At 40.0% G+C, this 144179-nt stretch overlaps 2 protein-coding genes across 4 annotated transcripts; one reads left to right on the forward strand and one right to left on the reverse strand.

Annotated features, from left to right (window-relative positions):
- Window positions 1-7730: 7730 nt before the first annotated feature.
- MXI1 (MAX interactor 1, dimerization protein) lies at window positions 7731-91843 on the forward strand. 2 transcript variants are annotated; one of them, XM_054581486.1, is made up of 6 exons: window positions 7731-8243; window positions 27308-27440; window positions 53498-53527; window positions 83498-83612; window positions 84761-84932; window positions 89280-91843. In XM_054581486.1, the coding sequence occupies exons 1-6, from the start codon at window positions 7982-7984 to the stop codon at window positions 89441-89443; spliced, it is 876 nt and encodes a 291-aa protein (XP_054437461.1). In that variant the 5' UTR covers window positions 7731-7981; the 3' UTR covers window positions 89444-91843. The 2 variants fall into 2 exon arrangements, with proteins under 2 accessions (XP_054437461.1, XP_054437462.1); XM_054581487.1 differs by lacking the exon at window positions 7731-8243 and adding an exon at window positions 25321-25614.
- A 3818-nt stretch (window positions 91844-95661) lies between these two features.
- On the reverse strand, window positions 95662-108187 carry SMNDC1 (survival motor neuron domain containing 1). Of its 2 annotated transcripts, none has more exons than XM_054581488.1 (6): window positions 108001-108187; window positions 106671-106790; window positions 102119-102261; window positions 101340-101501; window positions 99330-99483; window positions 95662-98860 (listed from the first exon to the last, which is right to left on the reverse strand). In XM_054581488.1, the coding sequence occupies exons 2-6, from the start codon at window positions 106788-106790 to the stop codon at window positions 98723-98725; spliced, it is 717 nt and encodes a 238-aa protein (XP_054437463.1). In that variant the 5' UTR covers window positions 108001-108187; the 3' UTR covers window positions 95662-98722. The 2 variants fall into 2 exon arrangements, with proteins under 2 accessions (XP_054437463.1, XP_054437464.1); XM_054581489.1 differs by having other exon boundaries at window positions 107990-108006.
- Between the last annotated feature and the right edge of the window lie 35992 nt (window positions 108188-144179).

Consider the following 144179-nt stretch of genomic DNA (forward strand, 5'->3'; position numbering starts at 1 on the left):
CCCAGCAGCAAACCTGTATGTTTTCTGAGAGTCTTCTGTGTCACTGTGCCTGGCCTTTTACTCAGCAGCAGCGCTAATTGTGTGAAGGGGAGGACAAATCGGGAGAGGTAAAACGGGGGGGCCAGTGGGAGACTGGTGATGTCTGATAAGTAACACTGAGCCTGTTCCCTGCGTTGGTCTTGGTTCCTAGTAATTGAACAATGTCTATTGCACACAAGTTGCACGGGGCACTTTTTAGGTACTCAGGAGACAGCACGGAAACTCTGGAACAACCACAGCCTGAAAAGGGGGAATCCACACTTCCCTTACTGGAGAAATTTTCAGCCTACGATCTAGCAAGGATTTGGAACAAACACCCTTGTTACACACAGACACCCCGTTAGCCAGACAGTATAAGTTTACACCCAATGCATGTGTGGCTGAACAGAACCAAATGAAGGTAAGTGAGCTGTAAACAAGAGGAGGGAACAGTTTGCTCTGCGAGCCTAGGACCAGGGACCACCCCAGCTCTGTTACTTGCCAGCTATGCCATCTGGGGTAAGGCACTTATTTTTCCTCAACCTTCATTTCTTCATCTGTAAAATGGAGGGTGATAATAATGCCTCACGGAACGATTATGAGGATGAAACAAATTGGGCTTGAAAAACAAAGCCTGGAATATTATAAGTATTTTATAAGGACAATCTGGGACCACATTACACATATGGATAATGCGCTCAAAAGTGTTCATGTCCAAAGGATATAAAACTAAAATTAACAAGATGAGAAGACATTTCCTTGAGCATTTGTTCAGCCAGAGATTTGATAGAACCCAGGTCTTCCACAACTTTGAAACGTGGACAGGAAATGAAGAACTTCCCAATTCCAGCTTCTGTGTCTGGGATTTTTTATACTCAATTCTACTTTAACAATGACACAATTAAGAATCAAAAGTCTAAGGCAGATTCTTGAAACTGTATGCCAACAAGTTATTCTCATGTGCCTGCCTGTCTGGGATGGGTGTTTTTAGGGTGTAGTTACATGAAAATAGCCTCTGATTACGTTTCTGACTTTTTCAGGTAGGTTATAATTTCAGACAGTTGTTTTGACGTGACTCCTTGGCAGGCCACACATGTCTGTGAGATCATTGGAACTGTGTCAATTAGAATGACATAAAGTTATTAAAAATTTAACTATTCTGATACATTATGCGGTATGCCTTACTACTGTGAAAACATGCAAAGGTTCAGTTGAATGTGAGCAAAATTAATTTCTAATATAAGCAAGAAGAGGGAAAGGGAAATATGAAGGCAAACCCTTCCTCACTCTCCTTCATGACTATTTCTGTGATGCAGTAACAATCCCTCTGGATGAATCCCTATTACTCTATCTCCAACTTGGAGTTTAATTTCATTGCCTGAAAGACGCAGGAGTAAAGGAGACTGTCTTTGAGTGCATATATGTGCCCATATACATATCTGCATGTATACGACTAGTCCTATGTCTACATGTATACCTGGGTAAGAAATAAGTCCCAAGAGAATGGGGGTTTGGCTCTTTGCTTACTGCTGCCTATACCTAGGTATCCCTATACCTGGAAGAAGCCTAACACATGTAAGATTCTGTCTTCTGATAAAATGAATTAATCTGTATGTTGAGTATGTGATTATGCATGTTATCCCTGATAAATGTACCCACTTCAGTGCTCAGCAGCCTTTTCACCCATGAGAAGGGAGCTCCGGGTCAGGAAAGGGAGAGGGCCACTCACAGGGCTCGGGCGGGAGAACTGGATACAGAAAAAGAGAACACAGGCTTCAAGGGAGGAGAAGATGGGGGGCGGGGGGCGTTGTCCAAGTGTCCAGCTTCTCCAAGGTCAGGAACTAACCTGTAGATTTTGCATACCCCCCAATGTGGAGGCTGCCTTCAAGATTATTGATTCAGTGGTTCATAGACTGGGGTCCTGGGCCCCCAGGCCTCCTTGAAGACATTATCTCTTCCATCATTTTGTTTTGTTTTCCAGAAAAGAACAAATGGGAAGCAGGCTTTTCCGAGAGGTAAGGCAAATTGGGTGACTTAAAATAATGCCAGTTTCTTTGCTTTCAGCTGGAGTTTTACCAGCACACTGTGGTCGTGCTTGTTCTCCCTTGTTAATCCAAAGCCTCAAAGGGCAACTGTATCCCAGTCTGTGATTAATGAACATGGGCAAAATGAGTAAATGATGGTTTTTGGAATGGGGAAGAGGTAGACTGTGCCAATGGAATGCTCCTTTCATAGATGAAGACCCTGATGCTGAAGATGACGAGGTTATTTCTCAAAATGAAACAGCAGAATAGTGGAAGACACGGCCCAAAACTCTGGGCTTCCAATTCTCACTCCCATCACTTTGTCATTGTTTTTGTTTTCCCTGAAAATCTTCCAGGACTCTCCGAGCCTAATACTATCCTGACGTGTGTACAACACTTTACAGTTTCCAAAGTTCCTTTATATGTACATACCCCTTTGCCAAGGGAAACCCATTTTGATGAGAATGCTGAGGCTCTGAGAGGTTAAGCGACTTACACAAGTTCATCCAGCTAACAACCGGGGGAAGGTTCTTTGCCACCTTCAGATACCTTTCCTTTCCGTCACCTGATACTTAACATTTCATCACTAAAACTTTATTCTTTTAGCTTTGGCCACATGGCTCAGTTGGTTGGAGTGTGGGTTTGTGCACCAAAAGGTTGTCAGTTTGATTCCTGGCCAGGGCAATTGCGTAGGTTGTGGGTTTGATACTGGTTGGTGTGCGTACGGCAGCTGATTGATGTTTCTCTTTCACAGCAATTTCTCTCTCTCTCTCTTCCCCCCTTTCCTCTCTCTCTCTCTAAAAGTCAATAGAAACATGTCCTCAGGTGAGAACGGAAAACAATTCTTTTAGCTTAAGGCATTGGCTACCTTTTCATGCCAAACACCTCTGGGAATGATCGTATTTAAGCTCATGTCATTCACTGGTACCTTAATGCACATGAATTTAGAATCTTTGATGAATTCCCTTTAAAAATATATGGGGATATTATAGAAAGTAGGGGCCTGAAGGATCCATCTAGAACACTCCCCAGTGTGAGAAGATATTAAACAAAATTAGCTGTGTATGAATCCTACCTTGACCTCAGATCACTGCCTTTATTGCCTGGTGATTTTTGAAAATTCCCCATTAGAAACATCTTATTACAGAGGAGACCCATCATGTCACCAGATCTGTTGAGCAGTAAGGACAGAGGAAAGGGCGGCTGAGCCTCTGTACTTTTTGGGAAGTGAACTTCAATCATCTGGCTCAATGGGTTTCTGGCTTCTCCACGGAGACAAACAACATCTTGATATTTAAACTTTAATGTGAGTGACTCAGAAATAGTTTTGTAGATAGTGTCAAATGCCACTTTTTGCCATGCTGCAGCCAGGAAGCCAGGTCCAGCACCAAGATTCCAGCCAGGCAGGAAAGGGCATTCATGCCTACGACCCTCATGGCCTCAGCCCGTTTTGTGCCATGCACGTGCTGTGCCAAGTGCCAGGGGCTGGGAACGCCAGGGGAAGCGAGGCGTGCTTCCTGTCCTTGATGAGCTCATAGTCTAATGAACCCAGTAAGTACTGGGTGTTGTATAGAAGAGGCCCAGGAGTTGGCCGACACAGGAAGGGCCTGCCAACCTCAGAGGTCCAGGAGGAGGGAGGGCAGAGTCCAGAAGAGCAGAGATAATGCCTCAGGAGCAGGTGACACCCAGGCGAGCTCCAACATAGGGTGGAGGCTATTTATCCTCTGCCCATGTCTACACCCGCTGATGACTGTGTGGGTGGGGGTGGGAGCCTGGGGCGTGGTTGAAGGAGGCCTGGTCAGCACTTTTAAGGCTGTGCCAGGAGCCACTAGGGTAGGCAGAGTCCCACAGTTCTCCTTGTTCCTGCCATGCTGCTTATGTCTTATAGCCCCTGACTCTCAAGTCCTGGGCTTACCTTAAAGCCACTTCTCCCTTCTAACAGATGAGGACAAGATGAAGACTCCCAAGGAGATAAAGAGCCCTGAGCTAGCTCCTTAGCTTGCTGCTGGATGATCCCCTTCCAAAGAGAAAGGTGCCCAGGAAAAACTTGGCTGGGAAAGTTCTGGAGATTAGGACTCAAGTGACAATGCAGAGGACAGAAGGTCTTTCTCTCTCTCTTTTTAATCCTTACTTGAAGATATAATTGTTGATTTTAGAGTGAGAGGAACAGAGAGAGAGAGAAAAACATCGATGTGAGAAACATCAATCAATAGCCTCCCATGTGCGCCCCGACCGAGAATCGAACCCACACTTTTGGTGCACAGGCAGATGCTCCAACGAACTGAGCCACCCCTCCAGGGCCAGAAGATTTCTTAATGGTATTTACCAAGCCTGAGTACAAAGACCACAGGTCAAAGAGCAGGAAAGAACCCGAATTGGCCATGCTGGCAAGTTCCAAAGAAAAACTAGACATTGGAGGGACAGATTTAGGCAAAAAGGACTAGGAAGGGGAGAACAGGCAAGGAGGAAAAGCAGAACTAAGGAGCCCAGGGGAGCCAGAATGGTCCAGGATGGGAAGGCATCGCATGCGATTGCAGGATGGGGATGTCTGGGGGCAACTCTCCTAGCGCCATCTCAGTAATTAACCGGCCTCTGTGCACCTGAAGACACAATTACAGACAAAACAATTCCTTTGATGTGAGAGTATATAGAATGTCTGGGGGAAAGAGGGGCAAATAAAAGAGAGGGAGTGATGTTGCTTTAATATGCAAACAAGGCTGATGGAAAAAAATATTACCAAATAGGCAAATAGGCCAAACAAAGAAAATGAAGGTTGGGAAGATAAGATTCATGCTGAGCAGACACCCAAGATGCCTTGGGTCCTTAGGAGCATTGTGGCTGGCCGTGCTGGACACTGCACAAAGTCAGGGCTTTCCTTTCAAAGAGTTCACATGTTCTTATCAGGCTGGCTGCCTGCCCTCTCTTCCCCTACCTGTTCTCTGCAAAAATTCTCAACCAGTTCATAAAGAGGCCTAGTTATTTATGGAGTCAAAGCCCTGGAGAAAGTGAGGTGCAAAGGGTTTGAATGGCTTCTCCTGGGAAGCAAAGCAAATCAGGAATGGAGCTGAGCTTGTAACCCAGCATCCTGGATGCCTGTCCCATGATATAACCCCTGAACCACCACTCTTTCTGTTGAGGCCAACTTTATTGGAGAAATCTGTTAATTGGGGTAGTGGGGAGGAGGGGGGAGAGCAATATGATGCTAACATGATTTAACACTTGATGGGCTCTGAAAAATAAAAAAGGCGCTTTGAGCTTTAGCTTGGCACATTCATCGTTCCACATACATGTTACCGAAATGAATGTATGCAACTAAACTATATGTGAGACTCTGGGGCACAATAGCACAGACTTTGTGAAACAAAAAAGGCATTTCTCCTGCCTCCACTGTGTCTCTTGTGGTGCCATTGTCTGATGCTAAGAACTCACATAATAACAAAAAACAATGCCCCTATGATGGGGGGAAAACTTGCTTTGGCACCAGCAGTGGTGTTTTCCATGGGAATGATGGTGGGGGCTGTGGCCGACTGTGGGAATAGTGCAAATCAGCACTTTTTTGTAGATTTTCTTCAAGCCATTGTTTATTTTGGCTTTAGTCAGATCCATGGCCCAGCTTGAAGATTCCCACTGGGCTTTCTGAAACTCACAGACCTATGAGAGATAAAATAAGGATAAATAAAAAATTACAAAACAGCCTACTCATGTGTGGGGTGTGCCTATCTTGGGGGGGTGGCGTGTATACATATGTCTTGGTCACAGGACTGTATACATGTATCTTGGCCCAGGCTTCCACCTGGGAATTAGAGAGACCAAGGTTTTGGGGTCTAGGCTTCCATGGTTCATTGTCTCACTATCATCTTTCATTTGGGGCCAGAGAGATCATGGCTGTTTCCCACAAGCCCCAGTTTTGGCAAAATGGTATTGGATAAAACTTGTTCGAAACTGTACCTTCCTAAAACCCTTAGTCATTTATAGACTTTTAAACATGAATACTTTGAGTTGTAGTTATGATAGTAACAAAAAAAGTCAGTAATTGTTGTGATAATGGAAGGTGATCTTTTATCTCACAGCTCTTAGGTGTACATTGGCTTCAAAATGCCAATCACGGATTGTTCCTGTTATTCCAGCAGCATGTTATTTGTATAGAATAAGCCCTCACCTAAGTTGTCAATAGGTTCTGTGACTTTAAACAAAATGACATATAACAAAACCAAAATTTTCATTGGCTAATTGATATAAACAAGAGTTAAGTTACTACAGCATCTTACTAACATTATAACAAAATGACGTTATTTGAGAGCCTGCTGTATTCTAAAAGTACAAAAGTCTTTTTTGAAGGCTCTCTGAGGGTGTACAAAGTTATTTGTAAATGTTCTACAAAGAAATTCACTTTCTGTCCTTTTTTCAAAAAATTTTTTCCATTTCCAGTGAGTTTTCCTGACAAATACGTGTGAAGCTGCCTCTGAACAGGGTGGCTGAGTGGCAGAACTGTAGGGGGCAGCATTCCTGTGTTTTCTATGAAAATGGTTCCTCTGGAGGAAAACTCCAGGTGGCCTTGCAAGGTGACAATATTTAGATGAGCTTGTTGCAGAGATGTTTTCCAAATAAGTGCAGAAGAGTCTTATTTCTTTAACATATTTTCTCTTGGATGTAAGTAGGGGACTCAGGCTCCTGTCTGGATCTGGATTGGAAGAAAAATATCTTACTATGGGCCAGGCAGTGTGCTCAGAGCAGATATAATTTAATCAGGACAAGACTCTTATTGGAGGGTTTCACAGGTAGGGAAACTTAGGCCACAGAGACTAGGGGACTTGCCCAAGCTCACACAGTCTGTATGCAGCAGGGGAGGGTGGGACTTGAATCCTCCTAAGGTATTTCCCAGAGGCCTTCAAATATCCTCCACTCCCACAGCACTTCCCAGGCCAGGAAAGCATCCAGGGTTCCTGCAGAACTGGGTGATAGCAACAGCAGTGAAAACAATGTCACCTGGGGTAGGATCTTCAGAGCCAAAAGGTGGAATTCAGCTAGGGTGGGGTGGTTCAGGGTGGCCACTTCTGCCTCTCTGTCAAATAAAAGGGGGCCAGGTGTGATAGCAACCTAGTGTGAGCTTTGCACAGCTGGACCAAGGCTGGGAAGAGGAGTGTGGAGAGAGATGCTTACATCTCCTCCCCTTCCTGGAAAAATAACTTTGCATTTGAAGGGAGAAAGAAAGAGGGAGTAAATCTGTAACCCGGATTTGTTCCCCTGGGGATTTCATTTGGCCCTTTGAAGGCACAAGGCCTTGCCTCTGTGAGAGTGTGTGTGTGTGTGTGTGTGGTGTGTTGTGTTGTTGGGAGGGAACTTCACATTACACGTGATTTTTTAAATTGGACTTTTATTTAAAATAAATAAATGTTATGGCTGCTAGCATTTATTGGGGACCTATTATGTGCCAAGCATTGTGCTGGACTCTACGAGGTAATATTTTTATGTGAAGGAAAAATAGCTTAGTAGTTTGTTTTCCTGCAGATACAATAAGAGACATCAAGTGTTTTTTGCATTCCGGTTAAAATACAGTGCTCTACACTGCGATAAGATTTGGGGAGAGGCGGGGAAGGGTGCGGGGACCGGCAGGGGGCGGTCCCTGCCCCGCTCGTCTCCACCTTTTATTTTGACTCGTCGAATGGCAACAGGCTCGCACTAGGACCCAGAAGCCAGAGCGCCTCCGTCTGTCCTGTAGGTTCATTCAATCTCCCATACACTCAGACCCACTGCGAGACCGACACACACTCACTCACACTCAGGCACGCAACTGCACTCAGTGAGTCTCGGGAAGTCAGGTCGCCTCTCGGCCTCCGCGCCTCCTCCGTTCCAGCCAGCCGGGTCTCCTCTGGGGCCCGAAGCTCGGCCGGGCCGCGCAGCCCTAGAAGAAGACGAGCTCGGCGGACCCCGGTCCCTCCATGGGCAAACGCGGGCGACCGCGCAAGGAGGCGCGCTGCGAGGGCGCAGGGCTGGCCCCCACCGCGCCCCCGGCCGTGGCTGCTCCTCAGCCCCCTGCCCAGCCTGAGGAGCCCGCGGGGGCCAAGCTCAGGTGCCCCTTCTCGGACATTTTCAACACCAGCGAGAACTCGATGGAGAAGCACATCAACACTTTTCTGCAGAACGTGCAGATTCTGCTCGAGGCCGCCAGCTACCTGGAGCAGATCGAGAAAGAAAACAAAAGTAAGTTTGGTTCCTCCGCTCCTCCTCGGCGCCCGGCTCTTTCTTCCTCGCCCACTTGGGCGACCCCTGTCGCCTGCTCGGCCCGCGTCCCCCTTCCCCCAACACACATCCAGCACTCGGCAGTAAAGCCGATGACACGGGAGAAAGGACACGCACGCACAAAGCTGCTAAAGATGTAACAAAGACGAGCGGGGGCGGGGGGAAAGGGGGGGGTCTGTCCGTGCGTCTGTCTGTTCGTTTCCCGGAGGCTGGGAGGATCGCCCAGCGGAGGAGCCAGGGGAGTGTTGTTGTTTTCTGACAACTGAGCCGAGAGCTCATCTCTTCGAGGTCGCCTTTCTTCCTTTTTTTTTTTTTTTTTTTTTTTTTTCCGGAGCCTTCTCAGGCAGACAAGTGTTGTTTTTCTGTCGCTCGTTCCTGGGTGGGGTGGGGAGGATTAGAAGCCGAAAGTTGGAAACCGTATGCAGTGCTCGGCGGTTTCAGAAAGAAAACACAAGACACACACGACAACAATAACAACAGCCACCAAAAGCCCTTCACTGCGTGGGCTCGGGCTGGCTCGGCTCTGCTTATCCCTTCTGTTTACTTCGCTTTTTCCTCCTCTCGCAGCAGGGCTGGGCTCAGGCAGTCACGTCCTCCGATACTGCGCCCCAGCTCCTCTGTTGCCCTGGGGTGCCACAGCTCCCCCCCCCCCCCCACCCGCAAAAGAAACAGGCCGGCTGGGCCAAGCAGCGCCAGCAGGTCGCCCCGGACCCGCCGTCCTACGGGGAAACTTGGCGAGGAGGACGCAGCGAGAAGGAAACTTTGGGATCTTGCAGGAAACAATAGTTGGGGAAGAAGGTGTGGGCTGTTGTGTGCGGTTTCTTTATTTTCCGGGAGACGGCTCCCGAGCGAGCGGCGTAGTGCTAGGAAGGCAAACGCCTTTCTGGTCGATTTCTCCGTCCACTCTTAACCCCCTCCCCGACTCAGGTGGAGAGCGATGCGGTGGGGGGCGGGGGTTGGGAGCCCCACCCCGGCCTGGCCTCCTTTTTCGTATTTGTTTGTTTCATTTTTGCCCCTGCCAGCCGGCTCCCCCAGCCCTCCCCCGGCAGTTGACTCTGCGTCCTAACGGGGGCACGCGTGTGCGGTGTCTTCAGCACGGTCCTCACACATAATAGCTGCGAGAAGGGGGAAGGGGCCGGGACAGACAGAACGACAGGCTAGAGAAAACCCGTCTGTTTAATCTGTCCGAACAAGTAGAAAGATCAATGAGAAGAGATGGGAGGAAAAAAAAATGGTCCGATTGCAACGTGTCAGGTCTTGTGATCCCCCCTCAACACAACAACAACCCTCAAACACAAAAACACCTTAGCAGACAGACACCCCAGTTCTCCCGGGATAAAGTAAGCGTGTTTTGGTAACGCAGCTGTGCAGAAGCCGTAAGGAAAAAAGCAAGGATTTGTGTTGGGAGGTCGGTGGTGCGTTCTTTTCTTTCTCTTCTCTCGTATTCTCGGAGTGCTTGCCTGGGTTTCGAGAAAGGCGCATCGCCGGCTGTATGGCCGAATCGGATTGTGATTATTTTGGGGGGGGGGGCATGTCGATTGTGCATTCGTTCTGAGGGTAGTTTCTGAAAAGCCAGAGCCTGTGGGGATCTGGGTGAAGACGTGGTTTTGTTTGGTGTTTGCTTTTGTTGGAGGGGGGGAGGGGTGCAATTTCTTTAGCGGAGGAGGGGGGCGGCCCGGGTCCCCGGTTCTCTGGAGTCTGTCCCGTAGTGCCGGTTGCTGCTGGGGGTGCACCCTAAGAGGGCACCTTGGAAGTGTGTGGCAAACCTGGTTTGACCCCCTCCCCCAGCGAGGTGTACTAAGGAGGTTGCTGGAGCTTCCACCGCGTCCAGTCACCCATTCTCACCAGCAGACAATCGGAGACTTTCGCCAACCACCCCGCCCCCCCCCAACCCACCCCGGCCTCCCTGGCCGCCGCCGCCTCCTTGTTTACCCCGTGCCGGGGCTCCGGCGTGGCCACCAGTCACGTAAGCAGAGGGCCGGGCGCGCCGGGCCCGGCTACCCTGTACGGGGCGGGACAAAGCAGCAGAACGGGGCTCCCAAGGCTGAGAAAGCCTAGGGGCTTCCTCCCGGTCCCTCTCCCGAGGCGTCCGCTAGCCCTCGAGAGGGGCTCGGAACAGCAACGCTCCAAAGTCAACTCCGAGTACGTAATCAGTCCTTCGGCCTCGCTGCACACCGCCCCCCTTCCCCCACCCCCAACCGGCTCCCCGCGGGAGTATTTTTAGCTCTCTTGCATCTTTTTGCTGCCGCTGTTTGGCTCTGCATGACGTGATGTCAACGGCCCCCAGATTTCCCCGAGAGCGTGGGACGCAGCGCCGTGCCCGCCTCGGCTACGGGGATCCTGCTCCAGGCAGGCCTTCTCCCACCTCCCAAACAGCTCACTGAGTCGAGGGCGACCTCCAGCAAACTACGGGCGACCTTTTGCTGGGCTCTCTATTCTCCCCCTTGCAAACTGGAGCGACCCACGGTGGCCACTTTATCCACTCCACCCCTGCCTCCCCCCACCCCCAGTCTGGGTACGGAAAACGGCGGGCCCTACATCTGCCTTGTTTTATTGGGGGCGCTTCTTCGCGCTGGCGGCGCTCGCCGTTGTTTTCCGCCCGCTGCACACAATGCCCGCGCGTCACGGCGCTCCGCGTGTGCACAGCAATAACGCGAGTCGGGGGGCGGGTCGTGCGTGCTCCCGGCTCGGGCACTGCGGGTCGCTCCGCGCGCGCGGGGCTTGTTTTGCTTCTGAGCCCGGCTTTCCGAAAAGCTTACATCATTCAGTTGTTGGGAGGAGGGATGGGGATCTGGGCGTTCCGATAGGATTCCAGCATTTCCAGGTCCCTATTTTTTGGGAGGAAGTAGGGACCCTGGCTTTTTAATTATTTTTATGATAGGAGGGCTCAAGTTTTGTCTGTTGGGCAAGTTTTGGGTTTTTTATTTTAGGTCACTACTGCAAAGGGCATTGCTGGCCGGTTCAGGTGCACAACCTCTCCGCCTTCATTTCAGCCAGTTCCCCTGTAATCACTTGATCTTAGTTTCTCCGCCTCCTCCTCCCCCTCCCCGCTGGAGACACATGGTTTCCACATGGAGACAAACTTCTTTCCTCCGACTGGACTTGACCTAGCTGCGTCGTTCAGCCAATCGACAGCTGCACCTTCCTATGACGTCACGCGTTGCTGAGCCCAGAGACAGGGGGTGGGGCCAGGAGACGAGCCAGGAAATCTCTGGGAGCTGTAGTGCGGCCAGCTGGTACAATTCCTTCTTAAAGGGACGCTCTTCTCCCCGGAGATGGCTGTTGAGTTTCTGTTCGAGTCTCCATTTCGGGTTCTGTAAGGCCTTCTCGAAATGCAGCGATAGACCTTGGTCATGAGTTCACATGTTTCGTTTTTATTGTTGTGTGCAAAGTACTTAACTTGGCAAGAGCTTGCCTTATTTTCTTTTCCATTGTCCCCCGAACTGCTTTTCATTGACTAGTTGAGCTTTCCTTACTAGGAGCGCTCACCAAATTGTGGCCACAGTGCTGAATTATTCCTAGGAGACATGGTGAGTTTTCTTTGGGGGGAGGGGGTCCAAATTAAATCACCTAGTATTCATTGCTCTGTGCAAAGCAAGGATTCCCTAGGCTACGTAGGTATATTCTCCTGAAGTTCCAACTGATGTCAGTCCTTAAGAATCTCAAAGTCCTCCAGAAACATTAATCATGGAGACTGTGACCCTGTGTTCACAAGCTCGGAATGTACATATAAATAACCTCTAGCATCATCACCTGTATCAGTTTGGGGTCCAGTGGAGGGGTGGCAATTTAGGATTGACTGATAAACAAATATTTGCTTCCTGTTTTGGAAAAGGTTAAAACTGAGAGAGAAAAAAGATTCATAAAAGGGTATTGTACATAAAAGCTGTTAGGAGGTAAGTGGAAACTACTGTAACAAGTAAAAGTCTAGAGGAACAGAAATGGGCTTCTCAGTGTCTGGGGAAGATGACTTTAGGGACACTGCTTAAGATAGAGAAAAATGACTAAATGGGAGTAGAGGGCATGGGTTGCTCTCTGTAATGGATTACCCGGCTTTGAGGGCAAGGTACTTTCCTAGGGGCACAAACTGGCTAAGGAGCAGCCTTTCCTCCTAATGGAGGAAGCTGCTGCTGTGTGTTTTCTGTCCAGCAGGTCCACCAGCAAGCAGGTTCACAGTCTTGCCTCTGTACACAACTCAGACTTTTCCCTCTGTCTAGAATGCCCTCGTTCTCTTATTTCCTTGGGGTTAGGTGCATCTCACCCACTTTTCAAGACCTAGATCAGTTCCCACCCCCTGCAAGGAAGCCTCGTCTATTTCTTAATTTGGGGTAGTTGAGAAAATGGAAACTTTATAGTCACCAGAGTAGGAAACAAATCCCTCCTTCCCTGCTTACTGGCTGTGTGACCTTAGGCAGAGGTTACCTAACCTCTCTGAAGTTCCATTTTTTTCCTGAAAAATAAGGATAACAATAGTACCGTCATTGCTGAATGACTAAATGAGACAATCCCTTTAAACATTTAAAGTACCTGGAATATAATAGTTGCTCAATAAACAGTCACTTCTCTGAGCTTTGATAATCAGTACCATGCAATTCTTCACTAGCTTTCTGTGATTAGCATCATAAGGGAAAAGATCACCTACAGTTTTTCAGTATCTGTCACTGTTGCATATAGCATACTGCTGGGCACACAGTAGATACTTAATATACATTCTTTGATTGGTTGGATTTGTCATTTATTGCCTATGGCACAACAATCAGGTTTGAAGGCCAGGAGGCACGTGACAGACTTTCTGAAGACTTGGAGAAGAGTTGGAAATGCTTCTCTCTTTCAAGGAAGGAGGATGTCTCTCATAATCTACAGAGAATGCCCTTGGGCTATAAAGACCAGCACTGGCAAGGAGATGGTAGGTAAGGCCTGGAGAGCTTAAGAAAGTGCATATTGAGATCAGTTGTGACTCTGAAAATGAACCAATTACAGGCATAGACAGCAGGGAACTGGGGCGACTTATGCTGAATTTGAGGGCTTTGATGGCAACTAATGTTCAAGCAGGTCACATTTCTATATGGCGGGTGTCTTATGATTCATTCATTTCACAGATATACATTGAGCACCTACTATGTGCAATTGCTTTTTTTCTGCAAACTCTCTGGATTGATTTATGCTGAGGGTGGAGCAGAATATTTGTTTTTGGTGGAGTTGTATAAAAAAAATTCTTAAATGAGTCTCCTATTTCCTCTGCGTCCTAAATTATGTTCCCTGGATTCAACTTTTTTTTTTTTTCTATTTTTAAATGTGATCTCTGCCCACTGGTTAAGTGCCAAAAGTAGACTCTAAAGGATATTGTTATGGCTTTTGCAGTCTCAGAGCTCCCAGCGACTAGGTATCCTGCAGAGGGGACCCAGGGAAAGGGAGTAGGGCCTTAGGAAGTAGAAGTTGAATTGAGACATTCCTGGTTTGTGGGGAAAGGATGCTTCATCAGCAACAAGGCAAAACAACTGCTGCTTACCTACCTTCCCTGTCTGACCACAACACTGTCCCACTGATACAGCCAGAAATGGGGATTTTCATCTGAAGATGGCTGAGCAAAAGTCTGGAGGTAAGAATGAAGGAAACGAAGAGGGTGCCAGCATGCAGCAGCAGCAACTAACTTCACTGCTTAGTATCAATACTGACTACCATTTGTAAGCATTTGACTATATATCAAGTGTGAGGCTAAATGTGCATTATCTTCTCCAATCTTTACAACAACCCCTTGACACAAACTGTTTTATTACACCAATTTACAGAGGAGCTGGGATGCTGGCTAACTACCAAAGTTCGTAACTAACATGGTTAGTAAGTGGCAGAGCTGAGTTTGGAACCCAGGCCTCTTGATTCCAGAATGAGCCTGAGGCCTTATCCACTTATGCAGGTATGAATTTTACAGCCAAGGAATGAAGTCCAGAAGGTGAAATGACTTGCCCAAGGTCACTCAGCAACCTGGAAGAGAGCCGGCATTTGAAACACCCTGTTGATTATCAAGGTCTTCCTGCACACACCCTGCTTAAAAAAGGTTGAGAAGTGAGGCTGGAGTCAGAATAGCCAACCAGAGAGGATTTCTTGGAGTTGTTCAATTCTCCTGGCCCAAACTTGAGTTTATGTTCCTAGGAAACACCCCCCCCCCCCCCCTGCACCCCCCCCCCCCCCCCCCCCGCCTCATGCTGTCTTTCCCAAGTCTGTCCTCTGGACATATTAGAGGACTTGGGGCTGTTGCTATGGTGCTGGAGCCAACAGCAGGTTCATCAAAAGCTGGGTCTTTTGCCTTTAAAAAAAGCCTGGCCCTGCAGAAAGGAATTGGCCACAAAGATTTGCATCAGCCTTTGTGGCTTGCTCTGTTTTAGATCCCCCTGCCTCTCCATCCCACCCCCTCCTCCCTACCACCACCACTTTCTATAAATACAGTTAGATAAATATTGATTTAAACCGGGTTTCTGGAGGAGGAGCACATGGTTGCCCTGGCCCAGTCTTGGATACCACCAGTACGCCAGGCCTGACACACCTCACCTCTGACAGCTCTGGCTTCCAAATGACCCGTTTGGGGGAGGTGAGTTGTGGTTCTGTGGCTTTTGAGTGAGAGAGAGAGAGAGAAAGGAGAAGAGAGAGAAGAGAAGAGAAGAGAAGAGAAGGGAGAAGCAGCAACCCAGGAAGAAAGCAAGCAAAAATGGAGGGATGTTTATTGCTCTCTGGCCTTCTGAACTATTCTCTTCCCTTCCCCATTCTTCTTTCCACTCCATTTTGGGTTTTGTTTAGAAAGGAGGAGCTTCAGGGCCAAGGGAGCCCCAGAGGTCACAGAGCATCCATCATCCTCACTATACAGATGGGGTGGCTGAGGCCCAGAGAGGGATAGTGGCCTGCTCAAGAGGACACAGCAGAAGCAGAACCAGGTCCTTCTGGGTGGTGTTCTCTCCTGCCTGACATGAGAATGGGTCCCAGGCAGAGCACCAGACTGGGCTTCTATTTTACAGGTCAGGTGCTCATAGTGTCAGCAGTTCTCAAACCTGGTTTACAGATTCTAGGGTGTGTCCGGTTATTGCAAAGGTCATTGCAACATTCTCAATAGTCTTTCTTTCAAAATGAAGCTAATTTGAATTTGCCATTTAGAAAAAAATATTTTCTTTTATAGTGGGGATGGGGACTGGGAAGGCGGTGACAGGGACAGGATGGCTACCCAAGTCTTCACTAAGAAGAAGGAATTCAGGGCTTCCCAGAGGGGCCTCTTTCTGAGGGTGGAGGGCGGAGCTCTGGGCTCACACTGGAGAGAAGCTTCAGTTCTGCAGGGACAGACATCTGCTCTCTCTGGTTCTTTTGCTAAACTAAAGGGAAGTAATTATCTCTGATATGATATCATTGTCCCTGAGTGGCCTGGCTGGAGGTGTTAAAGCTGTCAACAGCTGGCTTGATCTCCCTGGCCAAAAATAATGGGGCATTTGCCACCATCCCCCCTGAGCTAGAGGTTCCTTCCTTACTTCCTCATCTTGGCAGAATGCTGTGCTGGGCCCCTTGCTTATGAAATATTTTGAAAGTACAGGTGCCTCTTGCTTTGAGCAATAAATCTCCATGAAGTATATGTAAATAGGATCCCTTTAAACATTTTTTTGAGTACCTTTCCTTAAAAGGCCCTTGTAGCAAATATTTTTGTAAAATGTGGAATTATATTACGTGCCAGGAATTCTCCCTACTATATTCTGTCAGTTTATTCATTCATTCATTAAACTGGTATTTAAGGAGCACATATTACTTACGTCAGGCACTGTGTACAGTCCCTTTCCTCATGGAGCGTATACTCTGTTTCAGTACCAATTGTCTTAAAGTGAACCTCAAAACGGTGGGATTGTATCTGACTTGGGTTTTTGGTTCTAACTAACCATCATTATAGGTAAAATAAAAATATATTTTGGGCTTCCAAAAGGAATAGTTTCTGTGCCCATACACGCCCCTCCAGTGTTTAAATTCCTTTGTGTTTGTGTTTATCCTTGTAATTTTTATGGATCTGACTCAAAAAAACAAAAACAAAAACAACTGCCTGAGCTAGGGAAACTAAGTACCATGTAAGCAGCTTTGTAAGTAAATACATTCCGCTCTCAGTTCTTTACAGATTGGTGCAGCCTGTACCTGGAGGATTGTCCCTACCAGTGTTCCTACCAAAGCCTGCTCTTTCATGTAACATGCCCTTGGCCACATACCTCTAATGTCCAGCTCCAGTGTCTGCTAAGGAAACTTAAACACTGCAAAATTAGAAAGATAAACAGTGTACTAAGGGTGAGGGAGATTGGGAAATTCAAACTAAACCCAATAAAAGGGGACTTGGATTACCTACTATTTGAGATATTTTGCTCTGTATTTTATTGCCATTAGCAAGGATACTTGAATAAAGATAATACAACAGTATTAAAATAGAGAGCATGCCCCTGACTGCTGTGTTTCTGACTGTGTGTGGCAAGTGGGAGCTTGTGTGGCCTTTGTTTTTATTTCTACAGGGGCCTCGAACTACCTTATGGCCTCCCTGTGTATCTCTACCACACCTGACCATCTTTCCTTTTTTTAAAATTTGATTTTAGAGACAGAGAGGAAGGGAGAGAGATGGAAACATCGATCTGGTGTTTCACTTAATTTCTGTATTCACTAGTTGATTCTTTTATGTGCCTTGAAAAGGGATAAAACCTGCAACATTGGCATATCTGGATGATGCTCTAACCAACTGAGCTACCTGACTAGGGCTCTACCATATTTCTTGACTCCCAAGACTCTTGAGTGTCTTGCATACAATTTTCTTTCATTCTTTCCACCAGCTGTAAAATTTAGCTCAAGTCAAAAATAATGTCTATAACCCACCAGGAGCTAAGCACTATGCTTAGTGCTCCCAAAGTACAGTACGTATAGTGTCCAGTTCTATATTCCAATGCATGTTATAGACAAATAGAGAACAATAAATAATTCTTGTTTCCTGGGAGTGTGATAACCTGTGTCCAAGGAGCTGCTGAAAAGTCTCTGTTTTCCAGAGGAATCTGATAATGGTGCTCTCTTTTATGGAGCAGTTACTATGTGCCAGCACAATGCTAAGTGCTTTGTATGAAATCCTCACAACCATCCAATAGTAGGGTGCTATAATTTTCCTCATTTTATAGATGAGGAAAGCCTTAGCCTTAGCAAGGCTGACTGACTTTCTAAAGCCCACATGCTAACAAAGAGTGGAGCTGAGACTCAAACCCAGGTTTCTTTCTTGGGAGAACCTAGGGCTCTGAGAGAAGCTTCAGGAAGCAAAAGGCAAGACATAGAATCTAGAATGTTTGAAGTTTAGGCTGAGAGTCCCCCTGGGAGTGGTACCCAGCAGTGACTTCCTTTACTTCCCACTCATCCTAGGGCAGAGAGAAGGCAGCCAAAATCTTCCAGAGCTCTTTGGGTGTTGACCCTGAAGCCAGATAGGGCCGTTTTTCTGAAGGGCAATGGCGATGGTCTTGGGTATTGCTACTTGCACGTGCTGTACTAGCTTGCCTAGCACCCCCGGGGAACTCTCCCAACCAATAGGGCTCCCGTGGCTCTGCATGTTCGGGTGTCAGGAGTGTGAATTCATACCCTGTCAGGTTTCCTTAAGGCGCCCAGGCTCGTAGACAACTGGTCTGGCCTGTGCTTGGAGCCAAGGGCTTCTGCCAGAGAAGTCAGAGGGGAGAGGCAAAGTGTGAGCTGCAGAGATGAGCTTGAGGCCCTGGCTGCCACCGTGACAGCATGGGCCAGCTGGTTCCAGTCAAACGGCAGAGGTCCAACCTCTTCCTTTCCTCGATCAAGATCTAGGAAATGATGGTAATCTTAAATATAACTGGGTTCATGTCACTTGTTTAAAGCCCTTCAATAGTTTCTCTCCTGTCTTACTTAGAATAAAATTCAAATTCCCGGTGTGGCCTTCACCTTACTGTTTAGAGTGCTCTCTGCAGATGGGGAGACTTGGCGTCCCCTGGGACCTTGTCAGAAATGGGACTCTCGGGTCCCAACCCAGACCTGCTGAATCTGAATCTGAGTATACCACAATTCCCAGGTGATTTGTGTGTTCATTAAAGTTTGAGAAACTGGCTTAGGCAGCCCTTCTCTTTCCCTAATCCTTCCACCCACCTAAAGCTAACCCCCATCCTCACATAGCCCTTATCCAATTTATAACAATTTACAATGATTTTACTTGCATATCATCAGTCTGTCAGATTAGAATACAAGCACCTTGAGGACAAGAACCGTAAGACATTTTGGTCATTATTCTGTCTTCAGCATCTAGATTAGTGCCCAGCACATATTAGATGCTAAATCAATATTTGTTGAAAATGTTGAGTTCTCTGCCTTTAACATTCTGATGTAGTGTCTTTCAACAAGGGAGCTCTTGGTGAGAGAGTTTTGTGCAGATTTATCCAGAATACTGCAGCATTTAACATCTCTGGTTCCCATCACTAAATCCCAGTGGATCCCCCAAGTCATTGTGACACTCAAGGAAGATACTCTGGCACATTTCCAAAGCCTTCTAGGGGATGATATTAGCCTTGGTGGAGACCACTGTCCTAATTTTGTTTGACCAAGTCCAATTGAACATGCCCTGATATATGCTGGGGGTTCAAGAGTTAGAAACTCCGGGTTTGAATCCATTCACTATCCATGTGACCTTGGGAAAATCACTTAACTTTTTTGGGCCTCCTCCGTGAAACCGGAATCTCAAAGGCATGCTGAGGATTACTTGAACCAACTCTAAGTGCAGCACCATGCACATAGTTAGCTCTCATTACATGACAACTAGTAGGCAAAAGGAGGCATATTATTTTAGGATCTGTGGAGAATCCCAGAGTCCTAGAATCAGAATGCTGGAGTTGAAAGAGATGCCAAGACTACTGATATATGTCCTTGAGCAGGCAAGGACCTGGTGTTTTTATTCTAAATGGTGCACCTGAGGCTGAAAACTCAGCAACAAGGCAGCAGGGCTGGGTGTGTAATTTAATGTCCAGGGCCTGGCTGGGCTTAAGAGTGACCTCTGCAAGTTTCTACTGCCTGGAAACGAGTGGTGATGCCAAGAGGTGGGGGCAGGGCAATTCTAGCAGGCTCCTGGCAGGGGATAGAGGGTTACCCAGAGCTGTGGCAAGAATGTGGGGCATCCTCTTAGCAGCAGGGGAAGGCCTCTGGCAACATTTTTTTTTTTACGGTTTTAAAATCAAGTAGCATCTAACTTTGAACAGGTCATTGCATCTAAAAATCAAATAAAGGCCACAAAAAATGTACAGTATAATCTTACTTTTGAACATATATGCAAACATTTTGGACAAAATATTAACTCATGGAATGAGCAATGTTTCAGAAGAATAACATACCATGGCTGACCAGGCCATTCGCCAGAGATGGCTGAAAGTCACAAAATCTACTATTATAAATGATTGTAACCACAAATTAAAGGAGAATAATACATGACTACAGCAAGAAATAATGAAATGTCATTTGAAAAAAGTATTTGGGAGGCATTTGTAATGAAGGAAACTGTACTTCCATGCAACAAAGATTATTTACCTGTAGTGATCTTTTAAATAAAGTGGTGTAGGAGGTGAGGTTGAGCCCATGGCTCGTAGTCATCACCAGCAGAGGAGTTGATTCTGAGGCCATCCTTTCCTTAGGAAAGAGTGAACCTTGAACAGAAAACAGAAGTGCAGGCCTTGGGTCCCTTTGGAATGTAACTTGATCTTGATATTTCAAGGAGTAGGGCTCCACAAATTTAAAAGACCAGAAAACTCACTCTATTTTATTTACATATTTTTAAAAACATGAAATCAACTAGAAAAATAATCATGGAAATGGGTAGAGAGCACAAGGCAAAGGTCTGTAGGCCTGAGGCCTAACCCTTGTTTGATAGACAGCTCTGTGGCCTTGGGTAAGTTACTATACTTCTGAGCCTCAGTTTTCCCATCTGAAAAATGGAGACTGGATTGAGCAATAAGCTTACTAATATAAACTATGAAATAAACCATGAAATACTATTTAGGGGAACATTAATTTGGCATGGACCTAGCAAAATCCTCCCAAATACCTTATGAGTTGCACCCCCAAGTGGGGTGCTCCAGAGTAAACAAGCCTCTTTGTGAGTAATAATCGAGTCCTGCAGTGCAGATTTCTTCTTGGATCAAAGTTAACATAAAAAAAGAAGGAAAGGACCCTGGCTGGTGTGGCTCAGTGGATTGAGTGCCAGCCTGTGAACTAAAGGGCCACTGGTTTGAATCCCAGTTAGGACACATTAGGGCACATACCTGGGTTGTAGGCCAGGTCACCAATGGAGGGTGCACGAGAGGCAACCACATATTGATGTTTCTCTCCCTCTCTTTTTCCTTCCCTTTCCCTCTCTCTACAAAGTAATCAATAAAACCTTTAAAAAAAAAAAAAAAGACTCCAGAAAGCCCCCACTTGGAAAAAAAGGGAAAGGGACATTTGAGAGATTAACAAATAACAAATCACTGAAGTAGGCTGCTTATTACATAAGGGCCATCTAATAAAATGTAAGAAGCCTTTTTCGCCCTGGTATCTCAGTTCATTGGTGCAGCCTGATATGTCTGTGTTGTAGGTATGATCCCCAGTCTGGGAACAACAGGAGTCAACCAGTAAATGCATGGATGGGTGGAGCAATCTCTCTTTCTCTCTCTCCCTCTCTCTCCTCTCTCTCCTCTCTCTCTCTCCTCACTACATTTAAAAAGGAAAAAAAAGAAGCCCTTTTCATTACTGGGGAAGAGATAGACCAGGATGCAAGTCAAGTGCAGCTCTTTGAGGCGCTGCCACTGGCCTGATCGCACCAGAAAACTGAAGTTAAAAAAACAACAAACTTCCGATTCAGCAAGCTTAGACATTGATATTGCCTTCCCCTGCTGTTTCCTCCCACCCCCTTGTCCTTTCTGTCCCTTTCTCCCCACCTCAGGCACCTGGGTCGCTTGGTGCTTTTCCCTGTGGTTGGGATGTCAGCCGACAGCCCTGGCGACTGGAGCTCTGGGAGGCAGCAGCTACCTCTCGGGTTTAGCATTACGTCATCCCTTCTAGACCCAAATTTATCTCGGCTGCTCACAGACCCACAGCTCTGAGCTGCCGCTGACTTGAGGAGAGGTTACGCATGAAGTTAGGCAAGGCTGACTCACTGGGCGGAGGGAAAGGTTTTCTGCTGCTTTTCACGTTTCTGGGCTCCAAGGGGAGGGGAGGAGAGGAGGCTGCGTTTGTCATTTTGGGGTGGGGGGAATGAAAAGATGTATAACTGCTCTGGTTCTCATTTAGGAGCTCAGGACTCACCCACTCCCCTGTCTCCACTCTTGGTTGTGTGAAAACCCCTTCCTTAAAGGTAATTGCAGAAAACAGTGCCCTGCACAGTAAGCACCTTGCAGTTTCAGGGAAGTCCTCTTAAGCCCCAGGTGTCACCAACACAGTGACTTCCACTTCATAGTCCCTTCCCTTTCTTCAATCTCTGTCTGCATAAAAGATATAACACAGACCAGCCTCCTCCATTGTTCGTGAATATGCAGTAACTCTTCTGAAAATTTGCATTGAGTAAACTGCTCAGGGAAGAGACCCCTAGGAGGAGAGAGCTTTGCCTGCTTCCTCCAGAAGGCAGATTGTCCACATCAGGCTGTTTGTTATAGGTCTGGGGGACTCTGGGAGACTTTTTCCATCTTTAATGAGACTTTCCGAAAGAGCTACTTTACCGGTAGGTCAGAACCAGAGACTGTAGGTAAGATTTCAGGTTCTTTTGTGAGTAGACTTTGGAAGCCATGCTTTTTCCTCAGTTTCTCCATATGCATTTGCAGTGCAAACAGATTCATGTGAGCAAAAGAAAGGCCATGGCTGCCTCTGGGTTCTTTTACTCTGGGACTGATGCTGAGGGATGGTTTGTGGGTGGCATGACTCTCCTGAGGCTAGAGCCCCAAGCTTTGTGCTTTGTAGGAAGCCCTTTGTCCAATGTCCGAGCAAGAATTCCAGAGTTACCCAGAGCAAGGAGAAGAAAATGGCACCTTCAATTGCTGTTAGAAAGGGCTAGATATTTCTATATATAAACCAGTCCATAACACTGTCCACTTCTCACCATCACCATCACCTCACCTCTTAAGTGTATACAGGTGGCCTTTTGGTGGCTCTCATCTTAACTTTCCATCTTGTCATTTCTCTCTTGGCCATGGCTCTAAAAAAGGGCTGATGCAAAGCAACAGTTTACCTAATTTATACATACCTATTTTTAAAAATATACTAAAAGACAAGAATATAGATTATGATGTAGTTTATCTGTGTGTTTCTTTTATTTCTTACTTTTTATATAACATAAATTCACTTAAGAATATATTGTTAAAAATCATTGAAATGTTGGATCCAGCTTAATCCTTAATCCTTACGTATCTACTTTATAAGATTTCCAGTAATAATTATATTTTCTAGGCTAACTGAAATTTCCAATATGTTTCAACTTAAAAAAGAAAAAAACAAACAAACAAAAACCCCACCTGATTTTTACCCCCTAATGTGAACAATAAAAATTTCAGAAAGAGCCCTGGCTGGTGTGGCCCAATGGGTTGAGCTCTGGCCTGCAAACCCAAAGGTTACAGGTTCGTTTCCCAGTCAGGGCACATGCCTGGGTGGCAGGACACGTTCTCAGTTGGGGGCGTGCAAAAGGCAACCAATTGATGTTTTTCTCCCACATTCTTGTTTCTCTCCCTCTCTTTCTCCCTCCCTTCCCCGCTCTCTAAAAAAATAAATAAAATCTTAAAAATTTCAAAAGAAAAAAAGAAGGGCTGGTTAATTCATCTGGAGATCAACTGGGAAAGGCCAGGCATGTGCACCAAGTATCCCACTTTCTCTTAATAATAGCCTACTAGGGCTTATGATCAATGGATTTAAACCCATCTTGAACCCATGTGTGTTTTTAACTTGTACTTTTTTTCTTGATTGCATTTCACATGGTTTACCTCCCACTGGGGTAGACTTATTTGTCATAAACGTACCTCTTTTAAATTCTTCAGGTAGCTCTTAGCAATTTGGGATCTAAAGCTTAAGGGGGTTCTACAAGTGAGAAACTCTCAGCCTAATAATTTCTACCCTCAACTAACAGATGTTCTGAGTGAATAGGTATTTTCTTTGAAATTATTCTATTCTTCCCCTACCCGACACATCCCTTTTAAGGGTGGAGGTTGGTTGTTACCAACACCCAGTGAGAAAACCCAGATCTGAAGCAAGATAGCCAACAGCTGAAAAAGTACAGTCCCTGTTTTAAAGCCTTTACAAAAAAAAATTAATTCTCCTGTGGCTTGTAAACACTTCTCATTTTGGGTCTCCCTGCACTTGATGGAACATCTATTTGGTTCTTAAATGTGGTGCCAAGTGTAATATTTAAAAGGGCTGGCAGAATATTACAATTTTTGACCTCATTGGAAATCTTACTGACTCTGAAAAAAAAAGAGAGAGAGAGGGTATTAAAATGCAGTATGAAGCCCATGACATTTTTGAGAGTAAGATTTTCATCCTGAGATGGTATTTTCTGCAGTAGCCACTGGAATTTCTTCTCTCGCCAAGAGCTTCCTGTTATTTTGGACGTCCACCAGCAGGTTAAAATAATCAGGGTGGGGGAAAGTTATGGATGTTTACAAAATTCCCAGCTTGGTCCTAGAGTATTCAGCATTTATGACCTTTTTGCCTCTCCTTTCCCTATACCAGTGGTTCCCAAACAGGGGTGATTTTGTGCCGTAGAAGTCATTTGGCAATGTGTGGAGACAGTTTTGGATGTCATACCTGAGGGTTGGTGATGTTCTGCTGGCATCCAGTTGGTAAAGGCCAGGGATGATGCTGAACATCCCACAATGCACAGATAGCCCTTTCCCCTCCCTGAAAGGAATTATTCACCCAAAAATGCCAGCGATGCTGAAGCTGAGAAACTCTGGTCTAGACTTTGAGTACTTGTTAGATTGAGGACTTGGAAACAGGGTGATGGTGAGAACACTCTTTTATTGTGGTCCCAGCAGTCATTAACCACTGCTTTCAGTTCTGTCTCTGTGGAAAAGATGAGAGGAAACAATCATCATATCTTCCATTTATTGAATGTAATGTACCAAGTGCTGGAATTATTTTCATTTAATCTTCAAAACAAACCCTGACTATACACTCCTTGATAGCAGGGTTCATATCTGTTTCTCTCGTTACCGTGCACTTTATGTCTAGTACAGTGCCTAGCACGTGGCAGCGTTGGATAAGTGGAGTAATTATATCTATTTTACACATGAGAAAAATGAGACTTGAAAAGCCCACACAGCTAATGTAAGTAGCCGAGTCAGGATTTGAACTGACCCTGTGTGACTTCAGCACCAAATCACTCACCCACTGAATTATATCCTTCACTTGAAGCACAGGAGAGGTTTTCTAGCCTCTAAAGCCACTAGTGAGGGGCAGGAGAGGAGACAGGAGGATTAAAAAAAAAAAAAAAGATTAAAAAAGAAACATCTCTATGTGGAAACTGAGGTGGACAGAGGGCCTTACGAAGCCATCTCTGGTTCTCATAGGATCTTCCCTCTTTTCTAAACAGTGATTTGGCTTTTCAAGTATTTCTGTTTGTGCTGTCCGAGTACGACATTTTGCAGAGGGAGAAACTGAGGCACAGAAGTTACGTGAGAAAGTAGTAGATCATAGATGACTGGAACTTAGGAAGAAGAATGCTCCAGCTCCTGGGCATCTGCCGGCAGTTGTTCAGCAAAGGGCTTTCTGGGAGTAGACATTCGGCTAGCTCAAATATGTCTCTGACAGAAGCAAAGTCCAGAGAACTTAGTGTTTCTACCCTGGATAAAGAAGCCAAGCGGACTACACGTCCAGCGGCCCTTACGGAATTCCGCAGAGCGAAAGAGCACGAAAGCCGTGTGCGTACTACAATTCCCGGCGTGCAGTAGGCGGGGGCGGGACTACATTTCCCAGGAGGCAGAGGAGGGGGCGGGCCGCGGGACTGCTCCCGCCCCTCCCCCGTGCTCGCGCCGAGAGGTAAACAAACCACGCGCGGGCTGCCTGCTGCGCGGCCAGGGCAGAGGGGCTACAGGCGTGACTGGACCCGGGAGGCGGTGAACAGCTCGCCGAGCCGCAGCTGGGCTGGCCCGCCCGCCCGCCGCGCATGTCCCGGGGAGGTGCTGAACTGTACCGGCTGCGGCGCCTCCTGTCGGCCGGGGAGGGGAGCGCGGAGAGACCCTGGTAGCCACCGCGGTGCCCATGGAGCGGGTGCGGATGATAAACGTGCAGCGCCTGCTGGAGGCGGCCGAGTTTTTGGAGCGCCGGGACCGAGGTAACGGCTGGCCGCCACCGCCTCCACCACCGCCAGAGCCCGAATCTGCTCCGCGCGGGGATTGCGGTGCGGCGTGGGAGGAGGGATGTGCGCGTGTGAGGTGGGCTGTGCGTGTGAGAGGAGGTGCGCGTGTGAGAAAGGTAGGTGCGTGTGTATGAGGAGGGGTGTGCTCGTTTGAGAGGAGGTGCGTGTGTATGAGAAGGGGTGTGCTCTTATAAGAGGAGGTGCGCGTGTGAGGAGGGTTGTGTTCGTGTCAAGGGAGATGCTTGTGTGAGGACGCCTGTGTGCGTGAGGTGTTTGCGCGTCTGAGGAGAGGTGCACGCTTGAGGAGGATGCACAAATGAGGAGTGTGCGCGCCTGAGGAGAGTGCGCGCGTCAGGGGAGGTGAGTGTGTGAGGAGTGGTGCGCTCATGAGGAGGGGTGTGCGCGCGTGAGGTGAGGTGTGCGCCTGTGAGCTGGAGCGTGCGTGTGTGATGGGAAGCTTGTGTGACAAGAAATGTGTTTGTGAGCGGGAAATGCACTTGTGAGGAGAGGTGCTTGTGTCAGGGGAGGTGTTTGTTTAAGGAGTGTCCACCTGTGAGGGGGGTGTGGGTGTGAGAGGGGCGAAGCATGAGGAGGGTGCACGCCTGAGGGAAGAAGCTCATGCAAGGAGGGGGTGCGCATGTGAGGAGGGGTGTGAGTGTGTGCGAGGAGTTGCGCGTGTGAGGGGAAATGCGCGTGAGGAGATTGTGCATGTGAGGAGGCGTGTGTGAGACGTTTGCGAGTGTGAGGAGGGATGTTCGTGTGAGTGGGGATGCACCTGTGAGGAGGAATGTGCATGTGTGAAGGGAGATGCGCGTGTGAGGGGATGCGCGTGTGAGGGTGGCTGTGTGTCAGGGGACACGCATGTAGGTATGTGTGCAGGAAGATGAGAGGACGGTCAGTGTGTGAGGAGCAAGGGAGGAAATGAGAGCTGCAGAGGGTGAACTGGGAGATGTGGGAGGAGAGCAGGCGGACCAGAGAAAGGGAAGACTGGGAGGGTGGAGGCGAGTCAGGACTTAGGAGGCAAGACCCAAGAAACTAAAGGAAGGGGCTGGGGTGCCGCACAGGTAGGGCGGAAGAATGCCTGCTGAAAGGCAGGGAGCAGGATTCACACTGTGAGGAAGGGAATCTTTGAACATCTAGATATGATGACTCTGGATCCCTTTAGGGATGGATACTAAAGGAGATATAAAAAGATAGGGCTATGAAAAGTGGGAACTCTGGGAATTGTGGTGTGACAAGAGAAAAAGTGCTTCTAAGACTGGGTGATTGAATTAAGTACATGAAAAGGTGGGACTTAGTATGACACTTTATCGAATACAAAGAATTAAAGGAAAAGGGGAATTTTGAAGTGAAATAATTGAGGTGAATGATAACCAGGCTCAGAAATTAGGGTGTTTAAGTCAATTCTTGGAGGAGAGGATTTTGTAGAGGGATAAATTACTTGATTTAGAGAAAGTATCTATACACCTTTCAGGCGTTTGGTTGGGTCTGCATGTAATGCCACAGTAAGGACTGGAGATTATTTTATCTTTCAACTAAAAAGTGGGAAAAATATTATCTTTTTTTCTTCTGCGTTAACAACATGTTACTCGAAGGACTTCAGATTTGTGGATCTGTGGATTTGGGTATATTCCTCTTAAATCTTTTTTTTTCTTGCTGTCTTTTTTAGAGTGTGAACATGGCTACGCCTCAACATTTCCCTCTATGCCGAGCCCCCGGCTGCAGCATTCAAAGCCCCCACGGAGGTTGAACCGTGCACAGAAACACAGCAGTGGAAGCAGCAACACCAGCACTGCCAACAGGTAGCAAGCTGGGGAGATTTAGGAAGGACAGTGGAGGGAGGGAGCACACACTCAGGCGGGCGTGCCTCTAATACCAAGTCTGGATCAACACTGAAAGCCGAATGGGTTCCTTTACCATCACCTCTGGGGATTTGTCCCTTTTAAAATAACAAAGTCAAGGAATCTTAACCTGAATTTGTGTGGAAGGGAAGGAATAGAATCTGGAAAGATAACCAAAGAAGTTCTTGCTGGGATTATTAAGCAGGAAGGTCTATGATTTAGAGGGACAGTAAGTTGAGAGGCTTTGCAGCATGTGTAAATAGGTGCAGCGCCATGCTAAAGGTAATCTTGGACCAGTTTTACACTTGGATGATTGAAGAATTTTTAAAAATCAGAAATATCTCAGGAGGGATATAAGGCAGAACTAAAGGTTTTGTTAAAGGAACAGATATACTGTTAGGTAGAGCAGGAAGTTAGTGGGCATGGTCTGTTTGTTGTTTAAGGATAAAGGGGAAGACTGTGCTATGAAAGTTGTGCCTTTTATTGAATGATAAGATTGAATTGGTAAGGGAGCTTCCCTCCCCCCCCAAAGATTTTATTTATTTTTAGAGAGAAGGGAAAGGAAGGAGAAAGAAACGTTGATGTCTGAGAGAAACATCCATTGGTTGCCTCTGGCATGTCCCCGACCGGGGACCTGGCCCCCAACCCAGGCATGTGCCCCGATGGCCCACAACTCAGGGATGTGCAGGGAATCGAACTGTCAACCCTATGGCTCTCAGGCCAGTGCCCAATCCGCTGAGCTACACCAGCCAGGGTGCTAAGGGAGCTTTTAAAGCAAAAAAAGAAAAAAAGGAAAGATGCTTATATTTTAGTCAGAACAGATATCTAGAAAATGCTTATCTGGATGTACTTGGACACAGGTGACTTTCAGTTTTAAAAATTTCTTGGTAGTGTCTAGCTATCTCTTTAGTGAACTCTAAGGAGTCATCACATGAAATTTTCAAAAGGCCGTCTTAAAAGAAAATCAACAGATGCTGCCTTTTCCATAGATGAAAGGAATTGAGACCTTTTTTTTCTGATTCCCAAAACTTTGTATAGAGAATATAAATATTCATTCTGGAGAGGCATAGGGCAATCTCTAGGTAACTAAATTTGCTTGAAAGCTTTGGGGAACTCCAGATAGGTAGTTGGGTAGTCACTTAGGAAGGTAGCAGGACTTAGGGGCTCTTACTAATTGATGCAGAAAACCTGAAGCTCCTGTAGGTCACATTGAAATCTTAAAAGGTTAGATCGTTCTATTCTGCATTTATGACATCATTGAAGCAAAACTAGGATTCACTCTTTTCTCTTTCATTCAACTTTAAAGCTGTATGTTTCCTCTATGGGCTTCTTTTATTCTTCAAGACTATTATGTATTTTTTTTAAACTTAACTTTAAAAATGATTAACCATAAGCTTAATGTACCATATTTATGTGTATGTGTGGGTCTAGAGGGTTTGTTGTGGTATGGTAGGTTTGGGATGAAAATATGTGGTATGTTATGCAGCCTTTAAAAAATATAAGTATACATTTTCTTGCTCTTCATAGTTTTTCTGGTTAAGGTATCAGCAATTAAGACCTACAGTGTATTTAGGAACTTATGGGTTTTTCAATCCAGGTGTGGATTTAAAAAAGAATTTTTTTTTAAATTTGGAGACGTGGGAAGAGTACCAGATAGGACATCAGACCTGGGTTCTGTCATGCTATAAGTATTTAATGTTTTTTCATCTTCTAGAAATTAGGTATATGATTGCATTTTATCTCTGTTCCTTACTATTCTTACTTGTAAAATGAGAGAACAGACTACATACTTAACAAGTCTTTTCTTCCCTGAAGTTCTATGACACTGATTTATTGACAGTTTCAGATATCAGTTACTATATTGGTTATTCACTATACCACCCCATTGCTGCAGAGGTGAAATTTTTATTAACAACTCTAAGATTATAGAGATATGAATAAATGTGCATTTCTAGGTTTTACCAATTACGTTACAGGTCATTAATGAGTCTTTGAGATCTTGTGACTCATATTTTGCTCAGGTTGGCGTTTTGATTAAGGGATGTTTCTTTTTCATTCTACTGTTCCTGTTAGGATTCTACTATTGTGTGTGGGACCACAGTGTTAGCTACTGTGTGTTTTAACTAGTATATCAAAAATTTGTAAAACTACAAGCATGCCATGTTCTTAGAGTACCCAAGGGAAAATAACTACATGTACATTAGACCACTTAAGACTAAGGAAGATAAATTTTCATGGGAATATAAATAGAGAGATTTTAGAATACATTGTCTCAAGATTTACTTACGTGTGGGATTTAGGCTGGGGCCTATGGATAAAAACTATCCATATGTTAAGGTATGTTAAGGTAAAACACAGAAATTATTACTCCTTACTATTTAAAAAAAAGATTTCTGGGCCCTGGCTGGTGTAGCTCAGTGGACTGAGTGCCAGCCTGCAAACCAAAGAGTCATTGGTTCGCTTCCCAGCCAGGGCACATGCCTTGGTTGCAGGCCAGGTCCCCAGTAAGGGGCACTTGAGAGGCAACCACACACTGAAGTTTCTCTCCCTCTCTTTCTCCTTCCCTTCCCCTCTTTAAAAATAATTAAATAAAATCTTTTTAAAAATTAAGAAAAATTTCTGCTTCATGAAGTAAGAGAGCTGAAGATCAAATTCCAGTACTGGGGTACTTGGGGAAATAGTGTTGTTAGTCCATTTGTAAGGGAAAACTGTAGATTTCTGTTAGTTTTAAGCCTATTAGTGGAGTTAGTAGAGATTTTATTATACTGGTTACATAAAGCAGAAAGAAAGACTTGTAAATATTTTTCATTTATTAGTCATTTGAAATATGGAAAGGAATGGAGTTGATAAGTACATATATCGTATTTTCCTGATTAAAAAGCAACCTATGTGGAAGTTGCTGTTCCTAATATGCATTTGAATATTGGTCTTGTATGTCATAAAATGACATTTGTTTCTTTGTCGTCGTAGCATCTTTAAGACGTAATGTTGGTTTACTTTTTTCCTAATATTCTCAAGTGTAATAAGATATTCCTGATATAAAATGTTACTTTCTAAGTTTACATTGCTGTTTGACTCATATTATACATTCCTATTCTTCCTTTTCCCCAAGTTTTGAAGCCTTATTTTCACACAAGTACAGGGGAGAGAAAATAAGTACTATAGTGTGATATTATAAGCTTGTACCTTGAAAATCCCAGTAATTTTATCATTTGGGATCCTTCTGACTGACATTTGGAATATATAATAATATATGAGGTCTTTCCAGAAAAAGTCCAGCCATTGTTAACATAACGAGAATGGTATATGTGATGATGTAACCTGGCAGCCAAGGAGACTGGACTGGAATGTGCATGTGTAAACAATGATGACTTCACTATACTAGTCAGTGGGGGTGGTAGATGCCATTGAGTGACTGTGTACTGTGTGGCTGTCACATTCAAAATGACTGAGTGAATAGTGCAACGAATCTGCCTCAGATTTTGCGTTAAGCTTCAACATTCTTCCGTGGAAACTGTTTGGATGATTCAGGAAACCAAACAACTGGTGATTGGCAGCTTCATCACACGATGTGCCTGCACATGCATCACATGTGGTGCAGAGTTTTTTTTGCAAAATATCAAATCATCCAGGTGACTCAACCCCCCTACAGCCCAGATTTGGCACCCTGCAACTTCTGGCTTTTCCCAAAACTAAAATTATCTTTGAAAGGTAAGAGATTCAGGAAAATATGATGGGGCAGCTGATGGCAATTGGGAGAACTGTGTAAGGTCCCAAGGTGCCTACTTTCAAGGGGACTGAGGCATCATTGTCCTACGTACGTTTCTTGCATCTTGTATCTTCTTTAATAAATGTCTCTATTTTTCATTTACGTGGCTGGATACCTTCTGGACAGGCCTTGTATAATTATTATTTTTTTAAATTTATTTTCTTTATTTTTTCAAATACATTTGTTTCTACCTTCTGCCCACCACCTTCGCCTGCCCCCCGCCTCAATCCTTCCCCTTTGGTTTTGTCCGTGAGACCTTGCTACACGTTCCCCGACCCTCCCATTCCCTTCCTTTTCCCCTGTCCCCACCTCCCTCCATCCCTCTTGTTTCTGTTGGTTTCTTTTCCTTTCAGTGTTGTTGGTCTTGTTTTCCTTGCATCTTTGTATTGTTGGTTAGGGTCCGCTTACAGGTGAGATCATACGGTATTTATCTTTTGCCCCCTGGCTTATTTCACTTAGCATAATGCTCTCGAGTTCCATCCATGCTGTTGCGAAGTTTAGTAGTTCTTTTTTTCCTTCTGCTGAGTAGTATTCCATTGTGTAAATGTACCATAGTTTTTTGATCCAATCATCTACTGATGGGCATTTAGGCTGCTTCCAACACTTGGCTATTGTAAATTGTGCTGCTATGAACATTGGGGTGCATAGGTTCTTTTGAATTGGCGTTTTGGGATTCTTAGGGTATAGTCCCAGCAGAGGAATCACTGGATCAAAAGGCAGTTCCATTTTCAGCTTTCTGAGGAAATTCCACACTGCTTTCCACAATGGCTGCACCAGTCTGCATTCCCACCAACAGTGTACTAGGGTTCCCTTTTCTCCACAGCCTCGCCAGCACCTGTTGTTTGTTGATCTGTTTATGATGGCCATTCTGACCGGTGTGAGATGGTACCTCATTGTGGTTTTGATCTGCATTTCTCTGATGGCTAGTGATGCCAAGCATCCTTTCAAATGTCTCTGGGCTCTCTGTATCTCTTCCTTGGAAAAGCGTCTGCCCAGGTCCTTTGCCCATTTTTTGATTGGATCATTTGTCTTCTTGGAGTGGAGTCGAGTAAGTTCTGTATATATTTTGGAGATCAAACCTCTATCTGATGTATCATTAGCAAATATATTTTCCCATAGAGTTGGCTCCCTTTTCATTTTGCCGATGTTTTCTTTAGCCGTGCAGAAGCTTCTTACTTTGATGAGGTCCTACTTGTTTATTCTTTCCTTTATGTCCCTTGCTTTAGGAGACGTATCGGTGAAAAAATTGCTACATGGGATATCTGAGAGTTTCCTGCCAATGTTCTCCTCTAGGACTTTGATGGTGTTGCGACTTATATTTAAGTCTTTTATCCATCTTGAGTTTATTTTTGTGTATGTTGTCAGCTGATGATCCAGTTTCAATTTTTTGCATGTAGCCGTCCAGCTCTCCCAACACCATTTGTTGAAGAGGCTATTATTGCTCCATTTTATGCTTCTGCCCGCTTTGTCAAATATTAGTTGCCCATAGAGACCTGGGCTTATTTCTGGGCTTTCTATTCTGTTCCACTGGTCTGTGGGTCTATTCTTGTGCCAGTACCATATTGTTTTGAGTATAGTGGCTTTGTAGTATAATTTGATGTCCGGTATTGTGATCCCTCCTACTTTGTTTTTCTTTCTCAAAATTGCTGTGGCTATTCGGGGTTGTTTATGGCTCCATATAAATTTTTGAAATGTCTGTTCTATTTCTGTGAAATACGTCATTGGTATCTTAATAGGGATTGTGTTGAATCTATAAATTGCTTTGGGTAGTATGGACATTTTGTATGGATGATAATAATTCTTCCAATCCATGAGCATGGTATATACTTCCATTTATTTGTTGTCTTCCTTAATTTCTTTCTTCAATGTTGTATAGTTTTCTGCATAAACGTCTTTTACCTCCTCGGTTAAATTTATTCCTAGATACTTTATTTTTCTTGTTGCTATATCAAATGGTATTTTTTTTTTTTTCTGATTTCTTCTTCCATGTCATTGCTGGTGTACAAAAATGCCTTTGATTTCTGAATATTGACTTTGTATCCTGCTGTTTTGCCAAATTCACTTACTAGGTTGAGTAGTTTTTTGGTAGAGTCTACAGGGTTTTCTATGTACACTATCATGTCATCTGCAAAATAGTGATAGTTTTACTTCCTCCTTTCCTATTTGGATGCCTTTTATTTCTTTTTCTTGTCTGACAACTGTGGCTAGGACTTCCAATACGATATTGAAAAGAAGTGGTGAAAGCGGACATCCTTGTCGTGTTCCCGATCTTAGTGGGAAAGCTTTCAGTTTTTACCCATTGAGTATGATGTTGGCTGTAGGTTTTCCATATATGGCTTTTATTATGTTGAGGAATGCCTCATTTATTCCCATTTTGCTAAGTGTTTTGATCATAAATGGGTGCTGTACCTTATCGAATGCTTTTTCTGCATCTATCAAGATGATCATGTGGTTTTTGTCTTTTCTTTTATTTATGTGATGTATTACGTTTATTGACTTGCATATATTGAACCATCCTTGCATCCCTGGGATGAATCCCACTTGATCATGGTGGATAATCTTTTTAATGTATTGCTGGATGCGGTTTGCCAATATTTTGTTGAGGATTTTAGCATCTATGTTCATCAACGAAATTGGCCTGTAGTTTTCATTCTTTGTAGGGTCTTTATCTGGTTTTGAGATTAGGGTGATGCTGACCTCATAAAAAGAGTCTGGGAGTCTTCCCTCCTCTTGGATTTTTTGGAATAGTCTGAGAAGGACAGGGGTTAGCTCTTCCTTAAATGTTTTGTGAAATTCTCCTGTGAAACCGGCGTTGGGCTTTTGTGTGCTGGGAGTTTCTTGATTACTGCTTCAGTTTCCCCAGCTGTTACCGGTCTGTTCAAGCTTTCTGTTTCTTCCTCCTTCAGTGTTGGAAGATTATACTTTTCTAGAAATTTGTCCATTTCATCAAGGTTTTCAAATTTCTTGGCATATAATTGTTCATAGTACTTTCTGACAATCCTTTGTATTTCTGTGGTATCAGTTGTTATTTCTCCTCTTTCATTTCTGATATTATTAATTTGGGTCCTCTCCCTTTTTTTCTTGATGAGTCTGCTTAAAGACTTGTCGATTTTATTTATTGTTTCAGAGAACCAGCTTCTGGCTTGGTTGATCCTTTGAATTGTTCTTTTTGTCTCTATGTCATTCAGTTCTGCTCTAATCTTGACTATTTCCTTCCTTCTACTTGCTCTGGGATTTATTTCTTGTTTCTCTAATTCTTGAAGTTGTAGTGTTAGATCTTTTATTTGAAATCTTTTTTAGGTAAGCCTGTATTGCTATGAACTTCCCTCTCAGGACTGCCTTTGCTGTATCCCATAGGTTTTGGACTGTTGTATGTTCATTTTCATTTGTTTCCAGAAATTTTTTGATTTCTTCTCTTATCTCATTATTGACCCATCCATTGTTCAATAGTCTACTGTTCAGTCTCCATGAGTTTGCAAATGTTTGAAGTTTCTCTTTGAGGTTGATTTCCAGTTTCAAGCCCTTGTGGTCCGAGAAAAAGTTTGGTATTACTTCAGTTTTCCTCAATTTGCTGAGGCTTGCTTTGTGTCCTATCATGTGGTCTATCTTTGAAAAACTGCCATGAGCATTTGAAAAGAATGTGTATTTTTCTTCTTTGGGATGTAAGGTTCTATATATGTCCGTTAAGTCTCTTTGATTCAACGCATCATTCAGCTCCACAATATCCTTACTGATGTTTTGTTTGGAAGATCTGTCCATTTTTGACAGCGGGGTGTTGAAATCCCCTACTATCAGTGTGTTGCTGTCTATATCTTTTTTGAAGTTGTCCAAGATTTTCCTTATAAACTTGGGAACCCCTCTGTTGGGTGCATATAAGTTTATAAAGTGCCCCTCTGAGTCTCTTTTTATGGCCTTTGTTTTGAAATCTATTTTGTCTGAAATAAGTATTGCAACTCCGGTTTTCTTCTCTTGCCCATTTGCTTGGAATATTTTTTTCCATCCCTTTACTTTCAATCTGTGTAGGTCTTTTGCCCTGAGGTGGGTCTCTTGTAGGCAGCATATGTGTGGGTCATGTTTTCTTATCCATTCAGCTATCCTGTGTCTTTTGATGGGGGCATTTAGTCCATTTACATTGAGAGTTACTACTGATATAAACCTATTCATTTTTTCTCTTTGTACCTGTGTTTTTCTCTTTCTCACTCTTTTCCTTCATCTTCTTAAGCCAGTCCCTTTAGCATATCTTGTAGTGCTGGTTTGGTAGAGATGTATTCTTTTAGCCTTCTTTTGTCTGGGAAACTCCTTATTTCCCCTTCTATTTTAATTGAGAGCCTTGCTGAGTAGAGCAGCCTAGGTTGTAGGCCCTTGCTTTTCATTACTTGGAATATTTGTTGCCATTCCCTTCTGGCTTGTAGTGTTTCTGTTGAGAAGTCAGCTCCTAGGCAATAGGGGCCCCCCTTTTATGTTACTTTCTCCTTCTCTCTTGGCTGCCTTGAGGATTCTTTCTTTGTCTTTGATAGTTGCCATTTTAATGATGATATGTCTTGGAGTGGACCTCCTTGGGTCCCTCTTGAGTGGGGCCCTCTGTGCCTCCTGGATCCATGAGACTTTTTCTCTTCTCAAATTGGGGAAGTTTTCCATCATTGCTTTTTCAAAGAGGTTCTCTATCCCTTGCTCATCTCCTTCTATTATGCAGATATTATTGCGTTTCAGGTTGTCCTGCATTTCCCTAGATGCCTCTTCATTCTTTTTGAGTCTTTTTTCCATTTCTTGTTCTTTCTGGGAGCTTTTTTATACCTTATCCTCCATCTCACTGATTTGATCCTCGGCTTCATCCAGCCTGCTTTTGATTCTTTCTACTGTGTTCTTCAATTCAGAAATGATATTCGTCATATCTTCTTGTGTCTTCTTGATAGTGTCTATGTCCTTTTTCAGGTTGGTATAGTTTGCTGTAAGATCCTCATAGTTTCTCTGCAGTTTCTCAAAGTTATCTTTGAGCTGGCTGAGCTCATTGAGCTTCCTTAGAGCCATTGTTTTGAATTCAATATCTGATAATTCCCTTGCCTCTATTTCATTTAGCTCTCTCTGTGGGGAGTCCCCTTTTCCACTCATTTGGGGGAAACTTCTTTTTCTTTCCATTTTTGTGAGAGTCTATAAATTAATTAATTAATTAATTTTTGCTTCTGCTTCAATTGATCTGTCTAGATTTCCTGACTTTGTGGATTAAACTTCTATGGTAGTAGGCGGGTCTATTTATTTATTTATTTATTTATTTATTTATTATTTTACCTTTACTTTTCTTTGTGGGCCTGTCTCTGATGATGTCAGTTGTTGACTCTATATGACCTTGGGTTGTTTGTTTGAGCCTTTCAGGAGTCTACTGTCTTTTTCTGACTCCTGCTTTGGGCAGCTTTGTGACCCCTTTGGCCAGGGAACCACTATTTCTGTGGATCGCTCTGCACTCTTCACGCCGGCTCCTTGAGCGCGCTCCCCAGCCGGTGGGATCCCCCGCCCACCTGGTCTTGCGCGTGCTTGCCCGAGCCCAGGGGGCTTATTTGCGACCTCACATACTCGTCTGGCCCTCCAGGCCAGTGGGCACCCCGGCTCTGGTCAGTTTAGGGTCTTCTATTGTGTGCTTTCCCTGCTTTTGGCTCTTTGGGTGCGTTGCTTGCCCTCGCCAAATGGAGACTACCGAAATGGGAGGAAGTCAGCTCCAGGACTCTCTGGGTAATCCTGTCTCCAGTCTCTCCTCCAGGGACTCTGGGCAGCTCTGTGATCCCTTCCGCCCGGGATCCACTATTTTTGTGGACCACTCTGTACTCGGGGCTCGTGTGGGTTGGTTTACGCCTGCACCCACCAATCTGCGCACTCCCTCGCAGGCCCCGTTGGCGCCAAACTGCGGGAGTCCTCGCCCGCCTGGGTGGGTCCACACACACACTCGCCAACCCTCGCTGGCTACTCGGCGTGAGTGTGCACACCTGTACTGGGTGGTTTTGGGCTGTCCATTGTGTGTTTTTCAGCTTTTGGCTCTTTGGGGGTGTGGTTTGTTCCTGCACAGTGGAGACTACGGAAAGGAGAAGGAGTCCGGACTCCCGGGTTCCTCCTCCCGTTCTTTCCCCAACACCTCTGTCTCTAGTCTCTCCTCAGGGGTCTCTGGGCAGTTCTGTGACCTCTTCGGCTAGGGATCCACTATTTCTGCGGACCATGTTGTAATTGCGGGCAGTCTGGCTCTTCCGCGCCCTGCTTCTGCCTCTTTGGGGGCGCTTCCTCTGGCATCAAAATGGAGACTATCGAATGAGGAGGGAGTCGGGACTCCCTGGTTCCTCCTCCTGTTCTTTCCCCAATGCCTCCGTCTCTAGTCTCTCCTCAAGGCTTTCTGTGCAGCTGCGTGACCCCTTTGGCCAGAAATCTGTTATTTCTTCCAGCTTGTCTGCACTTAGCCCCCCAGATCACACACGCAGAAGCGTGTGCGGAGCGCACAAAAGGCAGGTTAATTGATTCTTATGCCTGAGCGAGATGGTAGCTGCAGAGTGGGAGGTGCGTTATCACCGGAGCTCTGCCGGCCACCATCTCAGTTCTCTTCCCAAAGTTTTCCTCACCAATCTTTTCCCAGGCACCAGCCCACTCTGCTGCCGCCTCTACCCAGAGATCAAGGAGGGCGGCTGCCACTGCAAATTTTTGCTTTGACCCTTTAAATGTCTCTTTGCATCCCCAGCCGCCTGTCTCTGGCAGAGAGTGCCCCTAAGCTTTTCGGGGTTGTGTTTTGTCTGTGCGTTTTCCTGGTTTCAGCTGCTATAGTCTAGGGGTCCCTGTTTATGGTTCAGACCCTGTTCTTCTCAGAGGGATCCAACTGGCCGTTTCAATGTCCCTCTGGTGCTGGTGCCCGTGGGCGCCCAGCCCACCCTCCCGAGCCTCCACCACACTTCTCACCTATTGGGATGTGTGAGAGTTGAATCCACTGTCTGTCCGTGGCTCCAAGGCTCCTCTCCCTCGTTCCATTGTTTTCCAGGTGGTTTCTCCACTATTTAGTTGCAATTCCAGTTTGGTCTTGGGAGGAGGTCAGCATGACTCCCTTTTACTCCTCTGCCATCTTAGCTCCTCTGTATAATTATTTTTAAATACACGGTCAGCTTTACTGAATTCTTGGTTATGGCCTTCTGGCACACCTTCTAAAATCACCCTTGAAAAGATACTACTCCATTAGAGAACCTAGCTACAAACGCTATCTGGCTCATGTGGAGCATCAGATAAGCTCAAATTCCCAGCTTCTTGACTGTTTTGTTTCACAACTGAAAAAAAATTTTAAGATCTGTCAAATTTAAAACTCTAGTAACTCTACTCTATGTGGCTTCAGTGTGTAACACTGATTTCCTCCTAAATATCTCTTCAGTCTACCTTTCTTCATGACTACCCTTCTCATCTATGATACCATCATCTCTCACCAGGTCAACTGCCATAATCTCCTATCTAGTATCCCTGCAATCACTCTTACCTCAGATACAATTCTAATGAATTATATTGGCTAGTCTTCTTTCAGTTTCAATATGCCATGTTTCCTCCTGTATCTCTGCATGTATGCTGTTCTCTGCTGGGAATAGTTTTTCTTCCCCTTTTGCCAAACTTTCTCTGCCTAATAACACTCTTACTTAAGTTCAGTTATAACTTCTTCAGGACAGCTTTTCCTTATCTGCCAAAGTAAATCAGATGTTTACATACCTCATGTCACCCTTATTTCTCATTCTTACAGTTTGCAGAAATACAGTTATCTGATTGATTAATTCTTGTCTCATTCATTGGACTGAAAACTCCATGAAAGCAGGAATTTAAATCTCTTCTTAAAGCTTTATCCCCAGGGCCTATCACAGTGCACTGTATGCAGTCGATATTTCTTGAAAATGGAAGGCCTTAAAATTCCAGGTAGGCTGTTCTAGGTTGGAACTGACTTTCTCTTTTGTGCTAAGTACCATATTAGCCTTGAAGGAGAAATGATGGAAGGATATGCATGGAGCTCTTGCTTGGGCAAACTTGTTGATTACTTTGTATTCTCAAAGATGTTAATGATAAGAGATTTGGAAAGGAAAGCAATATGTGATGTTTGAAGAATAAAAATCTTCAAGCCCCGGTTCTATAGAATGCTACAATTAATTTTAAAGAACACTATTGTCATCCTATGTCATGAAAATAAAATAACCAATTTGTGTATGCAAAGAACAATATGTCTGTCAAATATTGGCAATAAATACTGGTATGTGCTTGTGAAATATACATAATAATTGCATTATTTTAAAGTGATCTAGAAAATAGTACCAATTTATGTTTGAATTTCAAGCTGATGAAAATTTCTTATCTTTAGTATCTTTTGGATACTAAGGAATCTCATAACAGCAGCAGAATTTCAGTTCCACCTGCTAAGTTTGAGAACATTAAAAAACAAAGCAAAACAACTTTCCTTTTGCTTATGTGGCATTATAACTTTTCTTCAGCAACAGGATAATGGAATGTGTTAGTCATATTTTATAGGAAATGAATGTATTGTTATATTTGTAGCTTTATATCTTTCGGCTGTCTTATTTATGGATTATTAGTTTTCGGGGGGCGTGGCAGTGAATTCTTTTTCTAGGATATTTTGCAGAGGATTTTATTTCCCAATTGAAAGTAATTTGAGATTTGTCTTATCTTCTGTTTTTAATCTTCGTGGGTTTTTTTTTTTTGCATTTTTATAAATACCTTTAATGTCTGGCTTAATAGAAGATAGTTGGAATTTATGTCTGCTTCTGCATTTAATTTGTTGCAATATCTTCTGTTTTTATTCTTAAACATGTTGTACCTATTTGTTCACAGAATAATTAAATAAAGCCTTATTATTTTTTGTGAAATTTCTTTCTACTCTTCTATGTTTTTCAAATTTTCTATATTAGTTTCTGGGTCTTTGTCCAGTAGAAAACTCCCACAGCTTTAAGACAGACGTGGAGATTAGTAGCAGTTAAACTCTTAATGATGTTAGTAGCTCTCAAGAATTTTACACACACACACACACACACACACACACACACACACACACACACACACACACACACACCCCCCCCCCCCACTCCAAACAAACTCACACTTTCCATTAAATTCTTCATTGAAGCGTAAGTTTGCTGTTGCTGGGGTTCTTAAGGATATATTTCTCTGTGGAAGTTTCTTTTGAAGGAGATTTAAATGATCATGCCTTGTAAGTCAGTAGGATAACTGCTTCTGTTCCTATTTGATGAGAGGCCTTTTGCCAGCATATTAAATACATGATGTGGAAGATCACAAACATAGAAAGGGAGCTCAAGATTTCATCTGTTATAGTTCTCTGCTTTATAAAGGTAAGATATTATTATTCATTTTATGGTTAAAGCTCATATGGCCTAGAAATGGTAAATGATTTGCCCAAGCATGAAAGCTATAGGTGGTGGTTGAGTTTAATATTAAGCTGGATTTTAAGCAGTAAAGGCCCCATTCTAACTAGGCAAGACTGTTGACCTGAAGAAAGCTTTCTGTTCTAAATTTCTCCTTACAAGTGAAACAGCATTGCCTCCTTTTGGATATAACATGATTCTTTGTCATTTTTTAAGTGAAGACAGTTTTCCAGATACTAATATAATCAAAGAGGTTTGATAGTACGATGTGACAAAATATATGTCTAGACCCCATTTTAGGTCAGTAGGGCCGATGTAATTTGAACGTGCATTTTGTTTTTGCTTTTTTTTAAGGTGGTTTTTATTCTTCGCTTTGGCTTCCTGTAATTTTAAAATACCAGCATATTACTTTTCCTCCTGTGTGTATGTGTGTATGTGCATTACATTTATTACTCTCTAATAAAGAATGTTATCAAGTAAACACAAAGCTATTATTTCAAATTGTGATGAGCTTAATACAGGGAAAACAGAGGATCCTATGAGGGATCTTGAGGTTGAACCTTTTGCAATCTTGCTTTCAACTATCCTGAACTGTTTTTCCTGTTCATACACATCTGTTAAATCATTTTAAATTATAACATTTTATTTCATGTGTGTGCCATAATTTGTTAGTCATCCATTGATGTCATTTAAATTATTTTTAGAATTTTTTTTTCATTCCAAACAGGGTTACTGTGAACATCTTTGTACAGATATCTTTGTGCATTTGTCCATCTAGATCCTTTGGATAAACATGAAGAATTAGAATGTTGGGTCAAACACTAAAATCCATTTTCAATAATAGTAATACCACCACCTTGCCTGCTATTTATTACTTGTGTATAAATTTCTTTAATATACATTATTATTGAATTTCAGAACAATTCTGAGGTAAAGTGGATTTTTTTCTGTCTTTTTGGTGAGGAAACTGGATTGATATGCAGAGTAACTTGCACAGGTAGAACTAGATGAGACTCGTCCCCGGGATTTCTTTCTCTAGGATCAGCAAGTAGTCCTGAGTAATAATATGTTTAAAGACTAAGACCCAGTGTCTCTAACCTGAAATTTATGTTAGTTCTCTCCTCTTCTGCTCTGCTAAATGTCTGAAATGTGTGGTGTGTACCTTCTGCTTTAATGCCTTTCCACTGTGCTCTTTTTCATTCTTTGAAATTTGCTTCCTATTTTTACTAGCTATTGGAACTGTTCTCTTAAAGGTAATTAGTAACCAAATTTATTGAACTGTCACTATGTACATATAACTGTTGCTGTACTTGCTTTCCCACCATAGAGGAGTGAACTTATGGTATATTTGGAAAGGTATGATATACATATTTTAAAATGGTAAATAATACAAGTCAAGTATGTGTTATAACAGGGCCATTTTTATTTTTCAGCTAACAGTACAAAGAGTAAATTATTTAAATTTTAGAAAAAGATTACAATAGGTTATTGAAGAAAAGCTATAGATTCACAGGATATACCTGTTCAGTGATTAACTTTACCATGCATTCAAGGAGATTCAGGGATTCCCTAACTTGGTAGTAGAGTGAAATTCCTTGTATTTTTTATCTAAGTAGCTAATTTCTTATAAGAGAAAATATTTGGTTTAGTAGATAAATTTGTTATTAATGTTAGTGCATATATTTCAGGGGGCAGTGTTATGGATTTTGTGTTTATTTTTATGACATTGGATAAAAGGATGATATTTATACCCTTGCCTTTGTTTATCACGGGAAATATTTTTGATAGTCTTTTGAGAACACTGAACACCATTTGTAGAGGTCACATGATGAGACATTTGAAGCCACTTGAAATGGGCATTTTTAAATTACAGAAGAATATAATTTTGGTCTTTAGTCATATATTTTTATAAAGCAACTGATTTTCCTTTATTTTTATTTTGATTAATTAGAAAGGGACAATAATAAGATTCTTTCTGAGGAATTGTAAAGAACCCTTTCCTTTGTGCAATAAAAGCAACTAGAGGGGAGAAAATGTAGTAAGTTTGCCTTGGTATTAGAAGAAATCTGAATTTTCAGGTTTTTAATTTTGATCACCATAGTCCTGTATGATAACATATATCTTCTGTACTAATAACAGAATAAAAGTGATATTCAGTCGCCACAAAAACTCTGGAATATATATTGTGATTAATACTTAGTCCCTTGGGATTTTTTCTGTCATCTTCTGTTGGTAGCAGTTAATGCACATAACTTACAGTTTAAAATACAGCCTTCTAGGCCTGGATCTAAAACTGTTTGGTGTACTTAATATTATCATTTTAACATATTACCTAGTCAGTTGTCCTTTGGAAGGCAGGTTACATTCCTTGAAATAACACTATAAGTAAAAAAGGAAGAATTTGAATCTCATTTTTCTATAGAATCAGTGTTTATCAGAGGTTTACAACAAGCTCAAAGTCTATGGAATTCTTAATAAGTACTATATTTAATCCTCTTTCAAGAAACAAAGTGATTTATCTATATAAAATTGAAACATTTAAAAGTATATATCAATTAAGTTCTGTGGTGATTAAGAATGTAAGGATATAGTGTCATAGTATACGGTATATAGGTGTGATTTTCTTAGTAAATCCTGCCTTATTTATTTATTTATTTTTGCAAAAAGTGGATGATGGAATGTGAGCTACATGACGGCAAGGACTTTGTAATGTTAGAGTCTTTATATTCTCAGCATAGATACTCAAATACTAATTGAATGAGTAAATGTTTTGAGCTCAGTCACATAAATCTGAAGTATTTTTTAGTGAAATATTGACGTATGTTGAGAAGACTCTTAGAGAAACTTAGGCTTAATTGATGGCTTTGTATGAAACTAACTGGGGGATGTTTAATATTTGTATTCTCATTGTAAGTTTATTTATAGCAGGTACACTCATTGGAGACAAAGTTATGTTTGTTTTTTCCACATTTGAAGTTGAGGCTTATATTTCAGAAATAGCTGAGTAATGTGTTTCTTTCCTTCTTTCAACAAACATTTAAGTATCAGTCAGAATTTAATATTCATTTATTAAGTACCAGTATGTGCCTCATACTGTTGGCCATTTTCATAAGTGGGAAAAATACCTTGGATTTTTTTTTAAAGATTTTCTTTATTTACTTTTAGAGATGGGAAGGGAGAGAGGGAGAGAAATTTCAATGTGTGGTTGCCTCTTGCACGCCCCCTGCTGGGGACCTGGCCTGAAACCCAGGCGTGTGCCCTGGCTGGGAATCAAAGAGGCGATCCTTTGGTTCTCAGGCGGCACTCAATCCACTAAGCCACACCAGCCAGGGCATAAATTGGATCTTAATGGTAAAGTGTAACAAGTGTGAGGCACTGTATTATGTAAGATGAATGTTCTTCGATTCTCCTGGTCCACAGAAAGACTTGAACGTGAATGGTCATAGCATTATTCATAATCACCAAAAGCTGGAAACAATCGAAATGTCCATCAGCTCATGAATGGATAAATAAAATACGGTATTGTATATTTTATACAATGGAATACTACCCATTGTATAAAAAGCAATAAAAAGAAACAAACATACATATAACAAAATGGATGAACCACAAAAACATTATGTAAACAAAGTCAGATACAAAAGAGTCTATATTATATGACATCATTATATGAGATTTATAAAAAAGGCAAAACTGTAGAGATAGAAAGCAGGCCACTGGTGGGCTAGGAAGTGGGATTGGAAATTGGCTGGAAATGCACATGAGGGAACTTTTGGAATGACAGAAGTATTCTAAAACTGGATTGTAGTAAAGGTTACACAACTGTATGAATTTACTGAAGCTCATTGAACTGTACACTTAAAATGGGTGATTTTTATAGTATTTAAATTATACATCAATAAAACTGTTTAAAAGAAAAGCTTGCCTCTTCTTATTTATTGCAGTAAGATAATGAAGATTCTTGAACATGTGACAAATGCTAAAAAGAATTAAAGGTGTAATGAATAAATATTAAGCAATCATTCCCTAACACTTGAAAGAAACTAATTGGTGGGGAGTGTAGCCAGTTGAAAGAAGGCATCTCCACTTTCCTGCACCTTCCAGAGCTAGGAAATTGAGCTATCCTGCCAACCTCACCTCCCTTACTCCCTTTGAGAATCACTTTTCTGTGTGATGTACTTCCCTTGACAAGGCTCCTGCTCTTTCTCTCTCTTTTTAAATTTATTGTTGATATTAGAACAAGAGAGAAGGGGGGAGAGAGAAACATTTTTTAAAAGCTTTTCATCTTTACTATTTTTATGGTGTTTTTAAAAAATTGACCTTAGAAAGAGGGAGAGGAAGGAAGAAAGAGAAACATCAATTTGTTTTCCCACTTACGCATTCATTGGTCGCTTTTTGTGTGTCCTGACTTGGGATTGAACCCGTAACCTTGGAGTATTGAGACAATGCTCTAATCAACTGCGCTACCTGGTCAGGGCTTTGTTAAGAATTTTTATGTCTATGTTCATGAAAGATAGTCTTCTCTGTTTATGTGTGTGTTGGGGGGGGGGGAGTGGGTGTTTTCAGGGAACATTTCCCAGCTCATGGTACTGGCCTCAAAATGAGCTGGGAAACGTTCCCTCTTTCATTTTTTTTTTTTTGAAAGATTTTCTGTAAGATTGGTATTATTTATTCCATGCTTATCATGCTTCAGTGCTTACCAATGAAGAATTCTGGGTCTGGAGTTTTCTTTGTGGAAAGGTTTTTGATTTTGAATTTATTTATTTATTTTTTTTTAAATTTTTTAATTAATTTATTTACTTTTTAAATACATTTGTCTCTGCCTTCCCCCCCTCTTTCCCTTGCCCCCTCCCACCTTCCCTCCCTCAGCTCTTCCCCTTTGGTTTTGTCCATGAGTCCTTGCTATATGTTCCTTGACTTTCCCCTTCCCTTCCCTTTCCCTGCCCCCCCCTCCCTCTTGTCTCTGTTGATTTCTTTTCCTTTCAGTGTTGCTGGTCATATTTGCCTTGCTTCTTTGCATTGTTGGTTAGGTTCCGCTTATAGGTGAGATCATATGGTATTTGTCTTTCGCCCCCTGGCTTATTTCGCTTAGCATGATGCTCTCCAGTTCCATCCATGCTGTTGCGAAGTTTAGTACTTTACTTCTTTTTTCTTTCTGCCGCGTAGTATTCCATTGTGTATATGTACCATAATTTTTTGATCCAGTCATCTACTGATGGGCATTTAGGTTGCTTCCAACACTTGGCTATTGTAAATTGTGCTGCTATGAACATTGGGGTGCATAGGTTCTTTTGTATTGGCATTGGCGTTTGGGTGTTCTCAGGGTATAGTCCCAGCAGGGGAATCGCTGGATCAAAAGGCAGTTCCATTTTCAGCTTTCTGAGGAAATTCCACACTGCTTTCCATAGTGGCTGCACCAGTCTGCATTCCCACCAACAGTGGACTAGAGTTCCCTTTTCTCCACAGCCTCGCCAGCATCTGTTGTTTGTGGATCTGTTTATGATGGTCATTCTGACCGGTGTGAGGTGGTACCTCATGGTGGTTTTGATCTGCATTTCTCTAATGGCTAGTGATGCAGAGCATCCTTTCAAATGCCTCTGGGCCCTCTGTATCTCCTCCTTAGAAAAGCATCTGCCCAGGTCCTTTGCCCATTTTTTGATTGGATCATTTGTCTTCTTGGAGTAAAGTCGAGTGAGTTCTTTGTATATCTTGGAGATCAAACCTCTATCTGATGTATCATTAGCAAATATATTTTCCCAAATGGTTGGCTCCCTTTTCATTTTGCTGATGTTTTCTTTAGCCGTGCAGAAGCTTCTTATTTTGAGTGAGGTCCCACTTGTTTATTCTTTCCTTTATGTCCCTTGCTTTAGGAGACATATCAGTGAAAAAATTGCTGCGTGGGATATCTGAGAGTTTCCTGCCAATGTTCTCCTCTAGGACTTTGATGGTGTTGCGACTTATATTTAAGTCTTTTATCCATCTTGAATTTAATTTCTTTAGTAGATGCAAGTCTAGTCAAGGTTTTTATTTCTTCTTGAGTCAGTTTTAATAACTTGTATTTTTAAAGAATTTGTCCATTTCATAAAAATTGTTGAATTTATTGGCATAAAGTTCATAATATTTCCTACTCATCTTTTTGATGTGTGTAGTATCTGTAGTGATGTGCTTTTTTTGCTCTTGATATTAGTTATTTTTTGTACATACTATTAATTTTTGTCTTTTTTCTTGTTCTGTCGTAGAAGTTGTTCATCAATTTTTACTGATGTTTTTAAAATCAGCTTTTAGGTTTATTGATATTCTCTGTTGTTTCCTGTTTTCTATTTTGTTCATGCCTGTTCTTGGCATTATTAATTCTTTCATCTACTTCAGAGTTTTTCATCCTCAGTAGTATTGACATTTTGGGCCATATAATTTTGTTTTGAGCGTCATAAGATGTTTAGAAGCATCGCTGGCCTCTCCTTAAAAGATGTCAGTAGTATCTACCTAGTTGTGCTAATCAAAAATGTTTCTAGACATAAGCAGATATCTTCTGGTGAGCAAAATAACCCACAGTTGAGAATCATTGCTCGACTTCTTTTGGTTCAGTTTGTTTCTTTTTTTAGCTTCTTAAGGTGGAATCTCAGATAACTGATTTTGGGCTCCCCCTCCAGCAACATAAGGATTTAAAGCTAAACATTTTCTATAAGCAGTGATTTAGCTACATCCAGCAGATTTTGATATGTTGTGTTTTTATTGTTTTTCAGTTTAGGATATCTAATTTCCCTGTAGTTAATTTTTTGATTTGTGACACATTTTCCAAATAGTAATTTTTTACTAGTTATGTTATTGATTTTTAATTTAATTCCATTGTGCTTAGAAAACTTACTCTATATGATTTTTATACTTACAAATTTATTGAAAATTATGTTTTACAAAGTGCATAACTTAGAGATATTTATGTAGTATACCAAAGGACTTGTTAGAGACTTAAATTGGGGTGTTTGCAGTAATTAAAAATGAATTGATTTTTACAGAATTCAGCTTAAATATGATTTCAGTTTTTTCTGTTTATTGAAAATGTACATATGGAAAAGTGTACAAATCTTAGTGTACACCTTGATGAGTTTTCACAAAGGTGAAGAAGTAAAATATTACAGACTCTCAAAAGCCCTTCTCGTTACTCTTTTAAGTCACTGCCACCCCCTCCCTGAGGTAACTACCAGTCTGACTTCCGATACCATAAATTAATTTTGCCAGTTTTGAACTTTATATGAATGTTATTACACAGTATGTATTTTTGTGTCTGCCTTATTTCATTCAACATTATGAATGATTAAATTATGATGAAATTATAATGATTATGATTATGATGAAATTATGAAGATTCATCCATGTTATTGCACAATAGTTCATTCTCAGTGTTATACAGTATTATATGAATATTTCACAGTTCATTCTACTGTTGATGGATATTGCATTGTTTCAGTTTGGGCTAGTGTAAAGAATGAACATTCCTTTGTATGTCTGTTGGTGAACATACATGCATACATTAGTTTGGTATATGCCTGTAAGTGGGAATGCTTAGTTGTGTAATGTATGCATATATTCAGCTTTGATATATAAGTTTTAATGAAAAATTTATTGCTTGTGTTTTTTGTTATGCATCCTTTTAGACACTTGTTTTCTGGGGGTCTTAGTTATTGCAGTGTGTTTTTGGTATTGTAGTGTGTAGGTGATGTGCAGTGGTATGTAGTGTGTAGGTGATGTGTTTTGTTATTGTTAAAGAAGAAGCAATAAATTTACCTCGGCCAGTGTGACTCGGTGGGTTGGCGTGTTGTCCCATACACCAAAAAAGGTGGGGATTAGATTCCTGGTCAGAGCACATGCCTAGGTTGAGGGTTTGATATCCCTGTCAGGGCATGTATGGGAGGCAACCAGTCAATGTTCCTCTCTCACATCGATGTTTCTCTCTCTCCCTTTCTCTCTTTCTAAAATCAATAAGCATTTTTTTTAAAAAAAGCTATGAGTTTCTTATGACACTTCTTTTGTAAAAGTCTGCAGTATTCAAGTTTACTGTCTGATGATTTTTAAAACATATATCCCTTTTGGTGATAGCCAGAGGGAAAGGGGTGTTGGGGCTAGATGGAGGTGGGCAGAGAGGGGGAAAATGGAGACAGAAAGAGACTGACTTTGGGGCAACTGGCTCACAGTGCCCTGTGCAGATAATATTTTATTGAGTTGTACATCTGAAACTTGTATGGTTTTGTGTACCAATGTCACGCCAATAAATTCAATTTAAAAATATGTACCTTTGATAGAAACATGTACAAAACTACCTTTTTGAAAGACTTACTTTACTGGCAGTAAGTGTGATTTTCTTCTGTTACAGTGTTCTTCAAACTTCACTGACCACTTTATTATACTACCAGCAGTTAAAAATATTCAGTATCCCCAATATATGTATATGTATTTATAATTATATACATGTATTACTGTACTAATATTTTATAAATACAGGATAAAATTTAAGAAGAATAATAAATTTAAATAGAAGTTTTACTATTCTACTCATTCTTTTTCTTCCTCCTTCAGGTACATCCTTTGTAGATCCTTTCTCTAATGTAGGTGAAGTTTTCTGCTTTTCTTGCTTTTTGAGTGTTTATATGTAAAGTAAAAGCTTTAGGACACAAGAGATACTCATTTAGCTTCATAGAATGTGTTCTTTTCATTATGTGGAGGACTACATCCATTAGGCACTTTAGGATTAGGAAGTACGTGAAACAAAAATGTTAATAAATTGAGAGTTGTCTCATTAATTCAACAAAATAGAGGTCTTTTTCTTCAAGTGAATATTAATTCTGGGGATGTGGGCTTTTATTTTTCTTCCACAGTGGCACTACTCTTACTATTTTGTGCAGTTGCGACACTATGCTTCATTTCATTGACTGCCACCAAACTGCAGCCTAAAGAATTAAAAGTTTATGTGTTAGAGCTGTATTGTAGTCAATGAAAAGTCACGGATCTGATAGAGATAATGACATTTGAGATTCCCAGTCAAATATGGAATGCACTAGCATTTCTCTCTTGGAGGGATGTTATTGGTGAAAAAGATTACCTGCAGTTCTATGGTAAAATGTTAAAAATGTCTTTCTCTCTGTCCTTTGAAGTTATTGAACATTTTCAGAGTAAGGATGTCTGAAAGAAAGTTCATTAGAGTTTGCTCTCAGAAGTGCATTTTATTTGCAGAATAATGAGTTAACTAAATGGACTATTCATAACATCTCAGTCTTACAGGGAATTTATCGTAATATGCTGTTTCAGTGGCACATATTGGAAGGGCTTGGTTGAACACATAGGCTCAGAAGAGCAAAGAGGTTGTTTCTGAGTGTGCTAATATGCGATAAGTTCAGTTACTCATTTGGTGCCTGCACTATTTGGATTATTATTTTATCTGTGTACATATAGTTACGTGTCTTTCTGTCATGCCCTAAGTCTTGTACTATCCTCACAGCTGACTAAATAATGAAAATACCAATCTTCTCTTTCAGTTTCATTTCTCGTCATTATGGTGGTTGTTTATTTCCAGGCTAATTCCAGGTATTACTGAGAACCTGTGAATTTGTCCTATGTAGGAAACTTAATAATACTTATTTAAAATAATAAGAATATTTGCAGTGGCTAACGCCAAATACATATTACATGCTAGATGCTTTTACATATTTTTCTCTAATTCTCACAGTAACCCAGCCAAGGCATGTGATTTTATTTCAGTCTTTTACAAATGAGGAAACTCTTAATCAGAGAAGTTAGAATTTGTCCAAAGTTACACAGTTAGTGTAAGAGAGTTAATATTTAAACTTGGGATTTTTCCTCTCTAACATTGTGAGTCTCGCTTATGCTATCCTTTCCACTTGGAATGTCTTTACCCTACTAGGTCCAGCCTCCACTAGTAGCACATGTACTCATCTCTTAAGCCCCATGCTAAATGCCACCTTTTTCTAAAGTTTTCCTGGATAACCTCATTTGGAAGTAAATTCTACCTCCTTTAAACCAACCCCACACTTTGTATCTCTTTTTTCATGTATTTATTTTGCCTTGAGTTATTATTTCTATACATATATTTACCAACTAGAGATCATCTTTGTTCCCCACAGCCTAAGACAGCCCTGAACATTTAAGGTACTCAGTATTTGTTGACTTGAGATTACAGACAAAAAACAGCCATCAAAATATGAGTAAACACTACTGAGGCATTTTCTGAAAGTTTGAAGAGCATGGCAGTATGATAAAGACTCAAAAATATATAGTCATTTTTGCTTGTTGGTATATGAAAATCTTGCTAAACTTCACTAGTGGTATAACTAGATATGGCATGCATTTCCTCTTTTGGTGAAAAAATTCATTTTTTACCTATCATTTCATATTTTTTTTTAGAAGATAATAAAATTTGAGAGAGATTAGAAGAACCTGTTTTAATTTTGTTAATAGCAGGGGGTCAGATTATGTTCTTTTGGTGCTCCTTTGATAATAGGCTCAGTATAATATTGGTATTCAACAGTTGGTTTTCTTTGGGTATATTATCTTTTGTATTTATGGCCATATATTGGATTGCCAGACTGTTTAGAATAGGTTTATGATATATAATCTACTTCTCTCTAAATATTGTTTCCATTTATTACTTACTCTTGTATTTCATTATTTTTGTTTTACTTGTTGTAAGTTTTTTTCTAGCTAATGGCAATTAAACCAAAACTTACTAAGAGGGGTTGGGGAATTTTATTATTGATTACCTATTCAAATTTTGAATGGTATTTTTTGTTTTCTTCTTTTAAGTTACTTATTTACTTTGCCATTTCAATCAAATAAAAAAGAACTGAAAACTTTTAATAAATATATATGGTAACAGATTTAATTGTAATATAATTCATTCATTGGGTTTTGACCTCTTCAGTCTCTGTTAAGACCAAAAGTTCTATGTTTTTATAGTTTCTTTCATCTAAATTGTACATATACTTGCCTTTAATTTAGCTGATCTCTAGAAGCATCATAAGATTCTTTTATTTTTTTCCTACTTCTTTGAGGGAGAAGTTCTTCTATTAAGATAATCTCTTGAAAATGAAATCAATCTTTTTCATCCTCTGTCACTTGGACCTTATGAAACTGCCAAGAAAGCAAAAGGTGGATAGGAGACAGTAACTCAGAGAAGCTTTTGGCTTTTGAACTAAGACAGTAGGTAAAATTTCCACAAAATTATGAGACTGATAAAAACACTGTTCAGATTTAGACATTTGATTATTAAACATACATTGGAAATATAAATCAGATTAAAGTCATCAGTAATGTAATATTCTGAAGGCATTTGACATTAACCAGAATACGCTATATTAAATGGTTACGGTTTTAGTTCTGGTGACAGGAACGTAAATTCTCCTTTTTAAAATTCTTGTATTGTGCCCTGGCTGGTATGGCTCGGTGGATTGAGTGCAGGCCTGCTAGCCAAAAGGTCACAGGTACAATTCCCAGTCAGAGCACATGCCTGGGTTGCAGGCCAGGTCCCCAGTAGGGGGCACATGAGAGGCAACCGCACTTTGATATTTCTCTGCCTCTCCTTCTCCTTCCCTTCCCCTCTCTCTAAAAATAAATAAAACAACAAACTACCACCAACAAAAAAACCTTTCCTTAAAAAAAATTCTTGTTAATATTAAATTATTGTAAAAGTAATACATGTTTATTCAAGAGAACTAGTACAACATAATTCTAATAGTACCTAACTTTAGAGTTTGTCATTTTACTGTTCAGTGTAAGCTAGAGTTTGTCATTTTACTGTTCAGTATAAGCTCGTTTATTCCTATAACAGTAATATGAGGCAGGTACTATTATTTTGCCTAGTTCATAGACAAGGAAACTGAGCACAGAGAAACGGAGAGCCTTTAACAAGGCCACGCAGTATTTGAACCCAGGCAATCTGGCCTAACAGTCTGTGCCCTTAACCTCTCTTCAGTATTGCTTGTCACTAGGTGGTTTAAGAGCTTGGGCTTTGGCTGCTACTTACACTGTGGGACAAAAACATCTCTCTTGACCTCTCTGAGCCTCAGTAACCTTGTTTATAAAACAAGGGCTGTTTGGGGGATAAAATGAGATAACGTATGTTAACTGCTTGGCACATTCTTTAGCAGACACTTTGCTTCCTCAGTAGGTGGTATTATTATAAATACTGGCAAAGCAAAAGGAAAAAAGTCACAAAAAGAAAACAGCCATTTTTAGTATTTTGAGGTATACCTTCCCAATCTTTAAAAAAAAAAGTGTTCCTTGATTTTATTAATATATCTTCTATTTATGTTATTTTCCCTTCTTTTATAATTTTCTCTTAAAATTTACAGAAAAGGTAGGGAGGCTTGCATTTTTCTATATTACTTAGCAGTAAGGCAAGGCTGTTTCAGCTTCTATGCCAACCAAAACTTTTTCTACCTATGTTTAGGAGTAAGTGGAGATGGAAGAGGACATAAAAGCACATATATTTTTTTTTCTGTTTTTAAACAAAAATAAGATTATATTTGAATTAAAATTTTTGAGATAATGTCTACAAATCACCAAAATGTGGTATACTAGAAATAGGCAAAAAAACATGTGCTAGTATTAATTTTAGTAAAAGAACAATGAAACTCCAGTTTCAGAATATTTAGAGTTATTAACTGAAAACACTATATCTGAATGAACAGTCCTAATGAATGTAGACTATTTCTTCTTGATGAGTAATATCATAGAAATCTGGTCATGCATTGTTAAATAAATTTACTGAATGTGGTATAGCAGTAACTAAACTAATTCCCCTTTCTATAGCCTTAGCAACAAAACATGGCTAATGCTCTTTTTTTTCCTTTTAGGTCTACACACAATGAGCTGGAAAAGAATCGGTGAGTCAGTAATGAAGTGTAGCTTTCATTTATGATTAAAGAGCAAAATCAATATTTTACCTGTAAAGATAATGCAATAATGCATATGTAGTTGTATTTTAAAAAAAGGTATAGCATACTATGATTCTGATATATATTTATTCCCTCAAAAAAAAAGAAAGACTTAAATAGTAAGTACACCATCCAAACTGGAAATACATTTTTAAGTTCATTTGAATTAGGAGTTTATGGTTAAACCTTTTTCTGTCTCTGAAAACAGGTTTATTGTGATAGGCTTATGGCTTAATATGGTCTTGCTAAAGGATTAGATTTCTGTAGTGTAGCTAATGTATATTACAACAAATTGTAGAACATTGAATTTCTCTTTCTTTGCAGTTTGTTCATTTATTCATGCATTCAACAAGTCTTTATCAAGCATGAACTTGTATGTCAGTGCCAGGCAGGCATAATATTTTACATAGGAAATACAAGGTTGTGTAAGATAGTTTCTGTTCTTAAGGAACTTACAGCTTCCTGGGGAGACAGAAAGGTAGTTAAAATACTATATAGTGAGATGAGTATGGAAATGGAGAAGCAGAGGGTGCTGAAATATTATTTTGCAGGGTCACCTGATTCTTTTTTGAGGGAATCTTGGAAGGCTCTGAAAAGGATGGTGAGTGAACACTGTATATTGAAGAAACTGTGAGAGGTTCACTATGAACATATAAAAGATTGTAGCACAAGGCAAACCAAGCCAGAGGTTGACCGCTATGCTGAAGAATTTGGACTTAAAAAAAGAAAAGATTTTATTTATTTATTTTGAGAGAAAGGGGAAGGGAGGGAGAGAAACATTGATATGAGAAACATTATCAGTTGCCTCTCCATCTCATATGCCCTCAGACCAGGGACCATACCTGCAACCTAGCCATGTGCCCCAACAAGGGACTGAACCCGCAACCCAGGCATGTGCCCCAACCATGAATCAAACCGGCGACCTTTTGCTTTGCTGGCTGACAACCAGCCAGCTGAGCCACACCAGTCAGGGCAAGTTGGACTTTTTTCTGAGAGCAATAGGGGGCAGTTAAATGATTTTAATATGGGCTGTCACAGGATCAGGTTTGTATTTTGGAAAGCAGTTTGACTGCATTGTGAAGAATTGGTTGATTGGGAGAAGGGACCTCAGAGACAAGAACATTCTTACCTCCATGGGTAAGAAACAATGGGGGCCATTAGAGATGGAAGTACACAGAATAAAGATAGTGTGGAGTAGGATCAATAGAAACTGGTGATTAGTTTGCTATGGAAGATTAAATTTTAGGTGGTATTACTGTTTACTGAGAAAAGGAATGTAGAAGGAGGACAAGTTTGGGAGAGAAGGTGAATATTGTATAAATAGTCTCTTTTTGATAGAGATTAGATTAATAACAAACAGGAATAGTCTGTACCAGTCATTTTTGACAAAAAAAGATCTCTGTGACTTTCAACTTTCTGTCCTCCCTTTTTTAAAACAGAAGGGACCTTACAGATTGACTAACCTAACTGCCTCACTGCAGATTAATTTAAATGTCAAATTCTCTTGAACAGGCTTAGCATAGTCCTCAAGGCTGACTCAGTAGTGGATTTTACTACTTCGTTTGCACTATGTTCTGCTCATATCTCCTACTGTAAAACTTAATCAGGTACTATTATCTGTTCATATGTCTCTCTCTGCCAAATAACTATGATTGCTTCAAAGGCAAGGATTTTGTTTTGTTCAATTTTTCATCCTCAGTTCCTAGCATTTGATGCATGTATAGTAAATGATGGCTTCAATACTAAGTGAAGGATAAAAGTGGAACAAAGTTCAGTGTTTGCGTCAAAGATGTTTCCTAGTTGGTGGCAAAGCAGTTTAGCAGGAAACCTTTTGTTTTAAAGAACCTCTTTTTTGCCTTATGTTATGGCTAGTTAAAACATGGCAAAAAGACCAAGAAATAATGGCTCTGAGGATTTGACAAATAAAACCTTACATTGAACTTTAAATTAGAGTATATTTGGGGCCACACATTTTAAATACTGATAAACATGGATTTTATAATTATTTCAGCCACCTGAATGTGGTCCTTGGGAGAACATTATTGGAAACTTGGCCAAAAGCTTTTTTTAAAACACTGGAGTTAAAGAGACTCTTCAGTAGACTGTGTGGAATGGAGCTCTTTAAATCTTTGGGTAAAATTTGTTTAATGTATTCTGCATATCAATTCTGATATACCCTCTAAGTTGTTTAATCTAGTATCTGTCTGTGGCACTGGTAGAACATGCATGGCTTTTATCGCCTGGACTCTACACAGTCTCCAGTGTTTCCAGTGAAGGCTTTTGTTCTCATTTTATTTACTTATGTCTGAGACTTTCTGGTTGGTTTCCTACCACACTTAAGGCATGGTTCATTTTCTCATCCTCTTCTGATAGTTCTAGATAGCCTTTATTTCTCAAATTATTTCTTCTTTCCCTACTTATTTCTTCCCTCTCCCTTCTTTCCATTAGCCCTCCCTCCTCCCTTTCTTCCTTGAAGCTTAATTGAAAGGTAATATAGAATTAACCTTTCCAAGATGAATTTGTTTTATATTTTGGGTTTTTTTTTTTTTCATGTTAAGAAAATCTTTACTTCTTCCAAGTGCAAGAATTTACATATTTTGAATTAGAACACATACAATTGAAGATAAGTTTTTCCTGGGAAAATTAGGTCCTACACATGGTTTAGAGGTGTTTTCTTTGCCTCTTTTGCCCTTGAGAAACTTCAATAATGAAGAATGGTACAGATTTTCAAATGTATATAAAGTATTTTTGTGTTATGCCATACACTTTAAAAATATAATTATACACCAGTGAGTACTTGGAAACATTTTCTTCGAACACCCCACACTGACTTTGTTCAACACTGCTATAAATAGGTAGTAAGATCTTTGACATCTATTATAAGAATTAATCTCACACTAAAAGATTTCTTAACATTGGGGAAGGGAGTATATCCTCATGTGAACCAACTTTTCACATTTGAATTTGTTTTTAAAAGGGCTATTTGTCAATATAAATAAATCTTATTTAATAGAATGTATCATAGACTGAGTGCCAAAGGAAGAATCCGATTTCATAACCAGTACTTCACTTCTAGAAAGTTACTGGCTTATGATCCAGCAAAAAACAAAAATATTGGTAGATACAGGATGATTAAGGGGGGGCGGTGTTTTGGCCAAATTTGCAAGATGCTAAATATAAAAAATATTAAAAAAATTTAAGCTTGTATTATTATACAGTCTTAAGCCCTCACATAGTTCTACTTAATGGATATCTTTTCCCATTTTTATTTGACATTTAAAAAAAAAATGTTAACCTAGCTTTGGCATCCTTTAAAATAAGTAGAATTTTGGTTTTACCTTTCATTTACTTTTGAGTGTGAGCTTATATGAGGAAAGTATTCACTGTCAAAAGGACAACTGGATTTTGTCTTCATTCTTAAAAAAAATATTCCTGAAGCAATTCTTACTTGAAATTTTGCCATTCTACATATATGTTGATGTTAGAAGTTTTTTTTGTTGTTGCTGTTTTCTTTTTAGCTAGGCTCTAAAATCTTGCATATAAAGCTGCTTCGAGTTTAGTGTTTTCTACAGGGGCAATGCAGTGAGAATTAGAGTAGATGATTTTAAACTGTTAATGCCAGAATACTTCTAGATGGATATCTTAAACAAAACCCTAAGATTGTTGAAGGCCTGGGTTTGTCCTTGAGGAGACAATTGCCAACAAATGTTGAGGTTCATATTCCCAGATCTTAGAGAGAAAACTAATGGTGGAGATCTGGGATCTGGCAGGCCCGAGTAGTTTGTTTGCACCCACAATTGTCGCAGAATGCCTACTGTCCCGTCCATTAAGGAGCTGTAGGCAGATTCAGGACTGATAAAGAAATTCAGAATCTTTTTTGGTAGGTCCTGGGGGCTTATTTCTGCCTAAAATCTGACAGTTACCCTGAACCTAGTCCAGATGGTTCAGAGCATTTGTTGCCTGGGTACTTATCCTATCTCCCTAGACTCATAACAGACTCAGGAGGTGGAGGTAAAATGAACAAATCTTTGAGATTTAAGAATTACATTAGCTGATCTTATGTGTGGATCCTTTACCAGAGGAGAAATCAGTAAAGGTTTTAGATTGCTTCATTGTTTTTTATTTTATTAATTAAAATTACTGATGATGTTTTTGAAAGAACAACAACTTTAACAGGACTTTAATGGTCACGAACCTTAATGCTGATGGCAGGAGAGGCCATCCAATCTTAAAAGCTGCCATTCCATTGAAACAAAAGGTTCACTCTTATTGCAATTTTGGCAAAGCTAGAAGTCCCAATGGATGATACTGGACTAACAATGCCTTCCCAGGCAGAGCAGAAGTGCCGAATATTTTTCATAAAAGAAAAGCATGTCCAATGAATGGTGGTAATTAGTATCTCCATAATGAGATTTTCTCATACTTCTGAGGCAAAGATGAAATAAGCAATTATGGAGTAGTTGCTTTGTTCCCCCACGATGCAATAGTATTATATAATTACATAAAACAGGAACCCAGAAAGTGTAGGGCAAAGTGTTATTTAAAACTTGCCATTTTGGCCAGCATAGCTACAATTTGAAACAAGACAATGGGAACACAAAACAGACCTATTCATAATCCTGTGGGATCATAAATATGGTAGCTATGTCTATGATCAGTCTTTTTCTTCCTTAATAATTAATAAATATTGTGATTGGCATCATGGTAGGTAAAACAAAATGTAAGATACTGACTCCTATTCTTAACCCATTCTTAAGGTTAAGGCCATTATAGTTTGGTAATTATAGGTTTCCTCTTTCAGTACAAGGATCTAGTTAAGTTACCAGTGAATTCTGGAAAGGTGCACTAAAATTGGTTTTCAAACTGAAGGTTGAAACCCAGTTGTGGTCTTATGTAGTCATTTTAGTGAGTCATTTTGAAAAAGGAATAGAATACAAAATATCAAAGTGCATTGCTTGAAGTAAAGTTAAGTGTAGAATTGTGAAACTCGAATATACATGATATAAAACACTGATCGTAGTCAAAATGCCACTGCTCTAGATAATCAAGGAGAAAGTATGCTGAGCCATGAAGAAGAAATAGATTTTGAATCTAAGGAAAGAATAAGGAAAGGGGGCAGTCCATGGAAGCAGGAAGGTGGTATTATAAACCATGATTAGGAAAGAGTGAGTAGACCATACTGAGATGAAGAACAGTCTGTCAAATTAATAATGGGAAATGAGACTGGAAAGGTGGCTTAGAGATAGATTGTGGAATGGTAATGTCAAGGAATTTGGATTTTATTTTGTTGGCAGTAGTAAGTTTTTGAGGCTTTAGAAGCAAAAAGATAGGCATGGACAAAGCATTTTTTTAAAAGTACAAGGCCTGTCCAGAAAGTATCCAGCATGTGCTATGAAAAATAGAGACATTTATTGAAGAACATAAAATACAAGAAACATTGTACAAAGGACAATGACACCTCAGTCCTCTTCAAAGTAGGCACCTTGGGACTTCACACAGTTCTCCCAGCATCTCTTCCCTGTTCAAAACATTCTGCAAAATCCTTTGTCAGAATCATCATCAGCTGCCCTGTCATATGTGTATGTTCCTAAATCTCATCATCTGCAATCTTTTCCTTTTCACCAAAAAGGTGATTTTAGTTTTGGGAAAAGCCAGAAGTCACAGGGCTCCAAATCTGGGCTGTAGGGTGGCTGAGTCAGCTGGGTGATTTGATGTTTCGCCAAAAAACTCTGCACAAGACATGATGCATGAGCAGGTGCATTTTCATGATGAAGCTTCCATTTACCAGTTGCCCATAGCTGCAGCCACTTATGTTGTATCGCATCTCTCAATTGATGAAAACATTGAGGTAGAACTCCTTATTAATTGTTTGGCCTAGAGGGGCATACTCATGATGGACAACACCTTCTCAATCAAAAAATACAGTTAACATGATCTTGATCTTGCTGCAACTTTGCTGTGCCTTCTTTGGGCATGGAGAACCAGGCGTCTTCCATTGGGACAACAGCGTCTTCGTTCGTTTCTGGATCATAGTCATAGACCCACAATTCATCTCTGGTTATGACCTGCTTGAGGAAATCTGGTTCATTGGTAGCAGTTTGTATCAAGTCATTAGCAACTGCAGTACGATGTTCCTTCAGTTCTGGTAGCAGAAACTATGGAATGAATTTTGCCTCAACACGTATCATGCCAAGATCCTGTGTCAAAATCTTGGACACAGTAGTTTTTGGAATCCCCAGATCAGCTTCTAGTTCTCACACTGTCAGTCGCCAATCTTTGTTGATTATTGCTCATACACATTCAACATTCTCAGGTGTTCTGCTTGTTGCAGGCCTAATAGAACATGGACCACTTTCAACAGAATTTCCACCACCTTTGAAGTTTTTGTGCTGTACTTTTATTTGCATTGCACTCATTGCATCATCTTTGAAAGCCTTCTGAATCATCCAAATAGTTTCCTCAGAGGAATGTTCAAACAACACAAAATTTGATGCAGATTTGTTGCTCTACTCGCTTAGTAACACTTTGAATGCGACGGCCACACAGTGCACATGCTTACTCAATGGTGTCTACCACCCCCACTGACTAGTATAGTGAAATAATCATTCATGCATGCACATTCCAGCCTACTCTCCTTGGCTGCCAGGCTACATTGTCATGCAAACCGTTCTCATGGTGTTAACCATGGCTGGACTTTTTCCGGACAGAACTTGTACAGTCTAGCTATAGAAGCAGAGGTTGTAGTTTGGATGTTATTGAAGTAGCCCATGTGGTAGGATATGAGAACCAGCAGTCAGGTGATGGAAATGGGAACAAAAAAGGAGAGGACTAAGAAACCATATAAGTTGTGGTTCTCCATCAACTGCTACTATTCACTCCACCTCACATTTCTTTCTTCACATAGCAGCAACAGTGATCTTCTCAAAGGATATTATGTCCTGTTATTTTTGTTTATAATCTTCCACTGGCTTCCTATTGCAATTAGGTAAAATCTGTAGCCTACAGAGCTCTATATCACTCTATCCCTCATCTCCTTTGGTCCAGCTGATACTGCTTTCTTCCTGAGCACCCTCCCCGCCCCAAATACACATGTTCATTTTCACCTTGGGCTTTTGTACTTGCTCTTTCTTTTGCTTAGAAAGTCCCTGCTATAACTCTTCATCATTATTTAGTTCTTAGTTCTTGGATAATCTCTTTAGAGTATAGTAGTTGCCCTCCAGGCACTCCCTATGCCTTTGTCTTTTCTATCACCTTAACATTTATTTCTGAATGATTTGAATTACCTGACTTCTTTCACTGGACTGTAAGTTTCAGGAAGGCAGGGATTTTTGTCTTATTTACCCGTAGCATATAACAGTCATTTAGTAAATATTCACTGAGTGACAAACTGATGCTATATATACTTACTACTAAGTATACCTATCACCAGTCATACGTGTTACTGAATTATAATGACTTAAGTGAAAAATGACAAATATATAAAATGCTCTTGAGAGTGTCACAGACATTATAATAGAATAATTTCATATGAGGTAAATGGAAAATTTAATGAATTCTTAAAATGTAAATTACATGAAAAAATTGGGTAAGTGGATTTTTACTATGCAGGACTTATTCCTGCTTATAAAAAAAAGAGTAACCTTTTTAAAGATGCTAATTGATTCTTTCAGCTCATTAGAATATTATGTAGTACACTAAAATAAAGACAGGTGATTTTGTAAAGGAGAATAGTTTACCTGATGGAGTTCATGCTCCACTTGTGAGGTCTTTATTATTTTCTCATTCCAAAAGTTGAAAAATGGTAAGAGGTAAAGATTTTATATGAGGTAAAGATTTATATACACTCAGAGGCTAGAATGTCAAATAATTTCAACATTTTTGTACTGGAATTTTTAATGTATTAGTTATATTTATCCCAATGGTTTGGGCATGATAATTAATACAGTATTTTTTCCTGGTTATCTGCAAGTCCTCAGTTGACATGGAAATTATGATGACAAAGTGATTGTTAAAGTCTACTTTATCTTATAACAATATATAAGAGTTAATCTTTGTGACCATGGATAAGGCAGTGGTTTCTTAGTATATCACCTGAGTATGATTCCTTGGCAGGAAGAACATATCTTAACTGATTTTTAGCTGCACATTTTGGGTGCTTGTATGACATTTGTTTAAAAAGAGCATATACTTTTATATACAGCGTGAACATTCTAGAAAAAATGTACATTTGTTAGGAGGGAAAAACAAAGTGCAAGAGTGGCTTGGCAGAACTTGCATTAGAACAAGTTATGAGGTTAAGGAGACTAAAACTTTATTGTAGGTTTGATATATTTAACTGTAGCTGGATAAAAAGTCTACAGTGTTGGATTGGGTCTGATTATTATGGAAAGTTCAGTCAAAAGCTTTTATTAGCCTTGGTTGATTATTGAGATAAAAATCTTAGTATGACAATGCCTTATAGTAACTTCCTTAGCCTGGTAAATGGCATTTATGAAAAACCCACACCTAATATCATACTCGGTGGTAAAAGACTGAATGTGTTTCTCTAAGATCAGGAATAAGACAAGGATGTCTGCTCTCATCATTTCTCCTCAATGTTGTACTGGAGGTTCTAGCCAGGGCAATTAGGCAAGAGGGAGAAATAAAAAGCATCCAGATTTGAAGGGAAGAAGTAAAACTGTTTCTGATTGCGGATACCATAGTCTTGTGCATAGAAAATCCTAAGGAATTCAGAAAATACTATTAGAGCTTATAAACAAATTTGGCAAAGTTACAGGGTTCAGGATTAACACAAAAACAGTTGTGTTGGTATACACCAGCAATGAACAATTTGAACATGAATTTAAGGAAACAGTTTCCTTTACAGTAGCATCTGAAAGAACAAAATACATAGGAATAAGTTTAACCAAGGAGGTGAAAGATTTGTACACTGAAAAATATAAAACACTCTTCAAAGAAACTAAAGAAGACACCTGTGTTTATGGATTGAAAGAGTTAATATTGTTAAGATGGCAGTACTCCTCACATTCATGTACAGATTCAGTGCAAGCCAAATCGAAACCCAAGCTTCCTTTTTAGCAGCAATTGATAACTGATCCTAATGTTTATATGAAAATGCAAGGTACCCAAAATAGCCCAAACAATCTTGAAAAGAACAAAGTTGGAAGACTCATACTTCCCAATTTCAAAACTTACTACAAAGCTATGTAATCAAGACAGAGTTATACTGGCCTAAGAAAAGACTTATAAATCAATGGAGTAGAGTCCAGAGATAATCCCTCATATTTAGGGTCAATTAATTTTCGACAAGGTGCTAAGACGTTCAGTGTATTTTCAGCAAATGGTGATGACACAACTAGATACCTACATGCAAAATAATGAACTTGGATCCCTAAGACAACCCAAGATAAAAACAGAAAGGATTGGAATAAATATTTCTCCAAAGAAAATATACAAAAGGCCAATAAGCACATGAAAAGATGCTCAACATCAGTAGTTATTAGGAAAATGCAAATCAAAACTACAAGATACCCCTTCATACTCACTAAAATGGCTAACTAATGTTCACCAACTTTGTGGTCATCCATTTATCATAGCAGCCACCATTGATTGGGAGAAAGAAGGTCCTGAAAAGTCCACCAACCTTATAGTTTGGCACTTAAAAAGTGTTGATGTCATCATCATCTGATGGCACTGCACAAATGACTCAACTTTTTACAATTACTTAATACATGTAATTAACCAAAGATAAGTTTACAATAGATTATATGATGATGCTTCCTAATGAAATTTACTTGATAATGAGGAAAGGTTGAACTGTGTAGTATATAAAACAAAAGGTATAGTTAAAGATTTTTAAGAGCCTCTAGTGAACAATGAAATCTAACAAAATTAAGACCATATATTGAACAAATGTGGTAATTTGTATCAGTTTCACTTAAGATATAATAAAATATAATGATTATATTTGTTAGATCTTGAACCACATAGGGAAGGGGAAACAGCATTGTCCAGACACCATGAAATAGCTACTGATCTGGTTTTCTGATTTGGAAAATAAAAGTAATGGCAACTTTCCTTTTTTTAGTCCAAAGATGGAAAACTGACACATTTATTTTTTATTATGTAAAAATCTTAAAGAAGAAAAATTTACTCTTTGTACTTTTTTGAACAGTATGAGTCCAGTTATAGTACTGAGTTTTCAAGGGTAACTATAAAACACTAAAAAAGAACCTAAACATTGGGAAGTACAGGACACTTATTTAAAAGAATCTGACTATTTATGAAGCTACAGAACTAGATAAATATAGAAATTAACATTACTAAACAGTATGCAGAGTAGTATTTTTTTAGAGAGACATGTAATTGGTGCATTAATTTTTGTATGCAAGTCAGTGAGTATTTACCTGTATTTTTATATGGGTAGGAATGCTGAAAACTGTAGACAAACTAAAAATAGCTATTAAAGTACAGAAATAGGCACCTGTTAGCATTAAAATTGACTGTTATATGAGATAGAGATGAAGTAATGGGTGGGTTTTGGAGATAAAATTTATGGTTAATAGAAGAAGCATAGCCAGGATGAAATTACACATCTAAAATGCAGCCTATGCAATGAAGTCATTGCAGTAATGTCTAGATAGATTCACAGTCTCTATATTGACCTTTGTCAGAAATAGCTCCTTAAGGCTAAGCTTTCCACTTCCTGACCCAGGCTGCACGGTGACAGGGGCTGACTCAGACAAGGATTGCATTCTAGAAACCAAGTGTTCTCAAAATTTCAGCTATCCAGTTCCTAAAGTTTAAATCAATTCTGCAGCTGATACATGGGAAGAGATGAGATCATTAGTCTTAAAAATAACACAGAAATATTATAACTTGACACTCAGATTCTAAAGTTGTCTGGAATAAACAAATAAGTCAGACTTCAAAATATTATAGTGAAGGTATAATAGCTATTTTATCCAAGTGATTACAGAGTGTATATCTCAGTGCAGCTATAACTTGCTTAAGAAAGCATTTCCTTTCAAGCTGTAAATTTGTAATTTAAAAAAGGAATAGTTTAATAGATTTTCTTGATATATTTTATATGATGCAGTATATAAAAATTTATTTTGAGGACTGTGTTTGATCCATAAAACTGACTATGCCTTTTATATTGGTGCTCATATTAATTATACAGCAGCAGAATTCTACTAGACTTTAAGGCAATATGTTTATTAAATTCCTTTGTTGTATATAATAATTACTGCAATGTAAATGTTCTGATAAACATTGGTTGAATAATAAATTCAATTCAAACAGTTTTCCTTAAACTAGCATCTTCATTTGAATAAATTTCTGTTTGTATAAATTTTGGCAGTTTAGGCATGCCAAGAGGTATATCAGTCAGAGATCTTTTTATTACCGACTTTTTTAGTGTCTTGCACTTATTTATCTTTTAAAAATGAAGATATTCAGATCCTTTTGATATATTTTAGCTTTTGCAGAGAAGATGATAATTATTTTGAACTTCTTATATTTTTCTATGTATTCTGATAGATACATCCATGGGGCCATTTGGGAGTCCCATGGATGTTACTAGTGAAAAACTACAGGTCTAAAGAGGAAGATTCAGAAGTGAGAATGGAATTTCCTCATATGGTTACTTGCTAACCAGTTCTTGAAGACATATTTACTTGGAAAATAATTAATTCAACCCTGGGACAAACATATAACATATTGCTTATATTCATATCTTCTAAATCAAGAAAAGTTGAAAATGGACTCATAAGTAAATTGACTTTTGTTGTTATTTTGGGAAAAGCAAATGGAGAAAGTAGATTTTAATATTATACATGGTTTAGGAGCCAACTTGTCAAAAAGATACCTGGAATCCAACACAGATGACTTCTTTGGGGATATGTGATACATTGATGTGAGAATTGTACCAGAAATCAGAAGATAATTTTTTTTTTCATCTCTACTACTGGTAGACTGTGGATATCAAATAAGTTATCCCACTTCTTGGGGCCTTGCTTTCCTTGGCTGTAAAAGGGGGAGACCTAGATGACCTCTGAATTCCTTCCCTACATGAAAAGTTTTATAGTTCTGTGAATTTTTTTTTTTTTTTAAGTACAAAATTAGGGCTCTTTATTCAGACAGTAGAATAAGGCACGGCAAAGTGGGAGGGTTACACTGTCTCCATGGCAACAGAAAGTCTCATAAATGTGAAGTCCTGGTTCTGTCAGGCAGACTCTTCCTCATTCAGGAAAAACATTTTTAACTCGAGAACAAAACCAGGCAGCCTGGTGACAGAGTAGAAAGGTGGCTGGGTGTACAGTGTCTGGTCAGTCTTAGAAGTGCTTGGCGAGCGTGTCCAGCAGCTCCTGCTTCCTCATCCTGCCCTTCCACCCATACACCTTGCATAGGCACAGTGAGCTTATCCAGCACACCCTTGCTGACACGGACCTTCAGTTCCCATTCAGATATTTCCACATTGGGCCTTCAGAGCCTTCATCATCTTATTTTTGTTTGAGAACTTTCCCCTCAGGAGTGTAATGTGGTGGGTACACAAGTTCCTTAAGCTCATCCATAAGGGAACCCAGTCTTTTATCCAGTGTTTCAACCTTGGGCAATGTCAGATCTGCTGCTTATTCGGGCCCTGTCAAATTCAAAGCCAAGGCCTCCAGGTTCCTGAAGTGCTGCCGCAGCACTGGGTTCTCAAAGCTGTCACTTCTATATTTAAAGCAGAACTTCTGAACAATAGCCTTCATCTTGTCTCCCTGCTTTGGTTTTGCCATGACTGTTTTAGTAAAGGGCACCTTCCAGTTATCATCAGAATAAGGTAAGAAGACACGCTAAAAGCCTGGGAAAAGCCACCTGAATTTCCTTATCATCCAGTTCCTCTTCCTCTGGCATCAAGGCCACAAAATAAGAGGGGCTGTTCTGGCAGAGAGTGTGTCAGCACATTACCATGACCTCCTCCAGACACTTAGTGAATAGAACGCTGAACAACAAGGCTGAGCTCCCATTAACCAGGGATTCTTCAGGGTACACCGAACAGGGAGAGTCTTAGGTATTGGTGCTTCTTCTGCCATCTCAAGGGCCTGAAACTAATGAGAACCAAACCTGGTTCATCAAACTGTTTTAGCTGTTTCGTTCCTCTTTCTCTAGTGCAATCTGATAATACTCTATATTACTCTATGGCTCATCTTGAATTGAGGCTGGCACAGATCCACAGAACTTCACTTAGTCACATGTATGGCCAGTCAGGTCTTGGGAATGTTTCTTCCTCTGCTGCCCCTTAAACCAGGCAAGTACTAGCATTTGTTTAACTCCTGGATTGTCCAGCTCCTGTAAGATGGAAATATTTTTGGAATTCACTGAGGTTTTGTCCTTCTCGGTACTATAATACACCACTGCCAAGAGCTCTCGATCACTGCTTATGATCTTACTGGTGTTATCACTCTGGATACACTGGATGCTCATGTCAAATGGAGTCAATTCATTTTTACCCAGAGATTTAAACATGGCCCTAGAATCATCAATCCAAAAAATTAAACTACCTCTTGCTGAATACTTATATTCTCCCTCTGCTTCGAGCCCCTCCTCTTGTTCTTCTTCATCGCCCTTGTTTTTGTAATAAGACTGCCACCCTGACATGTTGGTTATTGCTTGCTTGAGCACAGAGAAGAGATCCTGAATGTTTTAAGTTCAGTAATTGTAGGTATATTAGAAACTTTATTATTCTGTTGTCTTCAAAGCATTTTCCTTGATAAAAATACATACATATACATATATATGTAACATCTCCACCCCCAGACACACACAATAAGAGAGCAGCTAGAAAAATGAGCATAGAACTTTAACCTCATTAAACTTCGGAACTTTGTAATAGCTAAAGATTAGTATAACATATGGTGCTATAGCTACAATGATAAAAGGTTATTTTACAATAAGTAGTTATTTTATAATGATAAATAGTAAATGCTTCTATAAAGCTAGTACTTGCCCTAAGAAGCATAGATCTAAGGAAATGTAACGAGTAAACATCATTGCACTAAATCCTGGTCACATTTCCTTTTTCTTATCTCTGACAAGTTTGCTCCAGCTCTAGAAATCTAATTTTGTGGTGGTTATTGTATGATATTTCTGTATTGAGTTAGTCATTTTAATAGGTGCTAGTGATCACTAGATGAGGCTGTGTCATACCAGGAGAGAAAAGCACTGATGTTACACAAAACTCCAGGGAAGGACGACTTAGCTTATTTAAAACATTGGCCTATAGACAATCTGAAGAGAAAGCTGCAGGTCAGTATATAGTATTTTTCTTTCTTACCATTTGGACATTCAAAGTAGCTTTTTGCCTGGGCTGGTGTGGTTGTGGGTTTGATTCCAGATCACGGCACATGCCTGGGTTGTGGGCCAGGACCCTGTTTGGGAACATGCAAGAGGCAACTGATTGTTATTTCTCTCCCTCTTTTTCTCCCTCCCTTTTAGCACTCTCTAAAAATAAATTAAAAAAATATTTTTTTAAAAAGTAGCTTTTCAATAATATCCTCACTGCTTTGATAGTTTGCAATTCCATCTCTAATTTTAGGACATCTCCACTGTTTATTTTTTCCTCCTCCAATTTGCTAAGGGTTGCTGGAAATTAGAGCTGTGCTGACTGGATCACTTGAAATTTATACTGTCTTGAACTGCAATCTCCATATGGATTAACCATCCTCGCTTATTGTTTTCCTACAATGTTTATCACAGCAACTATTCAAACTTTTTTTAAAAAATCCCTTCAGCAGAGTGTGAGGCAAAGCACAAAGCTAGGCATTATCAATATCACATTGTAGTTTAAGGGTAGGACTTTAATTTCTCTAAAATTAGGTGGTAGAATTGAATGATCTTTAAGATCTCTTCTAGTCTGAAAAAAATTCTGAGAATTTTAGTACTGAATCCTACTTTTTACTCTCAAATCTAGTTTTTGAACCAAAGGCTAGTACCCATATCTTTCAGCTCCTGGTCTAAAGATATTTCCCTGTATATTATTATGACTCCTATTTCCTCTTTTGCTGAAAATATGGACTTGGTTCAAACTTCTTAATCTCCCCTTATATTTTCTGCCTTTATATTTTCGGCTCAAATTCCTTGATTCTTCTCTCCCCACTCCCCTGTTGAACTTCTAGTGCACATAGAGGCCTGAACAAGAATAACAGGAGTGTTTATAATAACCAAAGATTAGAAGTAATATAAATTCCTGTCAATAGGGGAATGGCTAACTAAAGGATAATACATCCATAAACTTGGAGTAGATAAAAAGAATGATAATAGAACTCTATGTTTATATGTGAAGAGACTACCAAGACATAATAATTGAAAAAAGCCAGTTGCAAAATAGTATTTCCAGTATGATATCATTTGTGTTAAAAAACGTACCACAATCATATATATAAATACATTGGAAGTTCTGGAAAGATACATGTCAAACTGATAAATTTGTTACCTATGGGAATGGGAGTGAGAGGCAAGGAGAAATTACCATGTTAATTATATTGTTAGAGTTTTTGTAGTAAGGTTGTGTTACTTGTGAACGTCAAGATTTTACAAAGGCAGTAATGTTTGGGTAATCTTACCTATACACTTCAATATATATTAAAGCTGGAAGAGATCTTAGAAAATCAGTGTTATATTATGGACAAGGAAACCTAAGTCTCTCCAATTTATATGTTCCACCAAGCTGATTAATGACAAAGTCAGGATGAGAACCTGGATTTTCTGACTCCCAAACCAGAACTTTTTCATATTGCCTTCCTGTACAGCTGATATATATGTTTTTCATGAAGTCTCTCCTGATTATCTAGAGCAGTATCTTTTCTAAATTCCTATCTGTTTACTGTGCCATTTATATGAATTTTAACCCACACTACCTTGTGCTGTAATGTTCTCCCTTTCTAGATCATATGCATTCTATGAGGGGAGGGACTGTAACTTATTCCTGACACAGCGTCTTACACATAACAGGTGCTTAGTGAATTAGTAATTAACATTTTTGTTTGATTTTTGTAATAGGCTGTGCATCTTGTGTTAGATTAAGAGGAAAAAGTTAAATGATAAGTCAAATAAATGGCTGTGTTATTTTTTGTTTTGTTTGCTTTGTTTTAGTTTGTGTTGTGTGTGTGTGTGTGTGTGTGAGAGACCACTTCAAGATAGAAAATATTTTGGGAAGGCACATAGTGAGATACTTGCTACCCTGCAAATATCTTCCCTTTCCAAGAAAAATAGTTTTGTTCTCCACTCCTGCTTCAGAGAGAACAGTTTGTCCCCATAGGATATTCTAGGTAATATGACCCACTTAGGAAATATGTGGTGATTGTGCTTCATAATGGGATCTCTACTAAAGTTGTGTACCATAGGAAAATGCCTCTTGAGTGGGCTAGTTATACAGATTATACAAATTCTGTATTTGAATTTGTATAGCAGGGCAAGAAACTCAATTGTGACTTAAAATTTTACTGTAAATAACAGAATCTGTGGCAGATCTTTTTTTATTGTGTAAACATTTCTTCAAAATGTTTGGAATTTATGTGTCTTGTCCTTTATATGTTATCATCCTGATTTGTATATATAGTTCTATTACTTGTTATTAATAACCTCTCATTAAATTTAAGCTTCCTTTTTGAGATATAGACTCTTCCCTGTGATTTTTATCTGCAGTTGTGTTAATCCTGTTTTGCTTCTAATTTTTTGGTAACTTGGTTTATTTTGATAGCTGTTTAATTTGACATCATTAAAAGCCTGAATAATTATTTAAACACATTCTTTCATGGAAGTTTCCATAATCAGCTGAAGATTGTTCTTGGGTGGAGCCTTAGAGAAATTTATTCTTTTTTGGAAAGTTAATGTCTCTCTTAGTTTAGAATTAATAGCTTTAGGGAAACATCATAGAATGATGGGAATTTCCATAAATGCTTCTGGCCAAAGAGATTGTATTCAAATGGCCAATTGGTTCTCACAGGTATTCAACTTGAGCCATTCTTATTATACCAGATTTTAAAAAACATGCATATGTATATGTGTATGAATATATATTTGTTTAAAAAGCAGTTATGAGTTTAGCTCTTTTGAAATCTGAAGTAATTAAAATAGAAATAACAATTTATTATGTAGGAAATTATCTGTAATTATTTCAGTGTAATTTAAATACGGTATATTAAAACTTATTCTTGCCCTGTTGAGCATTAGAAATTTTTAAAAATTATGTTTAACACATTTTCATCTGCTGTGCTTAGAAGAAAAATATATGTGATTAGCTTTTCACTACCTAGTAGTAGTGAGATCATAGATTTTTTTATTTTCATGCAGATAAAGATAGGTAGATTAATTTACTTCTGATAAAGTTATAGACATTTGCCTGTCATTTTCTAAATGTTTAATTGGCCTTAGAATTTGCTACAGTAAAATTCTTTTTATTTTAAAATTTTAGTAACAGTGCCTAGTTTCATAATGTTTATTTGAATGAATTAGAAAGAAGATTTTTAAACATTAGCTTTAGGGCATTTTCCGGTTTAGTGCTTTTAATATAAAAATAATTTTTTTTCATGTGGTGGTCCTCCATGGAGAAACCTTTCGGGAAACAATAGAAAGAAGTATATTCTATGTCTATCTAGGATTTCTTAGTTTAGATATAGCAAAGTTGGAGCTCAAACACGTTTCCACTTGGCAGCTTCAGTTTATAAAATGTCCCTATCATTCTTGGCAAGTGAAGATTAATAAGAGGTTTCTCAACGTTTTTGATAGAGCTTTGAGTATGTTAGTACAGAGGGTTAGATGCTAGTACAAGTGCAAGACAGTGGTTAGGAGTAAACAATAGTTATGAATTATCTTTTAGCAGCAGGTTTACTATTTTCGTTAAAGTGCAATTTGGCCCCTCTCTCTAAATCTGTCCCCTTTCTCACCCTTTCACTTTTACTTGTGATAACTAGGAAATATGTTGAAATTTTAGATTTATTTCAAAGTTCCTTGATCTTGAATATTTAGGATTTGTTTTAAACTTCCTTTGAAAATCAACCTAGGATGACTTACAAGCAATGGGTAATGGTCAGTTTTCTGTACTAATATCTTTTAACAGTCTTATATACCATTAACCCCAAGATGATTTTTTTTATGATTTAAAATCTTTGGTGGTAGTGGGAGTTAATTTGAAGTGGGTTATTAGTTCCTGGCATTGACAAAGGACTCCCCTAATGATAATTAACAAATCAACTGACAAGCACCTATTAGGTATTGACTCTGTGCTGGGGATAGGATAAAAGAAGTAGTCCTGGGCCTCACTTTTGAGAATTTATGGTCTAACTAGGTAAGATACAAAAGATATTATTTTTAAAAATAATAATATGTTATTTATATATTATAAGCAGTATATATTATTAATTATCTATAAGCAATATATATTATTAAGTGTTAAGTTTTGTGTATTCCAGATGGGAGTTGATATAAACTCATATTAGGGGATTATCACAGGTTGAAGTTAGTATGAATAACTTAGTTATGAGTGATTATTCCTGTAATTTCCATGGTTCTTTTTAGGAGTTTGCCAGAATTGTTTTTTATATCACATTTTTAGTATGTTCTAAAAGGCTTTCAGGAGAAATGCTGCATCTGAAACTTTTTTGCTCTGTCTTAATCGTTATAGTTTGTCACTTATTCTGAGGTAAAAGTGAACTTTCAGTTATTCAGCCTGGATAAGATATGCATAGGTCTGGGACTAATTTAGAGAATATGCTAAAACTTTCTTATTCTCTTAATCTGTGGTTGCTTTTGTGGTATATCTTAAATGACAGCTAAAATACAGTATCATTTTTAATGACTGTATTTTCCCTATGAAAGAGTGTCTACTGTGGTTCTCCCCCATTTGTAGGAGCAATATTGGTGAATGCCCAGGTGTCTTGTGAAAAGAACCAAAAGCTTCAACTGGGACAGATAAATCTGCTGTAGCTGCAGGTGAAAAAGGATAACTAAAAGCCCAATATCCATAGCTCTCCAGAATCTTGTAGATGTCATTTTGTTTTGGAGTACTGTTGAAGATGTTAATTTTATTCTAATAACTCCTATGTGATGAAGAACCTAGTAACTTTTGGGGTCATTTATTTACCTTTGTAACTTCCATTTCATTTGAATGCTTCTCAGCTTATCCTTTAATAGAGAACCCCAAACAAGATGTTTCCGTGGGAAATCTTTGCCTTTATAAACTTTCTGCCTGCTCTACTAAATCAAATTTAGATTATTGACTTTTAAAAATTTTAACATAGTTTGCCTAACAACTGATATGAGAAATTGATAGAAGATTTTATGCCATTAAAATATATTTTTTCATACAATGCTTTATTTTTTAATACTTTATTCAAAAGTAATTAGAGCAAGGCCGACCCTTTAAAGTAATCTAAAATTAAATGAGAAAAATATGGGCTAAACTGGAAATGCAACAGCTAAATTAGAATAAGGGAAAATTCTGGAAATTAAGAAAGAGTACACTAAAATTTTTTTTTCATCAAAATTATAATGATTAGAATTAGGGAGTGTACTCCCTTAAAGCTTGAAGGAGAAATTTTTGGATTTAAAAAAAAGAAGAAGAAGAAGACAGTCCTACATTACATAGTGAGTGCTAACTATATAGGGACTAATTACCCTAATAAAAAATTAAAATCAAAGCAATTTAGATCAGTTCTTTAAAATATCGTGGTTGTGCTTTATTATAAAGATGTTAGGGGTATGTTTTTGTAATATACATGTATTGTCATGGAAGACAGCCATCATAGTTTCCCCGAGCCATCTGTTGGTGTCACTGACAAAAACATACTCTGGCATTTGGATCATTGGTGTGACCAATTACAGAATTTTTCTCTAGGATTGTAGCGTCTGTATGTTTTTCTATCTTGAGTCACTTTATTCCAGCCTGATTCACAAATTATAGAACAGCTTGTATTTGGCATAACTATAAAAAAAAATCCAGTCTCTTCTAAGTAAGGTTCTTTTTCAATTGGAAACTCCATCTTTGCAGTTAAAACATTTGTAAACATAACACAATTTAGATAGAGACGAACAACTTTGCAAGACTGCTATTTTTGTAATGGAGGAGGCTTTCCTAAAGAGCAATTTGGTGATTCTGGGCTCTGAGTACTCCCTTGAAAGCAGTTGGAATTTACTGCTACATGTATTGGGTCAAATGAGGAGGAAGCATGAACTGTATTTACTGGCCTGAATGTTCAGGAAATATTGGTGTGTTTAAAAGAAAAGACTGAATCAGATTTTCGGTCTTATTTTTCATCATTTTAAAGGATCCTTTATATATCTATTGTTCCTTGAGATTAGAGATGATTGTAATCCTGAAAGCTTTTTTAGGACTTTTGTCCTGTAATATCTCTAATATTTGAAAGGAAATGTATCCAAGTTCGGCAAACTTATCCTCCAGAATCTACTACCGTCTTTGGTTGGAGCAACAGTTTTTATGTTCTTGTTGTTGGGATATACTTAGGCAAGAGAGCCACATAGCCTGCCCTGATGAATAGCCAGGATTTTGATTGGCGGTGGTAACAAAATGCATGTTCCCTCATCCTGGCTTTTCATTCTCAAAGCCACAGAACAATGTAGACTTTTTTCAGGACTGTTCTGGAATCAAAGTGTAATGGTACTTGTATAGCAGTCCTTCTTGGACAGAATGCTATAATGGTATTTATTGAGTTGAGGGTAGAATCACACAAAATAAATATTAGATCTCTGATTCTTTTCCTATTTAATTTTTTCCTGGGCTGATCCACAGGAGAATCAAACTAAAATTTAGACAAATATAAATTGAAACAAGTCAGAACATGTAGTGTTGCAACCCAGTCATAATTTTGAACCCTGTTTTTTCACTGGCAAGTGTTTGTCTTTTAGGAGACTATTGTATTTGTTGTTACTCCATTGAATACCTTAAAACCTTTTCCTATTCAGAAGGATTTTAAAAAGTAACATAGTTCTTAAGGTATGTTTACTTTCTGCCTGTCTAAAAATGTTCATCTGTCAGTGCCCAATACTGACTGATACAGTAATGAAAAAAAATTCACTTTATCAGAGGACAGCATGCTCAGGAGTGAGGCCAGGTGTTACGTGAGGCTGCCTCCAAAAGTAACTCTCAAAAACTACTCTTCAGTTGGGCCCTTTGTGGTCAGAAAAAAATGTGATACAGTATAATGAAAGAGAAAGATCAGAAGAGTTAAGTAACTTTGAAATAAAAAGATAAACCAAAACAAGAGTTCTCTGTCATTGTCAGAACTATGATGCTTAAAATTCTCTCAATCTTATTTTTTCAGAGGTTCCAAATGCCCAAAGGGTTTTAATTACAGATTGGCCAACCGTTGCTCCCTGTTACCTTTTCCTGCCCAAAATTTTATCCCCCCCCCCCCCCAACCCCCCCCCCCCCCCCCGAAAACAAAATAAGAAATAAACAAAATTCCCTGTATTTTAATTTGGGGGAAATCGTGCTAAAATGGGACATTAAAAATAATGCCTGGCTGGCTTGACTGAATTGGCAGATATCCAGCTATGCTAAACCATTTGCCGTCTGCCAGTAGTGAGCATGGTCATCACTTTTAATCATTTAACTCCCTATTTCAGGTTATTTATACTCAGTACAAATTGTGAATATTCATCTTCCAGGGATGCATCAGTTCTTAGGCCAGAGTGACCCTGTTAATAAAACATGCCTTTCCTCCCAAGGGGATACACCCCCTTAAAATGAACTATTATACCAATCATCTTATTAGCAGGGCCATTTTTAAAAGGCATTGTGCTATTTTCATTTTATGCTTCTAAATGAGCATTTACATTACAAAGCATTCTTTGAGTATGCTATTTGTGCTATGTAGGCGCACCATTTTATTAGCGATCAGTAATAATATTTCTTATTTCCCCATGCCATTCTGGACTATAATTTGATAAAATAATTTCACCGGTCTGTGCGTAGGAATGGGCTATGAGAGTTAGACTTAAACTTTTATAGAAGAGTAGACTAGTGCTTGTTATGTGCATTTTGCATATGAAACTAGGGCAATGTCTTACAGAACCTTATCACTATGTCTCAGATCTGACTTGCCAGCACGTAGGAAGTTTGTTTTGGTTTCAAAATGTACTTTACCCCATGGTGTCTGGCAGGGTACAATACTATTGACATCACTGTGTTTCAAATAGAAAATTAACAAGTAGCTACTGTTGTGATTGCAGATTGCCTCCCAGTCCCTGTGAGAATGCTTTTTCTTTTGGGCAGCAATACTTCTCAGCCCCTTGGTACCATTAAATCAGCCAATGGGGGCTGCCAGAATAGGGTGAACACCAACAAAAGGCTGAAGAATAGAAAAACTGTTAATAATGCCAAAAATCTTTAATTGGTTTCCAAATACATGTGAAAGGTAAATAATTTTTTAAAATTTCTCTTCCACCCACAGCTAAGTTTTGACAGTAGGCCAGGTTCAGGGCCTGATCTCTACTGATCTCTCCAGAGAAGAGTATCCTTTCCCTCCACCAAAACCCTTGGAGAGTTGCCAAAGGAAAATAAGCTATTTTGTATTTAGAACAAATTGCCACTGTTTTCTCCAGTGATGTAGCCCTATTTCCCAGACTTTGAAACTTGGAATACAGAAAGTTCTTGTGTGACCAAAGAAGAAATATGGTGAATGAATAAGTTTTTTTGTTGTTGTTTTTGTTTTTTAAACCAAATTCTCATAAACATAGAGGAGATGAGATGTATGCATAGAATCTAAATTTAGCTAAGAATGGACGTCAAGTTAGCAAGTTCTGTTAAATCACTTTGGAAATTGGGTTCCTTGTGGGAATTTCAATGAAGAATATATGCTTCTGGAACCAGATTTTAATTATTTTCTTTTTCAAACAAGGCTGTCAAAAGTCGTCTTCCTTAGAGATGACTGACTGCATGACAGTAAAAAAACAATAATTTGTTTATGCATTTCTGCATTGTAAGCTTCATCTGATCGACAGTCCTGGGATCTTGTAAAACTGTGGAAATACTAATTTCTCATATTATCAGATGGGATAAAAACTGTTTATTTAATATTTCCCTGTGCATTGTGGAGTACTTCTTTCTAGACCTTTCCCTTTCATACCCGGATTTTCTTAGCTGTTTCTTTTCCATTTTCTCCTTAGTAATTGCTTTCATACCATTATACTTGTTATTATCACTATTTCTTGAACAGCTGGGACAGAGGCTAAACTTAAATCAGCCAGGTTTTCTATTTGCTAGGAAGCCTGTTAATAAAATATAAAAGTCAAGATTGGTGCCAAAGAAATTGGACTTGAAAAAATTATTTTTGAATTTCATTTGACATTGTTGACCTAGTCCTCTGTAATGCCTGCAGTTCTTAATCCTATACTTCACTATTAAAAGAGATGTCGACTCTAATCAAGAATTAAGTTGGAGATTGTTGGTTACTCTGCAGGTAGTCATCTTTTGTGGGGACCTCAGCTGCACACAAAAAAACCCAGTGTAGAATTCTGGCATCTATAAGCAGATCTCTAATGAATGTTGGCCTGGCATCTGATTATACTGTTTAGAGACCCCAGTATTGTTACCTCAACTTTGGTGAGTTAGAGAGTCCCAAATATATCTACTGGAAATTGTTACATCCTTCCTCCCCACTGTTGTTCAGTGTTTTGTCCTTTTTGTTTTTTTGTTTCTTGTTTTTGGTATTTGAAGAGTTGAAATGACTGAAAGTGTGGATTCAGTCTTACCTAGAAGATAATTAAAATACAGTGTGATTAGTGTGAAGATCAAGTATTAATTATGTGAGGAAGGGATACGGTAAGGAAGGCTTCATAGAAGAAAGAATACTTGGGTAATGGGCTGACAAACAAGTTCGATGCTCACTGGTTGGACAGTGGAAAGATAGTCTAGATAGAGAAATCAGTAAATATGAAAGCACATTTTGTTTGTGTAAGAGGTTTTCAGGAGGTAAGGGGAAATGAGCCTGGAAAAGTGGTACACAAAAGGCTAAAATGGATAAAGATTACTACTGGCATCTTTTAAAAAAATCTTTACATCTAGTTCAGTGACATAATAGGGTGGAGCTCATTGTTTACTGATGATCATTGTTACTGCCTGAGTGGCACTGCATCCTCTTCATATCTCTGAGATGTTAAGACTAAATAAATTTCAGCCAACATGGAATCTGTATAGTTTGAGAAAAATTGTGTCACTATTTTCTCATCATTAATTTACTGAATACACACATCTCTTTTCTCTCCCTGCTCCCCTCTCCCTCCATGTCTAAACCTTTGAAAGACATACTTCCAGCCATGAATCAAAAGTGATATTCTGAGATCCAAAACTGTGATAGTGATCTGAGTAATAAGCTCTGGTAGTTTCAGCATAGATTCCTGGAGGTCATGGGATGCAGTGTGAAATAATGTGAGATTTATTTGAAGTCTCTTCCATCTTAAAAGTATACTGTTAAAACCTATGCTTGTTTTTTATAAAATAGTGCTTTTCTTCCAAATCTTAGAGGAAAATTGTGACTTTCGGAAGGCACTCGATATTTAACCTTCTGGCTTTAAATATGCTCCAGCTCCCTACCGTAACACCTGCTTAGAATTTATTAGGAGAAAGTGATTTTTTAAAAGTCTTCCAAGACTGAGTAACATGTATCTCAGCCTTACTGATTTTATTTCTTATTTGTATATAAATGAGCCCTTTAGTGTTTAGGTGGACAATGTGACTATAGAATAATTTATATAAATTATAATTTGAAACTTCACTATAACACTTGTTGACATTCCTATCTTGTTATTTTACAAGATACCAATTGAATTAAGAGGAATATTAATGAAAACATCTTTCTTTGAAAGTTGAGAAGAGGGTCCCAGCTATTCCCCTTAGTTTTTATTTTGTTGTCATCAAAATCAGGTCTGCAACACCGCAATCAGGTCTGACGCTAGGGAAATGCAATTTACCGAGTTACTACCTGGCAGTTAATAGTCTATTTATTTTTTGTGAAAGAGATAATATGTAGGTTCTAAGTGAAATATAATTGTCATATGCTATTTAATGGGAACCACTTGTCTGAGCTTTCTTATTTCACAAATGAAATAAGTTGTAAGACAGAATATGATCATATTTGTTTTTGTAAATAAAATTCACTAGCAGCACGAATATGCTTGATATCTAAGTCCATTTTTAATGTCATTTTTCATAAGAAAAGGAGGCAGGAAGATTTTGGAGATTTTCAGAAGATTCTCAACACATTAAATTTTAGAGAAATGTTGGAATATAAAATGTGTAGGATAAGCAGCTAGCTGCTGTCATGTGCAAAAGTGTTGTGTAACAAGTTGGGAAACCTGGCCACAAGCCACTGCAGCTTTGAAGAATGTGGCTCAAGGGAGAACTCAAAGCCCATTGCGTAACACTCAGTAGAGAGGAGAATGCAAAATGCAAGTACTGTCCCTATCACTTGACTTGTTTTCCATTTTGATTTAGTTACTTGGCAAAGCCTTGGTATCCTGTAGTGGAGGAATGAAAGACAAGTTCCAAAGAAGGACCGTGCCTTCAAGGGCATCAGCCAGTGGATGGTTTGTGAGTCTGGGCAGGCACGTTAAATTTCTTATTGTTGGGCAGAGGGATTAGAGTTTCCAGAGACGATTTGAAAAACATCATTGTGTGCTACTTGCAGTTTTTTTCTGAAAGGCAATTCTTTCTTCTCCTTCAACACTCTGTGCTTCTTGTGGTTGATATACCTGTGCTTTAAAATATCACAGCTACTAGGAGGGGCCATTTAATAGCAAAATCATTTCCCTTCATGTTCTGTGATATTTCAGTTTGGCAGTAGAGTTTACAGGGTTTGAAATCAAAAGCAGCTTTGGTTCCTTCAGAGAAAAATGATCCCAGTCTACGAAAATGAAAGCCAAACAGACTCTAATTGTTCCTTTTCCCACAAGGGGCTTGCCCTTTTTGAAGGTGTGGGTAATTTTGATAGGACCTTCTCTCTGACAGGGTTAGTCACTGGGAATTGCCTCTTCCCCTGGGTAAAACCCACTTTTAAATCTCATTTTAAAATAGACCTCAAAGTATCTTTGAAAATAAAAGTACTTTGGTATCTCTCCATCTCTTGCCCCCTGTCTCTCAGCAAGGAAACTTTAGTTCTCTCATACGGCACTTCCTGATACAGTCTAATCCTAACTTTAGTCACTCATGCTAAATTAGGAAAGATTTTAGTTTTATCATTTTTATTGTGCCATTCATGTGCTGTGAAAAGTTAAGTAAATGCTAATGAGGGAGCTAATTTTTTTTCTGTTTTGGTTGAGTCTAGTTCCATAGATTTTACGATGTCAGGTTTTTTTTATCGGTCGCTAGTCTAATGTTCATCAGAATAGTGAGCACAGCAGCCTCAACTTTCTCCAGCCTTCTTACCCTGCTTTGATTAAAGGTGCAGGATCATGACTCTTAAGAACCCATGTCGTCTGTCAGCTCTTCCTGTTCTTTGGAGATTTGGAAAAAACATCACATTTATGATATTTGCATTTTTTTTCCTCAGTGCATAAGGATTTTCAAATCAAACCAAGCTTTCTTCTTCTCTGTCTCTTGTCTTTTTTTTTTCCTTCAGTATCTTACAGCCCATGATTTGTGAAACACGTAGAGGAGGCTCCACTAGTCACATGATAATGAAGGCAAGAAAAGAAAGGACCAGATGGCATCAAAAGATATGCCTTTCTAGGTCGTTGGTGGTTAAACTTGCAATCTGGTTACCAGCAGGGAGACTATGGGAGAAGGGGTGGAGAATAGCAAAGTGCCATTGTAAGAGAAGAAGAATTTTGCCCTACAGTTTAGAGTCACAAGGTGTCCATTGCTTTTGAAAGTGTGTACCTAAAAGTGGCATCTAAGCACATGTGGAAAACTGTGTGCAGTATTTGGATGGCAACTTTGAAAAATGTGTGGCTTCCCTTTGGTTAGCTGCTATCCTTCAACTGCCATTAACCCTTTGTCATTCTACTGTCCAAACGCCTGATTCAGTTACAAATACAAAAACTGTAGGAAAAGACATTTGGCTCCCACAGATACACGTCTTCCCACAGGAGGACAGAGGCCATCATTCACCACTTACCCTTTATACTATTGGTTTGAGGGCTGTATTTACAAGACACAGAAAATGGCATCATTTGCCTTTGTGAGAAGTGATATCTCAGGATGTTTTCTTGGTGTAAGCTGTATCTTGGAGCACACTTATAATTATTTGACTGAAGAAATGTTTGGTAGTAGCTAATAAAAATTATTTTAGAGGACAGTGCGCCTTCCCTGTTCATTCTTACACCTTGACTCCCTTGGCCTGTGTATCTCCTGATTTGACCGTGCTATTGCAGATCACCAGACTGCTAAACCTGACTTACATATATTTTTTTTCATAGAATTCCAACTCAGTTGCTTTCCCTTGAATGAAAAAAACTAAGGTATTTTTAATTTTAGGATTATACTCGGTCCCAAAATATGAATTGAGTTCTTGATTCTTCTTTCAATTACCTTGAAGATCCTTGCTTTTTTGTAGACAAATTCAGTATCCCTGAAGTCCAAAGTCAAGTTTCAACCTTTTATGTCTACCTCCTCCAATTACAATCTTTTCTTTTATTCAGAATCTGTTGCCTTTGCTATCTGTATGACTCATTTCATTAAGAACCAAATGAAACAAAACAATATATTCTGTTCTGTAGTCTAGATTATACATTCTTAAAGTTTACTTTGTTTTAAACTTCTCCCACTCAGGCAGGTGTCTGGTACATTGCTGAGTATACAAAAGTCATCTAGTAAATATACAACTGAATGATTAAAAAGAGAGAGAGAGAGAGAGAGAGAGAGAAAACATAGACATTTTAATATGATGTTAGTCGATTTCTGCCCAGATTTTAATGACTTTAACTTAATGTCTCACAAAATAGAAAATTGACCCACCCATTTTTTCCTTGATGTAAATAAAGATACCATTCTGAAATTTCTTAAACTAAAAGGTATTTCCTACATATACATTGAATTTGTTGTTTAAAGTAATTTAAACAAAATTGGCAAGTTATTCCTATGCAACGTACTTGTTAACTTTACTAGTTAGTTGCTTTGTTAACTTTCTTAGATGACTTAAGTCAGAGCCCCCATGGGAGCCTCAAATTATTAATAAGAGAACCACCAATCTCTCTCTCCACCTCCAGTCATATCAGGAGTGCAGTTGTTAGGCATGCTATAATAATCCTAATGAAGAGTTTAAAGATTTTTTTTTTACTGTGAATTTTGTTTGTTTCGTTCTCCTGCTCAGCAAGAGCACTCTGTGATCATGTGAGAGACCTCACTTAAGAGGTTTTCCAGTTAAAAATGAAAATTATGTTAAAGGGTCTATGATTTGAGGTAGCACAGCAGGGGAGGAAAGCAACTTTTTAATTATTAAATCACATTAAGGGGAATCTATTGATTTAGAGAAAATAAAAAATTCTTTTATCCACATCAGGTATTTCAGGTTACAACCTGGAGCTAATTATTAGATTTGAATTATTGACAGTAAATTTGGAATGGAAATACTAACAGACCTTTATAGCTAGGCTAGTGGGTACTGGAAGAATCTTAACAATTCATCAGCCAAGTCTCTGATTTTACTACCTTTAGTCATCCTTGCTTGCGTACCCCTTTCAGAATGCTATCATTTGAGAATTTCACTTGACATTATTTTATGTGTATTAAGACAGAGAAAGCATAGTTTGGTGAGTAAGCTAATAAAACCATTTTGGCCCTCTTTGAGGAAAAAATGGAAGATGTGTTTTGTTCCTGGTACAGTTGAGACAGTTCTGAATGTTCAGTTTTGGCTTTTTAAGGAGTAGGGGTAAACTCTGAACATGTTTGTGAATTAAATACTGTTAACTGCTGGATTATTTTATACCCAATGAGACACAGGTCCAAAGATGTGGACTAGTATTGTTTTAGGGTGGAATTATGTACCCCAGAACTCTCATCATGGTGATCATAGTTCCTTTAGGGTACAGGGGAGGTAAATCTATAAGGCTGCCTGCTAACATTTCCAGGAGAAATTTCCCCTAACTTCCCCCACAGGATAGGTAGATTAAAGAATGCAATGTCTTTCAGTAAAGAATTTTTCATCTGGCTTTTCACATATGTAGAAAATTGCAGGTGGGTAGTGAGAGAGGAGAGGAAGAGAGACAGAAATAAAAATTAAAAACCTATGAGCTGGTACACTTAGATATTAGGAAGCAAAGGGCTGTTATATAGGTTGTGGTTTCAGTGGCTAGAATTGACCGCAGAGCCATGTATTTTGCCTAATCCTATCCTAGCTGGTCACAGAATTTTGTTGTTTCTATTGTGTTGGGTCATATGGAGTTATTTTTATGAGTGAGAAATGGTTGAATATCATAAATTTCATATGGTTCAACCTGATACATAATAACATGTAACACTGTAGGACGTGTGTGTGTGTGTGTGTGTGTGTGTGTGTGTGTGTGTGTGTGTAAAAGGTGGAAGAGAGGAACTGAAAATCTGAGTTCAGTGATTCTGCTTGGTGTACCCTAGCTGAAAACCCCTATAACTGGCCTGCAGCTTTAGATATTCAGAATCAAATACAATTGCCCTAGTGTACTCTCCTATTTCCATTTGAGATAGTTTATGGGGTGAGTTCAAATTGAATCATCTCTGACAGAGATTACCACTGGGAATAATAATCTGAAGTGACTGGTAGCTGTAGAGCACACAGAAATGGCAGACTGAAAATCAGTAGGCATGCCTGCACTTGTGGATATAGAAGAAATAGGGGTGTAACATGGTTATAGACTAAATAATGTGCAAATTATTATTTGTCTTAAAATAGGTTTGGATGTTTCTAGTGGAATATTGAGACTGTGATTTGACTTTTTTTGTCTTAGACGAGCTCATCTGCGCCTGTGTTTAGAACGCTTAAAAGTTTTGATTCCACTAGGACCAGACTGCACCAGGCACACAACACTTGGTTTGCTCAACAAAGCCAAAGCACACATCAAGGTGAGAATTTTAACTTTCGTATTTGCCCATAGTTCTTTAGGTGTTGGTTTCATTAGAAGCAATGATTCCTAGTCATATACATCAGCTAGCTCACCAGGCCCACCTTAATAACTGACTCAAGAGAAATCTAAAAACTTACCAGCTAATCTGATGGGAAGGAGCAACATAGCCTGATGAAACTAAATTGTGTTGACAGCATGGCCATTTGAAGAGCTGGGAATACTAGCAAAATAGCAATTACTCTGATGATACCCAGAAAGAAGGCAGTTGTGCCCTCTGGTGGAGATGGCTGCATTTGGCTGTGTCCCTCAGTATTTTTCCATAAAAACTACACTGCAGAGCAAGTTTCTCTTTCGTGGAGATAACTTTACAGACTGTGGGAATTCCGTACTGTTCTAGTAATGTGGCATTCATTATACACAAAAAAAAAGTGAAGAAAATCTATTTTTGATGTTTAAAAATACATATTTATGTATACTTTTATATGCACATACGTAAATACAAGGGGGGACCCCAGAAAAACAGAGTTACCTTCTGGAGGGCAGGCTCTTTCTACTAACAGGCTTCCCCCAGTAGGTAGGTGTTCTAGGAACCCATCTGTATCAGTGTACCAGCTGGCATTGTTCGGAGAGGCTGCATTTGGCTTCAGTGAATTGTTTTTGAAGACTTTCAGTGCATTTGCCCATTTCATGATGGGTGATTTACGAGCACAGCTGCCCACCATGCTGAGTGTTCAGCAGTTTTTGACCCAAAACGGCATGATCCCAGTGCATCACCCTCTCTGTCCACCTGATCTGGCTGTAAACGACTTTATTTTTGTTTACGTGTATGAAAAAAGTCCTCATAGGGAAATGTTTTGCTTACGTGGAAGAGGTGAAACAAAAAAAACAGTAGGAGCACTAAAAGGCATCAAAATCGATGAGTTCAAAAACCGTATGGGATCAAATGGAGGGTACTTTAAAGGTGACTGAAGTTTAAACATGTAAGAATAAATACACAATTTTTATAAATAAATTTTGGGGTTTTTGGGGTCCCCCCTCATACTTGTATATTCATTCATGTTTGCCAAAGATGTCTTTTGAGATGTTATGTAAAAATTGGTTTTACTGTTTGTACTGGACTATACATAAACATAAATCTCATTTTAGAAACTTGAAGAAGCTGAAAGGAAGAGCCAGCACCAACTAGAGAACTTGGAAAGAGAACAGAGATTTTTAAAGCGGCGACTGGAACAGCTCCAGGGTCCTCAGGAGATGGAACGAATACGAATGGACAGCATTGGATCAACTATTTCTTCAGATCGCTCTGATTCAGAGCGAGGTAGGTAGTGTGCTTCTTATCTAATGAAATACTAAGAATCCCTGTGTCTGGATTTAGGGAGGGTAGGTTGGGAGGCACTTTATTTGCTTTTTTCTGTTTGGCCAACACTGTAACATTCTAGGTTTTATGCAAACACAACATTGTCTAGTAATGCACATATGAACTTTAGAACTATTTTTCTTAATTATATATGTATTTTTCATTTTCTACTTTGAAACAATTTTAGACTTAAAGAAAAGTTGTAAGTTTTCTGCAGAAAATTAGAGTTCTCATATATATACACACACCCTTCACCTAGGTTTCCCTAATGTTAACATCTTAAATAACCATAGTGCAATTATGAAAACCAGGAAATTAACATTCATGCAATACTATTAATCTGTAGATCTTACTCATTTTTCACCAGTTTTCCTACTAATATCATTGGTTTGATAGAGGATCCAAGGCAGGATTTTACGTTGCATTAGACAGTTCTTCAGTATTTCTTTCATGACCATGATACTTTTGAATAATATTGGCCCATCATTTTATATAGTGTCGCTCAATTTCAATTTGTCTGATGTTTTCTTTTCCTTTTTTTAAAAATTTATTTACTTTTAGAGAGAGGGTAAGGGAGGGAGAAAGAGAGGGAGAGAAACATCAGTATGCAAGAGATACATCAATTGGTTGCCTCTCGCATGCCCCCAACCAGATACCTGGCCCAAAACCCAGCCATGTGCCCTGACTGGCAACTGAACCAGTGACCTCTCAGTTCACAGGCCTTGGCTCAATCCACTGGGCCACACCAGCCAGGGCTGATGTTTCCTTATTCTTAGATTGAGGTTATATATTTGGGGGAAGAAATATCATGGAAATTATATTGTGTTCTCAGTGTATTGTATCAGGAAGATACATGATGTTGTTATGTCTTTCAAGTGGTGATACTAATTTTTGTACCTGTCTTTTAAAGTGCCACGCCCTTCATTTCTCTTTCCATCTGTCCCAGAACACTTGTCTTTGGCAGAATTTGAGAAGAAAAGTCAGCCAAAGAAATTGTTTGAAATTTACTGATCTATTCATCTGTAGCTTCCACTAACATCAGGCCTCACACCACAATAAAGGATCCCAGAGGTGTAAACTCTGGTGATTTTAAACTTTACAGTTGGGGAAATCAAGCTCGTGAGCTTCTTGAGGATTCTAAAACAAAAAATTTTTTGCAAAATTTCTTATTTTGACTTTTTATTATGGAAAATTTCATAGATATACAAAAGTGGAATAGAATAAAGAACCCTCTTGTACCCATCACTCAGTTTGAACAGCTGTCAACAATTCTATCATTTTTGTTACATCTCTTTTCCACCATCCTCATCCTCACCCTCACCCTCATCTTTTTTGGAACGTTTTAAATCAAATCCCAGATGACATTATCATGTTTTCCTTAAATACTTCAGTATGTATCTTAAATAAATAGGACTTTTAAAACATAATCATACTATTATAATATCTCACAAAATAAATAAAATCAGATTATCTTATTTAATGTCATGACAGATTTTCTCAAAAACGGCATTTTACCATTGGTATGTTTCATTTAGAATCCAAAGTCCACATTTAATTTGTTTGTGGCTTTTAAGTACTTTTTAATCTATAAAATTTTCCCTTCCCCACTTTTTTTTTTTTTCAGTACCATTTATTTATTGTAGAAATGGGGAATTCATACAGAATTTCCCACATTTTAGATTTGGATGATTCGGTCTTCATGGTATCACTTAACGGTACTTCATATGACCTATAAACTGGTTGGTGGATCTAGTGGCCTGACTAAATTCAGGTTCTTTTTTTTTTTTTTTTGAGGCAGGACTACTTCATAGGTGGTGCTGTGTACTTCCTGGTGCATCAATATTTGTCTAGTTGTCCCACTCTAATGAAAATACTGGTTAGTAGGGTTCAGGTGTTGTCATCTTGGTACTTTTATGCAAATATATCAACCTTTCACTTAGTAGTTTTAGCAATAATTGGTGATTATTGCCCTGATCACTATTTCATTAGGTGTTAACAAAGTAGTGATTTTCTAATTCTATTATTCTTACATTTAACTTTTTCTTCTATAAAGAAGAGCATTTCCTCATGAAGTTTTTGGTTACTCTGAAACAGAATCAATACAGGGAAGATGGGATAAATGCTCATTTTTGCTTTATCAGTTTTCTGAATAAGTTGGTGCTATGGCAACCTGCAGAGGTAATAGTGCTTTTTGTTTTGCTGCTTGTGATTATCTTATGAACCCATGTTTTCATGTACTGAATGTGTTCAAATCCATTGTAGTCATTCTTTTTTTTTTTTTTTTAGATATATGTATGTATTTATTTATTTATTTTTAGACAAAGGTGAAGGGAGGGATAAAAAGAAGGAAACATCAGTCTGTGGTTGCCTCTCATGCGTTCCCTACTGGGGACCTGGCCCACAACCCAGGCATGTGCCCCGACAAAGAAACTGGTAACCTTTTGGTTCACAGGCCAGCGTTCAATCCACTGAGCCACACCAGCCAGGGCTTCTTTTTCTTTTTAATACTCAAATTTCCCATATTCTTAGGAGCCTTTCAAAAAATTGGTTTTTGATCCCTTTGACACACATTAGGAGTCCTTGGGTTTGTCATTTTTGTTGTTTTGCTTATGTGAAAGTTTATTTTTATGTGGCACTCAGTTTTGAAGAACAGAATTTTACCAGGGGCAACAGCAAGAACCTCTAGAACATGCTGCATTTATGAGTGCCAGTGAAGTGTAGCAGAAATACCCCTGAATTAGGAGGCTGACTTTCATCCTAGTCTTTTTTCTACTGCTTACTAGCTGTGTATCTGGTCAGGTCTTCAGGCATTTACTGCTCTTCCTGCTGTTATCTCCTCCTTGTACCTACCCACCTCCAAATTTTAGAGAGGATGTATCTTCATCGTTTTAGGGTTTTTTTGTTTGTTTGTTTTTTTAGTACTCCCAGCATGCTAGTACCTTACCTAGTACTATTCTTGTTCTTATCTGGCAGCCTTCTTTCCCAGTAACTTTTAGTAACATCTCTAGTCCATTTGGCTAGAGCAGTCTCTCATTTTACTTTGTTTTGATTGAGTTCAGCATGCTCTATTAGATAGGCTGTCTTCATTTTATTTCTCAATCATAGTTTGGATGAGTGTTCTCTGATACTGGGAAACACTAAATAGCTTGTGAAGCATTATGGGTATAAAACAAATAGTTATGAATTCATAGGATTATTTGTACAGCTTGTTTGGACAGCTGCCTGCATTTTAAAAACAGATCTCTAAAACTTTTTGAAACAACAAGCCCTTTTGAAATTACACTCTTTGAACTAACTTACTCTGTCTTCTTGGGCTCAGCAAGAATCCACATTTCCTAAAGCAGTTGTGATCAGTGTGAACCCTTAAAGTCAGTGCCAACTATGAAACATCATGCTTTGAGTTTGTTTTAAGAGAATTGAAGAACCTTGAGTTCATTCTAGCTGTTATGGGAGAAAACAGTTTTTAGCTGTCTTTTATTTTTTTAAATGTATATTGCTTTTTATTTATTATTGGTGATTGTATATGTATTATTGAACAAGATATCTATTGATAGCTGGGTCATATGTATTTAGGGAGTTTTTTTTCCCATCATGTTTGATTTTTGAAGTAAAGTTAAATACCACCACTGAAATGCCTTTACTATAATCTTTACTGTAGAACTCACTATAATCAAGAGACTTAAGCATCAGGCCATCATTTCAAGCTATATTTGATGCAAGAAAATTAAATTGAAGACAAATCCAATAGAGTCCATTTTATAATGACTGGGTTATTTTGGTTACTGAATAGTCAAAGATCTTTTTGATGAATCCTAGAAGTCTCAAGAACTGTCTATAGAATGATACCACCAAAGGCCTGGATGGATAAATTTTCTAGTTTGCCTATATTAAGTTTATGCTTTTCTCCTCCTGTAAGGCAACTCTGATTAATAAACAGCACTAAGAATTAGTTTCTAGTTTAATGCAAAACAGATGTTGTTAAACCACTTGGGCTTGGGATCTTTTAATATTAAGTACTAATTCCCAAATAGGCCAAGTGCTTTTGGTGGGAGGTCCAGACAGTCTGGCGTCAAAGGCTTTAGTAAACTTGCTGCCTAAATTGAGACCACCACTGTATACCAGACATTCCCTTTTGCAAAATATATCCCTGTGTCTCTTCACTTTTGGTTCCTTCTGTTCTCTAGACATCACTGATAAGTTTGTTTAACAATTATTTTATACTATAAAAAGTAATTGCTTTTCCTCTGTTAGTTTCTTAAAGTGCCTATTACTAGATTACTAATGTTCTTTCTTTTTTCCCTTTGGCAGAGGAGATTGAAGTGGATGTTGAAAGCACAGAGTTCTCCCATGGAGAAGTGGACAATATCAGTACCACCAGCATCAGTGACATTGATGACCACAGCAGCCTGCAGAGTATTGGGAGTGACGAGGGTTACTCCAGTGCCAGTGTCAAACTTTCGTTCACTTCCTAGAACCCAGCATGATATAACAGTGCAGGGCAAAATCTTCACTGGGCCAATTCAATCCAAACAATCTCTTAAATTGGGTTCATGATGCAGTCTCCTCTTTAAAACTAAATGAGATCATACTTGAACAAAAAGGTTAGAAGACCTCTTTTTAAGAAAATACTTAGCAAAAACTGGGGTAGAGCCTCCCCAGCAGAACAAATACTCATAATACTCATTTTTGAAAAATCACAATTTCTAATGGCAGCAGAAAAACTTGTGTGAAATTTTGATTTGGTTGATTTGAAATTGGAAATTCCATCCTTTTTTTCTTTCCTAGTTTGCTCCTAGTATATTGTGTAGACATATTTAAGGATGGGATTATGAACTGTTCCTGAGCTTTATGGTCCTAAAAACAAAATCAGATCTCTAGTGATGACAAGACGAGATAATCAGGCATTAATCTTGGATAGCTTAAAGAGCTATTAAAACTCAGCCTGGGCCAGCTTATCAAGAAGCCTGTGGATGATCAATTCTTTAATTAAAAAAAAAAACAAACAAAAAACTCATTTCATGCTTTGCAAAAGGAGAGACTCCCATGAAGCCTTTTGAAAGGGATCATCATGCAGCTCAGCTTTCTGTTGGATTCCATGCTAAGCAAGCTAACCTTATCCTGCCTTGTTAGCACTAGGGCACCAACCCAACCGCCAGCTCCACAGTTAGCCACCTTTTAGGCCCTTGGGCAGCATGGGGGCAGTCCATGCATGACAGCCTCTCCCACACAGGGTCTGTGCATTTGGATTGAGGGGCCAGAAGGGAAAAGTTCCACGTGCCTCTGTGTCTGCGTGGGCCAGAATAGTTGTGCACGCAGATTAGCAGGCCAAGGTCTGAGCCACAGCAGCATTTTTATTTCAGATTTTGATAACTGTTTGTATGTGTTGAAAACCAAAATGACATCTTTTTAAAGCTTGTCCATAAAAAACATAGATGTCTTTTATAGTGGAAAAACATGGGGAAAAAATCATCTATTTTGATGCAGCATTTGATAATGATAAAACACCTCACACCTCACTCTTTATAGTGCACAAAATGAATGAGGTCTGGGCTAGGTAGAAAAAAGGTCAATGCTGTTCTTGTTTTCTTTTAGAATCATTACCTTTTACCAGCTTTTAACCATCTGATATCTATAGTAGACACACTATCATAGTTAACATAGTTAAGTTCTACACTTGTCTCATTTTAATGTAAAGATTTGCTTCCGTTTTCCTACAGGCAGTCTCTCTCCTTCCTCACAGTCCCACGGTGCAGGTGCTATTGTTGCCCTTATTAATATGTTCAGAAATGTTATTATAAGCAAAATTCCTAGCCTGCACTTTGTTGTCATGTATTCCCTTTGTCTTTCAAATTCCAAGTTTTCCCCTTTGGCCTTCCGCTCTCCCTTACCCAGGAAGCCTTCTTGGAGACCTTACCCCTGGCTCTTTGAACTTTGTATACTTTAAATAATTTAACTACCCTTAATTACTTAAAAAAAAAAAAGCTTTATGATTTTCATAACTTATTGCTGATTTTAATGGGTTGTTAATTTCAGTCCTGTAGTTTTTATTTTGTTTAGTTAGGGCTGGGCAAGGAAAAAGAAAATAAAGACAACCATATTTAGCAGTGCAGTTGAGTTGTGTGTGTAATGTCAGACTATCCTTTGTAAGTAGCACTTTAACAACTTTCACTGCTTCTATATATGAAGTGTACCATCTTGGTCATACACAATGCCTCAGCATATACTTACTTGTTCTTGTGCTCTTCCTGTGCCTCCAGAAATTTTATCCTTGATTGTGCTGTTTGAGTGGAAGAAATTCTTTGAAGTAGATGTGTGAAAAACTGCATGCATTTAGAAGCCCATTAGAACTTGCTACTTCAGGTGCTGGGGACTTAAGGAAAAACATAAATTCATTTCTGTGGCCCAGGTAAATTATTTCTGGTTTCATTTAAAGTTACTCGTGGCTGGGTCAAAATATTGCTCTATATATTGTAGTTGCTTACTTTTGGCTTTCCCAAGTAAGACAGTTTGAAGACTCTGCTAACTACCATGGAAAGTAAACAGAAGCCAATGACTAAGCTTCCATTTTGTTATTCCCATGGCATTCACTTGCATCACTTGCCTCGGGCTGGAATTTGGGACTTCATTCAGGTGAACTTGAGGTGCTGCCATTTTGTTGTATATGTATTGGATGGTGGGCTGAGAAGCGTTTGTCAGGAACCTAGAGTACTTATTTCAACTGCCCCCTAAATTACTCCTTCCCTGGGTTTGTTTTAACTTGGGGGAGGGAAGGTGGATTGTATGATGAGTAAGAAGTATTAATTTTTTAAAAGACAAATTGACTTTGAAGATACAAGAGTTAATTGCAAGAAATAAAAATTGTGAACGAAGAATACCTGAGTGCTTTTTGTACCACCCTTCTCTGTGAAGGAAAAAAAATATAAACCAGCATCCACATTGAGAGGCAACTATCACCTACATGTCTATGTTGATACTATTTCAGTACAGAAATAATGGCAATTTGAATCATTGCCATTTCCCGTTCTATAATTGAAACAGGTGCCTTTTTGACTGTAACTCCATGTAACATAACTGCAGATGGTTTACTGTATATGGTAATCTTTAACTCCTTCAGGTAGGACACAAAGCCCTTTGTCATTCCTATCTGTTCTCTAAATACCTTTTTTAAAGGACCCCTTTGGCTACATACATTCACATTGAAAAGAAGTCTGAAGTTCTTGTTTAGTCCCAGCTGACCTGACTCTTAAGGTACCCTGTATGTAAAATGCCTGAGTGATGGTACAGGTAAATCCTATTTCAGTGCATATTACCAAAGATTCAGATGATGTCATTGTTACTCTAAAAGGGTGTAACTCCCCCAGTGACAATGATAGCTTTTAGCATTATGAAGGCATTTTTAGTGATAGTCATTGAGGCTAAGCTCCTACCCTAAGGCTACACTGCTTCCTGGGTCAATTCTAATGAGAAAATTGTTTAGCCCCTTGGGGGTTTTCTGCTGAGTTTTTTTTCTACTTGGAGCAACTAGCTGCCTTTCTCTCTTTTATCTTCCACCTAAAAAATTCCATACTTCCTTACCAAAAACAGCATATCATAAGAACAGGGGTTTTGGTCACTAAATCCCAGTTCTAGCATTTGCTAAGGACCCTGAGCAAGTTACTTAATTTCTTCATGGAGACTGTTTCTTCCTGAAAAGTTGTGATAAATACTACCTCTCTCAAAAGGCTGTAAGGGTTAAAATTAATATATGTAAATTACTACCCCACCCTTTTAATCTAGGAGTGTGTAGCACCAAAATGAAATTAAGAGGTATGTACTTCTCTGCTTTCTCTGAATGCAATCTTCTAATCTCTTCATTCTTAATCATGAATTTTAGTTACTCTGTAGGTCTTGCAGAAAAAGACTTTCTATTAAATAAAATGGTTCATTTTCACAAAACTCCATGGCAGGTTATACTTTGTAAGAAGTCAATTTTGATGTCGTATAGAATTTTTTAAATAAAGCCTTTATAAGATTGATGTATCATCGGTGTTAGTGATTACCTGGTCTTTCTAAAAAAGAGGGGAGGGGGACTAACCTAAGCATGAGCATACCATTCAGTTAGTAACCACTGCACAATAATTGAATGCCCCAGTCAATATTTAGTGCTCACCTTGCCAAGGGGGGAAAAAAAATCTTCCTGGCCCATGTACCAGGAAACAAGAAACTAGTTTTCTTGTGGAATACATCTGAATTTTTAAATTAATTGGTCTATTTCAAAATAGTATGTACTGGCTGACAACTTCTTGGTTCTTTTTTACCTTTCTATAGAATCATAAATTATTAAGGGAAAATGGCTTTAAATGAACCTCTTTTAAAATACAACCAACTCACTTCCTAGAATTTTGGAATTTTTTTCCATCTCCTCAAACTCTTGGCTATGGAAGAACATTTAAAATCTATATTGATAGGGCTATATTGGGTTAGCCAAAAAGTCCGTTTATTTTCTGTAAAATACTTTTTTTTTTCATTTTCACCAGTGCTTTTATTTGGGTATTGTATGTTGGCTCTCTCCTACTATTGGCTTCTAGTGGTAGAGGCCAGTGGTGCTGCTAAACATTTTCTAATGCCTAAGACAGACCCAGAGCAAAGAATTATTTGGCCAAAATGTCAGCAGTACCAAGAAACTTCACAAACCACTTTCGACACATTCTTTCAGTCACAGCATCTTCGCTGCCCGTTGCACAAATTTTATTTTTGCATTTCAGTTGAATTTTTACCTTTCTTGAAATAACTAAGCATAATATGCTAAAAATGTTGCATACTGCCTTCCATCTTCAATATTAAAATGGCTGCACAAAAAAGATTTTTTTTTTTAAACACACTGATATGACAGTGGTCACAATACATTCTAACGAAACATACCGAATGAAGTTAGGGACAACTAAGAGCTACTAGAGTCATCATACAGAAAAAAACTGAACACTTTTTGGCCAACCCAATACCTGGAATATTTATTTTAGATTTTCAAACCAAGGCACAGATTAACATTGTAGAAACCTAACAAAACCATAAAATGTCTATAAAGTGTGTATAAATAGTACAAATTTAAGAAGTCAATTTCTTCTAAATGACCACCTTCATCACACTTTGAAAGCTAGGTCAGCTAAACCTGACAGTGCTTTTGGAGGGCAAAACCGGGCAAAGGAACCAAAGGGATACGAGTTTACTCCTGCTTCCTGCATACTTTTGAGCAATGAGCAATTAGACAATTACCATCTATTAAAGACTAGACTAGTTGCAGATCTCACGCTTCAACGCTTAGTTTTCTAAGGACTTAAGGAGTCAAGTGTTTCCTCCAAGCCTGAAATCTTTGTTTCTGTGGTCAGAAATTCACTGCGTCTTGCTAAGGGAGTACAGGGCTTGAAAAGAGTATGAGGGAGGCAAAAAACACATCCGTTTCACCATGGGAAATCATGAGCTAGCAATCATGACTTTTGACCTCAAACTGAAAAAGAGCTCTTCAAACAAAAGGCAAACCTTTCTTCAGGAGTATAACCATGGCTCTTCAGCTGTGCTCTTAAAAAAGACTGAGGATACAAATTATAACTTTAATAATTCCCATAACTTAAGTCTGCACCGGTTTCATAAAAAATGAACTGGTGAGGTGTTTGGTGGAAGTAAATTACCAGTTTTTATTTCCTGGGAACTGAAAGATAACTTAAGTATCCGTAATTTGATATATTTAGCTAGTTCAGCTGTCAACTACCACAAGCCCAGTGTTATTCTCAGATCTGCTTTACTCCACTTAAAGCCACAAAAGAGCCACCTCTGTGTATATATATAAGCACAAAGGCAGAAAAGGCCATTGAAGAACCTCACAGAAACCTAACACCTTCCATCTTATTTTTTTTTTACTATTTATTTTTAGCCAAGAAAAAACTTAGCATGTCAATATTGGTTTCTGAACCAAAGAACATACCTAGACACAGATATGCTTTTTAAATATCAGAGTTTAAAGGGATTCAATTACTTGGGTTTCTGTTTCTACTGTATTACCTGTTGTTTTGCCTGCTATGCTCTTCTTCTCCAATGCAGTAAAAATTCAGTTTAGCTTAAAACTCAAAGAAATCCTAGATATAAAGAATGTTCACATTTACTTATAAATTACCATTTACAGTAATTGGTTGCTTCACAGTATATAATTTAATACAATTCATCTGGTATTTATTGAACTTTAAAGATTTTAACAAATGTAAAACCTTGGTTTTAATAATTTTTCATTTCAGCTAATATTGAAGTTAAGGCAGAGTCAAATCAAAGCTTTAAAAATATTTTTTGACTGAACTTCCAAGTGGTTATTTGTCACCTTTTATAATTACAATCTACAGACATACACAATGTACAAAAAAATATGGTTTTCCTTTGTTACCCGATGGTTTTCCTTTGCTTTATTAAAGGCAAACACACTCAGAATTAAAACTGCATTGTAATGGAAACATAGGGGCACTCGTGTGAAAAAACAAACATTACAAAAAAATTAGTTACAATAAACGGATGCATTTCATTTTAGTTTAATGCCTAGTTTCCCTAATTGGGCTAAGAAAACCACCACTTACTCAGGTAATTTTTCCTTCATTTCAAAAATTAAACTGCTTTTATATAGGGTGGGCAAAAGTAGGTTTACAGTTTGTATGGAAAAAGACATCCAGGTTATGATTAGTACAATAGCTTTATTAACTCAAAAGAATGTCACAATAGCACAGTAAACTTATTTTGCCCACACCTGTGTTTACCAAAACACATGGTTTTCAGCCAGGAATGCATATCGGAATCACCTGTGGGGTAGACAGATCCACCTTAGCTAAGTCTGGATTAGTACCTCTTTAATTTTAAGTAAGTATAACCTGTACTCCCTTCCCATTAGGAATTGTGCCCTAAGATATTCTAATATAAAATTTTTAACCTTTACTAGGATATACTACTTACAAGTTTGGTAATTTGACATTTCAGTAATGTGTATAATTGGGGGCCACAAATTTTAAGCAATGGCTATTACTATGCATTTTAATAAGAATTATTGTTCAAGTTAAGGAAAAAAGATGAGCTATTCATCACTACCACTCTGCACAGTAACAGCAAATATTTCTATAGTGCTTACAGTATGACACGTGCTCTTCCAAGCACTTACACATATTAACTCACTCATCCTTACAACTTAATGAAACAGGAATTATTCTCATTTTACAGCCGAGAAAACTGAAGCAACGAGGAGTTATGTACAGGTAATAAGGGAGCCAGGATTCAAACATGAGTCTGACTTGAGTCCTTACTCTTCTAATATGGCCTTTCTACAAGTTAACTTAAAAAGCATGTTATCTGTGATTAATACAATTTTTATTTACTTCGAGGGTGTTAGGATTGTTCTTTCCTTCAACTGTTCAATAATAAAGTCAAATGTCAAGTTTTGAAGAGCATGCAACTTGGGGGCCCTAAATGACTAACCACTGGATTTGTCAGTTACCGAGCTTGTCTAGTCTTTCTTAACAGGAAACTCCATTAAATTTTGTAACACAGCTTCATAAGACCAAGTGTCATATTTGGTTTCAGAGTACTGAGAACTACCTTCATTTGTAAGATATTACTGGTATCATGAGATGCTTCTCCTTAAGCATCTTCTCAACTTCAACACAACACAGGTACTCTATCTCCCCAGGTGTCCTAACTTTTTTGTCAGAGACACTATCATCATCCTGACACCTAGGTCTTTTGAAAGAGCCAACCTAGGTCTTTGACACAAAGGCTCCTGATCTCAAGTATATATGCCTACTAAAAAAAAAAAAATCATAGAATATAGTAACCTTTACTCCTCATCCTACTGCACAGCCCTCCAAAAAAATTAATATGCAGAAAGGAAGGCCCATGGGGTCAAACAAGGCACAAGTCTCAACACAGGAGTCTTGTCTACACAAACACCAGGTGAATGACAAACATACTAAGGTAATCTCACCAAAAATCATTTTACATGGTCAATTATACCAAACACCTGTCCTGTGCTTTTTAATTAAAAGGGTTCCATTGCAATCCTTCAAGGATACTGTTGGTTATTATAGCATTACAACTAAGTAACAAGAACATTAGTATATTTTTAAAGTTTTCCAGGCTAAGTGGCCTATTTTTCACTCTAATTTGTACCTTGTATTTAAAACACACTTCATCTTTTATTCTATCCTTCGTGCTCTACCTGTGACCATAAGTTAAAGGATGTAGAAGTAATTTCCTGGGTTGGTGAAGGAGCAAGATGAAAAATTCTACCTCTCACCACTACCCTCCTAAGTTTCAATTTACCAAAAAAATTAAAATCCACAAAGTAATTTTTTCCCCTTATACCAAAAATTTACAAACAACTCTATACAAAGCTCAAGTCCTTAAAATAAGACTGGTTTAACTTTAGAATCCAATTTCTTATGTCTAATGGAAGAGGAGTATATAAGGATTTATTGAAATCTTTATCCTACTCATTCTCTTCTGTGGAATTGATGTATGCAAGTACATTGAGGTTTAATCATTATCAATGCTGGCAGCTAAGACTTTACTTTTCTGAGAACACACCCTAGAGATTTTAAAAACACTTTATTTAATAAAAGTTAAACATACAAAAACTGAAATTAACATCCTAAAAAATCACCATCTTCCATTAACAGGAAGACCCTTTTCTATGCATGTATTTGGCTTAAACTCAACTCAGGAAAACTGTGATGTTCACTTACACCAGTAAATGCTGACAACTTGATCTAATTAACAAAAATTCCAAACTCAGCTAACATGAACATAATATACAGGGAAATTATGGTCAGATTAATGCACAAGAAATACAGTAAATTTTTAATGATGAAACATTCAGTACTCTTGTTAATTTAGCCTTGGTTTATGGTTTTGGTTTTTTTTACAAAAATAGTATCTACACTGTATACAGGGCTATACATCAGCTTTTTGTTTTCTCATATAAACATTTCACATCCAAAAAAATGGTACCACTACCGTGAGTGAAAAACCAACACAGGAAAAAAAGCAAACATACAAAAAAGAAAAAGGAAAACAAAAGGAAAAAGAGAGAGAGAAAAAAAACATTAGAAAAGGTAGCTGGTCCTAAACATGGTTTCTTACATAGAATTAAAACTCAATGAAAAGAATAAAAGAGCTGGATCAATTTTAGAGATGGCCTAATAGGCTTAGGAAACAAGTACTGAAGGAAAAACCTCAAAACGGACCTTGCCACTTACAAATTAATCTATTTTAGGTTTAACTGGCCAACAGCTATGGTTAAGGTAAGAAAAAGATCTCTGTAGAAGTTTGGTGTTTTGCCTTGACGTTCCACTGATTTGCTAGAATATGTAGCAAGTTCAAAGGTTCTGAAAGTTCCAGGTTAGGACTTTACAAAAAGTATATGGCATCTGGTTAAGTGGGGGCCTGATATTAGGAAGGTTAACAATTCATTTAAGTGCTTTTATTTAAGCAGCATCTGTCTAGAAAAGTTGCTCTACCCAACAAACTTTGAGGAAACTGTGGTGGTGGTGGTGGTGGTGGTAGTAATGAAGAAAGTTAAATGAATAGCAGTTATCAAATGCAATTTCTTCAAGTTTCATTCTACTGAAGTCAAACAATGACAAAGTGTCTTCCTTACTCATCTAACAAATAATTTACCTTTAGAAAAATATAAGGATAAAAAGGTAAATGTAAAGCCCTGCAGAGATGAAATCCAACAGTTTTTCTGATTATTGAGGCATCAAATGCCTAACATTATATTTAGAGGTATCTTGATACTGTGTCATAGGTTTATCAGCAATTCCACAAGTTCCTACTCCAACTTTGCCAGTTACACTCTCAGGTGAAGCAAAAATACTCCTCTTTACCTAGGGAAAACAAAACAGAAACCATTCTTGATTAGTTTTGGAAACAATAAAAATTACAAAATACACTTAGAAGGAAAAATACATGAAGGGAACCTGAGTGCCCTTTTAAATAAAATCTACCAGTGATGTCCAGCATAAGGCATGTTAACAAAGCAGGTATGGTTCAACACACTCCCTTCCAAGTAGAAAGACAGCAACTCACTTTTCAAATTTTAGTTTGCAGATTGAAAAAAAACCCAACTAGATCTTTTGTAATTCTTGATATAAACTCTCTCATTCTTAGTGTTTCTACTGCACACAGTGGCTAATAAAGATTTTTTTCAATAAGCCTAAAATGAAGACTGAAGAGGATTCTGAATTTAAGAACCACTAATGTATTTTTAAAAATCTATATACCTTTTCCACTTTAAAGTTATTTTAATCAGAGTAGCACTTTTCAAATTTATAAAGTATGATCAAAGGTACTAACCTGGCCTTTTTTGTTTTTAGAATAGGCTCTGTTATTGAACTGTTGCCATTTCACCTTCTGGTCTTCTCTCTCCTGCTCAAGTTCTTTTATTCTCTGTGCTTTTTTCAAAGCTTTCTTCTTTTTATATTCACGTTGCTGGGCAATCATTTCTTTTCTGTGTGGATGTAACAACTAAATGTCAATTCTTAAGATTTAAAAGGTGAACTTCCTTGGGTATATTTAGCAGTGCAAAAAACCAAAACAACAGAACAAAAACTAAAACTTAAACACACTCTTCTCCCCATGGAAAAAAGCGTTAACATCAGTGCGATCACCCAGAGCTAATAAATGTTTTTGTGAAATACATAGCATCCTTGGGAACTTTGAAACATAACTGTAATCTATTACCCACTATAAATATTTCAACTATGCCTTTTTATCTAATGTCTACATAGCTTTTGCCAGTTGTGTTTTACGAATGAGTGTCAACAGATGTCTAAACCTTTGTTCAATTTCTAAATGGAGAGTTAGCAAGTATAATATGCTGCATTTGGAAAAAGCGTATGAACAGATTAGATGAACATAAAAACTCATTCCACTTAGACTGGAAGGGCACAGCAGCAAAACGGGAAATCATAGCTAACAATTCTTAAAAACAACTGGGGTTTTCCAAAAATAGTAAATAAAATCAAAGCCTAAAGCTCTCACTATAAGTTCTGCTCAGTCAACTGACTTCTCACCAAAAACAGATGAAGAAAGGGGTCTTTAAAAATAGGCAGTAAGATCTAGACTCCTTTGCATCATATAATCACCACTATGAAGCTCAGTGTGGCTTTTTACAGATATCAAAAACTAAAAATAGAGATGTTATATTGTTCTACAATCTGATTTTCTTATTGGGATGCTTAATCAAATGTTATTTTAATAGGTGACAATTTTCTTAAATTCAAATATATTTATGTAGCACCTTAAGTTTTGAAAACTCTTTGACAAATACAAAAGACAGCCAATTGTGGCATAAATGCAGGATTTAACCAAAATACTGTTAATTCTGCCTCTTGAATACCTGCCAAACTGTACACTTAGCCATCTTTACTCTACTACTCCCTGGGTTCAGGCCACCATCTACACCTGGGTAGCAGCCTTCTCTCTGCTGCCAGTGATCAATGGAAAGCTCAAATCTGATCACATCATACCTCCTCCACTTGAAATGCATCAGTGGCCTTCAAGCTTTTTATCACCTGGCTGCTACCTCTCTAACCACTTCTCTTTTCAAAACAGCCACCTTCAAGCCCCAAGTTTTTACCATACGGATTTCTTTGTTACCTTGTTACCTCTATGTTCTCACCTTATTTTCCTTTTTAAAAGTAAACATTTACTGAGCTCTTACTACATGTCGAGAATAATGCTACATGCTTTATTAATGCTATTTAATCTTCACAAGCCCATCATGTAGATACTACTGTCTGTTTTACAGATGAGGAAAAGAGAAGGTAGACACCTTGCTCAAAGTCGTATCTTCTAGGTTGTTAGCTGGCTAACGCCTTTGCTTTTCAAATCTCTAAAGTTTAGATGTCACTTTCTCAAAGAAATTTGCCCTAATGACTAAGTGCAGTTTAGGGACCTTTTTTTTCTTTTTTTGGTTCCCTTAAAAGTAGACATTATGTTTCCTTCATAACTTTTATACTTTACTATTGGAAGTTCTTCTTTAGGTATTTTGTTTTCTAAACTATAAACTCAGTGAGGACAAGCCCAAGTAGGTTGTCTTCACTGTGGTGGAACCCCAGCATCTGGGTCAGTGATAGTATACACAGTATCTGCTTAATAAATATTTATTAAATGCCTCAGTGGGAACCTCAATATCCTTACCTTACTTAAGCATACAAATATAGAGAATGAAAGGCCTTATACTGAAATAATGGTAAATAGCATTATTATCTTCTCACCCTAAACTAACCTACATAGATTATGCAGCCATCTCAAATACCTAATTGGGGAAGATTACAGTTGAAATCCTAAAAAGTCACTTACTTTGACATGGGTTTGCTTCCACTGTCCTCCTTTGCCTTCCTTCCTTCTTCTACAGGCTTGAGGTTCAACAGTGGAGTCACTTCAGCATTGCCATAGCCAGCAAAGGTGATTGCAGCGGTGCCATTTTCTTCATCTATCTCCTCAATCTCCGCTTCATAACACCTGTAAAGATATCATGGCTGTAAGCAGGTGAGTAAAGGTTTAGTACTCAGCCTACAAGACTTATACTGCAGTGATTCAACTACTACATGTGTCTAAAATGAAAGTTCTATAATCAAATAGTCCTTTGGCAAAGATAACGCAGAAGAGTGGTTCAAGTTAGCCATCTTCTATCCCAAAAGGAAGACCTAATCAATATATTGCCAGGAAAGTCTCCTACATTTCTACTGAATGTGCTTTGTCAATCTCTTTGAAAAAGGTATTTCTTATAAGAACAATCTCAGTGTACGAATTTCACAAACATCTAAGACAGCCAACCATTCACTCAATTTTCAGGTTGAGGAAAAAAGAATTTAGATTATTTTTTAAAATACCCATTCATTTTCCTCTGCTTTCAGTTTTTCTTTTCCCTAGAATCCTAGCCATTCTTCTGCCCAAAACTTAATCCACCGCTAAAAATGAAGCTGAATGAATCGCAACCACCCCAGAATCAAATTGGCTCTTATTAACCATATTGGCTATACAGAAAGATTAAAATAGGGTAGTTTAAACTGAATAAAAACATCTTACCATTTTATTTTATTATTTCATGTTATAGTTAGTTTTTTTTCTACACTTACTGTCCATCTTCACTCCAGACTGCCATACACTTGTCCCCTACTTTCCATGAGTGAGTGGGCTGCGCAGAAGCAAAACAGTCTGAACTTGTAAGAGTTTCTGAAGGTTGAGTTGACAGAAGGTCTTTGGTTAGTTCTATAACTTCCTAAAAAGTAAAAACAAAAACCATAATATTATTTTTATAATTCACATTGTCACCTATTTTCAACAAGCAAGTTCTTTTACTTTTTGATGACAGCTCTCTCACCATGTAGCACTTAAGTTAATCTACACGTTAATCTGCAGTTCACAACATTATAACGTAGGTACTGTGATTATCCCCATGTAGAAACTGAGATACAGTTATTTTATACAGTGGTGTAGCTGGGATTTAATCCCAGACAGCTGCCTTTCAACTTAACCTCAAATACTAATAGAAATAGGGTACACTTGAGCTTGTACTATGCATTATTTCTAAGTGTTAATTTTAGTTAAATAGATCTCTGTGAAGATGAGAAATAGTCAATTATGAACTGAACTAGATTCAAGATCACATTTATCTCACATCATTGTCACATATATTTCATGTACTATTTTATAGAGCATTAAACTATTAAGTGCTTAGCCAACATGTCCCACACCCGCTAAAGCCCCAACACATTTGAAGCAGCCTTATTAACAATAAAAATGTTCCTGTTCACACATACTTCTAATAAAATACTGTAGGTATATATAAAAAGCCATTAGTCTTCCTATTCGCTTACTATAAAGCTTACCTCATCTGGGTAAGCAAGTTACCAGGTTAGACTTAAACTGTCCCAATACCTTAATGTTAAGCACATTAGCACAGCTTCATTTACAAGGAAAAATAAATGTTAACACACACAGGCAAGCGATATCTTTCTGTGTGGCAAATATTTTTTGTAATTCAGGCTTACATTTATTGGCTTCACTTGAGGTATTTGGCAGGGCTGATTAAAAAACCTAAATAGTACAAATGATAGATTTCCTACCTATCTGCTACATTTTTACTCTAATGAAGACCCATATTGTGCATCATCTTATTTAAGAACCTACATACGTGTTCTCCCACTACTGCATTTAAAATACCTTAAAACATCACCTTGTGTGTTTGGAAAGAAAAATGAACTCTGTACTGAGGTTCTTCTAGCTCCCATTGAAGTTTTAGAAATAGTAGTTCTGGTTCAGTAGCCAAGAACGTTAATTACCTCTTGCCTAAGAGTCTAACTCTTCCTGGCTATATCTGAAAAACTAATATTTGAGCCTCAAAGGGGAGTGGGGGGTGGAGGCGATGTTAAACCCTTGAAGAAAGGTCAGTTTTGTGAATTAAAAAATTTTGTGAACGAAAAAACTACAAGACTCAGATTTAAATTAAAAATTCAGTAGAGTTATATCTTTAATGAAGTTTTATTTGGTGCCTAGTAGCCATTCAAATACCTTTTAATTTGATGATCCTTTGCAAATAAAAGCAAAGAACTTCCAAATAAATATATCATGTACTATACAAAGGAGAGTAAGTTATCCGGTCTTGTTTTTAATTAACCACTTTTAGGGCCAGGAATGTAAACTCATGTAAGCCTGAGTCAAGAGCCCATACGATCTCCTGAAAAGTTATGCCTGTTATAAAGGATTTTCAGGGCTCTGCACTGAAGTTACTTTTTAAAAAAATCCACATTTATCCCTCGTTGTCTTTTTACTTCGCCATATTTTACATACCCATCCCAACGAACTATGAAAACCCTTCTGAATTTTTTTCTTCACATGTACATATGGACCAAAGTAGCAGAGAAACTATTTTATGTATGAGGGGGTTCTTAAAGGTACATACCATTAATTACTTTTCCTCCCCCAAGTCTGAGTTCTGAAACTGCTCCTTCATTGACAGATGAGCAGCAGTTACAGTAATCGGCAATTCCAGGAAGCATCAGATGTTGTGATCTACATATCAGCAGGTCAAAAGGGATGCACTCAAGCACTCTGCTTACTGAAGGAAGGCGTTTCGGGGATGCAGAGAGCCACTGTAATATATGAGACAAGTGACTTGACCCCTGCCTCCTTTAGAACCAGTTTTATTTAGCAAAACAGCTTAATAAATTGACTATTTTTGTGATTATCATAGACTGCCTGGGGAGCTAGTCAGCTAGCTAGCCTGGATTTTACTATACCTACATTTTTTAGTAAAAAATAAATAAATAGATAGATAGATAGCAATTAATTAGAACGTCAATAGATCAAATTTACTGCCTGACGAGTAAATCTGTTGTTTAGAAAAAACCGTATGTTTTAAGAAATAAAAATGGAAGCCTTACTGACAAAATGGAAGTCACTGAAAAAAGTGCAGGAAGAGTATCTGTCATAAATGGAAGGCCAAACAAATTCATAACCAGAATAAGTACATGCCATAAGAGGAACACAAAAATACAAAGGAGCCCACAAACGCAGTGAGTCTGAAGAGACTTTTCAGCAAACATAAAAGGCAGAATTAAACATCAATGACCTGAGGTATAGCCCAGGAAAGAGAGAAGGAAAAAAAGAAATAAAAAAATTTAAAACCCATGCTAAATAGAAGCTGTAACTGGAGACAACAATTACTAGGTAGAAGAATATATCTAAACTCTTTCCAGCTTTTTATCTAGTTAAATGTTGCCTTTCGTCTTTGTAGTTTTTAGTTCAAAACAGACCTAAATCTACTAACCAAAATGAAAATTTTTTTCATGATAGATGAAGAGGAAAAGAAAATGTGATCAAGTTCGGTCAGGAAAACATCCTGTATTATTACTACTTGAAGTGTTAGAACTTATGCTTCTAAACCTGTGCTATCCAATAGGAAAGTAGCTGTATGTGGCTATTTAATTAAAATTAAAAATTCAGATTTTTAGTTACCTTAGCCATATTTCAAATATTTGATAGCCACATGTGCCTAGTAGGTACAGTACTGCATAGCAGATATAGACCAATTCCATCATTATAGAAAGTTCTATGGTACAGTGCTATTCTAAATGGTTATAGAAAAGAGAATGTTTTACAGATAAATGACCCCAGGGCATTATTAACTCAATCATAAGTAAGCCATTTATGTGTTTACTACAAGGCCTATCACAATGGTCTCTCTCCCTACTGTACTTCCACTATAGATCATGTCACTATAGGGCAACTCTGCCTCGGCTCTGACAATTTTTCCAGATGTATTAAAAAGTCCTCATAATCATGCTGTTTCAACTTTCACTTGCAACTTCCCCCTGACCAGTGCCACACAGACCCTTTCTCCCAATACACACAATGCTGCACACAATCTTTTTCTTTAAAATAAAAAAGAACTGCTTTTAAAATGTAACAGGTAATAGGGGCACACCCAGATCTCTGAGGCAAGAAGAAAGTTGGCCTGGGAGTGGGAAAAACTGCTCCCCAAACATCTCTTCCTTACTGACTAGCACCCTGAAATCCACTGGCCTGACTTCTATATATTGATAAGGGGTTCTGTTTTTAAAAATAATGTACCATTGCAACTTCCTGTAACTTCATCCTAAATCTAGAATTTGAACCTGAAAATATTCAACATCTTAATTATGCCCAGATAAGCTCTTCCAAATTAGTATTAAAATACTAATTTTAATGGGCAAAAGATAATAAAAGAGAGGGAAAGGATTTATCTACGATAGAGATGATTAAAGCCTTGTATTGAATCAGTAAAGAAAGATCATCTAATCAAAACACCTTTTAAAACTTACCAAAACATCAGGTTCAAAATTTTAAGTTCTCAAATTTGTTAAGATGAAAAGTCCTATGTATTTACAAATCTTGTATGATTTTTTATTAATCAACCTGGTGTTCTGAGAAATAACAGGTATTTACTGTTAAGGCTTTAGTTGTCTTGAACCACCTCCCAATCAGTGCAGTTTTTAAAAGCAGGTATCATACCAACTGAATTCCACACAAGTTGAATTTCACATAAATTCAATTTAACTTCAACAAATGTCAACAACTACACTGTAAAACCTATACTTAAGTTCAAATATTATGTAATGTTTACACAGAAAACAAATCTCTGATATTCTTACACTGTGTTTTCAATACAAGGTGTTACCCACTAGCTTTGACAGACACACTCATTTTCAAAGACTCTTGTGCCATTAAAAGGAATCTTAATCACGTTTTATTTTTCTCCTTCAATTTTAGTTACTTTCTGAACTATATTTTCTTTGCCAGTTCACTAAATGTACAAGCACTTCCCACTCTAAAGTTATATGTATCACTTCTATAGTAAGTTTGACAGACTTCTAAAATAAACTGATTTTTTAGAATTGTAAGACTACGAGATTTACATAACAAAGGCCAATGTTCCACTCATTTTGATGTATGCAAACTAAGGAAGCAACCTTACTTCTACAAGCCATATATTCCTGTGGGAATATACACAAAGGGGGGGGGGGGCAGGGTAAACACCACCTCCAAGGGGTACTTTGGATATCTATAGCGGATAAGCAATAAATCATTTGAAAAACACAGAACTATTCTTTATGAATAATGTAACTGTAAGTGTCCGCTCATACTTACTTGTAAATCTTTCTTTAATTTTAGTAAATCTTCATTTTCTCCATTTCCAGACAATGCAGCTTCAACTTGCTGGAGTTGAGCTTTGTAGCTTGCCAGCTGTTTTGCTAGATCCTCTGACATCTGGAGGGAAAAAAGGGTAAGGCCATGAAAACTGAACAAAACAAAAACACCATAAAGAAAATAATTGTCTGTGTGCCTGAATTAACTTTGCCAATTTGCTCCCAACTCATAATTCACTGCAGCTCAGTCTATCACCATCACCTCTACTGCTTAGTTCAGAGAAAAGCTGTCTCTCTGAGCCAAACCACATACTTCAAGGGAATGGATTCTGAATATTATAAACATGCCCGATAAATTCTATACAGAAACAGAAAACACTTAGTGATGAACGAAAAAGATAATTTCTAATTTTCTTAAATAATAAGAAAGGCACTGTACTGTGTTGGTCCCAAACAACGGGGTTGTTTATCTCCTCACCCCTCCCCCAAAAGCACTAAAGCACTAATCTGCTGGAAGCGTCAAGACTCAAAATATATATGTATGTATTAATATGCACTAAAGAATATTTCCAAAACCAAATATAAGTGGCTTTTGGATTAACTACACAAATAACACTCTCTACACGCCCTATTCAATTAATGAATGTGTTTAGAAGCTCTTCTCCGAGCAGGTCTATTTCCTTCAGTAAAAGAAACAGCCCAAGTTCTCTCCCATTTAACCCATCCTAAGGAACGTGCCTTTCACCAAATCCGGCTCATCCTCCCCTGGGAACAAGATACGACAGAATCCCTTCTCGACGAGTGAGCAAACGCACCGGGTTCCAGAGGACCCTTCCCTATCTTACAGTTCCCGTCCAACGACAGCCTGGAATCTGGAAGGGCTCCAAGACGGAGAGGGCAAGCCGGGCTGCCCCCCATCCACCCAAGACCTCAAAGCCCGCCACAACTTGGCCGACTATTTCAGGCCTCCAAATTCAAACATTAGCTTCCAGGGAGACCGAACGCGCGAAGGCTGCGGATGCCCGGCGGGCCGGGAACCACAGCCCCAAACAGGCACCGCCCGAAACTGCCGAGGTTGTCCTTCAGCGGCCTCCTACGTTCCAACCCCACCCGACGGCTTCCCCGGGTTAGCCAGGTTCTCCGCCACGGCCCGGAGGCCCCAACCACCACCGGGGCCAGGGCTCAACTCTTGAGATGAGGCTGGGGCTCCCAACACCCTCGGCCGGCGCCCAGGCCTCTCCAGCGCGACCGGCAACTCGGCCTCGGGCCTCCCGCGCCTGGGGAGAGGCCGCGGCCCGGCGAAGCCTTACTCTCCCTCACCGGTTCGTTACCTTGCGTGGGGTTGGGGGCGGGGCGGCGGGAAGGGGTCGGGGCAAATGAGCCCAGGGGTGGCAGCGGCGACAGTGGCAGGAGCAGCTCGAAAAATCCCCGCGGCGACAAGGCGACTTCTCTGAAAAGAACTTGGTCGACCGTGAGGGGGAGGGGAGGAAAGGAAAGCCGGGCACTGGCAGGAGGAAGACAGAGGCGGGTGAAGTTTCGCGAGATTTTAAAATCCCTCGCGAGACCTCGCTCAGCTCACGTGACTCTTATCGCCCATTGGTCATCAAGCCCTTATTCGCGCTGAGGACGCAGAGCGGGCGGGGTTTAGTAGAAAGGAAGTTGCGTAGCTGGGCTGCGCCCCGCGCGACGTAAGGCCTGTTTTCACCAATTCCGGTTGGGGAGGGGGCTTGTCGTGGGGTTGTTTGATGTCGGTCCCTTCTTGAGGTTCCCAGGGGAGCAATCCTGTGTACCTCCTTGGGCGAGCAGTGCTGGGAGATGGGAGTAACGGGGTTTAATGCAGCATTCGTACTAGTTCTTACCAGCAGCATCAGCATCGCCTGGTAGTATATTACAAACGCGAATTTTCAACACACACCCCTAGACGTGAATCAGAAACTGGGGATGGGCTCCGCAACTTGTTTTAACATGCACTCCAGGTGAACAGGTGAACTCGACGTCCGCTCAAATTTGAGAACGACCGCTTTTTTATAATAATCTTAGTAGCAACAAAAAACTAAATCATGGCAGAACTTATTGGAGATTGATTTATTTAAAACCTATTTTGTTAGAACCTATTTGGTTTACGTTAATTATATAGGTTAATCTCTCTTGATCGGGAGCAATCTCGGAGTTATAATCTTGAGTGATAAACAGTGGTGCAAATACTTCCGTTTATGTTTAAAAGAAATGTCCATTAAGTTTGTATGTTTCTAATGATACATTACTTATGAACGGATAAACTCACAAACTTAGCCAGAGATTTGGAGTGGAAACTAAATGTTTTCACTGGTTACGCTTTTTACTATTTACCATTTTTATATGTATATTTTTTTCCCTCAATTAAACTAGTTATAAAAAAAATATATACAGACCTGTGATACAGGGGCTACTATGTGAATGCCAGGAGATAGGGATCTGTTGCTAGAACCTTAAGAAAGCCCTTTTCTCAGATTAACTAACTTTTGGACGGTGACAACATCTTACCTTAGTGCCTTCTTGTTTTTCCTTGGGGGGTGGGGGTTTTTGTTTTTGTTTTCTGAAGGGGCCTTCCCTTTTACACACACATATCCCTCATATTGAGTCACATTATCTGCTGGAGTGACAATTCACAAGGACTGAAAATGCTGCAGAGGGCAGCAGTGTGTAGCTAAAAGGGGAAGACAAACCAGAAAGGGCGAACTTTTCCTTAATATATAGTAGAAATTTGTTTAAAATATAATGTCATTTTTGACAACTGCTCTTATTCTAATTGTATTTTTAAAACTAATGCCAAGAGGATCTTTTCTAAATTTAAAATAAAATTTACACTTGTGTAAAAATCTCTCAAGTAAAAACTCTTCGTGAACCCCCTGGATCAGAAAATAGGGAAATATTTATTATAAGCTCCAGTATAGTTGTTTGTTTGTTTTTTATCATCTTGATAGTGTTTGTTTTCAGGATTGCTTTTAATCTTTCCCTCTGTGCAACATAGATTATATTTGGAAAGAAAAGCTATATTGAATATTAGTTCCTCACAAAGAGATGGTGATGGTTAAAAGTTGTGTACCAGGCACTATTTTTAAATGTATTTATTTAATTTTTACAATGATTCTATGTGCAATTAAAGACAAAACTGGAGCAAGGATAAGCTTTGACTTAAGAGTGATACTTCAAGCTCTTGCTGGTATGGCTCACTGGATTGAGCACTAGCCTGTCAACCAATGGGTCACTGATTGGATTCCCAGTCAGAGCACATGCCTGGGTTGTCGGCCAGGTCCCCAGGCGGGGGGTGCTCAAGAGGCAACCACACATTGCTGTTTCTCTTCCTCTCTTTCTCCTTCCCTTCCTCTCTTTAAAAATAAATAAATAAAATCTTTAAAAAAAATGATACTTCAAATAGGTGTTCTGACTTTCCACTTCCTTTGAAGTGTCAAAATCTCCTTTCAAGTGTATGATTTTGAAAACATTCTTGTTCAAATTTAATCATGTTTATACTTCAAAAAGAACAGTATCTAAAAATCTCTAGTTCTTTAAACCTGGTATTTTATTGAAACCCAGTAGTAAGTAAAATATAAAGACTCCAAATTATCTTTCAACTACATAGCTATTTCACTTTCACTTATTTTCTTTCCAAAGAAAATTTTAAACTCCTAAAAAAAAGTATAGCAGCTGCCTTTGGGAATGCGCCAATCCACTGCAGGGCACAATGAACTAATACATGTTGGTTAAATGGGACACTGGGTTCTTTAATTTAGGTTTCATTGTATTCCTTCCTAACTTAAGAGTAGCCCCAGATTCGCCCACATTGTTTGATCTCTCAACAGATGCCTAAGGAGATGAATTAGAGGTATGTACATCGTCATAACAACTGAATATGCCCTTTGCCTTCTGTAGTCAGAATAAGTATTTTGAATGTTTACATGGAGATATGCTTCAGGGCAAGCTAATGGTTTTTTTGTACTTACTAAGTATTTTGGAGTACAGTGCATTGCAAACATACCCTGGGATGACTCTTAAAAAGCATCATTCATTTAAGGTTGATGGAAAAACAAGTTTAAAGAGATGCTGACCAATGCAGATGCTCATCAGTCATAGCATTCCTGATTTTGTTCACATAAGTCTGCATTGCCTTGCTAGTCTCAGCATGTGCATTTTCAGTTATTCTGTTTTATGTGTACCACTAAAGTAGAGGAAATGTGCCACTAGAAACAGAAAAGGATTCCTTCAGTTAGGAAAAAAATTCTAATCAGAGGCTTTACAAGATTCAGAAATGGCAGAGTTATTCAAAGTTCTTTAGGCCTATGGTATTTGAAAGTGGTGTTTAATAATATTCTTACATACATTCTTTGTGGGATGTATTCTGAGGGCAAAAAGAACAAAAAAAATCAGATGTATTGCTAATAGTACTATTAATAATGTAATCTTGAAGTATGTTTTGTATAGATAAAGTAAACTATGTTGGTTAAAACTCTTGAGAGAGAAATAGAAAATAAAAAGTTTTGGGGGGCAGTAGCTCTCTGGCGACTTGTTTTTAAATATATTTCTTAGATGTAATGATACCCCAGTGTAGGGTGCCCATATCTTGATATCTAGATATCATCCCCCACAAAAGAAACCACATTTGTCAGAGAAATGGTTGATTTCAGGTCTCAGACCTAGAAAGTATGTGAGAGGAAGTGCCCCCAAACTAATAGGATCAAGTCGAAAGTTCACAGACCAACTCCAGGGGACTCCCCCAGCCAAATGTGAGCCAATACGAGTCTTTAAAAGAATAATCATCGCCATGTATTATCAAAGCATTGAATGTATTTTTATAATCTGTAAGTCCAGAGTGATACTCAAAATCAAATGTAGGGAAGGTATTTTTTTTTAATAGGAGAATGCCAGCCAATAAATGTAGATGAAATGATAGAATTGGAAAAATGACCATGTGCCGTCTGCAATGACTTGGGCAAAGGTCATCCATAGAAGCTAAAACCCATCCTGTAAAAGGAGGCAGAAAAAAAGGAGGATGTTCACCCTGTCAGAGTATCACCCCACAGAGTACTTAGTCATTACAAAAGGGAAGATATACCATATAATGAGAAATTCAGCAGTCACCAACTTAACCTAGTGTTCACACCACCGCTGGCAGTGCCATGCCTGACTGCATAGGCCTTGAGATTTGATGCAGTATGAAGTAACAGCATCACCTATGAAGGGACCTTCCCAAAAATACTTAATACTTCTGACCCAACTTCCCATTTACAGGAAATACAGGGATAGAGGAACAAGTGAAATAACCCTGAGGGGAAACTCAGGCAGATCAAGAACATGGCACATTCCATAAGAAAACTGGCCTACATTATTCAAAGTAAATGTAATTAGAAATAGTGGAGGACTGTTCTAGATTGAGACAAAAGACAAATCAATTAAATGCAATGGGTAAATCTTGATTGAGCCTTGGTTTGGAAAAATAAAGCTGTAAAAGAAATTCTGAGGACACTTTAGGAAATTTGAATGTGGATTGGATTTTGGATAATTGAATTATTGTTCGTTTTATTAGGTGTGAAACTTACATGGGTTACTTAGGAGCAGGTATTTAGAGATGAAGTGCCATAACACCTATAAAATACCTTCAAATGATTCAGCCAAAAAATTATATAAAATAGTACAAAATTCCTGTGTGTATAAATGTATACGTATTCATATATGTACATTATATCTATAGAGAGAATTAAAATGTGGCAAAAGGTTAGCTGTCATTATGGAAGAACTTAAGGGTTCATTGTACTAGTCTTTATACTTTTCTGTATGTTTCAAATTTTTCCAAATAAAAAGATGGAGAGATGTATTCATAGACTACCTACAATAGTTTTGAGGGGTGTTGTATGTTTGGAGAATGGCGGGAGGAAGCAGCAGATAGTTGAGGGGAACTCTAGGAGCTAGCAGCAGCCTAACAACTCAGAAGCGATGTGAAAGATTACAAAAGCCTATGTGGTTGTCAGAAACAAAAGGCTGTAAAAAGCCAGATGGGTCAAGGCCTAGCAGGAAGATGTGGGCAGCGGAGGCCAAAGCAGTCACAGGATCTCTTTGAAGGCCAGGAAGGAAAGCATGAGAAAGAATTACTTTGACTTCCCCACAGACAGGAGAGACTTCAGTGGGCCTTGTTCTCTGATGTGGTGATGGGCTTTGTTCATTTTTTGGCTGTTTGGCTTTCTTGTATAACAGCCACCAGTGGTAGTCTTAAAATGGTCTTTTAAACCCGGAGTTAACTGGATTCATCTGCAGCACAGCCCCTGAAACTATCCTCCTTATTGGGGTGTTTCCCACCCACAAGGTCATGGCACCAGTTAATTTATTTATCCTAGAAAAAGTTTGTTTATCACAGAAAAATCCTGGAACATTCCATATCACTTTTATTGCACAGGGGATAATAGAACAATCTTCTGTTGTTTTTTGTTGTTGTTTTAAGGATACTTATATCAAACAACAGGTGGTAGGGGACATACATATGTTTCCAAATGTAAAGAGGAAAAAGACAACTAACATGACTTCTTCCAGAAGCCAAAATGAGACCCAGAGTTTTGCCCCATGAAGACTATTAGCCCATAGTTTGATATAGTCACATTTAACCATTTTATTGATAGTGTCAGTAGTTGGGGGGGGGGGGGGGGGGGCGGGGAGTGGGACAATTACAAAATGGAGACCTTAATGCTCAAAGAACCCATTAGGTGGCAGTGGGGACACAGGCATCTTTTGGCGTCCAATCAGTTTCCCCCAGCGATGGAGCCTTTGAGAAGGAGCATTGCCGAGGCTCTTTGCGGGGAAGTAGATGGGGGAAAAACAAACAGCCAAAAAGCTGTGGTTTATAGTAACGAGGAACCGATAGTCATCTGTACTCCTGCTCTTGGTTTTAATATGCACGTTTTTATTTTCCTTGCTATGATTCATGAAATAAAATAACTTTACATCCAAAGTCCTTTAGACCATTATTTGTGTGCTGTTTACAGCATCTCTGTATCATCAGTTTTAGAGAATAAGCCAGAAGTGTGGCTCATGTGTTTAAAACATCCTCATTCTCTGTAATTAGTGCTCATGGAAGGCTCTTTGTGGACCTGGTGGGTGGCATAGGTTGTGGTCCCAGGGAAAATACTCTGAGATTTCTGTGCAGGAGTTTTGTTAGGTGATGCCCTTGGGAACATCACCTGTGAGCGGTGACAGAAAAGCACTGGGCAGAGGGAGAAGTTGCCGTGATGCAGTTGCAACGGAGGCCTCAGCCCAATCCCCTAGGGGCTATGGAGCTGGGAAGGCCCTTCCAAGATGCTCTACCCACCCCTTTAAGTTAAGGGAGCCAGAGCTTTGTACCCAGCCCCAAAGGATCAGCCAATAGATGCAGGCTGCCTTTGTGAAGAGCTAAGAGCGATTCAGCTGAAAACTGTCAGCCACTAACACTCCCTAGGTCTGGGAGAATGGGGACCTCAGTCCTCAAGGGGGAATCTGGGCAGCCCGCCACAGCATCCCCTATTTTGGGCATCTCTGATGCTGTCTTGCTTGCAGAAGCTACTCATTAGAAACTGTGAAACCATCACCTTCTCAATATTGCTTTCCTTGCATTAAAAGCTAATGGAAAAATGCCTCGGTACTTCCTGCAGATACCATGTTTATTTCAAATTGATTTCTGACATTCATATAGTCTATGCTGTAGTAGAGCTCGCTGAGGCATGGGCAGCTCAGGTACAAAGACTGAACATTTTCTCTGTTGAATGCTCCAAAAATTTTTGGCACAGCTAGTGACTATTTATTCCAACACATCAAAAGCTGTTAGGGTGAATTTTATTTTTTTTAAAGGAATAAATATTTTCTGAAAATAGCCTGTTTACAGGAAGAAAATGCATAATAAGCTATTTATAAAGAAGTTTTTAAATTTACATTGTTGCCTGACTTTGGCTCCTTTTGTATTCTGTGACACTGAGGCTCTTCCTAACCTTTTTCCAGATTCAACTAAAGGAATCATTTCCCCCCTTATGCAGCAGTCATTCGACTAACTCTACTGCCTCAGTCTTTTGGATGCATCCCCTCCTCTCCATGCTGCAGACCAGGCTGGCACCTTTTCTTAGCTGGCTTGATGCAGTAGACTAAGAGTGGGATTCCTTCTGAGATGCAACTTCCACACATGCGTACCAGATTGACCTCCTGGGAACACTAATCTAAACATGTCTACACGCACCTGTTAAAATCTCAACCTGTTAGCCCACCCTATAAGGCTATTGAAGATATGGCCACAGTCTGCCTCTCAGCTTGAGCGCTGATCAGATACACAGACTCCATGTACAAACCCTCCTTGCTCTTTCTTGCCTTACATGCAAGGTTGGCCTCTCATGCTTTCCCCCACTTCCCTGCCTAGAAGAATACCTTTAAAGGCTCAGTTCCAATGGAGCATTGATGAATGCCCACCAGCTTTCACAGGCAGAGCACCTTGCTCATCTCTTCTTCTCCCTTAGTATTTCTACATCTAGTCAGTGCACCCTGGACGATTGGTGATTAGAGCAGAGCTCCTCTAGGCAGGTTCTTCCAAAGGCAGTGATGACTCTTGTTCTTCTTCACACCTTTAACACTGGGCAAGGTGTGCCTGGCACTAGTACTACTGAAAATTTTGCTTTGGAAGAAGCAAACTTTTGAGAGCAGTGAGCATTATATTTGACTTGGAAATTATTCTAAAGATTTCTTGTAATTAGTGTCATTTCTCTGACATGTGGGCACATGATACTAGTTTCTTCATAGGTTATTACTGTAGTAAGATACAAGGAATTAATGTTTTGAAGCATTTTCTTGGAGAGAACTTTTGATTGATCCTAATTAATGGTGTTATCTCTTTGCAGGCAGTTAAAAGTGATTTTTACATTTGTGTTTACTGGTAAGGATCTATACATAGGAAAAACAGGATTGTAATAGCTTGGTTATGAGCAATTTAATCAATGTGTTTCTGGTTGTTGTTGTTGTTGTTGCTATTTTTTTTTTCAGTGTTACTGATTAGCTGCCTAATTTGATAATTTCTCCAGAGGCAGAGTGAAGTATAACCAATTAACCCAATAGTCAGTGGGAGGGTAACACTCATGCAACTAAGATAAGAAAGTGGCTACAATTTATAGATTTATGTAGCCATTTGTCTTGTGGTTTATGAAAAGTATTGAACACAAAGCCCAGGTTTATTTACTCTCTTTTGTTATGACTAGCAAAGTGCCTGTGTTAAAGTCATAACATGGTAAAGTCATGTTAATTGTTTCTGTCCCATTTGAAAAAAAATGAGAATATTTCCCTGTATGCTCTTAAGACAAACAAGTTAATGTGAATGTAATAGCTGCTTCTAACAGTCTGTGAATCTAGATTAAATGGTCATGGGCTTTTTTGGTTGTAATTGACATTCTGTTTTGTCTTACTGTTTTTCTTTTGCCTTGCTCTCAGATCTCTATTTTATGATCAAAGGAAGACAAGTCAGCATGTTTGCCCTTGACGCAGCACACTGGACCAGGGATCCATAGTTCTAGTGCAGATTCTGCCTCTTACTAGCCGTGAGACCTGCAGGAGGAAGACCTTAACTTCAGAGGGCCCACATTTTCTAGCCTATGCTTCCTTGCAGCCCTGAGACTCTGTGATTCTTAAATTTATAGGAAGTCAAGAAAGCTGGCATACAGTTTTCCCTAATTAACTGTACATGGATAATTACTTGATCCTACCCTCATCTATCCTTCCCGTGAATTTCTACTGAGGTATGAAAGGGCTACATAGTCTAACCCATATTAGTCCTCTGTTGCAAAGCTCTAATAAGGGATTTCCACGTATGAAATCCCATCTCATCCTCTCCCTCCCCATCCCACCGCAGCCAGCTCTCAGACCTAAGCATTTGTTGTGGACTCATTACGGGTTAGCTAAAGGAGGAAGCTCAGGGAAGCTCTATAACTCTCTCTGAAGCATTTGACTTCTCCTTTTACTTTACAGAGAAAAGAAAGGTCATTTGGCAACAACTTCCTTTGATAATTTCCCCCTCCAGCACATGCACCTAAAAATTATTTGTGTTGATTCATCCTTAAAAAGACTTTTAGATGACTGTATTAAAAGTTAAATCATGTATACAACCAAAACATCATTAAAAAGTTTAAGATGAACTACAGACCATGAGAAGGTATTTGCATAAAGAATTAGTGACCAGAATACTTTTTACCATCCTGTGTATCAGTCCTGGTTGGTGTGGCTCAGTTGGTTGGAGCATTGCCCTGTAACTGAAGGGTGGTGGGTTGGACTCTCAGTCAGGGTACATACCTAGGTTTTGGGTTCAATCCCCTGTCTGGGCATGTACAATGATGATCCAGATCGAGGCATGTATGGAAGGCAAGAAATCGATGTGTCTTCCTCACATCAATGTTTCTCTCTCTCCCTTCCCCTCTTTCTAAAAAGCAATGAAAATATGTCCTCAGGTGAGGATATTTCAAAACCCTATATATCGGTGAGAAAACAGATAAATAACCCAATGGAGAGCAAGTTGGCATTATCTAGCAAGTTGAAGGTGAAGGTGAAGGAATCCAGCAATTCCACTCTGAGAGAAGCTCTTGTGTGTGTGATAAGGAAATACATTGAAATTTATTACAGCTTTGATTTTAAAAACAACTTAAAAATCAACCTGGATGTCCACCAACACAAAAATGGAGGAAAAAAATGTGGTACATTTAAGTCCACAGATGAATAAATATTCATGAAATTAATAAATGAGTGAACTAGAGGTATGTGTATCAACATGGATAAATCTCAATGGATATTCAGCCAAAAAAAAAAAAAAAGCAAACTGCAGAGTAATATGTATAGTAGGAGGCCACTTACACAAATTCTAAAGTCATGCAAAAATATATTGTTTACAGGAACACATGTATAGTAAAGGTATAAGACTGTGCATGGAATGAAAAATACCGTGGTGGCTCTCTTTGGAGAAGAAGAAGAGGTATTGTGATCAGAGGTTAGGACGCAGGAGGCTTTTTAGTACATGTGTAATATTTCATTTTGTGTAATGTTTAATATGTATATTTAAAACACATAATTTCTATACATGACCTCTGTTTTAAACCTTAGGAAGAGGTACCCATACAGCAGAAGCATGGCTTAGATAACTACCTTAATAAGAGGTACCAACACAACCCCACATCAGGATTTAGGACTTGGACAGCAGAATGGCCCTTTCAGTCAATGGTCCTCATATGAGACAAAACCTACACAACCGTACCTTGACTCTGTACATCAAACAACAAACCCAGCTTCCTTTCCTTCCTCACAGCTCAGAGCTAAAGAGCGAGATCGCGATCTTCCCACCCAAGGCAAACCTCTCCAGCAGGGCTGAGCGCATCTGTCCCCCTCTCTTCTGTCATTGTCCCATCATTCCCGCAGCTTCTGCCTTGCTTCCCCACTGCTTCCCCCAACCTCTGGCTGTATGTTTCTAGTTGCTGCCACTCCATCCCATTGTGGTCTGCTTTTCTCTTCCACCAAGTCACTGAAGTGCCTGTCACCCAGAGTCACCAAGGCCTTCTAACCCTCAAAGCCAGGGATCCACTCTGCAGTTCTCACCTCTCTCGATCTTTGCAATATTGGACACCACCCTTATAAAAACCCCTCTTGGGACTTCTGTCACATTTTTCTCTCTTGAGTTTCTTCCCTTTGGTTGCTGGGACCTTGGTCTCTCTTATAGGCTCTTGTTCTACCACTCAGCCAGTGGTGCTAGTTTTCCCTCCTTGTCCATATTTTCTCTTTATTCTCATCTACTCAAGTAGCTTCAACAGTTACTTAACAATTATTTATTGAACACTTACTCCATGCCAGGCTGTTTTCTTGGTCCTAGGGATGCAGCAGGGACAAGGCCTTGCCCTCATGAGCTTACAGTCTAGCGAGGGGAGACTGACAGCAACAGTTGAAAAAGTGTATCTGTCATACTTACATGGTGGGGCGTTCGATGGAGAAAAAGGAGAGTAAAGGGGGAGGTAGTGAAAGAGAGGGGGCAGGGGTGTATTATTTTATAGCACATGGTCAGGAAAGCCTCGCTGAAAAATCGACTCTGGGGCTAAGCCCGGAAGGCAGTGAGAACTGTGAACCATGTGGCTATCTAGTTGAAGTTCATCCCACGCAGAGGGAATGGCAAGCGCAAAGGCCCTGAGGTAGCAGTGTTCCAGTTTGGGAGGCCTATTATATGTTCAAATGGAAATGCCAACAAGTCAGTTGAATATCCCTATATAGCTATATCCATCTAGCTCTATTTCCCATCTCTAGAATATAAGCTCCATGAGGACAAGGTCTTGTCATTGCCTCATCCCTAGCACTGGCATGGAGTATGTGTTCAATAAATATTTGTTAAGTGAATGTTGAAGCTACTTAACCTCTGGGTCCGTATCAAAAGTTATAACATAGCTATAATTGTAATCGCCAAAGAAGATGAAAGATAAAATGATTCATAAAAGTATTTTAGAAAACAGTGGCTAAAATTTTTCCAAATTTGTTAAAAGACTTGAAATTACAGATTCAAGAAGCTTAGTAAACCCCAAGCAGGATAAGTACATTTAAAAAAAACAAACAAACTAAACCTAGGCACACGATACTCAAACTGCTAAGAGCAAAAGATTCTTAAAAATACTTAAGGAACTATATGCAAGTTACAGTTTTGGGTACTGGAATCAGTAAATGCACAAGATAGTGTAGTCCCTCTACTCACAGCCAATACATTTCTTAAATGTCGTATTTTAAAATATCAACTGACAATTACCTGGATGAACTACCACCTATCATACACATGTTTGAAATGGAATTTATATTCTTTTCTCCAAAGAATATAAGTTGCTCTTCTTTTTTTTTCTTTTTTCATTCTGTAATGTAAAGCTCTTTTTAATTAAAGTATAGTTGCCATACAATATTATATTAGTTTCAGGTGGATAACATAGTGAGATTTTACATTTATTCGCCTTACAAAGTGATCACCATACTGTCTTTTTCAAGAAACTATGCCACCTGCCATTCCCCTACAAGAGGAAGCCTAGAGTCCCTCTAGGCTCATCCTTTCCTTTCTTCTTTCCCTCAATGGGGCATCAACTTGATTATATCATGACATAGCTCAAACCCTTTCCCCCCCTCACAGATACTATCTTAGTTCAATCTTCTTTCATGTATAGCCTGGAAGCCTCCTAAATTGTTATCTTGTTCTCTCAGCTGCTGGAATCATTATTTTATCATGTTACTTTAAAGTTCTTAATTTTCCAGTGGTTTTCCGCCGCTTCGGAAATAGTTTCTGTAGCTTAGCATGACCTAGAAGGTCCTTCAAGGTCTGGGTCCTGCTAAAATCTCCAGCCTTAGTCATACCAAATTGCTTGCAGGTTTCTGAATGAGCCATGGTATCATACCTCTGTGGCTCTGCCAATCTTTTTTTAAGTAATAATTTATTAGATCAAAGAAATTTGATTCCCACACTAAAAGGTGAAAGCTGAAAATCATACCACCAAATTTCCTGAGGACTCCATTTCTTTTCTTTTTTAAAAAAATTTTTCTTTCTGCGCTACTCAGAGAGGGGCCCATACAGCGTTGCTTTGGTTCCCACGTAACTTAGAGGGAAATTTTCACAATGTCCAGAGCCCTGGATGTCCTGCAAATGAAGGCGAAGAATGCCCTCAAATTCCTTGCAGCAGAAACCCCCTTAGGTGGCACCACACGGAACAACACATCTACAGAAGGAGAAGTGATGGCATCTACATCATAAATCTGAAGAGAACCTGGCAGAAGCTTCTGCTGGCAGCCTGTGCCACTGTTGCCATTGAAAACCCCACCGCTGCCACTGTCATATCGTCCAGGAACACTGGCCGGCGAGCTGTGCTGAAGTTTGCTGCTGCCACTGGAGCCACTCCTACTGCAGGCCGCTTCAGTCCTGGAACCTTCACTAACCTGATCCGTGCAGCCTTCCGGGGGCCGAGATTTCTGGTGGCTACTGATCCCAGGGCTGACCACGAGCCTCTCACCGAGGCATCCCATGTTAACCTGCCTCCCGTTGCTCTGTGTGCCACACTCTGCTCTGGGCTACGTGGACATTGCCGTCCCTTGCAACAGCAAGGGGGCTCATTCAGTGGGTCTGATGTGGTGGATGCTGACCCAGGAAGTTCTGCGCATGCATGGTACCATCTCCCATGGACTTCCACGGGAGGTCATGCCTGCTCTCTACTTCTACAGAGATATTGAAGCGATAAGAAGGAAGAGCACACCGTGCTGACCAAGGAAGTGGCCAAGGAGGAATTCCAGGGTGAACGGAGTGCTCCAGTTCTGCAGTTCACTGCTGCTCAGCCTGAGGTCGCTGACTGGTCTGAAGGCGCAGGTGCCCTCGGGGCCTGTTCAGCAGTTTCCTTCTGAAGACCGGAGCCTCGGCCTGCCGCTGAGGACTGGTCGGCAGCCCCCACTGCTCAGCACTGAATGGGCAGGAACAACCACTGAGTGGTCTTAAGCTGGTCTTCCACAAACTCTTAACAGAATGGAAATGAGGTTGATGGAAAATAAACAGTTTCTAAAAGTAAAAAAAAAGATTATTGAATTTATCGGAGTGACATTGGTTAATAAAATTATATAGGTTTCAAGTGTACAATCATCATCAATGACGGTGTAAAATACATCATCTGACAGAATGGCTGTCATCAATAAATCAACAAACAAGTGTTGGCGAATGTACATTGTATTGTGTGTTCATCACCCCAAGTCAAGTCTCCTTCCAACAGCATTTATCCCCCCTTTACCCTTTTTTTCCTCCCCTTTTTCCCTCTGATAATCATCATACTGTTGTCTGTGTCTAAGAGGTTTGGGGTTTTTTTTTTTTTGCTTAGCCCCTTCACCTCTTTTACCCAGCGCCACAACCCCCTGCCCCTCTGAGAGCTGTCAGTCTGTTCTCTATAAGTCTGTTTCTATTTTGTTTATTAGTTTATTTTGTTCATTAGATTCCGTGTAGGAATGGAATCGTGGTATTTGTCTCTCTTTGACTGGCTTATTTCACTTAACATAATGCTCTCCAGCTCCATCATGCTGTCACGAAGAGTAAGATTTCCTTCTTCTTTATGGCCAAGTTGTATTCCATTGTGTAAATATACCACAGCTTTTTATCTGCTCAGCTACTGATGGGCACTTGCACTGTTTCCAAATTGCAGCTATTGTAAATAATGCTGCAATGAGCATAGGGGTGCATATATCCTTTAGAACCAGTGTTTCTGATTTCTTCAGATATATTCCTAGAAGTGGAATCACTGGGTCACAAGCCAGTTCCATTTTTTAATTTTTTGAGGAAAATCCATACTTCTTTCCACAGTAGCGGCACCAGTCTGCATTCCCACCAACAATGCATAAGGGTTCCCTTTTCTCCACATCCTCGCCAACACTTGTTTGTTGATTTATTGATGACAGCCATTCTGTCAGGTATGAGATGATTCTCATTTTGGTTTTAATTTGCATTTTCCTGATGATTAGTGATATCGTGCATCTTTTTATATGTCTCTGGGCCCTCTGTATATCTTCTTTGGAGAAGTATCTATTGGGGTCCTTTGCTCATTTTTTAATTGGGTATTTTGGGGGGGTTTTGTTATTGAGTTGTGTAAGAGCTTTATACACTTTGAATATTGGCCCCTTATCAGATGTATCATTGGAAAATTTGTACTCCTATTCAATGGGTTGTCTTTTCATTTTGTTGATGGTTTCCTTTGCTGTGCAAAAACTTTTTAGTTTGATGCAGGCTTTGCCAGTCTTGATCTTTTTGTTGTGTGTGTGTGGAAGATTCTTCTCTCATTTCCTTGGCTAATCTGTACTCTCATCCTTGACTCCTCAGCTCAAGGATCACCTTTTCTTAGAAAAGTTACCTGAGCCCTTTCTCCAGGTGGAATCAGATGTCCTCATGCCCCTCTTCTTTGATGTCATGGCAGCCTGTGCTCACTTACCTCTGTTACACCTAGTGTTCCACTCTCATCATTGATTTTCCTTTACTGTCAGGTCTTATTTATCTGTAGGTCTCCAGACTATGCCATAGAGTAGGTGCTTGATGTTTGTTGAATGACTGGGTGCCTGAATGAAATACTGTTTGAATTGATTACCTATATGGAGCCTACCCATTTCTTAGTCACTAAGATCTTGATAAACTTACCAAGTTTAAAATATCTACGTGAGAAAGGCAGAAAATAACCTGGGGCAAAGGTTCAAGGAGAGGAATTTTGTACACATGCTTTTAGGCAAGGAGATCTGAGAGTAGTGGGGCATACTGGGCTTACTTTCCCACCAAGAGAGCTAAATGATTCATTTCCTTAGGCAATCACCTTCTATGATCATCAGCACATGGGGTAGACCAGCTGGATTAACCTGGGAGACCGATTTTTTTCAGTGAAACTTTTTTTGCACCCTTCCCAGCTATAAGTGATAGACTACTTTTATTTGCTTTTTATACCACTTTTTATGGAATAGTTCTCATGCCCACCATTCATATTCCTGAAGTCTATTTTTAGTAGGCCCCCTTGTGATTCTGTCTGGAAGGAGTTTAAACAATTCACTTGCCAAATCAAGGCCAAATTTTTTTCAAAATGTTGTCTTTTGTTTTCAATAATTTTCAGCTTGTCAGCTTGTCCAAGCCACCATGAAGAGAAGACTACAGAGCTGCCACTAGGGAAATGATTCTCTCTGAGTTAGAGACCAGCTCAGACCAAGAAAGAAGGCACTGCAGAAAGGTTTGGCTCTCCCAGCTGAGCAGGTGTGAGTCATCTTTAACTTTGTAGGGTGGCCTCTGCCATAGCATCACCCACATGTCAGCTGCCCCCTTGCACAGGACTGCTCCTGGTTCTGCTCTGTCTTCCGTCTTCCAAAGCTGGCAGGGTACAGGGCTGGGAACCAGGTGAGTAAGCTCTTACTGCGGCCCTCACTGGCTTATGCCGCAGTCCTCTTCTTTGCAGCCTGGTGTTTTCTTTTCAGGTGCTCCCAGGCAATAACCAGTCTCTTACAAAGTTTATAGTATGACCCCGTACTTTAAAAGTATGCACATAATTTTTTAATTGCTGAACGTAGTTACTACATTTGTATTTTCTGTAGATACCTCTTGTTCTACCCAGAGTTCTCACCCCGAATCCGCTTAATGCATAACAGAGAGGGCTCTTAAAACCTGGGGGAGGTAATGTTCCAACAGAGTGTCCAACCGAGACCACACATGGCAAATCTGTTGCCAAGTCTCTTTCTATCTCTGAGACAGTCCTTTAGCGCGAGGGAGACCCCATAAGAGTTCATTCACAATTTAGATGCAGCAGAAGTAGTAACAAAGAAGATATACCAAAGAAGGAAAGTAAGTTGTCAAGAACAATGAGTAATGGTAGAGTTTTTTTAAGAAATCAATATCAGTCCACATATTTCTATGCATGGCGCGCATCCATCAAAGTGAGTGGGCGACGTTTGTCCCAGCCTGGCTGAGCCAGAGCTGCATGACTCACTTTCTATGCTATCAGCAAACTGCCAGCCTCTCGCCTGGGAGTTAACAAACTCACTGAAGGAAACTCTATTCTGAATCTATCACTAATTGAATCTTTAAATGTAATCCAACAGCCAGCCAATTTACAAACTTCCTCCACATTCTCCTGGTTGTTTCTAACCTTCCTTCTAATCACTTTTGCCGCCTGGCTAGATTGGATCAGGTTTATCTTAGTTTGCTTTGAAGAGGAATTAAATGTCTCCTTCTTGAAGATCACTCCACACAGGTGGAATAGAGCAGAGAGGTGATTTCATAGGGTTTTTCCACCCAGTGATTCTAATTTTTAAAACATAAATATGTGAAAGTCCCAATCATTGTCTCTTAAAATCCCCTTTGTGCTCAAAGAGGAAGCTTGGCCAATAGTTCCAGCAAAGTATCAGGAATATAAGATAGACTGATTCACTGAGTCCTGGAAACAAACCTCAATTTCTCCAATCAGTGGTTCAAGATGAGAAAACTCAAAAAAGATGAGAAAACTTCCCATTCTCACGCACTAATGTGGCAACAAACCAGAGATCAGTTTGTCCTCCGACAAACGTGCACATGAATTTGACAAGTGTTCCATCTTATCCCAACCGGCTCATACTGTGCCCTTCCAGCTACGTCGCTCTCCTCTGTTCCCTATTCAAGTCTTATTTGTCTTCGGAGGTCCCACCCTCACCCAGTAACCATCCCAACTCACTGGCTTAAAGGGAGCTTTTTCCCCCACTGAAGTTCTCTGGCACATATGTTAAATTTCTTCATTGACATTTAGTGTAGGCTTTCCAGGGTAGGGACCAAGGTGAAATCTTATTAGCACACCTATGGGGTGGTGGTACTTAGCTTACAGCACTGGCATGCAATGCAGACTGGGCATCAGAATCCTCCCTCCCCAGGCCCCACAACAGACGTCCTGAGTCAGAATCACTGCTTGGGTGATTCTGACTTACCCCATGATGAGAACTACCACTTTGCCATTATGGTAAGGATTGTATGAGCTAATATATAGACAGCCACTTTTTAAAACTATAGGCTTTTATTATAAATGCTAATTGTGGTTTGTAACGAATGCTAATGCTGCCCCCTAACCCTACCCCCGCCCCCTAGCTCCTCCTCCCTTTCTTTCTAAGAGAAGCTTGGTGTGTTCAGAGGGCCACCCTTCCTCAACACAGTCCCCTTGCTTCCGGGGAAGCTCACCTACCCCCAGTATCAGGTGAGGCACTGAGTGGTCTGAGCTTAAATCCATGACTCAGGATTGAAACCGGCTGTTGAGAAGCCAGGAGAGTGCTGAAGACTTCTGGGAAGGGTCTTCCTCCTGTAGGAAGCTTTACCCTTTCTCTTGCTGTTACCCTAGTTGTCACTGGCAGCCACATATGATCTTTCTCCCTCTCCTCTCTCCCTTTCCCAGAGAGAACGAGTCTTAAGAAGAACCTGTGGGGGGGAAAAAAAATTGGATCCTTAATGGTGGATCAAGCAAACCTGAGTTGACCTAAAGTTGGACTTCCACTTGAGTACTAACAAATGCCTAACTGTTTAAGACAGTTCTATTACTTGTGGCTGAAATATCCTCCCAGACACCCTTGTTTTTATTTCTTCAATCCCAAGTATCACCTGGCAAAATGCTCTCTTTAGTAAATGTTCTATAAACATTCGTTGAATGAATGAATAAACTTGTAGTCATTGAGTGCCTATATATGCCAAGTACTGGAGATAAAGTAGTAACTAAACTAAGTCCCCATTACCTTGGATTTTATATTCCCATGAGAATAACTCTGCATAACACTGCACTTGCAGGTGAGGTTAGCAGCTTCTCTAAAGAAATAAGTTTTATATTTCTCCTTTTGCAGAAAGGAGATGGGTTCAACCAACATAAGTACGTAGAATGGGAACACCTGTTCCAAAGGATCACTGCTTGGAAATTCACCTGATCACAAGAGTGACTTTCTGCAGGTAAAGGAAAAGGAAACAAGTGAGAACATGAAGAATACTTGTCTCCAAGTTTATGCTTCAGAGGGAATATTACAGGGCTCTTATTACCATTTCTTCAATTAGTCTTCATTACCATTAAGCCTAAGACAGGTAATTGCAGAAGACCAAAATGGGGAGTAACAATCTGAAAGGGTTAGGAAAACTTGATTTTAATACATGAATAGAATTTGGAGAAGTGGAAACTGATGACATACTGAGTGTCAATCTGTGACTGTGTTTAAGGAAATTGATTTCCTTAAAGATTGCCCAGTGCCAGCTTAAACTGGAAGACGGCCCTAGGGTAGGCCATCTTCCAGTTTAAGCTGGCCTTCCTTAGAGATATGTTAGTATAGGACAGGCTCTCATTTAAGACCGCCTTAGATGTGTTCTTCGTGCACGTGATGGGATGGTCTCATTACTTTCCTGGGGAAGTGAACACTAGTGAGAGTGAGTAGCCCCATCCATGAAGAGGGAGGAAGGAATCCCCTGGGGAGGGAAATGACTGAGGCGAAGACAGATTTGGGTAGTGATAGGCCTAGGGATTCAGCCTGGATGGTCAGAGGGCAGGTTCAGCACGTGAGTTTGGAAGGGGCAGTCCAGCAAGATGAAGTGGGGGGCAAAATCAGGAGGATTAACTACGATGCAAAACAAAGGTAAACCCTCTAGACCTAGAGAGATGGGGCCTCATGGAGCAGTGTTCAGGAGCTTTGAAGCCTGACACCAGAGCAACAGGAGTCAAGGACACCGACTGTAAGGTGCTGAGGTCAGGCCTCAGTAATAAAACTCAGCAGCAGCTGAGAGACAAGGAGACGGACAAGCACAGCACCTCCCAGGGCAGCAGTTTTCCCCTAGGCTTGTATAATAAGGACTGAGTAAATGTTCAGTGGGTGAAGAAGCTCATCAGGCTGCCCTGTGAGACGGCAGCAGTCAGCTCTTCCTTCTTCAGCTCTGAAAGTACAGGCTCTTCTGGAACTGGCAAAAACTTCAGTTCCCCGAAACAAAGTGACAATCACAGCAGACATCTCCCGCCCACCCCACCCCCACGCCACCCCCCACCACCACCAACTTTCATCTCTTTCCCTGGAGATAGCACTGCAGTTTTCTTTGGAAGACTCTGCCCTCTGCTCCCAAAACATGTGACTCATGTGATGCCAGCTCCCTCCCAGTCACACTCTTCCATCCTGGAATGGGTGACTTTGCTTGACTAATTAGCATATCCCATCCATCTAGACACAATGGTAGTTGGTTCTGGGGTGGACCTGTGATCCAGGTTGGTCCAATGAAAGTCAATTCTGAGATTTTTGCTGGAACTACGAGGAAGAAGCAACTCACTCTGCTGGGGTTGCTAAACTGTACAACGTAGAATGTGAGCACAGAGCTGGCAGGAGCCACTGCGTGGAGAGGGCTTGCCAGCAAGTGGCACCAACCCAGAGGAAAGCAAAGCAAATGGGGAGAGAAAGGGAGAAATTGAAGACAATAGTTCTGGTGGTATAATTTGTGTCTCTCGTACTGGTTATGACTGAAGACAGACCTACTCCTGGTCTTGGGTTACCATTGCTAAACAAAACCTGGATTAGGTTTCTAATACTTGCAACTTGGCATCCTGAAATGATAAATAATGGAGACCATATTATGATAAATAACTTTGCTTTCCCATCTTCTCGGATGAGTTGATGAGATCCAGCCAGTCAACTTATATTTATGTAGTGTTTTCTATTGCCAACTATAGCTGTAAGCACTGGGTATATAGCCATGAATAAAATAGAGTCCTTTCTCCCAAAGAACTTACATTCTAGAAGGATGAGACAGCCATTAAACAAGTCAACAGCGAATACATAAGTTTAGCTATAGGTAAAAGATATCAAGAAGATTAAATAGGCTCACAGGAAGGAGAGGCTGGTTCTAGTGAGAGAGGTATCACCTCTCTCACAGGAGGAGGTGTTAAATATTTGAGTGGAGGTCATAGAGAAGAGGTCATAACAGTAAGAAAAGGCAGCTGTTCAAAGACTGGGGAAGAAGGCTCAGCAGAGAGAAGAGCAAATGTAAAGGCCCTGTGCCGGGAGCAAGACTGGCCTATTTGGGAGACAGAAATAAGGTGTGAGTATGACTGGACTGTGCTGAGTTAGGGGGCAGTGAAGAGAAATAAGACTGGACAGGTAAGCTGGGGCAGACCCTTTGACCTTGTGAGAGCTTGGATTTTATTCTGAATGCAGTGGGCACTCACTGGAGTGTGAACAGGTCCTGACTTACCTTTTGTGAATAAAAATGGTATTCCCTCTGTTGGATGAAGGTTGGATTAAAGAAGATAAGAGGGAAGAAAGAAAGGCCTACTAGGAAATAATGAAATAGCCCAGACAAGAGATGATGGAGGGACTCGAGTGCAGTTGAAGCAGTAAAGATGGAAATGGAGGAAGGTGGTTGGATTTAGGATACATTTTGGAGTCAGAACTAATAGGATGAACTGATAGGTTGGAAGTGAGGTATGAGGAAAAGGGATGGTTCAAGCACAATGACTAAGTTACAACTTGAGCAGCTAGATGGATGATGGTGCCATTTACAAACTTGAGAAAGCTGAGCTGGGGCGCAAACAAAGTAGGAAAGAATTAATATTTCTGTCTCAGTTGTGTGAGACATCCCAGTAGAGATGTCGAGTGGGCAGCTGGTCAGCCACACCTGGAGTTCAGGGGAGACATTTTTTTTAAGTATGTTTTATTGATTATGCTATTATAGTTGTCCCATTTTTTTCTCCCCCTTACCCCCCTTGGCCCTCCACCTTCCCCCCTCCCTCCAGCATTCACCCCCCTTAGTTCATGCCCATGGGATGTACATGTAAATTCTTTAGCTCCATTTCCTATACTATTCTTAACTACCCCTCTCTATTCTGTACCTACCAACTATTTTGCTTCTTATTCCCTGTACCTTCCCCCCCCATTCTCTTCCCTCCCCCTCCCCACTGATAAACCTCCATGTGCTCCCCATTTCTGTGATTCTGTTCCTGTTCTTGTTGTTTGCTTAGTTTGTTTTTGATTTTTTTTTAAGTCCAGTTGTTGATAGTTGTGAGTTTGTTGTCATTTTACTTTTCATAATTTTGGTCGTCTTCTTTTTCTTAGATAAGTCCCTTTAACATTTCTCATAATAAGGGCTTGGTGATGATGAACTCCTTTAACTTTACCTTATCTGGGAAGCACTTTATCTGCCCTTCCATTGTAAATGATAGCTTTGCTGGGTAGAATAATCTTGGATGTAGGTCCTTGCCTTTCATGACTTCGAGTACTTCTTTCCAGCCTCAGGGGAGACATTTAGACTGGAGATACTTATTTGCAAGTCAGAGACAGATGGATAGACTGGATGAGGTCACCCAGATCAAGAAGAGGGATAGTCAAAAACAGAGCCCTGGGCTCTGCACCATTCAGAGAAGGGGAGAAGGAGCAAAGGAGAATGAGAAAGAGCCAGTGAGGTAAGAAGGAAACCAGACAAACATGATGTCATAGAAGCCTAGACAAGTGCTTTAAGAACAAGAGGGTCATCATCTAGGTTGAGCGCTGCCCAGAGGTTGAATAAGGTGAGGACAGAGAGCCAACCATTGACTTTGGCAAGATAACCCTGATAAGGGGCCTGTCAATGGAGGGATAAGGACTAAGCCTTGTGGCAGTGCAATGAGAAAAGAGCCAGAGGAAAACACCCAGGTGGCAATCAATGTAAAGCTTGCAGACCAGGTACTGTAGGGCTAGATATGTGGAATGTGTTAACCCTTTGTTATGGAGATGCTTTTTTAATTTTTTAGTTGAATATTTTTTACAGTTTATTTTTTAGTTTAAATTTACATATAATAAAATGCACTTAAGTGATGAGTTTTTTACTGAGGTAAAAAAACTAAATAATAAAATTAACCATATTATTGTTTTTTAATTTTCATTTATTTATTTCTAGAGAGAGGGGAAGTGAGGGAGAAAGAGAGGGAGACACATCAACGTGTGGCTGCCTTTCATACACCCCCTACTGGGGATTTGGCCTGCAACCCAGGCATGTGCCCTGACTGGGAATTGAACCAGTGACCCTTTGGTTTGCAGGCTGGCCACTAAGCCACACCAGCCAGGGCTCAATTCACCATTTTGAAGTGAAAAGTTCAGTAGCATTTAGTACATTCACAGTGTTGTCCAACCATTATCCAAACATTTTCATAATTCCCAAGAGAGACCCTACACTCTCTAATGGGCACAGGGCTTTTTGAGGGGATAGACTTTCTTAATGCACTATTTAATATACTCCAAGAAAACAGATTTATTTTTTAGGTCCAAACAGCTAAACTCCACAGAAGACAGCTCTTTATTGAAAGAACATGAGCCGAGCCAAAGTAGCCTGTCGTGTGAGAAGTCAGGGTCATGGTTCCCTTTGGAGAGGAGACTTTGTAGTGAATGGAAGGGGCCTTCCGGGATGCTAGCAGTGCTCTATTTCTTGACCTGGATGGAGGTTACATAAGTAGGCTCACTTAAAGATAATTATTCAAGCTGCACATTTTTTATATGTGCACTTGTCTGTATATGTGCTTCAATTAAAAAAAAATTTTTTTTTTAAATAGCTAGGAGTCAGGAGGCCTGGGCTTCAATTCCAGCACTGAAGCTGTGTGATCGTAGGCAAACCACTTAACCTCTCTGGACCTCAAGTCCCAACACCTGTACACAGAGGGGATTGGGCCAGAGGCCCTCCAAGGTCCCTTCCACCCAGCATGGCCCCACATGAGGTTTCCTCCATTTGAAGTCAGGCACTTGTGCTCCTTGAAATCGGCCTGCGGCCCTTGCTGACCTTGGCAGAGGGGGAGTCGGGGCTTCTTACTTCTTCCTCCTTTCAAAAACTAACAGCGGCTGCTGACGTCTTCTGTGGTGCCACTTGTCACTGGCAAGGCAGCTGTGAAGTTAATGATAGTGCAAATAAAAAGCTGCTAGTAATTAGGCGGCTGGATGTTCAAGCATTACTGTTACATTAAAAAATCAATTAGCTGAAGAAGAAAATGCCATTGAGACAAACATTTATTTTTCTCCCTAGCCTGGTTCCAGCTGAGTAAGAGGATAACATGGTCAGTTCCAGAAGGGGAAAATGTGTTTTTGATATACTGGAACTTAATATACATTTTAAAACCTGCATAGGGAAAGATGGAGAATTTTAATTTTTAAAAAAAGTTTTTGTAAGGGAGAAAAAAGCTTCACACAATTACCTGTGATTTGGTACCCGCTGCTACCTTATTAGGAAGCCTCTGGCTCCGGCAATGACTGAAGCATTTCCCCCTTTTTAGAAGGCCTTTGGTAACAAAAAAAAAAAATGCTTCTAGGACACCTGGGGTCATTGATCCTTGTTCCCATCTCTAGAATAAGATCTAGAGAGTCTATGGAACAAATCAATGAAGCAATAGAATTTTTTCCCTACATGTCTCTTGTTCATTGTTCAAATGAGTGTGTTTAGCTAAGCGGGTAAAACAATATGCAAGTATTCGTTCAGAGCTCGCTCTCTTCTCTTCAGAAGACTGCCTGGGTCTGTGTCCTGCATTAGCCAGGTGACTCTGAGCCAGTAACTGAAATTTCCTGAGGCTTAGTTTCCTTATCTGTAAAAGGATGCTCTTAGTACCCACCTCAGGGGGGTTGGGAGGTATGTATACATGTGCGAACATACTCACACACATGAATTAGTTGACATAATCCATGGAAAATGCTTTGTTTAGGGCCTGACATGTAACAGGCACTCGGTAAATATCAGCTATTTTTACTCCAGAAAGAATAGGTAGCTCTTAGGCCAGTGGGAAAGCAATGTGAGGCAGCAGAAAGTGGATGTTTTCTTTGTGTGTGTCCTTGGGAACTCCTGCATGCAAGGTCTTTTGCCCATTGTGGTGTTCACAAGACCCCCAGCAGGGCTTCTAGATTTCTCTGTGCTTATCAGTTTTTAGTCCCTGCTTGTTGAGCTTTTAGAACTACACAGAGCCCTGGAGAGGGAGTCAGAAGTTCGGACTCTTCCCCTGTAATAGATGCTGACCACACCCTCTGCCGGCACAGCGGGTGACACAGGCTTTTAGCATAATGGAAGGCATTTGGGGATCTATTTTTCTCTCGTGGAGCAGAGCATTACTCACCTCACTCCTCTGTGTCACAAGGAAGGAGAGGGGAGAAAACACAATAAACTGCCAAGGATGAGTCAAGTTTCAATAGAGCCTCTTTGCTCAGGAGGTAATGCTGTTTCTTATGCACTCCTGAGATTCAAATTGCAAAGCAAGTCCTGAACCTGTGCTCCTTCCCTCCTCCTCGTCTGGGAAGGGGGGCATCTGGAACTATATCTTGGTCATATTCTTTCTAGGCTCGAGAAGGAGGAAAAGAAAGAGATACTCTCAGAACTGGCTTCTTAAAGGCTTCTGGGAATCTTGATCATGAACACAGGCTGGTTCTTGCCGCCTCAGCTCTCACCTTTCTGCCCTTGTCTTCCGGGAGTGGCCACGGTCAAGATGGTTTCTCAGCTGGCTCTAAACTAAAGATGGGTGTGGAGAAGTCCTCCTGCCCTGACCAGCACGCTGCTCGGGTCTTCTCAGCAGGGGCAGCATCTAACTGCTGCTGTGTTCATTTCAGTTAGGAGGCTGGTCAATTCCCACATGAGCATAAGTGCCTCCACTGGTGACCCTGACCGTCCAGCAGCACTCTCTTCTCAGGATGGCATGGGGTCTTTCCCCGACGGGGCGGGAGGGGGGGGATCAAAAGGGAAGAATGCTAAATAGAAGGAAGAGATGCACTCATTTTTATGATCATTTGGTGTTTAAGCTGAAGGATTTTTTCTTACAACACATTGTACTTGCATATATTTTCTTATTTCCATGGTACACAGCAATGGAAAGATCAGAAGGAAGGTAAAGAATAGGGTCAAGTTCAGGATGGAGGGCAGAACATATGACATTGATGAATTAACCAGTCTTAGGTCTGGCATGAGTCATGTTTTGAGCATTTCCAAAGGCCATAAGAAACAACATTGCAGAAAAACATTGATCTTTAACGGAATTGGCATGCTTGAGGCCTGCAGTTCCCAATTTTGGCTGAGCGTTAGAGTCATAGGGAGCTTTCTGGTGATACAAGTTCTGGGCCCTGTGCCAGGGAATTCTGAGTCCCTGGTCTTGAGTGAGACTCTTCATTTTAGAAGTTCCCCCAGGTGGTTCTGATGACTGGTCAGGTTGGGGAGCTAAAAACCTGGGCGACCTTTTCAGGGGAAATGATCACGTATCATCTACCATCCATAAGGCAGTTCAGTTAGTTTCTACACCTTTTGTTGTGAAATGTACCTACCACACCTACAGAAAAGCACACAAAGCAACACCCAGTGTCCACCTCCCAGTTGAGAAATAGAACATTGCCAACAGATGCATTTTTTTGACAACTAAACAAAATCTTGAACATTCCCCTATTTATAAGCCATTGGAGCTATTCAGTTTCTTCAGCATCTGCATTGTGAGCCTTGGGCATTAGGTGTTTGGCCCACACTCTGTGACTTTTTCCTGACTTAAGAGCTAACTTTTCACCCTTCATAACCTTGCCCTTGGATCTTGTAATTAACCAGGAGTCAGAACTTGGCTACAAACCCCAACTCCTCCACTTTCCTGTAGAGTGATGGGTGGAGTTACTTTATTTCTCTGGCCCTTAGAGTTCTCACCTATAAAATAAGAAGAATAACAACATCTACCTCATAGGATTTTGTGAGCACTAAATTTATTGAGAAAACTATTACCTGGCAATCTACAATTTTCCTATTAAATCCTGTTTTCACTCTGCTCCTTTCCGAAACATCTCTTCCCAGAAATTATTCCCTCTCCCCCTTGCATCTGGGCCCTGTGCCAGAGGTCTGTGTCATTTCCATCCATATAGAGACACATGCTCTTATCTCTCGCCTTAAAAGGAGATAAGCAAACAAACAAACAAAATCCCTCCTTGACCCCACATCTCTCTCTTGCCGTCACCTTATTTTTCTGCTTCCCTTCACAGAAAAGTTTTTTTAATTACCGTCTCTGCGTATTCACTCTACATTGTTTCCTCTAAGCTCTGCAGTTGGGTTTCTGTTGTCCCTATGGCACGGAGACCACACCTGTCCAGATGATCAATAATGTCTGCATTGTCCCAGTCCAGCGATTCCTGCTCCGTTCTGAACTTGGGTGGCCTTTCGGCAGCATTTGGCAGAGTTGACCATGACGAGAGTTGGAGGGAGAGCCTTCCAGGCAGAAGGAACGGCAAGCACAAAGGCCCTGAGGTAGGGGAATGCTTAGTGGATTCCAGAAGCAGAGGGAAAGGCTGGTGTGGCTAGAGCACAAAGAAGGAGGGGTAACGGCTGAGAAGGCTGAGAGCTGCAGGGGCCTAGTCACGTGGCGCCCGGTCGATGGGAGTGAAGAAGCCTCAGCAGCAGCAGGCCTAACACAGAATAGGTGCCAAGTGTTGGCTATTATCATGGTCATGATGAAAAGCTTAACAGTGCCGAGTGTGGGAGAGGTGGGAAGGGGGCTGAGAGACTCTCAGGCCTTGAAGAGCTTTCCTTCTAGTTGAGGGGTTTATATCCATTACGTAGGTAACTGTACAAGAGCCTGTGAGCCAATGTCTTGATGGTCAGTTGGTTGTCATTGCCCTTCTCCCACCCCCAGATGCTTTCTTGATGCAATGTGCCTCATCCCATGATTCTCTCTGGATATTTAAGGGTTAGTTTCTCACTTGAAAGGGAGCAAAAGTGGGCTGTGAGTCCCAGTGAGGGAAGAGATGACTAAGGAGATACCAACCATGAGATCACAGTGTGGGCTGGGGACAGGGACCAGCCCTGCTGTCCTCTCTGCTTCTTCAAATTACTCAAAGTAATCCCTTCATAATAAATAATAGCTGGCCTCTGCTGTTTCACTTGTGCTGAGCTGCACATCACACAAAAGAAAGCAGACTTTAGGAGCAGCCCTTTGGATTCCTGATGCAATACGTGTGACCTAATGTGGGTGTGTTTCTATTCTCTTTGCCACACACATCCCTACCATGGACACACCTGCAGGCATGTGTGCACACACACACTCCCAACATACTCATACTTAACAAACACACTCAGCACAAAGACATTTAATACACATAGACATTCAACACACTCAACATATACAACCTACAAACACCCCTAACACACATAATAGATACTCAACAGGGACACAGCCTCAATCCCCACACAAACTCAACCCACTACCCAACAGATACACAAGGGCAATACACACACATTCACTCAACACACACACACTGAGTACCCACACATTCAACACTCAAGCTAACATTCCTGCACAGTCTGAATATTCATGATGCAAGTGGACTATGAGATACTTCTCATTTCTTTGCCTTTTTTGCCCAGCAAACTGAAAGTGGGACAGTGTGGAAAACTGAAGTGAGTTAGGAAAATTCAGCACTTTTGATGATAATTCTATGCCACTTATCAGCCAGGTCAGAGTTGGGAGGAGAGATCAGGACAAATGAGCACGTGATTCTTGCACATGTAGACACAACTGGCATAGTGCATTCTCTTTTCCTATCTCTGCCTGTCTGTCTGTTTCTGTCTCTGTCTCTATCTCTAATTAGGGAAAAGTTGGCCCAGAAGAGTGACCCATTTAGAACTGAGTGCAACAAAAAGTTAATGTGCACTGTGGCCTTTCAAGGAGACCTGTTTAAAGTAGGCCACATTGAGTTTATTCCCCCAAAGCTTGAAAGTTTAGAGAATACTCCAGTTACCATCTGGGCAAATTAATTGATGCTGGATGATATGAAACCAAAACTTTAGTGGAGAATGCCATGAACAAGTGGAATAGATTATCTTGTCACATCTAAAATTAATTTGCTTTCATTTCCCAGCTCTGATGCTAGCAGACTTCTTCCTCAAAATGGTAAACCCATAAAGCATTCTGATTGATGGCATATAAATGAGTAAGATCACTTTGTTCCCGTTTTTTTATTCTGGTAGACCATTCATATGGCAAGAAATATGCTAGGGAAGGATGTATTCCATTCTTAATCTGGTTGTTTTCAGACTTTTCTGCTTGAGGACATTTTGTCATTACACTAGTTTTTGTTCCTCCTTTTCATGTCTGGTAGTTTGAAATTTTTTTCTGTCATGCTCCATTTTCAGCATTCCAGGCCAGTGCGATATCTTTATCCTCTCCACTTTAGATTCTACAGCATCTGTCGAGTGTCTAAATGTGTCTGGCTTCATACAGGTGCGTCACTTGAAGAAAATCTAGTAGAGAAATTAAAAGTCAAAGTCACAGAGATTTCCTTGACAATTGTCTTAGCCCTTTTTTGATTTTTTATTTCTAATTTATACTAATAATCTTATTTTAGAACATATCGGTGTGCCATTGATGGAAATGGGGGAAAAACGGTTCATCGCCCATGGATCATTTGAGAAGCAATGATATATATAGATGACATTAAAAATCAAGAAATTCTATTCATGGAAAGGCACATAAAGAATGAAAAAGCAAGCCACAGAATGCGGTGGGGGGGGGGGATGTTTGCAGCACATTAATTAGTAAGGGAGTTATAAGATTAGCTCAGAGACCTGTACGGTGGCTCCACATTGAAATGGGTATATTTTTATAGTTGTTACCTGTATTTCTTTTTTTAATTTGTCCATTTCATTTAAAAATATAAAAACAGGCAAAAACACACATTGCACAAAATTCAAAATGTAAAAAGGGGGGTATCTGGCACAAAACACATCTCTTTTGCTTTGTCCCCATCTCCAGCCTCCCAGGCCCCTTCTCCAGAGGCAACACTATCACCAGTTTCTGCCAGAGACAGTCTATGCACATGTAAGATCGCATGTACATATAGCCTTGCTGTTTTTTTAAACCTCAGACAATAACGTGCTACACACAATGTTTGCCTTTTACCTGGACATTTCTTGGAAATTGCACATTTAGCTCTACCTTGTTAAAAGCTTCATACCCCTCCCCTATGCAGAAGATCCAATGGCTGGACCTGGGGTTTTCCCCCTATTTTTTGTCTATTACAGATGAAGCTGCTGTGAATAAGAACCCCCGTGTTTGAATGTTCTTCTCTAGACTGAGTTTCCGTGAGTAGCTACTAAAATGTTTAATGGTTCATTTCAAGAAAAGAGGATGTGGGAAGGGAGGGGTCTTCTGGGGGCCTGCTGGGAAATCAGGGCCCTGCTGTCTGCCAGCACATCACCTGGGAGGGCCACTAACCACGTAGACAGGACTTGGGAAGACTCCGTTGAGAATGGTCTGGATGAAACGCACCAACACGTTGGTCAAGGTGCTTTAAGAAGTTGAAAACATTATACAGATATAATAAGGTATAACTATAAACTAATGGGGTAGATACTCCTGGAATCAGATACTGGAACCGGTCACATCGCTTTATGTTTGGGTAGATGATGTCCAGAATGTTGAGAACATCTAATTCAGATCGACTCAGGGAAGAATTGGAAATTTATTTACTGTTGTAGAAGTTCATGGAGTAAGGCTGGCTTTGAGCAACTCTAGATTCAAATGCTCAAATGATGTCATCAGGATTCAGTTTCTCTATCTTGGCTCCATCTTTTAATGCACAATAGTCACCTTTTATCTGTGGGCAATACGTTCCATGAGGCCTGAAACTGCAGATAGTACCAAGCCCTATATACACTATGTTTTTTCCTATACATATATTCCTATGATAAAGTTTAATGTATAAATTAGGCACACTAGGAGATTAACAACAACTAATTATAGAATATAACAATTATATTGTAATAAAAGTTATGTGAATGTGACCCGTCTCTGATAAACGGTCTGATAACTCAGATGGCTACGCCGTGACTAACGGGCAGGTAGTGTGTACAGCCAGGATTCACTGGACAACAGGGTGATTCATGTCCCAAGCAGCACGGGGTGGGAAGGCCCGAGATTTCATCACATGACTCAGAAAGAGGCATGCAACTTAAAACTTATGAATTGTTTATTTCTGGAATTTTCCATGCAATGTTTTCAGACCACAGTTGACCATGGAAAACTGAAACTGTGGAAAGCAAAACCACAGATAGAGGAGGACTACTGTATTGGCTCCATTCTCATTCGTCTCCAGCGTGTGGGACCAAACTGGCCGTAACAGTCCAAGCCTCTTGGCCCCTCAGGCTTCTGTACAGCAGGAAAGGGAAAGAATCTTCTTCCCCAGGAGCTGAAACCAAAGTCCCTTATTGAGCCTCCTTGACTCCAGCCAGCCAGGCTTCAGTCAGGTGACCATCCCTGAGCCAGTCAGAGAATGTGCTTCTCTAGTTATTTCAACCTTTTCTGGGACTCAAGGCAAAGTTGACTCCACTGGAATGCTGTGGACTGAGAGGAAAAGAGTAGATGTATGACATAAACCCAAAGCTCATCTGGCAGTAAGTGAAGTGGACATTTTCACTACATTTGGGGACTTGCTGTGCATGAGCCTGTCCTTTCAAAATTCTGGCTCAGGCAGCTGAGTTCCCTTCTAGGAATAGCTCCACTTTCTGTTTTAGGGGGTGGTAGAAGCAAGTAATTCCATGCATGTTGTGGCAAGAGAAATGTTTACATATTGAAATGACCTTTAAAAATGCCTCTTCCTTTATGAGACAGAAGAAAACTCTTCCTCCTGTCAAGTAAAGAGATTTGCCCTTCAAAGAGTTAGCAAAATGATTTTAGTTTTTAATCAGAGTTTCAGGGAAAGTAAACACATAAAGAGTAAGCATCCTTTCTCTGCACAACTGAGCAGAGATCAGATGCAGGAAACGCCTCCATTCGTGGAAGGATGCTTAAATCAGAGCAAAGAGAAAAGAAGCAATAATTGGGTTTTTTGATCCAATGTATGATTGCTTTTAAGATAAGCTCAGCTGTACATTTATGGTCACAAAGGGAAGTGGGGGAGGTCCCCAAATAAGCTCCCTCAACTTCAAGTTTTGCAAGAGCCAAAGTTATGCTGGGAAATTAACTCTGAAATAATTGATGAGAGGGTCAATTCTCCCATTTTAATGTCTCAGTTTGTGCGTCTGTTTCAGATCCTTTCCGCGTCTTTCTTCCAATAATTTCCCTAACTCCCCTCCACCCTCAAATCTTCATGCCACGGGCGCTTGTCAGTCTCACTGAGCTGAGGGGAGCCCAGCAGTGTTGGCAATCCGTGGACAGACCCTCCTTCCATCTCACCATTCAGATAAGTCAGCAGTTACCACCGTGCCCTGGACTCTGCTTTTGGAGAGAGTAGGGTGACTCTAGGGACAGGTGAGTCCCAATAGGCAAGCTTGAGGGGGGTCAAGGGGGCATGTTGGAGAGCAGACTATCTGACAGCCGCAGGGAGGAAACAAGACCCGGGGGGCTCCTTTGCTCTTTTTCTGGTTCTATGGTCACGCAGTTCCCAGGTTCCTCCTCTATGTTTTTCGTTTCCGGGCAAATTATTCCCTAACAATCAAGTACCCAAAACTGTGTTTACCCTCAGATTTTGCCTTCTTCGATCAGTAACAAGATTTAACATATTTTAAATTTAAATACCTTTGGGTACACACACGTGCACACGCACATACACACAAATATATCTGTCCTTGAGTTTTCCACGATTCCCACCACTCCCTACTGCTTTCACATACCTGGTCCATTATACCTTGTCGGACTCTGACCTTTGGCTGGTGGCTTCACTTCGATCACCTGATTCCCTCCCTTCTTTCTCTTTCTCTGAAGTAAGTAGCTTCAAGGAATGACTCTCAGTCTTGACTCTATGCCCTCTCCCACGCCTCCACTGCTTCACTGGGCCCCCCGCCCGGGGCCCGCCCTTCACATCTGCCTTTGATATCTCCCAATAGGCCATCCCCCCTCAGAGTCTGCACACATTCAGGCCCCTCTTCGTGCCATGCCCTCCGCCCCCTCCTCATTAATTCCTACTCAGCCTCCAGAGCTCCACCCCTATGGCACTTCCTCAGGAAAGCCCTCTCCGACTGCTCCAGACTGGGCTGGATTCCGCCACGTGCTCAGAACGCCCTGCACTTCTGCTCCATAGCATTTATCTGATTGTCTTGCAATAATCACCTATGAAACTAACTATTAACTGATGTCTGCCTTCCTCCTGCCCTCCGCCCCCAACCTCCACCATCTCCCAAACGGGAACTGGGGAGGGCAGTTACTCTGTTTGCCTTGTTCATATTTGGATCTCCAGCTCCTGGCACACTTGGAGGGCTCATTACCTATCCAGTGAGTAACGAATGGAAAGATGGTTAGGGTGTCATCAGACTGAGAGGGCAGGAAGGAGAATTTCAGGGGAAAGACAGCATGAACAAAGGACCCAAAATATCACGGCATGGAGCTTATGACGGTACCAAGCTAAGTCTAGTTCACTCATAAATGCCAGGCTTCCTGAGTGAGCTGGATGTCCCAAAGGTATCTCAGTGAACCAGAGGCTGTCATTCCATTATTCTTTCCCTTACCACTGTGTCCCAAGTGCCACCATATGTAGGCAGAAGAGAGTTTCCAGCTTCTGTGGGACCTTTTGCTTGTCCCCAGAAAGTCTTTTTGGACTCCCTTTGGTAAGCTTTTCTCACCTTACCCACTCTGTTTAAACCCCTTACTCCACTTCTTCTTGAAATAAAGGTCATTTACTAAGATCTCCCTCAGTTTCTCTTTCTTTTGCCTCAACTCTGGCCCTCAGCAGCACTTACACTTAGTGGGGTAAGGAGAGTGGTCTTCCCAGGACAAGTCTTTCTAAACGTTAGTGGTTTTACCTGAATTGTTTTTATTTGAGGCTTACATGGATCCATTGATTTTTCTGACCCAGTCAACAACTTTGCTATTGTTAAATAAAAAAAGGGATGTGCCAAGAAAGAGCAAGCCAAAACCCGCTCCATTGGTGAAAACCACCTTTCAGCAGGACGGACCACCTTTTGGAGGCCTGGAGAAGCAATGGACAGGAGCCAGCCTGGGTGCGGGTGCTTGGGCGCCGAGCCAGCTCCGACCGCAGCCCCGACAGGGCCCTGCACAGCGCTGGCCCTTGCTGGACTCTGAGGGACGTGGTCAGGGTCTGGATCTCACGTTCCCCTCTAATTCTCATGTCTTACGTGAGTCCCCGAGCTCAGGGTCAGTGGATGTCACGCTTTCTCCCTGAACTGAAACTCGGGAAAGCCCCAGAGCATGGGTCACCATGTGGCTGTCTCAATGGGCTGTATCCTTGGACAATCATCATGGCAGTCTGGGCAGGGGGTGTATTTTGAGGTCCCATTTACAGGAATGGAAGGAGATTGGAGAAGTGCCTTTTTCTGTGACTAGTGAAGACGCTAAATGAGCCAATCTCTCATTTCCGCCCACTGGGCCTGTGACTCAGAAGCTGGCCCTCGTGGTTGGCGTTATGGATTACATGTTTGTGAAAATTCATGTTGAAATTCTAACCTTCAATTGATGGTTTTAGAAGGTGGGGTTTTGGCCAAATAATTAGGTTGTGAGGGTGGAGCCCTCATGAATGGGATTAGTGGCTTCATAAAAGAGGCCCTGGAGAACCAGCTCACTCTCTTTCTGTCATTTGAGGATACAAGGGGAAGCCAGTCATCTGCAACCTGGAAGAGGGTCCTCACCAGAATCCGACCACGCTGGCACCCTGACCTCAGACTTCCAGCCTCCAGAACTGTGAGAACTAAATATGTGTTGTTTAAGTCACCCAGCCTACGGTAATTTGTTTCAGTATCCTGACCTAACACAGTTGGGTTGGAACAGCGGTTCTCTGTACACATGGGGGCTTCCCTATGGTCCCTTCAGGGCCCTCAACATTCTTTTCCCTCCTCTAGCTCTTGCCACCACCGACTGGAATATGCTGAACAAAGAGGCGGTCAATTATCAGGTATTTGCCCTCTCCTGGGGAGCACATCATAGTGGAACATAAGAAATTTCCAGAAGAGTCTCTGGCTTGGGGACCCTTATGGCCTGGACAGTTAATAATGAAGCACCAGGTTAATGCATTCTGGGACTGGAACAAGCAGGATCGATTCATATTGGGGCCCCAGGAAGCAATGGCAACCCTCAAGCTTGATATTGGTCATTAGGAGGAGATGCGGAGGGGGGCAGACGAGGGCGTAAGAAGGGGCTCAGGACTCCATATGCTAGGTCACAAAAGCACTGCCACCAAGTCATGCTGCCTTGCCTGATGAGGTTCACAGTACCAAGCATGGCAGGTCTTCTGGCTCTAGGCTTGACCCATTCAGATGCTTCCACTCTTCCTAAATGCCTTTCGCTGGTCTTCCCCTGCTCAGGAAGTTTCATATGTCTCTTGTTTTCTAAAGCAAAACAAATATGAACTCCCTGCCAGACCAGTGCACAAGGCTGTTCTGGTCTTCCATGATGCAATCGCCCCAGCCCTTTTCCACGTCTGCCTTGTGTAAGACATCTGTGTGGGGGGAGGGGCAGTGAGGCACAAAACTCCAAGCCCGCCCACTCTTTTTCCTATAGTCTTTGCTTCCTGAAGCCTCCCCTACCTACGTGGTCCCCCTGAGTCCCACAGTGGAAATGAAGTGCTGACCCCAGTTCTGATCCACCGGTTTACACACTGTTTGAACGCAATGACCACTCCTATACCAATGTATTACAACCATCTTCTAGGACAGTAGTTGGCACCTAGTAGGGGCTCAATACGCATTAGCTGATTTAATGAATTCCATTTTTTTAAATCATTGGTCTTGTTTCATATATGCAATTGGGTTGCCCCAAGTGGACTGCAAGCTCTTCAAAGCTTAACCCTGGTTTCATAACCGGTATTTGTAAAATTCTTGTCTATTGATTAAAGTGGCCAGCAGAGCCCAGTGAGAGTAATTACTAGATAGGACCGGGTAAGACTGAGTATCTTTGCTGATGCTTTTATTACAGGAATGCAATTTGACAAAACAAATCAAGAACCTTAAAACTGTCCACATCCCTTGATTTGGGAATAGTACTTTTATAAATCGAAACTAAGGAAAGTAACTGACATGTCATCAGTGTCAATAAAACAAGAGTGGCTACAAATTACTAAACACTTACATGTGCCAAACACTCTACTACTGGCCAGTTTACATATATTCTTTCATAGGATCCTGCAAATGATCCCATAAGTATTGTGACCCTTCTTTTACAAGTGTGAAAACTGTGGCTCAGAAAAGTTTATGAAACTTGACTATGGTCACATTCCTGGTAAATGGAAGAGCCAGCATTTGAACTGGGAATTTCTGACTCAAAACCCAAGCATTGCATCCTTATCATGACAGTGGAGCCATCTAAATGTCTAGCAAGAAGACACAAATTGAGTTAATTATGATATATCAACAATATTGACTACAAATGCCCATAAAAATAATGTTTTTGGAGGGCTGTTCAATGATATAGAAAATACGTTAGGTATAAGCTTAAGTGAAAATAATAAGGCACTATAGTGGATTTAATCATGGCCCTAAAAGATAATTCGACATCTAAATCCTTAGAGCCTGTGAATGTAACCTTATTTGGAAAGAGGGTTACATTCTTAGTTACATAGATGTAACTAAGGATCGTGAGATAATATCATCCTGGAATACCCAGGCAGGTTCTAAATCAAATGATAAGCATTTTTGTAAGAGACAGAAGAAGTATAAAAGATAATGTGAAGATGAAGACAAAGATTGGAGTGCTGTAGCTACAAGCCAAGGGATGCCAGCTACCACAAGAAGCTAGAAGAGGCAAGAAACAGATTCTTCTCGATGACTTTTGTAGGGAGCACAGCCCACTGACACCTTAACTTCAAACTTCTGACCTCCAGAGCTGTGTGCGAATAAATTTCTGTTGCTTTAAGCCAACAACTTTGTGGTGATTTGTTGCATCAGCCCCAAGAAACTAATGCAGATTTCTCAAAATATATACCCAACCTACAACTCAAGATAACAAGCATTCTCTAGATTCTGCCTCAGGGGTTGGCCAATTGTGGCCTAAATCAGGCCAGCCTCCTCTTTCTAAATAATGTTTTATTAGCACACAGCCTTGCTCATTCATTTTCATAT

The sequence above is a fragment of the Pteronotus mesoamericanus genome, unplaced genomic scaffold (assembly GCF_021234165.1).
Source record: "Pteronotus mesoamericanus isolate MK-2021 breed Mesoamerican mustached bat unplaced genomic scaffold, CSHL_Meso_final contig_657, whole genome shotgun sequence".
NCBI classification, from domain to species: domain Eukaryota; kingdom Metazoa; phylum Chordata; class Mammalia; order Chiroptera; family Mormoopidae; genus Pteronotus; species Pteronotus mesoamericanus.

Bases quoted from the DNA above. Each gene is read 5' to 3' on its own strand.
- MXI1 (XM_054581486.1), top strand. From the start codon at position 7,982: ATGGGCAAACGCGGGCGACCGCGCAAGGAGGCGCGCTGCGAGGGCGCA. The intron at 53,528-83,497 runs GTGAGTCAGTAA...TTTTTGTCTTAG, and splicing joins AATGAGCTGGAAAAGAATCG to ACGAGCTCATCTGCGCCTGT. The intron at 84,933-89,279 runs GTAGGTAGTGTG...TCCCTTTGGCAG, and splicing joins TCGCTCTGATTCAGAGCGAG to AGGAGATTGAAGTGGATGTT.
- SMNDC1 (XM_054581488.1), bottom strand. From the start codon at position 106,790: ATGTCAGAGGATCTAGCAAAACAGCTGGCAAGCTACAAAGCTCAACTC. The intron at 99,484-101,339 runs GTAAGTGACTTT...ACATCCACACAG, and splicing joins GGAAGCAAACCCATGTCAAA to AAAAGAAATGATTGCCCAGC. The intron at 98,861-99,329 runs GTTAGTACCTTT...TGTTTTCCCTAG, and splicing joins CTAAAAACAAAAAAGGCCAG to GTAAAGAGGAGTATTTTTGC.